Genomic DNA, 144,179 nt, shown 5'->3' with positions numbered 1-144,179 from the left:
CGTACTCGTCTTCCTGACATGTTGTGGTTGCACCTCGCTGTACAAATACGCTGCATGAGGTTTTCAAGTTGACGATATTGAAAAGTACATAAGTAGCATAAGTACAAAAATGACCATAAAACATTATTACACCAAATGTTTTATATGTTATATATGAGTTTTGCATGAACAAATACATGCTAATGATATAAATACACATATTTAGTTCTAATCTGTTACAAAAATCCAGTATTAGAAATCCAAATATGCCTTTTTTGGGAATTGTGAGGTACAAGCTGTCAACACTTATCACAGATAAAGAGCAAATTAGTGAATTTGATTTCACAGCTGGTGTCTCTGGGACCCCAAACTGAGTAGAGTGTCCTTTTCTGAAGTTTCTTAAACACAAAAGAACGTTAACAGGGTTAACATGCATTGATTTACTTCACGTTTCCTGTAGTGTATGTACTGTAAATGCTCTAGCGTACGTTGTCAAGTCAAATTATTTCTGTGCGTATATCCCCAAATCACAAATTCGCCTTGAGGGGCTTTACAATCTGTACAGCATATGGCACTAAAAGGAAATCCTTCCTCCAGAATAGCCTTTAATGGGAGGGAGAAAGGAGGATGCATGTTTCGTGGATATGAACTAGTGAACATGGAGCCTCAGCTGTCAGTTGGAATAAAACGGTTAAAAAGTTTCAGTGAGGTGCAGCTTTGAGTTAAACTTGCAGTTTGACTGAGAGTAAAACAGAATTTATATGATTCCGGAGCACGTTGAACTTAAACACAGAGCATTTTAACAGGAGATTTTCTCCCTATTCATCCTCTGTGTGGTTTTTATATCGAATCACCTCCCTGCAGAGCTCCTGACAAACCACACAAGTTTTAATTTCATATTTCTATTTTTCCTGCGCCGAGCCTACGTGTAAAGATTTCACTCAAATCAGATTCTATTTACGTTCGAGTCAGAGAAAGCCTCGGCGGAGTTTACCCGCTGCAGTTAATCTGCACTGATGGTCTAACAGGGATTGTCTACACGGTGTCTCCGCAGCCGAATCATACAGTATGAAACTGTATCAAATGAACAGATGGCAGTGACACGAATTAAAAGCACAGAACAATAGTAGAATATAAACCAGAAATGACACCCAAAGTGGCTGTTGATTTATAGCCGCGGCGAGTTTGGTACTGGGCTTCCATGTATATTAGTGCTACAAATCTGGGTCCATTTAGCAGGGAGATGCTCATACATACATCACCGACTCCTGCTCCAAGCCAAGGTCAGTCCTTATTGCATCAATCTTTTCAGCAGAGGCTACTCCACACAGCAGCAGTTTTGTAACTGTCGCAGCTGTAATGGAATCTTTTTTCTCGCGCTTCATCTTTCTCTTATCACATGAAATATATATTCAACTTCTCTTCTTTCCCTCATTCTCCAGATTCTTTTTATTTTATCTGTAAAACACTCCCCGGGACCTCATTCCTTTTCTGGGGGACACACTCCGAGTAGCACAGCTTTTAACCCCTTCAGGTCTCCGTCACAGAGGGTCACTTGTGAATGCATGGATATAACAATATGAAAATTTAAAACGCATTACGTAAAGATAGATTTGTCTCATTTATAGGATGGTTTGAGTCATTGCAAGACGTTTATTAAAATCCTTCCACTTCTCCTCTTATATATTATGCACAGTCATTTCCCAAAGGTTTGACAGACATAAAAGCACTTAACATCTGAGCTCCACTCAAAGTAGAAATAGGATGTTTCTTTAAATAGGTTCTTTTTAAAGCATGGAGCATCACTTTTCCTGATTTTTATCCTAAATGTCATGAAAGCAGAACATCTTCCATGTGGCTAAAAGCTCATAAAGAAGGGACGAATCCGAGCTGCTGAAACGTGAGGTGCCAGTTATAGACATTCGTGCTGAGTCAGTTTCTGTTGTCCTGATTACTCATGCTGCAGCCTCACGTAGTACTTTAATAAATGAAGAAATAATAAAATCAATCATTTTAAATAGCGCTGGACCATTTACAGCAGAGGGAGAGAAAAAAAAAGAGTGGACTTTTAATTGATGAACTTGACCTGCTTTTCCCTGATAACAAATTTCATTTGTTCTATAAAAATTATGCTCAAGTGACATTATTTGACGGGATCTTTATCACCTGCAGAGTAAATAAGAGTAATTTATGCTGTTTAATTCTGAGCATGCATTATAAATCATAGCTCTATCATACATTACGGAGCTTGCATTGATGAGGGAAGTGAGTGCGGGGCCAGCTGATTGGGTTGTTAAGGTAGCAGCACAAAGCAGCAGTAACAGCAGAGACTCATTCACCCAGCATGGGTCTTTACAGCCGGGCAGATTGATGCGGATGATAAATGATGATAAACACGCAGCAAAGTCAAGTGGTGAAAGATAGACTTTTAAATAAATTATAAAGTATGCATCATTAAAAATCAGACACCAGCTTGATGCAGAAACAGATTACAGGTATGTATATTGTCTTCCCTCAAATAATGTAGTTCAAGTTAATAATCATCACTGTAAATCCAGTTGTGTGTTCATGCTACATTGCTTTTGCAGTGATAACAACAAGATCGAATGGTACAATAAAGTGCGATGCATAATAATAATAATAATAATAAAAAAGCTCAAGATATATCGTGATATGACAAAATTTAATGTAAATTAATACAGACATCATTTCATCTGCGAAGGCTGATTGCAGGCATCGCTGTGCTGCAGGTGAAGCCTCGCAGCGCTCTGAAGCAGTCATACAGTACGCCGTCTCTCGGCTGAGAAGACCCTCAGATCCTCTGTCAGAGGGATGGCTTCTGACAAATATCAGTCTGCAGTGATGAAGACATGACAGCTGTCAATCATCTCTTAATAACGGGGAAGCAGAGCAGCTCGCTCGCCGTGAGTTTGACCTGCGAGGCCACATAGACACACAAACACTTTGATTTATCTATCAGCTTTTATTAGCGCATATAAAACAGCAGGGGGTGAAAAAAAAGAGTAATATTTAAAACAGCGGTGCAGCAGTTAACGATGTCGGAAAATATAATTTCACTCGCCGAGCATAAAAACAATCTGCAGAATATGCTCAAAGAAATAGTTCGACATTTTGCAAAACATGCTTGTTCTTCTTCTTGCCGAGATTTAGATGAGAAGACTGACACCACTCACACGCCTGCGCAGCAAATATGAAGCTGCACCAACTCACAGTTAGCTTAGCTTAGCATAAAGACTGGAGGCAGAGGGAAACAGCTAGCTTGGCTCTTAATATGTACAAATAACCAAGTGTAAAAATGAAATACTGAAACTTAAAGGTTCGTTTGCTGTGATGTAATTCAAATCAAAGACAAGATCTGTTTCCTGTTTTACTGCTCATGATATGATGACGTGTCGAGTTCCTCTGGTTGGACGGTAAGTTTTGTCGGACCTTTTTGTGACTGTTTTTGGAGAGCTTAAAAAAGGGCACGCAGCTCTTTGCTGAAATGTCATGTTATATGTAAGAAGTGTTATTCTTGTCCATATGGGCTGAGCACTTGGACTTTATGTGCACAAAATAATAAATAAACAACATAACCAACTAATGGAGCATAACATGAGATTTCACTTTAAAATCAAGCAAAAGTTTCTGAGGCTAACAACGCCATCTGCAATCCGCTAATGTGACGCAGCGAAATCCTGCTCCCAAGCCTGGATGCTGCACAGAGCGTCATGTATTCAGATGAAAAAGGATTAATAATGCTCTTCCTCCTCTCGTCTCATCCTGCAGAGCTTTATGAGTTCCTTCGATCCCTGCTTTCAGAAGCCATTAGCGCTCTTCCTCTTGAGAGATAGAAGGCGAAGCCGGGAGCCACAGTGAGAGTCCTCTTCCTGCTCTAACTAGAAATGACACAATGTCAATAAGTATACTGATTATTCTGTCCATTTGTTTTGCGCAATGCAGTTAACGAGCTTTATTATACAAAAGACATTGTGAAAACCCAATAACCATTCTTTATCATTTGCTTTGATGAGAGTAATAGAGTGGCTCATGTGGACGGCCTGCTCTGAGGAAACTTCTGTTAGAGGAGAACACGGTGGATGACTCCACCCATCTGAAGTGTTTGTGTTCCTACATCAGCTGTCCTCCCAATTCACCATTTATCTTCCCTGAACTGTCCTAACCTTTTCAAGCTTTCGCTCATGACAGATTTCAGATGCACTGGGCCAAGCCTCACTGGAAGCCAGCTACAGTATCATACACACAACTGTCAGTTTAAAAGGAGGCCTACACATGGCCTGGCACGCTGGATTGGCCTCCTCCTATACAGCCACATAAATCTCTGCAGCATCAGACAGGTGGGAGGAGGCTCCAGCAGATGTAGCCAGGAGGAATGGAGGTAGTGATGCCTCCGACAGGTCCTCTTCCCGACCTCTGGCCCTGCTACGCTGCACAGAGCGAAAGGGTTGTGGGAGTCGGGAACAAAGGTGAGTTTTCTGGCGCTCACAAAAGTTTGGCAGCAGGAATCCACGTCTGCAGCATCACCTGTCAAAAGTTTGGTCACAGAAATGAAATTATTAGAAATCATAAATGAGGTGTAAAAATGCATTTGGTTGCAATGCTAATAATGCTTTATATTAAACAGCAGAAAGCAAGTGAACATCTTAAAATGTTAAAGATCTCAGGTTTTTTTTAAATTTATCATCTACGTTCAATAATATTCAGAAAATGCTGAATAAATAACCACAAATTTAATATTTTTCCCTTCATTTTTTGCGCTGTGAACATATGTTTGTGGTTGTTGTCTTCAGCAGATTCCCAGGTCTCATCTTCCTCTTACAACCAGCTCCAGGAAAAAATAGAAACATGAGATCTCTTCTTGGACTTGTGCTTTCCTGTGGGGATAGCTGAGAACGTCATTTCTAACCGAGAGCCTTAAATGAGCAGTTCTGAAGCGTACTTGATTGACCGAACCTTACAGCTTGTCATCTAATCAGCGAGCTAACCGAGTCTGTGCTGTACTTACCTTGCCATTCACTGTCTGTTGTTGTTGGAAGGCTGATGGACCAATTCGCTTCTCTTCCTTCACAGCTACAGTAACAATGCCAAGGCACACAGCCAGTCTGAGGTCTGGGTGATTCAGAGCGATGAATGCATGCGGATGCCATTTGTTTAGTTTGTGATTAAAATACAAAATAGCAATATAGTAAAAAGGGGAGAAGAAAATGATCCAATATAACCAAAATCTTAACGTGTGTGCTCATGAAATGCAGCACAGCTCTGTGTCACTTACATTTGGATTTCGCAGCATGGCGACTTGTCATGCCACACAGCTGCAGTCAGACGCGTGGTCTCCTCCTGTGGGCAAACAGCGAGCGTAATGTGGGTTAGTTTCACCGCTTGTTTACTTATCTCTATATGAGCGATGTGACAGGCTGACGGACGAAGAGCTGCTGAATTTTCTTGGCCCTCCTCTACCGTCCAGCCAGCATCTGACGGTCTTGATTAACATTATCTAGCTATAGGCTTTATGTAAAGCACTTGTGTGACAAAAGCTCAAAGATGTTTGACATGTTTATGTCATGGCTTAACATTTGGACATACACACCATGTAAAGATGTAAACTGATACGGTAAGTGAGAGCAAAACACTTGCATGCATCATATCATCCACGTCTGCAGCAGTTTTTAGAAATCTAGACATTATAAACATATTTTTTCTGTATTGACTTCACTGACCCACTTCACCCACTGCATTAATTTTGGTTGTTTAGTCTTGACTGAACTATGGGACTCTACAAAAATGATCTGGGTGTGGAATCAGGTCAAATGTTAGATTTTATTTAGTTAGAAATGTTTCTTATCGAGGTGTATGAAAGAAGTCTGAACATAATTTCCAACACTAACCACTCTGTACCTGAGTGCTGTTTCAGACAATAGATCATGCTGGTCTTTATACAGGTTGTGGTCTCTGTGCCCTCATTAGATAAAATACAGTATGGTGTCCCACAGGGCTCTGGTCTTGGTCCCATTTTATTGTCTCTGTACATGGTTCTGTGAGGTCATGTCATCCAGATGATATGTTATTATTATTATTATTATTAGCGTTAGCGTTTCCTAGTTCATTCATCATTCTGAGAACATTATGCATATACTCTTAATTGTGGGACTTTTTTATGGTAAAAGAATCTTTTTTGTTATTACACAGAAAATAAGCTTATATTCATTCTTATATTCACATGTTTTTAAATGATAAATTGTGCAGTTGAAGAGTTTTATATCAAGTTATCAGGCAATTACAGCATAATAGATACCTAAAAAATACATAAAAATGTATTGCAAGCCCATCAAAAGCTACTAATTAGCAAACGATGCGAAGGGAACGTCTTTTAAAAGCTAAGTTAAGTAAACTAGCTTTTTGATATGAAATCGTTTTAGTGCAGAAAGCTGCATTGGCTCCACAAAGCACCAAAGACAGCAGGTTAGCAGTAAGGATGTTTGCTCTGAGGCGGGGTTGGTTGGAGTGTGGGGGGGTGGGGGTTCTTTTCAGCCATCTCCTTGATGGGTTTGCATTTCAAAAGACCTTGGTCCAATCCATTAGGGGTGTAGGAAAACAAGATGTTCCTCTCCAGTTGGACTAATTAGGTTTTTTTGAGGGAACCTTCCATATCCTTAAATTGCTGTGGGGATCCAGATGTGTAACTAGGCTAATGACTGACTGGCTAACAAAGAAAAATGGGCTTTAATCCTTGAGTAGCATAATAAGTCACCTTCTGTGAGGCCGCAGTGAATAGTCATTGTCCACGGAGCGCTGCTCACTCTGCCAACCTACAGCATGCAGCCAACCTTGATGTACTCTGGGGTCAAAGCATATGCAAGCTCCACATTAGATACACTCTAAATAGAGTGATTACAAGTCCATTTACATGTGACAACATCCTCTGCACGGACACAGAGGAGATGAAAAGTGACCATGAGAGGATGGGAGTGGCCCGGGGGGTGAAGGGGGTGAAGGGTGAGAAGGCGCGGCAGTGTTGTGCTCAAGCCGGGTGTCTGCTTTGAGGAGGAGTAGAGCTGACAGAGGCCACCTCAAGAGACTCTTCACTCTCCATCAAAGAGCTGAGAAGAAGAGGCAGGGTCTGTCAGGGGTTCCCAATTCCAACAGAGCACCCACATGCTGCACCTCCCACCCTAAACACCTTTAGTCAGTCTCGCAAAGCTCCTCGCGCTGCCACAAGCCTCCAGACTCATTGGCAATGCATGACCAATCCCCAGCTCAACCACCCAAACATCAGCAGAGTTTAGCACTTAGAACATGACAGACAGGTCCGGGGGCTTCGTTTCCACCCAGTCTGCAGACGCTGGGATCATATGTAGCTCGGCATGCAGCGCATGATAAAATCTTATTACAGGCAGCATCAGATAAAATGCACAGTACTGTTTCACAGCACAATTATCAAACAATATTATATTATATCTGATAGAAATCCTAAACTATCGAGACAACTAAGATAAGATTTCTCCCAGTGGAAGCAGCCCGGCCATATCTGCACAACCAATTTGACTTGTTCCCCCTGCAAATTGAGATTCCTTCACCTCCCCACCCCCCTCTTGAAAAAGGGCTATCAGTTTTAATTTTCCAAACTTTCTCCTCTCCGTCAAAATTGGGTGGGAGGAAAAGGGGAACGCAGAGGCAGAGACCACCATTCCAAGTTTTATCTGGTCTACAAAATGCCGTTATCTTAGCGCGGTGTCAAGAACTCTATCTCTTTTTTTCCAGGTGACAGGCACAGACGAGAGATAAGATTGGAAAAGAATCCCACTCCACTGAGTAAATAAATAATCAATACTCATCTAAATGTAAATGAGAAAGTAGCCCTCTTTGATAGGAGGGTTTTTATCAACCAACCAATTTTCTACAGGCACTCACTGGGCCTCAACCAAATCACCATCATTCAGCTCCCATGTAATGGATAAGAAAGGGGGGTGGGGGTGGGCTACGGGGGAGAAAAGAGGAAGGGTCATCTGAGATCAGCCACGTTCAGAGGGCTGCATCAATAGCACAGTCTCACTGAGTACTGTATGCACACGCTCTGTTTGTGCAGACATCTTTGAATGCACACACTGCGAGGATCTTTGCATAATAAATAAAGCTACGCAGGATTAGCAGGTGATAAATGGGAAAAATAAAAATGACTAGATGCACACATTTCTGAAAAAGATTAAAGTTGAATAAGAAGAATCAGACAGATGCTGATCAGAAGTGACCTTCCCGGATTAAAAATTAAAGACACAAACAGCTTGTTTTGCTAAAAGCAGAAGAAGCATTATTCGACCTTTTATTATATCAACTTAACCTGTGAAACATTATTCGCTCCATGTTTGGTGAACCGACCAATCACATCCACTAATGTCAAGTTCCATTCCAGCTGAATTTCCCGTAAAAAAATCCAGAAAAACGAGCGTGTGGACGCGGTGATTATTTCTGCCGCACTCTCGCGTGAACATTTCTGATACCGCTGCACTTTTCTAACCTTTGTTGATGTTGTATACGCGGGACGAGATTAGCATTTTATTGTCATCAGAATACACGGCTCGGACTTTAAATTGATCCAATAAAAACCCTCAAATACTATTTTCCTCATCCTCATTGCATTAGGTTTTATTTCATAACTCATAGATGTCAATAATGGAAACCATTATAAAGCAGTATACTCAATAACAGAATTTTCCTGCTTGAAATGCATGCAGTATTGATTTCATGTTTTTCTGGGTCCATAAGGGCAAGTAGCGTGGCGGAGGTTGTTTTACTGTACTCAGTCAGCAATGCAGAAGACGGCATGGAGAGCTTCCCTGCTAAAAAGAACAGCTTCAGGACAATAATAAAAAGACATGCGGTAAAACAACACTTTCATTACGCTTTAATAGGAAACAAAGGAGAATTCAGACATACAACCTCAATTTTTTTATGTTTTGCATTCATTTTAATGTAAAAAATACTGTGCACACATTGTTACTCCAGATCTAACATCCAATCACATGCTATTTAAACTACAAACACTAAGTTTGAGATTGCAGCGAGTGCAGTGTGTGTGTCCCGGGCTACTGCTGTGCAAGAAAATGCTTATTTTCCAATGATAGTCCATTGTTTCATAAAGTAAAAAATGAATCTGGACAGCAGTGTTCTTACAGCAGCTGTATAGTGTCTGAGGCTGGGACTGTACTGTGCAGGGCTCCAGGTGAAGCTGTGGTCTGTGGCCAAGCTGCGTTTGATTTTTATTGTGCTGAATTGGAATGACAGAGCAAAGCATTTCACAGAGTGTGTCTTCCATTTCTTCCCTGGGATCCCTCCAAGCTAGCCTCTCGCGTCCCACGGGAAACAGACCCATCCAGCTAATATGCCATAAGCTGACAGCCCTCCTCTGAAATGTGTGTTAAAGAGCCGAGTTTGGAAACATAAAGGCATTCTTCAGACGCTGACGCAATTGCTGTAGAAAATCACACCTCTCAGTACACGCTGAACGCTCATTGCTCTGTTAATACACCACATGCCCATAATGCAACTGTCCATCTGAAATGCATGTACATTTTCTATTAATAACAAACAGTATAATGTTTCAGAGGAACTGCTAAATTCAGCACAGCAACAAAGTCGCAGTGATGCTTTCAGTTCAGAAAAAAATGGCAAGAAAATGGACTTTACGGTATTATTCGCCTCTGACTCACGGATATCTGCGCTATTTAGCAAGTACATGAAATTGCCCCAAGTTTTCCAACCTCAGCTGTAATCCGCTCAAGGAGGATTTGCCGACTGTTCCTCCAAACCATTTTTAAATCAGACAGAAATGCGAGGGTGAAAGAAATAACACTTTGAACGGAAATCTTGACGGGATAGTGCAGCGTTAATGTTACAGCACAGCTGCTTTTGTTTAAATCCAGCGCATTCACACCTCTTAAAATATTGCATCACTGCTGGTTTATAATCTGTATGCAATTTCACTCTTTGATGGTCTTAAAGAATAAAAGTGCCGCTTCCTGACTTATTTCCAGAAGAATTACAGAATACCTAATGTGAGCATTTATCACGCCACCCAGGCCAGGCTGAATTGCAACACTTATACTATATCCACACCTACTGAGACTTCCTGTTGTGCCGTTATTCAATTTACACAAAAATATTAAAGCCAGAACTTTAAGTACAAGAGGCAATATTGCTGTTTCATAGAGCAATCGTTCACAAGCGCATTGTTCAACAACAGAAGCACCAGCCGTTTAAAGACCAATACCAGAGACCATAACGCCTTTATGGCTGGTGTTGTCAACTCAATTTTCAAATTCCACCCCACACTCTGGCTCTTCTATTGAAGTGTCATCTGATCTGCTGAATTACTGACAAGGCCACAGTCATCACCGTATCGCTCTGCCTCTCCCTCCAACAACAGCCATCAGCAGCTGCATTACATTCACCTTAAACCAGGGAAATAACAGCTCGGTGGGAAAAAATGCTGCTCGGAGCCGCTGCGCCATCAAACTCTACCAGCGCCGGTGTCTTTTATCTGAGGGAGTGCATGTCCACTTACTGCTGCACCCGTTCCTGCCTGTGCCGCAGCTCCCAGTATAGAGACACGATTTCATTCATTGATTTAGACGCAAAATCAGAATCAAGTTCAAGTTGTCTCTGACCATACAGTAGATGACAGCGGCAGCCAATCAAAAGAAAGCACAAATAATGATGATACGAGCTGCAAAGCTTCAGAGGGAAGCACTTTTAAATCATCTAAAATGAAACGTGATTAACTGTTAATCAGTTTTTATGCATTTATGCTAAAATTACATTTTAAATATTCTTTAAATTTAAAAAACTTAAAAAGGTGTCAGAACGACAGAAGGAGAATTGAATCTTCTTTGGTGCACATCGAGCAGGAGGGACAGGATTGCATGTGTGTATATAAACACAGGTAAAGCCATGCAGGTAAATAATCACTGTCTCCACTGTTCAATGAGATGTTTCTCATTTTATAGGTCAACAAGGTTGCGATCACCTTTGCAGCGGTGAGACCAGGACGACCCACATTTTATCACCTCACACTGAAAGATCCGGCCAGCTCACCTGAGACTTTGGTCCCAGGGGGCAGCAGAACGGCTGAGGGAGGTCCTCCGGGAACACATCGAGCTCGCTACCAGACAAAAACTCAAGGACGCCGAGTGTGGAGAGGAAAGTTTGCCGATATGACCGCTGAGGAAGAGGAGCCACACGGTCAAAGCCGAGAGGAGAGGCTCCACAAGCTGGCGGCGCTCTCACTGCTCGTTGGTGAGGTTGTCGAGGACTTGCTGAGATTCAGTTTGTGACAAGGACACTGGGACACTTGTGGGTCAGTGATAGTGACTGTTTTTCCTGCAGCGGTTTACTGTAATGTTGCTTCTTATCATGCAGGAGAGTGCTGCCACACGCATGGCCGCAACCAGGTAGCAGCTCCTAAAGATGATGTTTACCTGCCTGCTGCTTTGTAGAGAGATGAGGCTGCTTTTCACTGGACGGAACACTTCCTTGTTGCTTTCCAGCAGACGATCTGCATTTTATTATGGAGATTTCCATTTGCCACTTCCAGTGGGTGAAAAAGCGTCCCAAGCTACAGCCACAGTTTCCATTTGGGAAAACAGATTTAAGTGATTAGTTTGACTGGAACTTTGCAACAAGTCCTTCTTTTTCAGACTCTTGAGCTCAGTGCAACTTCGAGAAAACAGACAGGACACATCCTTTCAAATGCAGCCACTCGTGATCATCTGAATGAAACATCTAAATATGATCTCCTTTGGAAGCCCTGCTGGGCTTGTTTTTCTTTTTCTTCTTCAAGTAATTGCACTTTCTGCCTCAGGCACCATCGCGTTACAGGTCATGAGAGACCTATGTAACTGCTTCATAGACTTAAGCCCCTTGAAGACTGTTAGCACCTCTATTATTCATTATCAAGTGGCCGAGCTGATGCAGTCACGCTGAGAGAGGGTAAAGAAGAATTTTTGACCTGCAATATGGAGGACCAAAATAAATGTCCTAAATACTGTACATTTTGCAGTTGTTTATATATACTGTCAGGGACGGGCTGCTCAAGAGGTGTATGCAGACATCTATGAAAGTTTAATTTAAAATGAGCAGAACAAATCATTTCTGACAATAATCGCAGGTACGCTCCTCTCAGAAATACCCTTCCCGGGACAATGTGGCACCCTGTGGAGCTAGCAAGGTGCAATGTTTTTATGAGCGGGCCCCTGCTCTGTTTGCATCATGCACTGCTACAGTGCACAGTGGTTGGACAGACGGTTGGAAAATGCATTCATTGCTTGTTAGACCTCGGCGCATTTTGGCAGGAAACACTGCATGTAAATGTAACTTTGTATACAAGAAAAGTCCAAACACTCACCTTTAATTTTTGTTCAGCTTGACGGGTCAGTTTATCCTTCTAACCGCTGCTGAGGTTTAATCCTACGCTGAAACCTCAGCTCTCATTCTGTTGTAACTCTAATTTTAATTCTAACTCATTTGTTTTTATTGGAAAGTATTTTACCAAACATATAAAACACAGTTGACAGTGCTCTGTGGGTTTTTCAGTTTGAGCTCCAGAAATGATTTTCCATTCACTCCCATTGTGCTAATGCGCTGGGAGAAGACTCTGCTAATGCAGCCGACATTATCTACATGGCTGGATACCAGAGGGGGTAATTGAGGAAATATGGGATGTTTTTTTCATGATTTGAGTGAACTGACCCTTTAAGTCGTCCGCGTGTACAGAGCTCGTTTTACAAGCCGGCCCTCCTCTACACATCTGCTCCTGGTAATGCCGTCTCCTCGCAGCATTCCTGATGCTCAGGTGAGTGTTCTCCTGGTGTGAATTGCAGACCTTGTGCTGAACATTGATGCACTGCCTCCATTACCGCCCTGCCTCCTTCCGAGGAGTCGACGCTATTGTTTATGACACTGACACATGCAGTAATGGGTATTTCACTTCTGCACCTATACTGAGCGCGTGTTGAAACTGGAAACACAGATAAATATGGTGCGTATCCACAACATCAGTAAATTTCTATTTCATCAACTGAAGCATTAGACTGATCACTGGAAAACCACGGTGTAGCGGTAGCATTTCTCACCGCGCGTGCCGCTATTAGAAACTGAAATCATAACGTTGCCTTAAAAGAGCAGAAATAATCCCAAGGGTGAAACAGTTGCCTCTACAAATTCGCCATCGCTCTGTGTTCTGGTCTCTCTGTTATAAACGTTCAGGGAATTCAAGGCGTAAAACTTCTGAAAAGATTTAACTGGAACCTCTCTTCAGGAAAATCATCAAACATGTAAAGATGTGTCTCGGGGGATTTAGGGAACTTCAGACATACTGTACAAGTCAGATGAATCCTCGTGTACAGTACGTCCCTGCAGACTGGGGAACATGGCAGCTGTCACTAACAAGGAAAGTCACATGCCACTCTTCTCCTTTATGTTCAAATACAAACACAGACTCTGGTGTATTAGTGCCACATATTTTCAATTATCTCATGTCAACCTTTATCTCTTCACGTTTACCGCCGTTCGGCTGGATTGATGCCTTCCTTTCTTCATATTTCAAGCACTGTTGTACTTCACAGGAGAAGATCACAACAGTTCCATCCAACTTTTATGTAGGTCTTTTAGATTCTGCTAGCCTCGGGGTATGCGGCGCGCACTGTAAAATTCTTTAACAATGCTTTTAGCCGAGCGGTGACTGTAAATAAAAACGAAGGCTCCCAGGAAATGTTGGTCTTGAACAAATCTTGTTCTACAAACAGGTCATCCGTTTCAAACGCAGGAATTATCAGTGCAGATGAAAGAGTTTGCAGACGCACAAAAAAAAATCCGCTGCAGTCTCAGTGTTGATGGTATATATTTGTATCGCAGTGCAGAACACAGCGTGGTTTTACATCTCCTCAGTAGTTTTCTATTACAGTACAACAAAAAGCCTTTTTCTGTTTACACAGCCAGCTTGCATCAAATGGAGGATTGTGCACATACAATTACAATAATAGGCAGCCACCGAGTTTGCTAATGTGCTTCTCCGGATGATAGGGCGTGCAGAGACTTGCTGAGGAGCAGACAATGTGGCAAAAACAAAAAAAAGCCTTCAGTATATCCTCATTTTTCCAGGCCCTGTTTAGTACATGGGTGTGCAGCCACCCCAGGAGCAGAGAGGTTACCCCACATCTGGAGAAATGAGTTTGACCCTCTCAAAGGGCACAGGAAGTTGCCCCTGAAAGCTGCAAACAAAAGCAGCAGTGGCGAGCAGGAGCCCAGAGCGCCATTCATCGCGGCTAATGACTTGTTCATTAAGAGTGATGATGGATAAAGACTTCTCACGCTGAGATGAAATCAAGATTTATATGCGTTGTTTCCTCACCCAACTTGTGGGAAGATCATCATCATTTAATTCTATCTCTGCGGCCGGTGATGGGCATCCAGAGAGCGGGCTATCAAACGGTGCAGTCAGCTGGCAAAATCCAAAACGTGCCGTTGGCACATCTGGAGCTTGCCGTCGCAGCTGAGGGTGAGCAATGGCTGCTGGCGGGTGGCCAAATTACAGGCAGAGACGCTTCAGGACTCCACAGCCTCCACCCTGGCTTCTCCTCGTTTAGATCATCATCATTATTTATTTGCTTATTTATTATTTTTTCCATTATGTGTGCTGTGTTGCATTTCAACAGCACTTTTTATTTTTTCCTCGGCATCAGCGTATTATCACACTGCGCGAGACCCTCGACCCACCTCTCTCTGTAGGTTCTTATCTCGAGCTGGAAATAGGCCCCAAGACACTTCATCAGTGTCCTTCACCCAGCTATCTGCTGCTCCCAACTTTTATTAAAACTTCAGCCTTTATCAGCTCCTGGGTAATTCAGGCATGACAAATTGGGCACCAGATGCCACCTCCATTTGAGGCCGCTGTACATCTCGTGCTCCCCTATCAAGACAATGGGAGGTGGCGGGCTGCAGCATTGTGGGATATCCACCTTCAGCCCACCACATCAGGTTGCTTCCACAAACTTCCTGCATCCGTCTAAACGCACCCCGTTGACATCGGTGCAGTCCCACTTTTTAAAATCTGTATCCTCAGAAAGGAGAATTACCACATGTTAGATGTGACCAAGCTTCCTTTCTGATTTGAAGAAAAGTAAAAATCATCTGAAGTGTCCTCTCACTGTTGATCAGGGTTTTTTTTTCCCTCACAGCTTTATTTTCTTGTTAAAATATCAATTTCTAATAAATAATTTATGTGTCAGGTGTCGTCACACACAGTTTATTCTTTTAAAACATGCACTCATTATCATACACAGCATTACTTAAATACTGTAAATATAAAATGCAACGATTATCAAGAATGTTTTTCATGGTATAGAAGGCTACATCATACATCCATCTAAATGAAGGAGTTATCATAATGTATTATTTATAAGTTAATACGTCTACCTTTATGGTTTCTGCTGTGCAGTCAAGAAAAATCTGCATCAGTGTTTGTGCTGAAGGGTGACAGGTGACGTAGACATGTCAGAGTCATTATTTTGCGTCTGTGCATGAACTTCTTAGCATGAATCTGTTTTCGTCTTGAGAACACGAGCTGTACAATCATTAAAAACAACAAATAAATAAAAAATATTTGTGTTTCTGGGCCAGAAATCCACAATTAGCTTTCCATGGTGCTTTTGAATGCACTCATCTTGATGACATGGACAAGAGGAGCACCGGACAGCTCATATTTACTGTCTCCTCCTCCTGCACATTTCATTTTGGGCATGTTTAAAGATAGGACATAATTTATGATGCATTTAAAAAGAGGGAATGTGGAGCAGAGTTGTACGCTCTGTTAAATAAAACCACAGCAGCTCCGGGATATAGAAAAAGAATCAGTCAATGCCATTAGTTCATTTATATTACAAAGATTAATAATGTGCAGGGTTTCAGCTGACTGTGGTTCCTGAGACAGACAGCAGACGTCCACTCGCATGTGACATAACCTCATTGTGGAGTAAAAAGGTTGTTCAGTTGACAGCGCTCGCTGGCCTGCTCACAGGGAAGGTAGTTGGATCGGTTACTCGAACTCCTGAATGGTATTCATTGTGATAGGGACAGTATTCATGGGATATGGTCTCTACCTAGACCTGCACATCACCTGCTCCTCAGGGGATTCAGTGAGGGTCCTGCCTGTAAATAAGAATCCATGATAGAGGGGCAGCAGGCGTGAAGCATGAGATTGGAAACCAAAGGCATCACACTGGGCTGCTGGATCTTAGTGATGTTTAGCAACACATAACTCCACACATAGACCCTGGATTTGGCATGAGCTAGTACACGCTCATGCACACTGGGGCAGCCATGCATGTGAGCACTCTCTCACACACTGCATTACAGTGAACGCCCTCTTTCGCAAACATATAATGTCTTTCAAATTAGTTGGAAATAATCAAAGCCCGCTCTTGCAAAGAGTTGCCGGTTCAGACGGCGAATGTGCTGCGGCAGAAAAGTGCACCGACACCGCGGCATAGATCCACTCTCATTATTCCAACTGGGTTCCATTTTAATTTCTCTCCAACATCCACGTTTGGTCCTTCCATGCCCAACGCAGCAGTGCTGGCCAAGATGCCAGCTGTGTTTCAGGGCTAAAATGTGTTTTAAGAGCTGCTGCAGGATGGTAATGTGTTGTGCAACCTGCCAGCCAGTGAGCATCCTGAGGCAAATGGGAGAAGCAGTGGTTAAAAAGCAGGCTTTTTTGGGCTGGAGCCAGAGAGTAATCTACCACATAAAGGCACGGCGTAACCGGGGGCTATCATATGGGATATGTTTCCCAAAAGACACCATTTTTTTTAGGAGACCCCCCATTATTTGGTGCCAATGGAACTTGGCAGCGAAAGCCTCTTTTAGTCAATTAACATTTAAAATTAAAAAGCACTTTACAGAGGCATGTTAAGTAAATTAGCAAACAATAGATTCATTTGTCAGTGATGCTGCAACCATCACAGCACCACCGCGGAGAAAACGCTCACAGTAAACAGGAAATGGAGACTGACCCTGAAGACAGGACTGGGATGTGCTGCTTTTCCCCCCCACATTTGCCTATTGGTTTGAAAAATATACCAATTCCCCGGCTGGAAAGCCTTTCATTTTGGCAATTTGTTATGTCAAATAAGTTTGCTGGGTAAACTGGACTTGGGTACAGAAGCCGGTGATGAATAGTGTCCATTAAGCTGGAATCTTGCAAACCTTAAAGTGAAAACATACCTAAAACAAGAGCATCATTAGGAAAATGAGCAAAGACCTGAACCTGGAGTGTTTCTGAGCAGAGATGAATGATGGCATCACACCTCGGTCCATTATAGACTCTATTTATACACAGGGACACAGAGGAGCAACACTAGTTAGAGGCTTCTCTCCAATTAGGTTATTACTGGTCTGGGAGCCTTTCTACTCAAGGAAATTTCAGAATAGAAATTGTGTCTTTAATCAAGCATAAGGAAATCTGTCATGGAACGGCTCGAGTCTATTGCAGTTTATTTTAGCTTAGCTTCCCACTTCTGTGTTTCAGTGATTATTTTCATTATATTAAATTAAAGTAAATATTCTGCTGATTCACTTCCATTCACTGATTATTTGATTTGAAAATGAGGAAAACGTACAGCTGGAATGCCATTCAGTATCCTCAGGAATGACACTCCTACTGGACGATTATGCACGTCACGCTTTACGTCCAGCACCCTGACGTCACACATTTTAACCACTGCAAAATCATCATTATATTATGAACATGTTATGATTCAGCTATTTACCCAACAGATCCCATGAACGACCAACACAAACCCACTGAGCCCACTGAAGATGCAAATGTCCATAAGAAATGGGGCACAAATATATGCTTTCATTAAAAGTGATTTCCTAAAGCAGCTGGGAACTGTAGTTTTTCACAAACATCACTCAGGATCAATAGTGTGTTTGTTGGGGACTATTTTCAGCTGTGGATTAATATGCACCATGTGCATATGTGGGATTGAGTCAAAATAAATACAGAAGAGGAAAACATGCTGGAGCTCTGTGGCGCAGCAGGATCACCTGATTTTTTTGGCTTCGGCCTTTTCGTCCGTCACGTTCTCGTTTTGAGGGGTTGGGAGAAGGTTAAGAGCGCCGACGTGCCGCCAATAAACACGAGGCTTAATGTGAGGCGTCGTGCGGTCCCTCGCACGCCGCCTGAGTGACAGGTCAGCGTGCAGCCCTGGAATTCCCCCGCGCTCCTCCTCATCGCAGGACATGGTGGCCTCACTTGAAGTCGAGCGAGGAATAAAGGATTGCCTTCTGTATTTTTTCATTAGACTTTTCTTTTGTTACTGAATACATAAATCCATTGTGGCAAGATGCAATATGTATCATGGCGCTCCACCTGCGGACGTCTCATAATGGCTGCCATGTCCCTCCAGTCAGGGATGATAAGTGAACCCCCCGTGAATGTTAATGATAGTGATCATTCTGAAGCAGCCCGCCTCTCCGTCTTCGCTCACAGCCCGGGTGTCACACGCGGGGTGGCAAGGTTCAAGGGACTAAAATGAAAACAAACACTCACGGAGATATATAAATAAATAAAGATGGAAATGAATGAACGAGTGAACACGGCCGCACCAGGAAAAAAGAAGTGGCCGCATGCAGCTCGGGTGCTTTGACGCTTTGGATTACTTTTACTTTTATGAATGTTTTGTTTTGTAATGTTGATTAATTATTGTGCCATTTTATTCAAAGTGCATGCCGCTGTAATATTTCTTATGCAGTTATAGTACCATGCTGGACTTATTTCATTATTTACAGGGCTGGTAAACACTGGGGAGCAGGTGGGTTCAAACAGATGTGGCTGTTTACATGAGCGCAATAGTCTGGGCATCATATCTGGTCATTGCTCGTAAATAGCTTTGACAACAGGCACACTTGCATGGCCAGACAAAGGCTTGACTCCGCTAATCAAAACTGACAGTACTGAAATCACAATGAGCCTTTTTCTATCAAGCGCTATGAGTCAAATGGAAGATGAGCTTAAGTGTCCCAATAATCCTGACCAGCACCCGAGCAGCAGAGATAACCTGGACAGCGGAGGGACTCTGCTGCCTGCTACCAACGTTAGACCAACACTTCCACAGCCCAACACGTAGTGGAAATCTCATTTAATCACATTTCGCTGCGACTTTCTCCGAATCTGCGCTCGGTGCATTGTTTTGACCAGCCTCTCCAAGCAACACGCCCAGCTCGGGTAACAGGCAGGGGAGAAAGCAAACACAGAGTCCATGCCAGCTCATCCCCCTCTCTACATCTCACCGCTTCCTCCTTGTCTAACTTTGCCAAAGTCCTTGGAACTTGCCAAATCCGGTCATGCCTGCTTAGCTTGCTGGACTGATTGTGCCAGAAAAGAAAATAAGACACAGATGTATACAAACTCTTGGTGGTGCCAGTGGAGAGACAGCTAATGGCTTCATCTCGACCCTCCCATTGTAGCCGGGCACAGGTGGGGATAATTAGAGATCTCTCTCTCCGCTCGAAGTCGTTTCTTTTCCGGTTGTGACGACCGAAAGGAGGCTAGGACGCTCACATCATCCACCCCCCCATCACAGCCTCGGTAAGAACAACAAAACGTCACCCCTACAGCTTCTCCTTTATAGTCAGTGACACCACTGGACCCTGCCTATACCGACGGTTTGCGTTGGCAACAACGGAGGAAACTCTGAGTTCTCCAAACAGACACCATGAGACATCCCAGTGGAAAAAAAAAAAAAACGCTCCTCGGCAGACCTTCTCCTGTCAGGCCGGGCTGTGTCATCGCTGTGGAAGAAGCACAGCGAAACCACAGGCAGGAGGGACTCAGGGAGCGTTTCATAGCCAAAACTAATCTACTGCTCAAAGCAGCTCGAGCTCGGTCGACATGAAAAGCAAGAAAATGTCAAGAAATGTAATGTTTTTCAGCCTTTGGAAATCGAATACCTTCAAGTGTACCATGAAAAACAGCGAGGTGTCTCCATCCAGATTGCTGCCTCATTTAATAATTTATGTTCCTGAACTCCAGATGTTTGAATGAGCTCCAGAGTGTGACCTCTGTCCTCTCTCTGAGAGACTTGTAATGAAATAATCCCGCATGAGCAATTCCTGATGCAAAGCGGGAGCGCCGTCATGTAGCCCGCGTGCTTCAAAAGGCTCGAAAAGCCCTTTTTCCCCCGTTAGCCTGAGTGACAGCGGAGAGACATGTGTCTTCAGATGAGAGGAGGCGAGTCTCATTACGCCGTATTTGGTTGACACTGAGTGATTCAAGTGTTCCTGGACAATTCAGACACACTGATATAAAACACATTAAATGTCTTTCACAGCACTTTACCTGACACTGTTCATCTGCGCTCATCTGTTATCCCTGACGAGCCGGCGTCTGTCGCCGCTTCAGGTCTGGGATCAGGACTGTGGTGAGTAAAACGGAGCTGGAATGAAATCCACACACACAAAAAAAAACTTCAAATCTTAAGGTATGAAAAATCAAATCTTCCTTTGATGTTTTCTGCAACGTTTATGCTCCTCATGACTAGAATATTAATTTGTTAATAAGCATAGCATCTCGATGCTATAATGCATGATTGGAAATAAACAGCAGGTACAAGCGGATGTGTACTTTTGTCAAATGTGCCTGCATGCAGATAAAATCAAACCCATCTTAGCTGATCATATGTGGGCGTGTGACAAGGCAGCGCCTCCTAAAAATGATATTTCCCGTTGCGCAGTAATCGTATATGACACACCGTAATGTTATTTTGACATCCTGCATTGAAAGAAAGGCAGCAGTAACGCAGGCAGGCATGTATATGATGCACAGTTCCTGTAGGAGTGACAGGCATCCAGACACGATGACACAGTGAACTGAGCAGCCTGAGAGACAATCGCCGTGACGATGACGACTTGCAGCTCAGTCAGGATGAAGAGGAAGCTCCATCTTCTGCATACGTATTCAGCACAGCTCAGCGAATGAAAGTTGTCCGGCTCGCTCTCAAGTATTGCACTATTTTACACTCTGTGGCTACGAAATGCATGCAATCAGAAAAAAAACTGCATTCTCTGTATCAGACACTTACGTTGAAAGGTTTGTCACTTTGTCAGACTGGGAGAATTATCAAAAAACAACAAAGCGAAGTCAGCACCTGGAACCGATACTTGTAAGTCCGCCGTCAGAAATTGTTAGCTTACGTCTCTCCTCTTTGACACCGAGGCGTTGATCCTCATTCCCGCTGCAAAGACTTTGAGGTGAGAGTGAGGCGAGGATAGAGATACGGCGGAGGCGGCGATAGGGCAGGTGAGAGGAGAGGATGCCAAGCCCAGTGGTCAGCGGGTAGCAGAGAGAGGGCGGCTGTCACATCCTGCTGACTTAGCCAAGACAGATGAGACAATCAGCAACCCGAGGCCCGGACAGTTCTTCAACCCTGCCTGCATCCTGTGTTCGAGGGCAGCTTTCCACAACATCTCAAAGCTGAACTCACCTTTCACTCCGCTGCAGCGTGGAGGCGAGGCCACTGAATGTCGGCGACGCTAATTCTAAAAGCTGCATGGATTTTGACGTTAAAGGAGCTGCAGGAAATGAAGTTCCTCTCAGCTCATTTGTTTTTTTTACTGTTTCGGTTGACTCGCTCACAGTGTTTTCCAGCCACAGCAGGGAGCTGCATTTACCCTGATAAAGCCATTCAAAGCTACCTGCCCAGCACCAAACTGCTGACAGGAAACACTGTGAACACGGTGAAGCATTTAGCAGCGCAGGAGCCCAATATTTGTTCTCAGGAGTTGATGGAGACCGACACAAAAAGGAGCAATGATTGGACTGAATGATTCAGAAAAGTAATATTAATAGTCAGTATTTGGCCAGAAACACAACTCTAAGTTAAAGCTAATGTTGCTCCATGGCTGCTGGATGTGTAATTGGTGAATATAAATATAAAATGTTGTTAAGGTGAAGTTTTTTCTTCTGTCCTGCTCACATTTTTAACCTGAAGGCCTGTGCATTAATAAATAGATTAAACACCAGTCCCTGTTCCGGTGCCCTTTGTAGCACCGAACACAAGGAGGTTTCTTTTCTTCTAACACAGACGGGGGTGCAGATTCCTCCTGCTAACTTGCTAAATGTTGATGGCAACATCCAAACGTTGGACCAGAGGAGAGGTGTTGTAAGAAAGGGGGTTTATGGGGAATGTGTTCTTAATTTTGATTAACGCTAACATCAATAAAGGTGCTGCGAGACAGGGGCAACCAATCATCATGGACCGTTGTCTCATTTGTTTGTGGTAATTATACCGAGATGTCACATTTAATTTGACAATGACATATTGATGTTTTAGGACGCAGCACAGCGCACCTTTAAGCAGCTCTTCAGATATGTTGCAGAGCGCTTGCTGGACAGTCAGTGTTACTGCTGTTAATGACCTTCGTATGTCTCAGATTAAAAAAAAAAAAAAAAGTTTTGGACTGTGTGTGTGTGCGTGTGTGTGCGTGTCAAAAATGTCCTAAAGACCACGCTGGACCCCAGGCCAGCTTCCAGCCTCTCTCCTAATTGCATTGATTTTTAGCTCAGTAAATCTAGCTGTGTCACAATCTGCACTCCCCAGGCATGATGTACTGCTCCACCGCCAGCCTGCACGCCTGCTCCCAAATTTGCTGGCTTAAAATTTGAACTGTAATGGCGTGATTAATGGTTAAATTAATTAATTGCTAAATGTATGCTAATTGTTTAATTGGTTGCCTGATCTATATAAGATCATTTATAAATTAAATGAGTTGATTTACAAAGTTTATTGATTAAATGTGACAATGAGTTATACGGCTGACTACCTGATTTGCAATTTTACCAATTAAATTCACAAAGTGTGGTTTTGCAAAGTGTGGCCTCTCCAAGTGATCTATACCAGACCTGACACTGCTGTACTTATTTATGAAATCAGACAGCTGATAATGATGCATTAATATTAATGCAAACTGTAAATTTTCATATTGCTCTGCAGAAACCAATCCAAGAACATTTGTCACTGTAAATCCGTCCATATTTCACATTTTTAATGCAAATTAAAGTGGAAGTCCTCTGCAAGGTCACGTTTCTGGGAGGAATCTGATTTTTTGGCGCTAAGAGCTACAGGTGAATTATCTCGGGAAGACATGTGAAGGACAGTCTGGAGGAAATGTTCACGAATAAGCTGCGAGTTACTCTTTTGTGGTAAAAAGTGCAACAGTAAGTATATAGATTTTCCCTTTTTTTTCATTGAGAGCACGATGACGAGTTTCCCAAAATGTCAAACTATTCTTTTAAACAAAAACACTGATAAAATACATCAGCGTGCTCAATATATGTTTACAAGGCCCGACAATGGTGGCTGTAAATCTGCCTGACTGCCTCCTCAGCGCTGCCTTATAAGACACAACACAGCGAAGCTCTCAAAGTGTTTAGATCCTCTCAATAAAATAAGAAACCCACAGAAACAGTCACCAGCAGCTCAGTATGGCACTATGCTAAACTGTGAATTACCATTTTTGTTGTGTCTTCCTTGTGGGCTGGAGAACACGCAGGCATGATGGGAAATGTTGCATTAAAGCAACTGCACCTTTAGGTGATGGCGAGGGATTGTGTGGTACTACAGCTCATATATTATTACTGCAATAACATCACCTGTGATGCTCAGCTGCGGTTTAGAGCCAATGAACACATATGATGCAGTTGTAAGCAGATATAAGGTCAGTTTAAGTGTTTAATAATGTATTTTTCAACATTATAACTAAGTAATGATTCCTATAAAGCAGGAATTGAGTTAATTGTCCACTTAATGCATTATCAACTATCATGTTTAATTAATGAACACATCGATTGTGTTTATTTTTTATAATAAGTGATTGCATATTATGATTATATTCATTATTAATGTGGCTGAAAGCTCCGGAAGAAATCTACTGAGTGGACAATGAGTGTCTTTGCAAAGCGTCACATCAATAAAGGAATATAATTCCAGCTATTAGTCGTCAATTCACTGTTTATATACAAGTTATAGATGCTTAATACGAGGAGTTAACTTATTCATCAATAAACACTAACTAATGTGCTTATATCTGCTTAAAATTTCATTCTAATGTCTTATTAGAGTGATTATCTCCTGCACATCGATGCTAAATAACGCTAAGAAGCTAATCAGGGGTCAAACAGAGCTTAACTGAAGTCTAAGGTGAGATGAGATGAAGGGTCCATGTCTGTCCTGAGACAGGAATCCCTCCTCTGCTGCTCGTCTGCAGGTTTCTTCCATTTTCTCTCCTTAAAGGGTTTTTTTGGGGAGTTTTGTCTCTATCCGAGTGGAGGGTCTGAGGACAGAGGGTGTCATAAACTGTCCAGACTGTAAAGCTCCTCGAGCCACACTGTGATTTGTGACACTGGGCTATATAAATACAAACTGACTTGACTTGACTTGTCACTCTTTTGGTAATGGGCTTCCCTGCTTGAAGTTCGGTTCAGCCATCAATACGCGTCTGACAGATCGTACTTTTTACGAATGTGCACTCATGTAGATATTTTACATAAATACTGTAGGTAATAAATAAATCGCTGCTCCAATCTTGCTTGCTAAGCTCAGCACGAGATTGATGGCGGGGGGGTAATTTACAGTATTGAGCTACATGGAAACACTTTCAAATAAGCGCATGCACTTTGCGTGTCCGCCACAGTGTGCAGGGCAGCCGCTGTCTGCTGCAGAGCGTCTGGATGGGATGGCGGCTGGGATGCAGAGACGGAGGCCAGAGCTGAGAGCAGTGACGAGGCCTTCAGGATCTAAGATGATTCAAGTAAATTTCAGCACTTTTTTCTCTGAATCATGATCTATCTGTACAATCTCTAATCTACTACAGTCATTACACGCACAGATAGGATATCTAAGACATTTATTCCAACTTTACAATCAGTAGACTTCTTGACACACTGAGTGAAGGACATTTTTTTTTACATACTTGGACAAATGGATGTCTTTTTACCTTCATGCACCATGTTGACCAAAGCTGCAGCTGGCAGGAGAATCAAAGGCTGTCCTCGTCCAGCGTGGCTAATTAGTTTTAGTCCACGGCCAAAACTTCTATTTATAAAGCATGTAGAAGTGCATGTTTGTCCCAACAAACACTGGAAGTGTTTTTCGTGGAAACAGATGAATTCCAAAAATGAAATCCAGGTTTTTTGCTGAATTCAGAACTGCCAAGAATCCTACCTTTCAGACACATTCATCTTCTTCTTTGTCTTGTCTCCCACCGTCTGTTTATTCTGGCATTCATCAGCGCCATTACTGCCATGCCCGTCAGATCTCTTCGAGGGAAATGAAAAACAGCAGTCATTTCAAGGTGCGGGCTAAAGGTTAGTTCGTGTACTGGGAGTCTGGCACATCGTTTCTAGCGTGCGCCGCTCCCATGCTGGCGTATTCTGTATTGCGGCGTGCATACCAGAGCAAGAAGTACAATGAGAGTTGATGAAAGGCCTCTGCAGCAGGAGTTCTGACACAAACAGGATCAGTTCTTAAAATGACTCAAAAAAGTGAAAAAACACACAAAAAAAAGTGTCCTAAACTTTGCACTCGACACTTACGAAGAGCTTCACTCTCTGAGAAGTCGTTCCATGTGAGAAAGTCATATTTTCCATCTCAAATGCCTCGTTACATTAGATCCATCCCCCCGAGTAAATGAAGAGCAATTAGCTCCGTTAAATCCTCCGAAAGGCCACAATGGCTATAAAAAGGAATGATTGTGCAGGTGGCAAACACCGCCTTGTCTTCAGGAGAGGAATGCACTTTTGCTAATGTTGCTGCTGTTGGTCCAGAGGTTACACGGGTAGCTTGTGGTGATTTTTTTTTTTTTTTAGCTTTTTGTAGTTCCTCGGAGGTGATGAATGGCAATGGGTATAGTGCCAGTAGCGATGTCTCTAGAAGTAGCTTATTCTGTGCTGCCAAGCATGATTTATGACAAGAAAGGGAGGGGGGAATCTCTGACTTCACCATTTGCCCTCCTGCACTTTTCCATATTGTCCAAGAGGAGTTTGGGGGTATTGGATTGACACAGCAACTGCACACATCTGGTTTGGAGATATAGCCAGGCCCCTCTCAAGCCAACAACCATTTAAAGGAAATAGGTGGAAATGGGACAATGGAAATATGATGTGGCAAAAAAAAAAAGAAGAGAGAATCGTATCCATGACAAAGATTATTATTGCTTTTTTATAGGTCCCACACTTTGAATTTCAGGACTTTTGTTGACAAGTCTTCTTGGAATAAGAATAATGAGCCTGTGAGCGTCGGAGAGGATATATCTTTTAAGCATATGTTCTCACACAGAAATATTGGATGCTGACTGGTGATTCAAATAGCACTGCTGAGTGCAGGTTTCTGGAGGGGGTGTCAGCTGAAATATTACTGCAACATGACTGACTGGAAGATTTAAGTCTGTTTATGTTTTTCCTCAGATGTCAGAAGTGTGATGCATTCACGGTAGCTGGAGCTAATCGAAATCAGCAGCGTTTGCGTTTTTTTTAAAGGTAACGTCAACCTTTTTTTAAAAAATATATATATTTCATTTAAAGAGCGTTAAATAAAGTATAACTGCACAACGATTTTTGTCCTTTTCTGTCTCAGTTCGCCTCTAAAGTCACCTCCTTCCCACCTGTTAGACGGCCACTCAGACCAAAGGACTGATCAATTAAACGAGAAAGTAATCGGCAGATCAATTGAATTTTAAAACAATCTTTTTAACTGTTTAATATAGAAGTTTTACAGCTGTAAGTGCAGCTACAAGTGCTGCAATGTAAACACTTTCTTACACTTTAAGTACATTCAGCTGATTATACGTCCATAACTTTACCCTTGAATGCAGGATTTTTCATTATTATTGTGGTAAAGCTATTTTCCACCACTGCTAAATGAATTAAAAATGAACAAAAACAACAAAAATCCTCCTCTAATGAATCATTCTGAAGAGATTTTCAGATTCACTTCATGCTGTTCATGATAGGAATGCGTACCTCGGGTCAAGTGCTGCGTTCAAACTCATAAAAATATGGTAAATATTATAACCTGCGATGCCAGCGAGCTCCTTATCTGCCCCATAAACTTTGCTCTTTAACAGATTTGTGGCATTGAAGGGGAATTCTGTGTCCCTGTGACCTCAGGCCATTAGTCCACTCAAACAGCGCTCCAAAATTTACTTTGGTTTGTTTTTCCCCTCAGCCGCGAAGCTTCAACATCAAGTGACGACTTTCCAAACAATCCACTGTGATGCACGGCAGCGATGATAAATCCAACGCTAATGATGCAACTTCAGTCTCAAGTAACTCTGGTTGAGCATTTTATTGTTCAGACACGCTTTTAAGGACCCCTGTCTTCCTAAATAATATTCATATAAAATCAATGTGGTTAAAATGCTCAAGGAGGATTCCAGCAGCAGAAGGATGAATTAGACATTCAGAAACTCTATTAATTTCAGCAGTACGTGGCGTCATATTTAGATTTAATAGAAAGTTTTTAATGAAGCAGATTGGAAAAGGGATCCTTGCCTCCATTACCGGATGATGGATAACTGAGAAAGGTTAGCACCAACTCATTAACACTCTCTTAAATTACGAAAGTACTTGCCGCTTTTTTTCTCTCCACCTTTAATTTTTTCCCTTAAATGAGATAAAATAATATTGAGAGGATGAGCGTTGAATCAAGTCCAACCATAATTAAATACACTGATGGGGTTAAAGTGTTCTGCAGCGCCGGTGGTGTTTGAAAATGTTGCGGTGAGTTAAGATCATGTGAAGCACTTATGTTTCAGTGCACACGGCTGTCTGTGGAGTGTAATGGATACGTGCATAGTGCAGGTCTATGTGTTTGAAGAGAAATATGGTTAAAAAAAGTACACACTCGTGTGAGTTGTTAACCCTTTAATGGCCTCATTCCAAAAAAAAAAAGTTTTTTGCATTTCTTAGTTCCACTAAAATGATTTTTTCTTCCACATCTGACCTCTACTCAATGACAGATATGTCAATTTACAGTCAAAGCATAAGGAAGGCTCTCATCACGTCCATTTTTCAGCCTCTTAAAGTTCGTCATTTTCTTCAAATGATGGCACATTTCTTTCAAAAATAATCACGACTGATTAAAAATTGAGATTTGCTTGATGTGAATATATTTATACACTGTACATGTGAAAACATCACCTCCTCATTCTGTGGTCCAGTTAGTGATGATAAGTATGTAACGTCCAGTTAGACTTTCAAAATAAAGCTTTATGAGAAACATTTCAGGGCGATGGTTTGTTTTGATTGGTTTAGGTATGAAAACCTCTTTGTTAGTTGGTTAGCTAAAACATCATCGTTTGACTTGAAATAACTACGTCTTCTAAACAATCAACACCGGTTATTGGTTTTACACAGTAAAGCGTGTGTCCGACCTCCACCCATAGTCCATCTTTGTCATCCTTCCTTTGCCCTTTCCTAACACCATTATCGCCCCCTGCTGGTGGTTTTCACACGTAGGCGAAGTGAACCGCCACGCTGTCGCGATCCTCTCGTGGATCGTCGGGTGTATTTCACTCTTCAGCCTCAAACTGGGCTGTTTTTATCACAGCTGCCTTGAGATTGATAGAGCAAAACAACAAAGATGAAGTAGAATAACACCACCAACTGTGATGCTTGCATATGGACTGGATCGCCATAGTAACACAAAAGCAGGGGTAGGATAACTCACTTTGTTTGTACGGACCAGAGCTGTTGATCTGTTGACTCGTGTGCAAACTTCACTTAAAAAGTGGAAAAACTGTGTTGTATTTTGACTCAGCCAACAAAGTCGTCTGCTCCAAATGAAAACACAACGCTAAAAAAAGGGACGAGCCTTTAATGTTTCCTATCTGTAGACTTTTTAGAATACAGTATACCCTTGTTTTTCGCGGGGGTTACGTTCCAAAAAGAACCCGTGATAGGCAAAATCTGTGAAGTAGAAACCTTTATTTTTTTTTAGTTATTATACAATTAAATACTCTATTATACATTGAAAAGAAAGAACAAACCATTTTACAGGCTCAAGCATTTGTTTCACAAATAAAAGTACTTTAGAAACGTTTTTTTCAACAAATAACTTCTGTACTGTGCTGTCAAATAATAATTTTAATCATCGATGTGAACAGAAGGCTTCAAATTGCGGAGATTAGCACCGCCCACCGCGACCCGAGTGATTGGATTCAACGGGAGAAAATTAAAAATGATTATGAAAAAAATACAAAGTACAGTCGGACAAATAGTGACTCAGGTGTATTTCACTGCTCTTCAGACTGAGCCGCTGCATCCTGACTCCGCTCTGCAGTGTTTTCTTCTTCTGAAGCCCGCGGTGCAGGTGTGTAGAACACAGTGACAGGCAAAACTTAAAATTACAAGAGAATTTGCATGTACGTAATGTAAATTTGGCGAGCTGTTTTACGTACGTGTTCATATTAAACTGCAACGTTATTGACGCACAGGTAGAGAAGACGCGGAGTGACTTTTTAGCCAATCAGAATGCAGAACACAATGCACGATGCAAATCCGTGAAGTAGCGAAACCGTGAAAAGTAAACCGCGTTATAGCGAGGGATCACTGTATACATGTAAATTCTAACCTGTCAGATTTATTCTCACGGCAAGTGAAGAACTACAGTTGATACACAAGGAGGAGACACGGGCAGCAGAGCATCTGATAAAAATAGAGGTCATAAGGTATTCTTCGTTTCGCTGAGTGCTACAGAACTGGAACCACTTGGGATGTTGGTATATAGGACACCCGCTGCTAAAACACCGCCATGCGGCACCATGATTACGACTTGATCCTTCCTCCGCTGAAAGCTCACGCTGGCGGAAATCAAGTACCCCGAGGCTTACAGCGCGCAGCCCAAGGCCTAAAAGGTAATAGCATGAAATATAGATACGGAGGTGACAGATGTTTACAGTGCGTCGCGAGATGGCATTGAGACACAACACAGTGGCTCCCTCCATTGGAGAGGAACCTGATGAGTGGTATAGTGGAGAGATGGAGTGATATAGGAGGTGCTCTGGCAGTGTTTGCAGGCAGATCATTAGGGCCCCCTCTTTAACTCAACCCCCAGTGACAATCTATTGCTCTCCTCCCCTGTCAGCGAATCATTATGGTCTGATCATTAGTGACATCGCCACATGCCCATCACTCAGGCTGGTGCCATATTGGCAGATGAACAGCCTCTGCCTCAGGCCCACTAATCTAGAGACTTCAGACAGGGAGGATGAAGGAATGTTCGCCGAGCGTCAAAACCGGCCGGACTCGCTCGTTGCACTGGGATCTCAGCATCAGTGTACAGGAGGGGGAGCCATAATAAGTGTGATAATCAACCGTGAAGTGCACGCAATTCTACCTGGATTGTTTTGTGTTGGGAGGCGTCCGTAGAAATGACATGACGTCCAGGTATACGTCACATGTGGCTGCTTCCATGCTGGTGCTAAAAACTGAGCTGGTGAATTTGTAAAACCTCTTCCTGACCCCCAGAACTTCACCCGAAACCCTCGAGTAGGCTCAAAGACAGCGACCGCTGCGCATCAGGCTTTAAATCTTTAAAAATGATGCACAAGACCTCTGAGAGGGTTTCATTTGATGCGACGGTGCAGCCATAAAACACACGAAGCTTTCCGTTTCGATGTGCTTCACTCAGTGTAAACAACATATAGCTTCAGTGAAGAGTGGATACATGGATATACATCTAACTCACAGATCTATCCATCACTTAGGTTTCAGCAGTTTGAGTGTTAATCATTTATTATTTACACGGCATGAAATCATAAACGGCTCACCTCCTCAAAACTGCTTTTAGCTTCACTTTTTGGCGACTCATTCAAATTCAGCATCAACACGGCAGCAACGATGAACGAGAGGAAAGTGTCCCAAAAAATATTCGACCTGCATTATACTTTTTAATACCTTTGTGTTATTGTTGTTGCCTTCAAGTATACTGGAGTAGTTGCTGAGTAACACTTGAGTATACTTGAAGTGTAAATAGTTGTTAAATTGGCAGAACTTTTTATGAACTTTGAACTTTTATGAACCAGTAAAAATCATCAGCATTCAAAACACTGCTGCAGTACACCTGTATTACCTCACCAGTATGTTGGAAATGTACTTCAATATACTTCAAATGAAGTGAAATTAAAATACACTTTAATTAAGCGGTAAACGCTCAATTTTATAAAGGACCTGAAAATAAAAAAAATGACTTTTCATAAGTGTACTTTATTATCATTAAAAGTATTTTAGTTCACTTTTTAAAAGTACATTTTAGTACAATTTATAACACACTTACAATAAAGTACACTTTAAGTACTTTGTTTCTTTCTTTGTTTCACATTTAACACATGAAATTAAACAGTTCCATCAGTAAAAAACCAAACCATGCATTCCAGTTGTTTACCAAAACCAGCACAAACAGTAAGTGTTGAACATAATATTCATGCTGTGAGTGATTTCAGATCTCAGATCTGCGCTGTGCGTTTTGAGACGATGATGCAACAAGAACAGAAATGCTTGGCCTCTGCTCTGTGACCTGTAAATAATTGATAAATCAATTTTCTTGACTAGAACACCAAATAATGAAGCAATGCAATTCTTATCAATTACATTTTCGTCTTAATTGTTGACTTCACTTAGCACAAAGCAGCGCAGCGAAACACCACGCCATTTTTCAATTAAAAGGTCCAGATGTTTTTGGAGGCTTCAGTAGACACAGGCAGTTGTGAGAAATGCTTTATCTGCATTGTAATAATCACTAGAACATCAGCTCCAGGCTGCATTTACATACTCATGTTTTATTCCAGCCCTCTTTCTAATGCACCGCTTAATTATACTGAGCGCAGACAGTGTCAGACCCCCATAGCCCCAAATTTATTATTGCACTGTGTGAAGCAGCAACCATCAAACCTAGTGCCCCTCATCACAACACACCACACTCATCGCTGCTCTCACATTATGAAATACATATAATGATCAGAGTCTCTTTAGATTTATTTAGTCACTTTATTTGAAAAATAATGTGACATGTGCGGTATAAGAATTTAATGTCTTTGTAAAGTTTCATGAACTGACCTGGAAATCACGTGATTAATTCACCTTCTGAGCCTTTAGATTTAGTGGGAAATGATTCCAGCATCAGAAACGTGCAATCAGCAGCACAACCGAAGGATGTTTCAGAGGAGTATTTAGAGGCGGCGGTCAGTATCGACCCAAACATGCCAAACAGCAGAGGTGCCTCACGGCGCCCAGTGCAGCGGCTAACGGCCGTGCACGCTCATTAACGTCCTCAGGATGTCTGAATAATCGCTATTGAGAGTCTGCATTGTTAACCGCACGTGTTGTTTTTCATAAGAAAGATTACATTGTTTTGAGATTCATATTATAAATTGGATTCAAGATGTATAATCATGAGATCTAATTACTTTCAAAGGCCGAGCAGCGGTCTATCACGAGGAACGTCTGCCTCCAAACTATTGTCTTTGTTTCAATCATTTGCTTTGATGGAGACGTTTCTGTCCTCGGTGAACACCGACGACTCTTCATCATGTTCAGCAGTTTTTGCTGCAGGAGGAAACATTCAGATCCTTCGATAAAGTAAAAGTATCAGTGCCACACTGCAAAAATACTCATGACAGGTCACATTACTGCACTCATTAGCAGAATGCTTTTCAAGTATCTTTAGAGTTATTATATTTCATATCATATTATTGGATTATTATTAGTGATGCATTCATATGTAAGAAGCATTTTAATGTGGATACATACTTTATATACTGTTGGTAAGTTTGATGTATAACAATGGATCATAATACATTTATCATATGTTCAGTAAGTAATAACTAAAGCTCTAAATGAAATGTATTGGTGCACAAAGGTGCAATCTTTCTGTCTGATGTGTGAAGTAGACGAATAAGGTTGCACAGAATGGAAGGTACCTCAGAACTGTACTCAAGTACAGTACTTCAGTGAATGTAATCAGTTACATCTCAGCACTGATCATTCACGTTTCACATCTGGCAAGACTGTAATGTTTATGTACATGTACATGCAAGTCATGTTTAAGAGGCATCCTTCGCTTTGTTGCTGGTAAATATTTACTTGAGGACATCAGGGGATCATGATTGTACCTGGATTCACCTGCAGAGTGTGTACATCAAACAGGCCGAGCAAACAAATGAAATACAGCTATCAACTATCAGTGCGGTTTATATAAGAGGCTGATCCGTGGATAAACCAGACATCCTAAGTGCACAGCACATAAAAACAGTTCCTCCAGCCGTACGAGACGACACCTCCAGTTTGGTAGGGTCACATAACAGTGAGCAGCACCCCCCCCCTCCTCCCCTGTTCACCCAACAACTCAGCCCTGCTGCACACCAATCCTTCTGAGAACAGCCAAGCATGGAAGAAATATTCGTATTTAGATGAGGGCTCTGCGAGGGGCATAGCATGGGATAACAGAAGCAGAATACAATGTACTGTGGCATGCATTGAGAGTGACTCCAACACGGCCCCCTTTACAGAAGGCAATCAAATCTGGCAGTCAAGTGTAAAGATACTTATCAGCCTGGAGAGGATTTCTACACCATATTTCTGTGAGAAATGGAAATCAATGCTGACAGCAGCATGTCAGCGTTATATATTCAGAACATCTGATCTCAATAGAGAAACTTCCTCGAGAAGCGGGGAATAATGAAGAGGTATTTGGTGGTGAAAGGTCAATCCTACATTGTGAATAAAGTTAAAACACAGAGCAGGAGAGATCTGCTGGTGCTGATGAGAAGAGATATTTCAGGAAAACTGATCTCACGACGCGCTTTTTACACACTTCACATCCACATTTCCTCCTGGTTTTGGTTGAAATTTGGCACATTGCATCGGTTCGCAAATGAGATCCAGCATCCGGCTCCTCTGCCCCGATGTGTTTTTTCAGATATGTTGTTGCACCGTGTTCCCTTGACATATCTGTGAATTTAGTGTCAAAACTAACCACAGTGTCGCCTTCTGGGGGCTCGTGAAATACGACGGCGCTCCGGCAAAGAGAGACTTCGGCGTGGACAAAGGCACGTTTTATGAGCTGGTGTTCCTGCAAATGTGGAATTATCGCCCAAGCAGCGAAACGACTTCACAATCCCAGCAAGCGGCGTTAATCAGATTTCCCCACCAGAGCTGTAGTTCATTGTCATTGCTAATGGAGCCTCCTCTGCAGGTTGTTGCTCTCCACTAAATTAGTGTGAAGCCTTATCCCAAAAACATTGACTAATACCGCAGTTAATCTTAGAAACTCTCAACTCCCGTGAAAAATCTCATCTGGAGTGACACTGATGCATCGGAGCGTCGGCCCGCGTTGCATTCATCATGTTCCTGACAAAATTAATCTTGATAGACTGAAACCAAATTACACCTGAGTTCACACCCATTGCTCACCACCGCCGCTGAATAAATATTTATTGATGATATGTGTAATTTCTCCCGCCTGTGGTGAAGTTGTTTTAGAAAATAAAGATGAAATAAGAAACTTTCAAAACAAAACGCTGAGTGTTTGCGTCGGGCGAGCTCGGATGAAGAAGACGCAGAGAGGAGCCAAGGGCGTTTCCTCAAGGTGGAAAACTTGAAAGGCTTCACTGAAGGCGAGCGGAAAGCGAACAATTAGCAGCTCAAACGCTGCTCGGTGCCTCGACCATCCCGGATGTCGGAGTCATTCGTTATTTGAATATGAGCCGACCTCGTAAGACACTCTTTTACCTTGATGCTGCTCATTGTGCCAACAGAAAAACTTTCAAAATGTGCTCACAGATTAAATCGACGACAGAAACAAGTTAGCCAAATAACCACTGTTTGCTTTTTGTCGCTGCACAGAGCCGTTAACCAACGCTTTAATCAAGCAGCATTGGACGTGATTGCAGCGCGCATTATGCTCATAATTTGAGAATGTTTCCAATAAATCCCTTCCTCGACCATTACTATTTTATTTGCAGCCAACTCTGTAATTGTATATTATTTTAAAGGATTATGAGACCATCAGCGAGCCCGTTTAAGCGGCTTCGTAAGATATGCAAATTGTGTCTCTCTCCCCTCTGCGAGATCGGGGTGAAAAACACCCGTCTTTAGCCCTGCCAACCAAAAACAGACACGCACAGCTCACGTTGTTCGTCTTCCAAATGAACTCATTCTTCACGACTAATTAAAACATGTCGCGATGAGGAGGAACATGGAGGAAGGGGAGCATTTGTTTGAGAACTGCGGAGTCATTCGTTTAGACACGTATGTTTGGCTTCTGTTTAAAGGAAGCAGAGTGATGTACGAACACGGAGCAAGTTGTTGTCACTAATAGCGAGCGGGAGTCGTTTGTATTGTCGCCGTGGCGCCGGCGCACCGTACGGATTGACAGACCCTAAAAATATTGGGAGGTTTGCCAACCTTTTTTCGTTGGCCGTGTTTTAAATAGATCATCCCGTCGCTTCTTTAATGCACGTTAATCTATTAGGTGCACGGCAAACCAACAAGAGTATTTTTAGATGACGGGTTTTACGGCTCTGTGTTTGTGATTAATTGAATAAAAAGATGGCATTTCACAAATCATCCCTTTAATTAGTCTGTGAGCATTAGAGTGACGCCGCCGCCTCTGTCTGAAAACACGGGGACGGGGCTGGAGGTACCAGCCAGAGCTCCAGCAGGGGCCGGGGGCGGTTAGGGGGCTTTGAAGGGAGGAGGGGGGCGTTGGGGAGTGGTGGCGGTGGTGGTGGTGGGGGAGCCAGAGCAGCCCCAGGCAGCCTGTGCTGCACACCCAGGTGCTGTTGTCAGCTGGAGTCCTGCTCCAGCTGCTCGCCAAAGATTGATTTAATTATTTCCATTCCCTCTGTCCCTGGATTTCTTAAATTCTTTGTCTTCTACCTTGTTGCCATTTGGCTTCTCCCTCAGTCCCGATATGAAAACCTCGTGGTCTATTGTTGTCAAAACAATATATAATATATATTCAAATCTAAATCTAAAGCCCCCCCACACACACACCACGTTCCTCTCGTTTCAAAGCAGCACACCGAACGTTAAATTGAAAAACACTTAATAACTCACGTTTTCAAAGCCAAATTTTGACTCTCGTATCACTTAATCTACTTCCTTTGGTTCGGTTCATTTTCACACATAATGAGACAGATTCGTTTTCTAATTACAGATGTTCTGTATTGTTACAGTCCATAAGTGCTGAAGGAGATTCAGGCTCCGCTCGCTGAGTTTGAGGTCGCAGGACTCGTGTTATCAATTCTCAATGATTTAAATTACCAAAGTTCTTTTTCTCTTATCTGATCTTTTAAAGGGCAATGAAAAGGCCCATCTTTCCACCGAAACGCGTCCTCAATCACTGTTAATGTTAACTCCATGTACATATAAGAGGGCTGATAAAGAATCATTAGTCTCCTTAATGGAATCACAGGTCCAATCCCTCTATCCTTTTCTATTGAAAAGCGCTCTTCATTTCAAAGTTGTTCTGCTTTATTAAAGCTCATTACCATTTCTCTTTTAATAAGCACTCTTTAAAGTCATTACCTGCAGTGGAGTTAAAGGCTCAGCTATTAAAAGGTTACTTTAATGTGAATAATGGCCTCGCGATATACTCAAGTTAATTACTATTGGATACTGGATCTGGTTTAATCTAATGCTTAAACCTTAATGAAAGATATGTCACAGCACAATGAAATGGCACAAAAAATTGTTCCCGATCAACAGAACTATTTGTGCTATCTCTCCTCAAACAGGCAGCATTCCTCCACCTTCAGCTCCAAAGCAGCCGTGCAATACTTGCGCTGTGCAGTATATTCCCAGAATATCAATAGACACATGGTTAGCACGCTTAATTGCAATTGAAGTCAATCTTATTAACGTTGTCTTCATCAATCACTTTTTCTAACATTATGTTGCAGTTAGTTGCCTCCGTCTCCTTCCTTTCATCCTTCAGACAAACATGTTATACTCTTTCCTTTTAAAAGCAACCAAGCTAACGCAGGCTACGGTGTAACGAAGCTGCAGACGTGAATGCTGCGTTCAAAAGCACAAAAGAGTTACTTCCTGTTTTTAACTCATTCCAAATGTCTTTTTTTTTTTTTTGTTCTGGAATCACAATCCTGTTTCCTATGAATTAACATTAAATCCACCTTTTTAGCATAATTCTGCTGCCAAGGTGCAAAACACTCACATCGAACAAAATATTCATCAAAGTCTTTCATTTGTTTTCCTGCAAAACTACTTTGAAGGGTGCGCAAAGCCGCTCACGACACTTTCCTGAAGTGGCTGTAATCAACATTTTTACGTTAGCAATGAATCACATGACTACTTGATTGTGACGGGGGTCTTTTAAATCCACAGAGAAGCATCACTCCGCTTCCCCTCAGCTCTGCGGAGCTTTTTTCGTGTCTCTCAGCTAATTGTTTTGCAGCTTTACAGTTTTGGTTCACTCTCAGTGTCATTTTCAGCCCCAGAAACTGGCCGTACGCTGTGCAGACACACAGACAACGTTAGCAACCAGCTAGTGAAGATGCTAGATATTTCCCACAGGAGCTGGTGAAGAGCAAAACGGAGCTAAAAGGAGAGTGAATATTATATTCAAAATACCCAAACATCCCCACTGAATATAATTCTGGCTGCAATTATATTTCCCTAAAAACATCACTAGGAACATAAATACGTAATTTCTGGGGGACAGGGCGGAATGAAAGGTCCATCGAGCGCAAAAATTTGCACATATTTGTAAGAAAAACAGCCAAAACCCAGAGTGAGCACATCAAATTATTCACCACTCAAGAATTCATCGTAATCCGAGCCCTGTAATGCGACACCTTTGAACTCTGGGTTGTCTTCCTGTCCGGGGGCACATGGTCAGATGATGAAAGCTGACCTCTTCATTTCAAGCAGTTTTAATTCACGAGTGAAAAGCCTAATTGCGGCGATCTGCGCGGAAGGCCAGAGGTAAAGGCTCCTGAGAAGCATTAACCTTGAGAACTTTGTGCACAACACTTTGCAGGGAAATCTGCGCTGCAACTTGCTGAAAATTGAGCTCAAACGTCGAATAAATCTCACCTGAAACAACAAGTCAACACATCTAACAGCGCCGTTACAGCAAAAACTTTCCACTGCTCTTCCAGTGGGCCTGACACACACATACACAGTGTAATTACCAAACTCCAAGATGCTCTCGCTGACACACTGAAAACCTTTCAAATCAGCAATTTTCCCTAATTTACATATCATCTCAAGAAAAATAATTACAGCCACGATGATATCACCGGTTAACAAATTACATGTAGACCTAATTGCACAAGAGCAGAATCCCTTAATGTTTAAGATAGAGAAAAGAACGCATCAGCCTCAAACTCCATTTTTATTTTTCCTGAAGTGAAATATGTGTCGTGTTCATGCACAGAATTAATGTGCACCAAATGTACCACATTAGCATTTTCCAGCGATACGTTTCCCTCTCTCTTAAGGTCATGTGGCTTTAACGGGAGGCTTAAGTAAGACTCATGTGCATGTGTGTGACCCATTTCATAAATCCCATCGCCTCCTCAGTGAGATAGTGGATACTAAATGTCACAAACCACTGGGTCATCTAATCCCTTTCCTCCACAAACTGCATTAAAACAATGATAAGGAATGAGCGGCGGTTGCGTTGGGGGGGTCTCACCGCGCTAAAATACTCTGATGACAACAAACATTTTCCATCATGTCAACAACAAACGGTGCATTCATGAATAGGTTTGTTGAGATGTGGTGGACAGATGTTGTTATAGTCGTTGGTCTCCACGCTTGACAGATTATTTGCACAACTTCAATGTATCTTTGAAGCCCGGGGGTCGCCCGCCGCCAGCCGAACAGAAATGGCACTGTCAGAGAAGGGACGGACAAGCGACTTCCAGCGAGGAGCATGATGAAAAGACACAACGTCGTTTCTTGATCAAGAGCACGAGGCTTCTGTTGCATTGGCTTTTAAGATCAAATATCTCAGCGGAGGATCGGCTGCAGCGCGGGCTGTATGGAGGTGTGCTTCATAAACGCGCCGCTGTATGTTCCACATGAACGCCTCGCTAACAAGACGAGCGGGACACAGATAGACATATTCACCCGGAGACGTCTGAAGAGGGCTGACAATAAAAAGTCGAATCTGGTGACTTCATAGACGCTAAAAATAAAGACTTTTGTCTGCATTTATTAAAATGCTCCTGATTACACAAACCGGGCTGACTGCTGAGATGCTTGTGGTGTTTCTCCCGCTCCCTTCTTGTTTTCGTTCTCCTTTCCTTTGAGCTCTTCGTAAAGGACGCTTAAGAGAAAAAAAAGACAGTTATTGGTGAGTACGGTCACATTCGCACGGCGGCTTGTCAGCACTCCAACATTAATGAACTCACTGCTGAGTTGTTAGGTACAATAGGATTATTTTCTGTCTGCTGTGTTCATGAGAAATAAAAGATGACAAATGTTTGGAAAGGGGGAAAACAACTGTCTCGACTACTGCGTGACATGTGTGTCAGCATGTCAAAATGAAATGTTAAAAGCAAACCTCCTTATTAGTGCAGAAGGCTGTTGCAAGCTTATATTATAGGAGTCTGGGGCTGATTTCAAGGCAGCTCACAATCATTAGATCTCAGTTTGTGTGCAGAATTTGTTAAATTTAAGTTCATCATTTTGGGAATTACACTTATTTACTGTCTTGTTGAGAGTTAAACAGGAAGAATAATACAACTCTCATATCTGTACGGCCTAAATGAAGATACAGCCAGCAGCTGGTTAGCTTAGCTTAGCACAGAAAAAGCTACCTGGCTCTGTCCAAAGGTAACAAAATGCAAACAAGTTCAAGACACAATCACAACAGGAGGCACAATACACGACAACAGCAGGAGATAGAGCCAGTTGGAACTGATTTTGCAGAGGACTGACGCTTCTAGCAGCCAATGAAATTTAGCTCCGGGCAACTCAAATCAAGGAATTTAGCGCTAATTGGGACGGTACAGACAGTTTGAACCATGCATGTTTTTTAGACAAATTTTTACAGAAGTCTAAAATCCACAAATGCGAGAGAGAAAAGCTGCATTTCCACAGAACAATTCAATAAAGATGAATCTGAAATACCTGTGTCAGCCTGTGCTCAGCTTCAGCAGCTAACATAAGACAACAAACCAGGCCAGACTTGGTGTAGTCATGAACTCTTCAACAAGAAAATCAGCCTCCTATCACATTAAGAATATATGAGGAATTAGAGGACGTGCTTATGGCTCATGTGTCTCAACTACTGTAACGCTGTCCCTACAGGTCTCTCTAAAAAAAGTCTGATCCAGAACTCTGTGCCCTCACTAGGACCAACAGAGAGGATCACTCAGTTCTCAGATCTTTACACTGGCCTCCTGCGTGTCAAACAATTGACTTTAAAATAATGTTGGTTTGTAAAGCACTGGGATGGGGCGAGGATACAGGTCTACATTACTGATCTGCTGCTCCGGTATGAACCGTCCAGACCTCTTAGATCACCTGGGACAGGTGTCTTACTGTCCCCAGAGTCAAGACTGAATTCAGTTTCTATGCAGCAAATATTTAAGCTCTGCTCCAACAGTGCTTTAGATAAATTTATTTAAATTAGCCTTTTGGTAAATTAGATTTGGGATGTTTCGTTCATATCATGCACGGCACTGTAGCTGTGCTTCAGGTGTTGTTCTCTAGCTTTGTCCTCGTTGGACTACTTTTATTTTCTGATTTACTTTGACTTTATTTCTCTTCTTATTACCTTTCATGTCTTACGTGAAGCACTTTGAGTTGTTTCATTGTTTAAAGGTGTTATAGAAATGAACTTGCGTCGCCTTGTCTTTCCGAGCTCTTGACAAGAAAGCAAAATGTCAGACTTTAATTTTTTTCACTGATGAAAACATTGTCAGGTTTTATGTACATGCAAAATATCCATTATGCCTCCTTTGGCTATTGTTAAATTGATTTTCCATCCAAAATGCGATGTTTGTTAGCACCCCACTATTCTTTCATGCACCAAAGATTTTCAATATAACGACAATTTTAGATAAGACAAGCTATTTCTGAACAATGCACAATATACTGCTCACACTAAACTCTCCCTCAACTGAGAGAGAAGATAGCAACACTGCACCTCCATAACAGGCTCATAAAAATAATGAAACTCTGATGCTAGCTGCTCTCCCTGCTTCCAGCAACACTACATTTGAACTGCATGTCGACAAAGCAACAAAGTCATCACTATCTGCAGCGAGCGCTTGCATTTTGCTGATGAATGGAGAGCCCTGCCAGATTACTTGATTTGATAAGCAGTACAACCCATCGGTAACATAATACATCACAAATTGTTTTGTCAACAATTTATGATACCATTTATCAAATGACCATCGCAGTGGGCTGAGTTATGGTGTCATAGCTGGCATAATGTCAATACTCAAGCTGAGTTGAGGGCAGTCTGGCCACAGTGATTTAGACACGCCACACTCTGACCTCTTTGGAGATTTTCTCTTCATTACCAGACAAATTGATGTTGGAGGGAGAAAAAAGTTGTAAAATTTAATGCTTAAATCTTTACAATTAAATATATGAAGGAGATAAAGCGAGTGAGATAAGGTCCGACGTCGATGTGCAGGGCTGCTGCACTTTGATGAAGACGCGCAGTTTAGCTCAAATCTCACTTTTGACTTAAGAAATGAGGCAGCTTATGTTCAAAAGAAAATAACAATACAAAATTTAATTAAAAACTGCTTGATATTTATGGTTTGAGTTAAAATCTTTATTATATTTTTTTATTTCTACATCGATTCGTCCTCTTTCTAGCAGCTGATCTGCATCGGTGGCACCAGGACGAGCAGAACGCTCCAAACGTCCATCTCTCCGGCAACTTCCTCCAGCTTTTGGTCGCATAAAAAGTGAAAACGAACGAGAATTTTGCAATGAAAGCACTGCAATCAAGGTCTGATTTTATTGAGTCTGAAGAGAATCAATTTGGGCTGCAGCCTGGATGACGATTAAAATGTAAGGCCTTAAATTGCCTCCTCAAGTCAATCCGCGTCTCTGGTATTGACCACAATATATGGCCCGTGTCCAAGCCGCCACCACCCGCCAGCCAATCTTAAAGGTTACTGCAACCACTACATGTACCCACATTAGCAGGACACTCACCTCTCCGGGTTTATGGCCTGTGTAATAATTTTAAGCAAAGAGTGAAGTGCATTCAGTGGAGACAGTAACAGCGAGAGAGTCGAGGGAGGACAAGTATAGTATGATTGATCGTGGTGAGCGGTGTAGCTGTGTAGCTCTCACCTCCACCCCCCCCCCCCCCCCCCCACCCCCCCGATTACTGCCTGCGCCTGATCTCTCACATCTGTCTTGACTCTAAAGAAACAGATTCCTTAGATATGATACTTTTCACTCTCGGGATTAAAACTTCGTGAAACGGTTGAATTCTTAAGGACCGCTGGTGGATGTGGTAGCCGAGGTTACGATAGGTGGAGCGTGTTGCTTACGGGCTCGCAGAGGCGGAGGAAACTTCTCCTTTTGGGTGTTTATGAACCCAGTTGTTTTCCAGCTGGTCCGGACCAGCGAGCCTCAAAGTCGCCGGCTAAAATTCGCTCCCGTCCCACAAACGTGTTGGAGATGTATCAGCTTGCTAATTGTGCATTTAACATTCTGTTGAGCAGTTTATTAGTTTACCTCCCACACTTACACTTGAGATGATTTAATAACTGCAGGGGGAGTTAACAACACTCATTAGCACAGGCAATATTTCCTACATAGTTATCTTCCTTTCAAGCACATTACCGTATGTACAATCTGTGGTGGGATGCACTTAAGTACAATTTTAAAGTTGCTTTAATATGATACAAGTCAGAGGAAATGATTGTACTTTTTACTTCACTAAATTTACTTGAAAGTGTTAGTTTCTATTTTGCAGGTTAATATTTTGCATGCAAAACACTTCAGATCATAGAATCTGACACACTGCTGCAGATTAAACCACTCAGTTTTATGCGAAATATTACAAATTAGCTCTTTCTCAACCTGCTACAACAGTAAAATGCTGAGTACAAGCATATGCATCAGCATCCATATTGAGTACTTTTGATACTTTAAGCACATTTTGTTGCTAATATTCCTGAATGCACTTTATTTGTTGTGTTTTTTATGCTGTGTTACTTTTACTGACGTTAAAGATGCTGCAACACACAACTCTCATCTGATAGTTTGAACTTTGAGTATCAGCTCTGACACTCAATTCACTGGCTATCCGTTTCCTGCACGACACCGAGGAGCAGATTCAACAAATATTCATGCTACTTCTCTCTGCTTTCACATGTGCAACCTTAATGAAGACAAAGTGCATGAATACCAGCGACAAATACCAGGAAATAAATACGAATAAAGTATCCAAACCAAATGAAAGACTGTTGATAATTGGGTTAGTAATGTCTCTGGCACCGTCTGCTCGGTCATTTCCTCCAATCTCCCCGGGCAGCAGGGGATCGTGCAGGCGACACTCAAACCAGGAGCCACGTCGCTGCCCTGTGACAGGCTGCCGTCACCGGGCTCCGGCATCCTCCCGCCGCCTTCGGCACCGACTCTGACAGAAGGAAGCTGAGAGGAAAGACGAGCTCCATCCTCACATGTGCAACACGCAGCGATTTCACAAATCTTTTAATGATTTGTGACCCCTTTGTGGACGGCAAAATTGTGAAATCATGCACCCATAACTTCTCACTTAATCTGTATTACTCTCATCACAACAGAGCAAGCCACTCTATCAGTAAATGCTAATCTCCTAATTAACAAGCTAATTAGGCAATTACAGCTTTGCAGAAGGATGCCTAAATGAAATATGACAACACAGTCACTTTCTACAGCACCTGTGGGTCTTTTCAGATGTCACAATGAGAAGCATGATGACAAAGTGTTGTCTCTGCACTCATAGGTGCTAATTCCTATGCCTCGCTTAGCTCGTTTTGTAAAAATATTGTCGCTTTGTTTAACCTCGTGCACGCCGCATGTGGAAACAACTTGTCAAGTTACACGTAATTTACGTCTCTTCACATAAACTGACCGCGTTTTTCCGGCGGTGTGATTTTAGGAATAAAGTGTGGAGAAAGCGCTGGATAGCACAACCTCTTGGTTATGTAAACAAGGTTTTGTGAACTGGCAGCGCCGACAGTGTCTCCCTGTAAGGAGCTGTCACATACGGAAATGAATTATGTTGACATATGGCTGAAAACAACGGTGAACGGGCCTGCGATGCAATGCAATGAAGAATCATGCACTGCAACAGAGGAGAGGAGCCGGAGCTGTACCTTTGAGCCCTTCTTGACAGGTATGTAGTGTGACTTGACAGCTCAGTATTTCAATGATAAATGCAGTAGTCCTGGGACTCCCAGTCACTAAACTCAAGAGTGTGTTGCTCTGATACTTCAAGGTCAAACGAATGAGCAGAAGCACACAGACCCTTAAAGACAATCTGGGTTTTATTCCACATATTGAGATGTTTAAAGTGATTAACATATGCAGCCATGCTTCAGCATCAGCGATGCCTTTTAATGACACCTTAATCACAACACATGAAGCGGAGATTTTTATTGATAAAACAATATTTGTGAATCCATTTTGAGTATATCAAACTAAATGTACTACACTGACTGGATGCTCTCCTTATTTTATTCCTGCACATCTTTGACTCATCCTCATGCAGTGACTCAGGAGTGGGAAGCGTGCAGGTGCCAGCAGGGTGATGCTCTTTTCCTTTTCCGGGAGGACAATCAAACATTATTTAAAGTAATGACTCACTGTGTCTTGACCTCAGTTGGACGTCTTTTGGTAAAAGTTGCTTCCTGAATGAATCAGGATCTATTTGCTGCTTTGAGCTGAACAATAAGAACATACAGTATTTCTGTACTGTATTTTAATGGGTAACTCAGTGTTCTTAAGACATGAAATGGTTGTAAAAAATGATTCAGAAATGATGGAATTTAGTAAAATTTTAATGAAAAGTGTGTTCGATTATCAACCACATGATGGAGATTAAAGTCTCAGAAGGGTTAACTGAATATTATGGAACAACACTTCTTTTAATGCTTACCATAAAACAGCAGTTAGCAAACTTTTTCTGCTTCACGCTTCACTTCCCCCACCCACAATTTCTATCAGTCATTAACGGTGACTGAGGACGTGACTAATAAGAAAGAATCAAATGAATTTCAGTGGGAAAAAGTCAACGAGATCCTATCAGCAAACTGCTGTTTTGTTTTATTTCCCCTCCATACATGCTCTTCCATGTTTTCCCCTGGTCATCCAGAACCGCCCCCCAGTCTGACAACCCCCGCCATCAAGACATAAGACCACGAGCCTCCATGTCAGAGATGTTGCTGGTGCTCATAAAGCCTGTAGCTTCGAGTCACAAAGACTTAATCTCAGTGTCACCATGCAAATATACAGAGTTTCAAGTCTCCTTTCAGATATTTTTGACTAATTTCACAGTCCCACCACAAAGTACTCCACAAAGTACTCTTTATTTTGCTGAAACTAAGTACATTTACTAAGTACCGTACAATTTTGAGGCACTTTTAGTACTTTAGTCGATATATTTAGTTGCTGTTCTCTTTATTTCAGTGCAGTGTTTTTATTAATTACCTTTGGAGTTCCTTCCTCAGCAGATCAGGTTCCTCACCACCATGAGCTCGTCCATGGGGGTGAAGTTTGTCAGGACTTCAGTCTGTTAGTTTCGTCAGTGCACAACTTCCAAAACAGAAGAATGAGGCTGAAAGTGTTGCAGACTGTTACCGGCTGGTCTAATCCAAGCTACTCAGAAGTTGTAGTTTAGCACATTCACTGATTCTCTGATAGCTAGTTTTGGGAGAAATGACGTCCACTATTGTTATTTTGTCTGTTGGATTATATGTCATGTGTGCAAACAGTGCTGTGCAGTTTATGTTGACTCTAACTTTATTTCATGGTCATTCATCATCAAACCCACATTACACAAACTGCAGCCAAAAGTTCAGCATCAAGGCCCGATGTTGCACGAGCTGAAAGATGTGTTGCCTCTCCTCTGAAGGAAAATCAAACCTGTCTGTAGCTCCACTCTCTTTATTCCTCTATCGTTCCCATGAAATGCTCCTAAAAGTGGAAGCAAACCTTTCTTTCTCTTTATAACTCCGCGATCTGGATGCGTAATGAGGATGTGCACTGTATATTTGCTGCCTCGCATCCAGCTCAACAACTCGTCTGCTGCCATAGCAACTGCGGAGGAGCACGGAGCAGCGCCGCCTGCTTGTGCAATGGATGTCACTCGTAGCAACGACCAATCAGAAGTTCCCATCCCTTTGTACAAGCAGTGCGAAGATGGAGGGATGGAGTGGGTGGGCCTTCAGCATCATGCATCTGCCAGCAATAGGACACGCGGGTCGTCAGTCTTCGTCACTCTGGGCCGGGATTGGTCGAGGAGCTTTACTTTCCAATAATATAAACATGTCTACTGCTTGCCTGGCTTGAACCAAGGCTTCCAAGGGACTATGCAGTTCTACATCAAACTGTATAAAAACTCTCATTATGTGCTTGCCTGTGCTGTTGCAGGACTAAATCTTTATTATTGGTAGAGAATATGCACATAGCTGCACGTGCACGCGTGAGGAAACGAGGATACCCTGCTGCCGCTGCCGCAAGACAGAGAGAGGGGACTGTGCCGCGCTTTCATCATTATAATCACCATCCTGAGTACTAGCTCTTAACATTTTGTTTTTCGGTGTTCGGGCGAGAAGTGACAAGAATCTAGACCCCTCCTCTGCAGGGCGGAGCGTGCATTTTCATTTCGCATTTTGTATTTTTTTTATGATTTTTTTCTCGCCCTGCTCCCCGCTCTGACACGTCTGCACTGAGTGAGTGGCATTGGCACACTGTCAATCGCTCACCGCCGCTGCCATCAAACAACATAAAACACACACAGGCTGAAGCTGGAGCTCATAAATTTCAGCAGGGCAAGATCTTTTTTTGCGCATCGCCTTCCTCCAGCGCCGTGTCCTCATTAATTTCTTCTCGTGGTTGCTTTTTTTTCTAAACAGAAAATCTCCCAACTTTTTTTTTGTACATTTCATATTTTTTATAGTCACATTTGGACACCTTCTGCCGCAGATTGTGTATTTTTTGTAATACTGTCAGTTGTCGCGGGAATCATTTCTGCACATTTATAGTTGGTAACACCTGCAAGATTTTTTTGTTTGTTTACGCGTTTCCACATTGGATATTTTGGTGCCGGTGCTTCACGAGCAGGATTTGGACATTTTTTGGAGAGGAAATGCGCCGGGAATTCCCATGAAGAGCGCTAATAAATGAGAGATCACCAAGGAGCGTTTCCGTCCGTAGCAGCCGTCAAATCCCAGAGAAAAGACAGATTGGCGTGCGGATTCGTGCGGGATACGATGGACCGTCAGTTCTGACAAAGAAGTGTTAAGAAGAAGAAAAACGCTTCATGCATTTTTCTACAAACACAGTCGCGCGTTGTGGCACTTTGGACCGCGCGTAAAAAAGCGAGAGGACAGCGACAACTTGGACACAAGATTTACGCTAAAAACCCCACTGCGAGGCATTTTGTTGTTTTTTTAAAAGAAACGTGTGTGTGCTCTGTTGCGGGAAGAATCTCACATCAACCCCCCTCGTCTGCGGCACATGTTGTAGCCGATTTCGTATATGAGTTTTTCAATTTGTGTGGCTCAGTGCACAGACTCTTTAGCGGCTACTATGGACGATCAAGCCCGGATCATGCAGTCGATCGGCGGTGTCAGTCTGGCTGGCCACTCGGTACAAGGAGGCATGGCACTGCCGCCTCCTCATGGACACGATGGGACAGACGGAGAGGGAAGAAAACAAGACATTGGTGACATTCTCCATCAAATAATGACCATAACTGATCAAAGTCTGGACGAGGCGCAAGCAAAGTTGGTTGATTTATATGTTTTATTAACTTCGCCCCCTTCAAAACGCTGAACGCACCACTATTGAGATGTGGCCCTCTAAACTCCCCCATGTGTAACAATAGGCTGGAGTGGCTTTAATGATAATCTCACACTAAGGTGTATTTACTGCCTCGCAAAGCTTTAACACACGAGAAAGTTGTCACTGGGGGAACAGCAGCATTTTATTTAAACTGCCTGCGTGAACCTGAATGAGCATGTCCAAAAAAGTTTGTGTGCACACATGTCCTGTAGTAAACGTCCATTTATCAGCACAACTAAAGCTGGTGCTGCAAAAATGCAATTCAAGCCAGAAGGCTCATCACATAAATTAGATTTATAATGGAGCATTTTATTCATCAAAATCTTTTTACCTTTTTAAAACTACTGAATAGTGATAACTTTTGAGAGACGTGCAGGTTGGGACATTGCAAGGCATGACAGTGACCACCAAAGTTAATATCCCAAATAATCTATTTACCTGTTAATATCTAACATGTGATTTATCAGTGAATTTATTTCAGTATTATTTCTTGTCTTATACTGAAACAGGAAACATGGACTGAACTGTCACAGAATGAAACCAGCACTCTTCAGCGTTCTCTGTGAAATCAAAGAAAAGACAGGTAAGATCTTTGTGTCAAAAATATTCTGATGTGAACGCAAAGAAAAATAATATTGGAGCCACACAGAGATTTTTTTTTTTTTTACCTCCCAGTGACCTGATGCCAGCCTGCATCCAGGTTACAGGGGGACCTCTGCCCCTATTAATCAATCACTTTTTTAAATATGTCACGGTGCCACGCAGAAGCAGCCAGAGGTAGATGCTTTTTGTCGCTGAAGATGCTCTTGTTCGTGCTGGAGCGTCTCCTCCAGCACCGGTTGCTCGGATCTAAACAGAAAGTGCGCTCCAGCTTTCACTCTGGCACTGAACAGGATGGGGAACTCCCGCAGCATATGCTCTACATAGCTGAGATCACAGTGAATTCATGCTTTATAACCTGACAACAACGCCACGTTTTCAGCGTATGGAGGCGACGACGCTGTCAGCCAGTAATTGTATTGCAGTCGTGTGCACACTCCTTTCCTGCAAATGTGGACATTAAAGCTAAAATGCAAACAATAGAATCAGCTTGTAGGAAATTGACTGAAAAAAAAAAATTTGAAAAAAAAAAATTTTTTGCTGCATATTGCACATTTGCTCTTTATAAACATCAAGTCTGCAGATTTCTATGGTTGAAAACTTTGTGTGTACACATATATGATAGACAGCTGAAATTATACTCAATGTTTTTGTCTCTTATAACTTCCTGTGGCTCACACTAGGATATATTGCAAAAAAAAAAAAAGGGTCACCATTGGACCCACAGATTGCTGTTTCTACTCGTTTCCCTCACTGATCATAGGACACATAGCAAACTGCACCCCTTTAAATCCTTAAATGAAGACTTAATTGATTTTTAGCTGTAACGTCTTTTTCCAGGCTGTGTGTGTGATGCCTTATATTTATGTGATTGTTCTGTTTGAATTGAACAGATATTCAAACTGCTGTCCATCACTATTTATTTGATTTGTGTGTTTCTCAGTCGAGGCAAAAATAAGAATAGAAAGAAAACAGTGCTGTTGGGTTTGGGTGTAATTTACCAAACCTGATGACGTGTCAGATTTGTGACCTTTGTGCAGTTTATGAGGAAATTGGCTCGGCGGAGATCATAAAAGTTTATGAACTTCCCCAACGCAGGTGGCGTCCACAGGGGCAGGCGGAGGGTCCACAGCGTGGCCGAGACGCTCTGCTGTGCGTCAGCCTGTTGAGTTTAGACTGAGAAAGAGACAAAGCGAGAAAGGGTGCAGATCGCACATCACATGCACTTTCATTTGGTTTGCTGTCGCTGATTTGATGGGGAAGCGACGAAGCACTGTTGCAACTGTAGAAAAAAAAAGCAGACAAGTGATTTTATTCTCAAAGTTAAGTCATTTAAAAATCCTGTTAGGTGTCAGTTACCCTGCAAAAGTCTTTAATCAGATGTGTTGTGTTTCTGCTGGGATGGGGGCTCGCAGGTTTAAGTGAGCCCCTCAGAGAAGCACGAAGAAGTAAATGAAAATGACACAAATTTTAAATGAACACGTGTACGTGTGTGAAAGAGTGTACGTGCACTGTGGAATGAGTGTGTGTGTGTGAGGAAGAGATGAGATGGAGGAGGAGAGGGAGAACAGCGTGTGTGTGTGTGTGTGTGTGTGCATGGTTAACCTGTGGTTTAGAGTCACAGCCTCCCCCTCTTAGCCATTGACAGAGCTCAGCTGGTCTGGTGGCCTTGTTGACCGGCCTGTTTTTCCAGCACACAGTGAGCCTTTGACTGGCTGCTGTAGCATCGTTCGCAGGGCTTCCTTGTCCCTTTCATGTCCGCTCGGATGGCCCAGGGGCCGCTGTCTTTTAGCCGTGGGATCCACCGTTGGCTGAAAATGACTTTTAATAATAAATCTGAAAGCGGTCCAAGAATCATCGGTGTAATTACTGCGCACATGTATCATATTATCCAGACTTTTTGTCTCGTGCTCAGACCGACAGCGAGTCCAGGGTTCAGCTTCAAAGCTTTACGAGTGTTTACGTTAAAAACGTTATCTTGTGACGAGACTCAACGAAAGGGGCGAGGACGATCTCACGCCTGATTTTCTTTGTCTTTTTGTAGAGGAGATGTAAAGAAAGGCTTTTTCTAGTAATAGCAAGATGATTTGAAGACTTTTCAGGGTGTTTGGAAGTTTCTGGCACTCTTCTAACTGTTACTGTAGAGCTACAGCATATTTCTGCATTGCTAATGCCCTAGAAGTATTAATTCACTTTGATATGCTAATTAGAGAGCATTATGCAAGAAATGAGATTAAGTGGCAGCATGAAGTCATTTGCCTGTCACTAAATTGAGTGTTTTTAGCAGGAGGGATTTTTCCCCCAAATTTTCTTGGTTTTGCATTTAGATAAGCTAAATGTGAGATTCAGTTGGCAAGTGGAGTTCTTTGTCCTTCAGCGTGTGATGTTTTTCTTTTGGTACATACATAAAAAATGCCAATTAAATGTTTCATTCCCTCGTGTTTCAGGCTGTTTCAGGACAAAGGATGCATTCATGTTGTACCTTTTTCCCCGTAGGCTGCATGAGAGGACAATGAATGCATTGAGTGAAAATTGCCTGCGATTCAGATGAGTTTTGCAGTTATTCCTCTGTGCTGGGTTTGTTTTATCCTGCTGGCTACTCCCTTGTCTTGCTCTCATGCTTGGAAGAGAGGCTCACAGCGGCAGCAGCAGTGGGAGCGGCAAGAATAACAAAGGTGAAAGATTACCTCCATATGGTATTTCTGACCAGGAAAAGAGAGGTTCTGTAGCAAGACTCCTCTTTGATGTGAGGTTTAATCAATAGAAAGAGATTACAGAAAACTATTACAGGCTAAATCACGGAGTGCCACAGAGAGGCTTAGCCTTCTCCACAGCTCTCTCAGCTGCATGGCGCTTCTTTTGGCTGCGTATTGACTTGTTGTTTTCCTGACCTTTGACTCATCAGGTTCAGAAACAGGGGGTCTGGAGAGGCAGGGGAGGGAGAGAGAGAGCGTGGCAGATTCAGCCTGATAAATGCTCCGACCCAGTGTTTATAGCAGTGGATTAGGGAGGGACTACACTCACAGTCCGAGCCAATGTCGGTGTTTCGTTGCACATGTTTGATTTGGCTCCTGGAAAACTGCTAAACGTGCTTTCATGTACAGTGTGGTTATTGTTTGTCTGCGATATATGTAATGCTCAGCTAGGAGAGACTGTGTTAATTAAATACAGTTCAGGATGAGCCTGTAATTAACCACATGCAAGGCTGACTAAAAGCATTACCTGGAGTAAATAGAGTTAGGACTGAGGAGGTAAGCATTTCTGAATTCTGCAGGGAACATTAATTTCAATGTATCCTGACAAAGTTAATGACCCCTCTCATTCCAATTGGGTTATTATTATTAATACAAATTTATTATTATTATTATTATTATTATTATTATTATTATTATTATTATTATTATTATAGCAGCTCAAATAAAAGAATCCTTCTTGCAAGCCAGGGAACAAAATATATCTTATCTTATTTTTTTTCTACCTTATGAGGGTTTTTTTTCATGCTGAAAAAGCTCCAGTAAATGCATGACAGAGAACAGAAAGCTATTCAGCAGGAGAGACAATTGACTTTGGCTGCTTTTTGTCTCAGAGAGCCCCAGCGATGCGGCTGCAGTGACTAGATAGTGTTGTGCCGAATAGCTCGCGCACAGCTGGGTTCCTGACTGGCTCAATGGCAGGGCCACTAGTGCTTCCTCCTCTAAAGCACAAGGGGGACCGGGGAAGATGTGGCTATTATCTAAGTAGCTCCCAAATACCCTCCATTTCCCCATCAGCAAAGATGAAAAGAAGGAGAGCCAGACAAAGAGGAAAGGGGAAAAAACAAGAGTGTACATCTCAGTTTGATTTGGAGGGGAAAACGCCGTTGTGCTGTGGAGATGGACGCCTCTGCACCGGTGCTGCCTGCCTGGTATCTGCACACACGGCTCCTCAGATCTGCTTTTTCGTGCGATGATGCAGTGCTGTCCCTCCATCTGCACACACGAGCCCCCATCTTGCAAACGTCTCCCTCGCTCCCCCTCCGTGGCTCCGAGCGTTTTCTGCGGGCTCCTGCGCGATCAACAGCTCATAATTGTTTTTTGCACATACGTTATGCAAATGAGACTTTATGGCAACTGGCATAACAATTAGCATCCTCCAACAATATTTTAGTAGGTTAATTGCGAAATTTTTTGAATTGTACATCTGAGTTGTTAATTAGGCATGACAGAGGTGGTGAAATAGTTATCTTCAGGCGGTGGCAGCCAGCAGAGGCTGCTTGGGATGCAAAAAGGAAGGATTGATTGAAATTAGTTTGCAGCAGTAGGAGCGTGGCTGGTGGAGACTCTGCTTTCTTCTGTCTGTCGTGAATGTGAAAGAGCAAAGCTGAGGCAGAGAGGGAGAAGCTATGACCCCCTGCAGAAAGAGACTGCACCTTTGTGTCCATTTGAGGAAATTATGTAAATAGAGACGTGAATGATACAACTTGTTGCCAGCGTGAGTTTGCACAGATTTTCTTTTTTATGCATCACAGGGCGGCACTCTTGTCAAAACAGTAGAAGACCTTTGAACTGCCGGGCATAGTTAAACCAAATGTGCCTTTTTTTTTGTTGCGAGTTGCAATATTGAGTTTTCGCTGCTTTCAGTAAAGCTAATGTCACACACTTTTAATATTTCATCTTTTAAAGGCAGAATTACAAAAAAGGTCAAATTTGTGCTTTTTCAAAATGATGTTTAGCACCAAAAAAAAAAAAAAAAAAAATTAAAAATCCATTAACCTGTTTTAATGAGACACACAGAAGCAGGTTAGAACTTTTAATGCACTCGTGATTATGAGAAACAAATGTGTTATTAGGTGTTTTTCTTTGATAGGGGTGGCAGCATACTTTCGACTTTCAGTAATAACTTATTTATGAAATCTCATTAATCTACAGCTGAAAAGAGATAAAAAAACACATGAACTTTTCCCTGAGCGTCTTGTGTCGTGATGTTCATTACAGTGTCACTCGATGGCCGAGTCTATGTAATGCTATAGAGCTGGTTATTAGTGTAAAAAGGGTTAGAGTGAAAGACTGGTGCAAAGCAAGTCCTCTCTCAGTAATGACTCTGCTATTTATAGGTCCCTATTTCATTAGCTCTAGTGTTTCAGGGAAGAGTTTTCCTCATGGGACAATAGACACCATGATGTTCATTTACTCTGTACACATTACATGTGGACAACTAAATGACCCATCATTTGTGAGTGCAGGAACACTGAAAAAATCCTGCTTTTCTCCCCACTATTTTTGCTTTTGCTCAGTTAACCTGAATATTTTTGATAGATGAACTGTTACTTGAATGTTTGTAGGCTGTTAAATGCCTGTATTAGAGACTGTTTTGCAGTGTGTGTGTGTGTGTGTGTGTGTGTGTGTGTGTGTGTGTGTGTGTGTGCAGATGTCACTCCCACAGGTGATGGATTTCTGTAGATAAAGTGATGAAGGAATTAGAGGCAGAAGTCAGCAAATGTCCACATTTGAAATCTTATCTGTAATATTCTGACACTGCAGCAGTCTGTGGCTTGTTCCCTGACAAAAGCAGAATGAGATTGTTGTCACCTTTCTTTTCTTTACACGAGATTGTTTCCAAAAAACAGGGGAAAAAAAAGAAATCTGTGCTGACTTTTTCCTCATTTACGAGCTTGAAAATGAAGCCCCTCTTGCCATTGTTCCATATGCCATTGTTCCACATGTTTCATACATTAGAATGATATATTGAAGGCAGAAATGGGAAAAAGACTGCAATGCAATGAAATTTTAATCAGCGTCTTCTGCTGCTTTAATAAGGCAAATAATTCTTATTGGCTGCTGTGTTAAGATTTCTAATATTTAATTCATAACAAACCTTGCATTATTCTGCTTTAGCCCTGAGACAAGCTCCACTCTGCTGCCTGCCAAAAGGCAACTATGGGGGGAAAAACGATATAAAGGGAACTGCACACTGAGCGTTTTTCTTATCAGTGGTGGCATTATACTCGCACAATGTTTTCATACTGTTTGTGAATTTAAACATGTTTCGGAAATAATTTTGAATAATCGTGTCACTGGAGCCAGTCGTGGTGGAGCAGGACTGCTGCTGCTGTTCATCAGTGCAAAACACTTGAAAACTCCCGCATTTGTAATTCCGTCCGGAGAGTATGACCATCCGCTACCATCTTTTTATTTTCTTAAGTCCTTGAAGTTCATTTCTGTGCCTGGAGTAATGGAAAGATGGCGAGGGGCCAGCAGCTAGGTGCTGGCTCATGTTACAGTGAAACGGCGGGCCCTGTTTTCGTCTCTCGGTGAAATGGCTTAATTGGTGTCAGAGCCCCAGGGATAAAGGCCTCTTGCTCTGAAACACAGCCACACAGGCCCTGTCTTCCCTCAAACCAGGAGGAACGGCCGGCGTCTGCTGGTGAATGAGGACTAAGCCGTGGCATAACAATACCAAATGATGTTTGGGATGACAGAAATTAATATGCGCTTGCTCCCAGAAAGCTATGATTAATGACGGCGAGCGGGGGAATGCTGTCCCTCCTTTTTGCTCCTCTTTGATGGGGATTGAAAAGCAAAAAAAAAAAAAAAAAGAGGCTGGTTTCTCCTCTCTTTAGAAAGGGGAGGTCATCCAGAGTACATTACTGCTATTCTTCTCTTGGTTTTACCTCAAGCAGGAGGCAGGAAAGGACTGAGAGCTCGTAATGAATTTTGGAGTGATTCACTAACATGGCGAGCCAGCGCATTGTCCCACGGCGTGTGGCTCAAAGAGACACGTACCTGTGCACCTTCGCAAAGACATTCCCACACTGCTCATGTGTTTAGCTGCAATAATTGATAGCCTGAATCTCGCGCTGATAATTACAGATATGTTTTTTTTTCCTAACCCGTGCAGGATCATTTGAAGTGATCATCTCTAATTTTAATAACGGAGTCTCCTTTTCACGTGGAATTTCGCACGCACACACTGATTCAGAGCCGAACGTGTGAACAAAATGGTGGTGTGCTGTTGCCATGATAATGATCTGTATCTGTTGTGTCCTAGGAGGAGACACATGAATATTTAATTGTGTCTGCTAGAGAGATCCCCAGACCCTTCTGTTCATTTCTTACTTTCTCTAATGTGTTTCCACCCTCCCAGGTACTTCCTCTCTAAGTAATGGAGAATTAAAGCGTGCATTAAAATGATATAAATTGCAATGTAAGGGATTTCTGAGGACATTTGTCTCCACACAATGTGGTTGAAAATTCAAATGGCAAGTTTTGACAACGGACATTGTGCTGACGCGGCGCATTTGCCTCACGTTGGCTCCTCAAATAAGCATTTCCTCTGTCAGAGTGATTGATATGTATTAAGTATGCACTTTTACATCACGGTGCTCTGGAAGATGATGTGGGTGCGAGGATATGAGTTTTAAACAGTGAGCGAGTTCCCCTCATATTGATCTATTTGTGCTGGCGGAGTGGCAGGTGCTATACGACGACTGTGTCAGCTTTGATTGTTTGTGTCAGTGATCCGAGCCGACGCTGAGCTCTCTTACTGTTCGTCGCTGCACTTGCTTCCTCTTGATGAATGGCAGCACACTGCACAGATCCTCAGAAAACTTGTGTCTCCGCTGTCTCACCAGCCCTGCGAATCAGCGCTGGTCCTCAGAGGTTATTTATCGCTCGTGCAGCTCAGATTTCTTCTTGCAAAATTGTGGGACGCACCTGTATTCTTTGCAGGAAGTGTCCCGAGGGTTGTTTTGGCTCTTTTAATGCAATTATGTAAAAGCTTTCCACGTGAAAGTGAACATCAGTCGTGGAGAGACAGGAGGTGTGGTTCCTCTCCTTCTCTAAATATTCAAGATTAGTTCTTAACCCGTGTGTGTGTGTGTGTGCGTGTGTGTGTGTGTGTGCGTGTGTGCGCGCGCTGGCAGGCGCCTGCCAGGTTGTGGCGTGAAGGTGATGTGCGTGTTGCTCGGAGCCTCTGTAAGTATGCAGAGCACGGCGGGCCTCTCGCGGGTGCTGAAGGAGAGCATGGAGTGGCAGAGTTAATTTATTTAATGACTGAGCGTCTTATATCTCCCCAGCCCTGATTAGAATCCATGCTTGATGAGGGAAGCGATAGAGGGGTGTGCACTGCCCTCAGGCCCTAGCACGTACGTTCATGGTTTTCTTTCTCCAGTGCCTTCTTTCCCCGCCCCCCACCCACTGGGTTTTGCAACAAAAAATAAAGAAAAAGGAAAAACGCAGCTCAGACCGGCATCGTTTCCGCTTCCGTGTGTGTGCGATATTTTGTGATTACTTCTGTACGTGTGATCGTTTTGTTGCACGCTGACAGGAAATGCAGCTCTGAGGCTGATTAAACGTGTGTGTGTGTGTGTGTGTGTGTGTGTGTGTGGCGTGCTCCGTGATAAAGACGAAGTGCTGTGGAGCTCTATGAACGTGGGAAAGCCAAACAGAGTGTGTCACTTTGGCAGCGCGGGCTGTCAGCGTTGGGGAGCTGCAGTTGTAAAAACCATGACCTTCCTCTTTGCCAGCATGTCTCTTGCAGAGCCAAAGCGCTGCCCTGTAGATCTGGGCTGGCTGTGGGAGGGAATACAAACACAGAGAAAGGCCAGACAATGGAAAAAAACGGTAAGAGCCATAATTGTGGGCGGGGGGGTGGTGGTGTGTGTGTGTGTGGGGGGGGTGTTTGAAGTAATGAAATACTTCTTGGAGCTATCATGACTGAGAAGGTGAGGGAGGGAAAGAGAGAGGACTGGCGAAGAGGGAAAAAATACTCCTCGGCGTCTAACATTTCCATGAGCCATCATCAGTAATGCCGCAGCAGCCTCACAAACCAGAAATTATTTCTTCAGGCGTCGCTGTCAAGTGTTATTCAAATAACACCAGCCTCACATTTGAATAACAGCCGACATTTTGAATTAATTAATCAGACAAGATAGTCCGGGCCTTTTCTCATTAGTCTACAGGTCAGGCTCGGGAAGATATATGCGCTGGTGATGATATACTTGTCTTTAATAGTGATTTATGGAGATTTTGGATTGTACTCGATTTGTCAAAGGGCCCGCTAGCAGAGAAATAGGACAGTGCATATTTCATTACCTAATCTTTGATACGTTGCATGATGCTAAAAGATACAATCCTGTTGTTTAGATGCTCAGGAAGCTCTTTTACGTTCAGTCTTCTTGAGTGAACAGTCACACACACACACACACACACGTTTAATCTCCTCTCATAGACCTCTCCCATTTTACTTTTCCTATGCAATTAAGCGAGGGCTGTAAATTATAACTGTGTCGTACTTTAATTATCATGGTGTAAAAATAGAGTTCCTGTCTTTGAGAGGATTTCATTAACTTACTCAATATTCCATGTCAGCTCAGAGGATCACGAGATTACAGTCAGGCTTGTGCTCAACATGCTTTGAATAAAGTGTGTTATTTATTTAGATGTTACTGAAACTCTGGAGAAAAGTTTTTAAAAAATGTGGGTTTACAGATAAATATGTTCTATTTTTCTCCAGGACTATTTGTGGATTCACCCCCGTGCAGCCTGTTCACCGGCTCGTGTGACTTTTTATATTGGGTTCATACAGGGTAGTGCGTGTGGTCATGGAGGTGTAAATGAAAATGTATATTTTTAAAAGGAGAACGAGCGCTAACGACGTGCTCTCACCTGCTTTATTGGGTGTTAAATATTAATGAACACATTCAGTTTGCCAACGCTACCACCTATTTTTATTTTTGTACATATGCAGGTTTTAATTATCCAAAATAGAAATGCAACACATGCAGTATGCATCTGTGCTAGTCCAGATGTGTGTGTGTGTGTGTGTGTGTGTGTGTGTGTGTGTGTGTGTGTGTGCAAGTGTCAGGATGCTACGAGCTGTTGCCATTCCGGTGAGCAGCCCACACAAAATGCACCAACACCAGTGTGACAAAACATTCAAATAAATTGCTGTCAGGCTGCCGAAACACCAAGTGCAGCGATTTTTATCTGACATGTGGAAGACCCAGACATGCAGTCCTGACAAGTAGCGCCGGAGCACCTGTGAGAGACGGGCGATAAAAATCAGGATATGCCTGATCCTCGGCATAACAATACCTATCATTACTTGATATTATTACTCTTCCTTAAGAGAGAGCTCAAGATGGAAAGATAGTGCGCACGTGCAGGCTTTTTTTAAAAGTCCGGATAATAAATGATCTGAGGCCGTTGTTTGCATAGACGCACTTAAAATGTTCAGTGGAATTAAATTATGCAGCCTGATGGCATATCAACAAGTACTGAAACGGCTTTTATATTCGCGCAGAATTGTTTATTACTCGGAGCAAACTGCCATGTTTATTTGTCTGCAGGTTCACTGCAAACAAAGTCCAAGGTTAGGACATTTATTTATTCTGGTCCAGCATCGTTGTTCACAAGTGTATTTTTTAGAGGACACAGTGAGATTCACATGTACAGTAACTGTGAGGGATTTAAATATTTTTCCCAAATGACAAAACTTTTAGTTCCAAATTTTTCCTGCATATTTAACGGCTTTGTTAAAAAAAGCTGAAAACGCGATAATAAATTCCACTTTGTAGTCCTTAAAATAGAATTTAGTCCAAATTCAATTCGACTTATGCGACCGACTTTGTTTTACTGTGTAAAGCAGCGTGCAGGCGCAGATAAACACTAAGGGAGCCTGTGTTGCTTCACTTATTCTCATTCAGTCTACAAAATTGACTCAGTAATTCTTAAATCCAATTGAGAAGCGTAAAAAAAATGCTTTTCAGAAACTCCGAGACAAAGGACTCACTGTGGAATGTGCCATCCATTCTCTACTGTATTGTTATTTTCTCCCTTATAGGTTACTAATGAGGAATCGGCCCTCATTATGATTTTAAGGATGAGAGAGGAAAGCTTTTAATTAATGATATGTAAATGGTTCTGAATTGATTATGTTAGAATATCAAGAGAGATGGGTAGAAGCTGTGGTGTAATATATTTTAATTAAGAATTAATTAAAAATGATGGCAATTTTATAGAGGCTCACAGAAAATAGAAGAATTTATTCTCTGTCACAAGTAAATCAGCCCTTGATTAAATAAACAGACACATGCTGTATTCATTGAAGAGTTATCTTTATGCTTTGCCAGGATTTTTTTTTTTTAAAAAAAGATCAGTGCGGTATGTCAGTGGTCGACCACAAGCTGGGCTCTCTGGGGTTAATGGTGATTTATCTCATTCCTAATTCATGAGATCCTCCTGGTCTGTGTTAGTGGATCAATAAAGCTGCGTTTCCTTTTTGAATTCAGTGTCTACAATTAGATTTGCAACGTGGAACACAATTAGAAGTAAGACATGAATGCGTGTTTTTATCACTTGTGGCAAATGAATGTGCACCCCGAAAAGATATCAATCTGTTTATGAGGTAAAAAGATTTGCGTGAAAAAGATGAGTTGTGACTAGACGTGGACCCTAGTTAACCTTTTTAATTGCTATCTGCTTTCTTTCATTCACTCTTCAGGGCGGAGGGAAACAGAAGACGTTAGCTGCATTAGCGGCGTGCGCCACTATTAAAGGGAGAGAGGTCTTTGTTTTCTGCTAACGGTGGCATGCGTGCTCTGTGCTAAACTCCGCGATCAATGGCAGAGAGGCTGCTATCACAGCACTCGGAGCAGGCGTAGCTCAGGGGGGAGGGAAGGGGGGTCCCTGGTGGTTCATTTTGATTGGAGCGCAGAGTTTTGTGTTGAAAGGCGAGGGAGAGACAGGCTGTTGGAAGCAAATCCCCCTGGATCAGTTAGAGCTTTGCAACAAAAACACCTTGATATTCCTGGGAACATTTGCTTAGGAAAAAGAATGAATTTAAATAAACGGGCAACGAGAGAGCGAAATGATCTAAAGCATTTCTGAGGGTTTGTGTGTTCAGAGAAAGCTTGTGCATCTCAGGCTTAGAATTAATTTAGAAGCCACATTTAAAATCACAGTAAATCACTGCAGAGTAAAACGGGGAAATCGATGCAACTGTATGCCGTCGATGTGGTGGTCCATACTTCCCGAAGCGCTTTTCCAAATGAATTAAAATGTATGTTGGAAGATGCTGTGATTATGCTATAGCTCGACTAGCAGACAGAGGCAGCGTGTGAGCCTTTATGAGCTAACCAATCTGCTATGGGCGGCAGGGAGGATGTGCTGCTTGAGATGGAGGGAGTGTTGAATGGATTATTAGTCAGAGTCCCCCCATAGCAGGTCACATGTAAAGGCTTAGAGGCATCATGAACATGTGCACACACACATCGCACGTCTGCGGGCGCACACACCCGTTGTACACGTACACCATGTGCAGAGGGACGCGCATTCGGAAAAACATGCAGGGGCGCAGACGTGTGCATGCATGCATATATACAGCGCATGCACGCCAATGGCTGGCGGAGCATCTTCTTTTTGACACCTGCAACTAGTTGCAATACATCACTGTCAGGATCGCTTTCTCCACCTATCCGCATTTGTGCGTTAGTTATCCGCGGAGGCCTTCGTCAAAAAGTTGAGCGGTCTTGACATCGGCTCCCTAGTGGGAACGGAAAAGGTGAAGCTGTGCCGGGAGGTGCCACGGCGGGTGTCTTCGCCGGCTGTACTCTCCGCACCCAACAGCATCCTAATGACACCTGAGGAGAGATATGATGCTTTAGCATCCGGATATTATGCCACAATTAATCCTGTAATTGACACGTGAAGGGAAATTCTGAACGGCCAAAGAAAATACGTGGCCTTGTTGTTCATCACGAGTCACACAGATAACGGCGCTGTGCGTGGACCGGATTGATGAAGCGAAGGTGTGGGAGTGACACGACAGGAGGTTGAGGTTTATTTTGCTTCGGCCTCTTGCAGTGAATGCTTATGTAATTGACAGTGAGCGTAGCTGTTGAGGAGGAAGTGGGGGCACAGCGCCTCCTGTGTGAGCTCACTGTGGAGACGAGGAGAGTCTGCCAGTGGCACCGCTACTGGTGAGCACCAACAGCTCCGGCCACGACAGCAGAGAGGAGGTGGGGAGTGAAGTGGGAGGGAGGGGGGTCAGTGTCTGAACTGGCTGATGGGAGCCAGAACATGAAACAATGCCGGGGGAACGTCTGGTGGGTTCGCTGCACAGAATTACAAGCGAGGGAGCAGGCCTGCTGAGGCAATTACAGCTTAATGGGGTCATTTGGAAGGCAATTGCCAGGGGTTAATGTAGTATGGAGAGATGAGGTGAGATTGAAGTGAAATTTTTGGCTAGAAAATGTGTTCAAATGAAAAGGGAGCAGGCAGACAAGTTGTGCACTGATGGGGTGGGAGGTTGATTGGGGGAACTGGAATGTAGGCTTTCACCGCCACACAGATAGATGCGAGGCCTGGTCGCTCCCCCGTATGCACAGCGCTGCAGGCGAGCGCAGGTGAGCGCAGGTGAGCGTGTCCACGCAGGTGCTTTTTGCGCTCTTTCCCCTCTCCGCTCCTTCGACCGAGCCTGTGCACACTCATCTGGCCTAACGAGAGCGCCGCTATTCTACTCCTGCTGCTGAGCACTGTCTGTTTTAGTCGGGCACAGCCCCCCAGTGGTGGTTTGCTTTTGCCGTGAATTACCTGTGGTATCATTTGCTGCACTGGGAACACCAACCAGCAGGACGCAAAGCAGAAAGCAAAGCTGTTTTTAAGCGATACAGAGAAAGACGTGTCAGAGAAACGACAAGAGGCACCTCAGAGGACGAGGATAAAAAGGATCATTATGCGTTGTTACGTTAGCCAGTTCATTACCTTAATTGCCCAACATAATCCAGTGTTGGAAGGGTGCACTGGAGCTTTGGGAAGTCTTTGCCAGGACCTCCTAGCCCAGGTCTCATCTCCCTGATCCCCTGATCTGCAGCAAGCGGACTGATCGTGCTAAACTTTGATCAAAGCCAAACTTATTTAAGGTCAGCCATGTGAAATCCCCTGGGAGCCGCCGTGTTCGCCGAAGCGGACTGCAGTATAGGAAGTAGTACAGCGCTGTGCCTTGCTGCTGCTGCCTGTGACCGTGCTGGATCACTGGACAGCAATAGCATTATCATCAGCCCTTTCAAGTCTTCAGCATTTTTTCGCGATTATGCTCAACAGTGGAACTTAACATCATCCATGGGTGGAGATTCCTTGAGAGTTTGCTCGCTCTCCCTCTCTTACCCTCCTCTGTCTGTCTGCCTCTCTCCCCCTCTCTCGCTTTCTGTCATCTCTGTGAAGTCTACGCCCCCCCCTCCCCTTCCCCTCTACACAGGGTTTTGGCCAAGAGCCGGCCACTTCACTGAGGCAGATTTTCCCAGGCTCCCCAAAGGCTATTTTACCAGGATTCCCATTAGGTCTTTACCCATTACCAATGTTCCAAATCATTTACAGAAGAATCTATTTACTTTATGTGGTAATGGATTCATTTGACATGCCTTGCTCTAAAGAAATTCAGCCTTTAACACGCACTTTCCCCCAATTGAATATCTTGTATTTTCTACATTTGGTTTATTTTTATCTGTTGCAGTGGCCACGCTGCGCTTTCACAGTGTGATATTGCACAATGTAGAGGTGGTGGAGCATTGTGTCAGTGCTGCAGGAAAAACAAGTATGATGCAACTCCGTTGTCATTTAAGAGTGACAAATAGACAGTGGCAGACCATCAGAAAGGGGGAGAGAGCGGAATGGTGTCGCTGACAAATTGCTATGACCTTTGGGTCCTCTGGCCTCCAGAGTGCAAGGCACATGTAGTGTTTACCTCAGGTCAGCAGCAGCGTGAACACGCCGGCCCCCCATGGAGAAAAGCCGGGCCTGTTGCACTCATCACATCTGAATCATCATCAATAATCAGAAACCTGCAGTCAAATTGGATGCATGTGCCTGGAATAAGATAAAGTGGAGGATGCAGCCTGGTTGTCTTCTTCCATTTTTAAAATACTGTTTGTTGGTCATGCTAAATCATACTTAATTCAAAAGCGAAGCTTTTACAACAGCAAAAGAGAAGCATAGCGCCTGAAGCTACGGCGCACTTCTCTGCCTCGGTTCCATGTCACCAAAGCATCCCATCAAAGCCTGCCTCCTTCCTGTTGTAAGGTAGGAAAAAAAAAAAAATCAATGCTGCAATCTTTTCTTTTTGCCTCGTCCAATCCGTAATTGAAATGGAAAATCAAATGAACGGCAAGCAGATAATTGTTTTATCAATATTCCCTGCCTGCCCTACAAGGGTCAGTGCAGAATGATCATGAGTCGGGGATATGACGAGGACAAAATGTGAAATTGAACAGCTAGGAGGCAATAAATCAGCCTTGACAACTAAGAGTGACCAGCATGTAGCTGCAGCAGGCAGCTCTCCCTTCAGAATTTGTCCTAAAGCTGTCTCCACTAAATGGGGAATATTCGTCTCATTATTGTTGCACTTAATATTGCTATCAAATATTATTCTTAGAGTCCAGACGGGAAGTCAAGGTCACTCGTGCTATTATTGTTGTCATTGTTAGTGGGTGATATTGAGAGTATAATAGAGGGCAAAGCCATATGGTCTGCTAGGCTTATGAAGAGGCAAAGAATAAATTAAGCCATTTGTTAGAGTTGGGGAAAGAAGTCGTGTGCACGACTGTTAGCACTGCAGGGAAGAGATACGAAACCAATCAGCATCAATAGCAACATCAGCATCGTCGTCAATAATTCCAGTTTCTCTCGTTGGCTAGTTGATGCAGCTGTTTCACTGTCACGCTGTCGATGTTTGCTGCATTCTGGTGTGTTATCTTTCAGTAAGAATGAAAGGATTCAGATCTAAAAGAGAAATTAGTAACAAATAACTGACATTAAAGCTTTGATAATCAACAAACGTCCCTCTGAGATTGGATCATTGCAGACGGCTGCAGATATTTGTTTTGGAGAGTTTGAGTCGTGCTACAACTAATTAATGTTTTCATTGTCCATTAATGCTGATTAGTTTCCATTAGTCACCATAAAAGGTCAGAAAACAGTGAAAAATCATCAGAACTGTTCGTTTTATTGGACCATCAGACCGAATGGTAACCCTCTACTCAACGTCTCAATATTTCATGTTCATAAACAGTCAACTAGCATTTAATAAATGGTTTAAAACGCACTATAATGTAGTTGTAAGCTAATATGAGTGCTTATTAACGTATTTATTATTAACTATAACTCATCCAGGAGTTGAGGCAGGTGTATACGCAGATAGTGAATGACAATATAGCAAAATACAGCTGTAATAATTAAATCTGTCTTCATCAGAGACGTTGTAGGCATTCAAAAACACCTGAAATGACCTTATATGTGCTTACAGCTACATTACAGTGTTTAATAAAGCATTTATTAAACCTCTGCATGATGCTTATAAATGCTCATTTACTAAGTGACCAGACAAAGAAGCAGCCACTCCTCATAGTTTACTGCTAGATAATATTTAGCATTCATGCTCAAAGAATTACTGAAATGATTAATTGACTGCTAAAATAGTTTAATTTTTGTGTTGCTCAACTAATTGATTAATGACTGATTGCACAATAATGCCGTCTTATTTGTGCCTCCCCTCCTTTATATGTCTTTAAATAAACCCATTGTGCCGGCTCTCTGCGTCTTGTAAAAACTGCAGATAAAACTGTTGCCAGAAAATCGACATCCTAAATCATGTGACGTCCCTTCCCATCTGGCTCATCCAGTTGCAAGGCATTGACAAAAATATGAAATTGATTTGGTTGAAGGGTGTTAAAGAGCCGACAGGAGAATGTCACAAACAATGAATGGTCACAGCTTGGAGGAAAATCAATGACAGAGGTTGAAGCCAGTCTAGAGTGCTACTTGGCAGCGTTACACTCTTCCTGGAAAAGAGCTGTCTTCTGGCCTGTCTGATCAAAAGGAAAACTTGATAGGTTTAATGAAGGAGGCTCCGGCGAAGCTGACAAATGAAATATAGACATTGCAGCAAAGATTGTTTGACTTCAGTGTAGGTGGCAGCTATGCACTGTTTGAAATTCCTTTTTAATTTTCTGCTGACGTCCACACCTCACATGTATATGCAGGACTTTAATGGAGGATCACTGTGACTCTCTGGTAGCTTGTAGGGCAATAGTTGTCACCTTGTAAAGCCTTTATGTTTTATAATGTGTTCATATCATTATCGTGTTTGCAACAACATTTTGGAGATATGTAACAGCATTGCTCCATAAATCACACTAGCCAAGAGCCAACAGATGAGAAAAATGTCTGAATTTTACACAAGTTATGTTAATTTTACTGTGCAGATTATGATCCTTGGAAGGAGAGGAAAAAAAAATGAATTGGCAGAGTGTCTTTCAAGTGGACAAAGTGATGAAAATCCCCCCTACTTTGTTGGGATTGCAGTTGTAAGCTTTGCACCATATGCTACTTTCCTCTTTAGCTGGGATTATGCCATCATTATTGCTGATAAAAGCTGTTTACTGCCTTGGCTCCAAATCGATGCTCGGGGCGCTCTGAAACTGGCATTCCCTCTCCAGAAGAGTTCATTCCATGCCAGCTGCTCAGGATTCAACCCCCTTTGTTTAAGATTTCACAGTTTTTGTAATGTTTATTTTCTATTTAGTTGCTACCCCCCCCCCCCTCCCTCACACATGAGGTTTTTCCTGCATTAGCATATGTTTGCAACAATTTGACATTCACATTTGATTTGCTTACAGCAGATTGAAGGTGTCTGAGACGTGGTTATACAATACTCTTGGAGCTACAGTGCTAGTTAACACAGCGCGGACTATAAAACACGAATATTAAGGCCTGTTTCGAGATGTTTTCGGTACCAAAATGCAATCGTGGTACTGAAAAGGCTGTGAATGCGGAGCAATATCCTAAAGGCTCCCTTCTCACAGTGTTACCAATCAATGGCCTAATCAGTCAATGCAGATTCAGCCCGACAGCTGTGTTAAGATAACAACTGGTTCTCATGACTATAGCGGCCCCGATGACCTTGTGTGCCTCAAATTAATAATGTAAAATCAACACAAGACAACCACCCCCCTGGTTCCCATGCAGACAATGATGAACTACCTTTTTGCCTCACCATCAAAGGCCACTCAGAGGAAGCCATGTTTCAAGGCATAGACCATAATGTTATGTTTTTTTTTGTTTTTTTTTCCAACTTAGGCTCCATGTCCCTTAAATAATGTCTCTCACTCTTCCTCTACAGCCCCCCAGTACCCAGGGAAATCACACTGATCAATATTTCCCATTTTAGAGGAACTGCAGCAAACATTCACAAAGGATTTACTGTAGCCCTCTGTTAGACCTTAATCAAGCTATAATTTAGATCCAACAAACAAAAGATTTTGTTGAAAGTAGATGGAAAGTGTATTTGCAATTTTACAGATTTTGTCCTTTCTTTGGTTTATCACCTTATTACTCCCCCACAGATGACGTTTTATTTGTATGTCTTTTATCCTCATAGATGATATTTTATTGTATTTTTTTTATCTATCTATCTTTTAACATTTGCTTATTTTTGCAGCAACCGTGTGTGTTAGCGTTCATGCATGTGCTCGCATGCATTCATAATGTCTTCACAGGGCATAAATCAGAACATGCTATCTCAGTGCTTCTTTATATTGGTCAAGGGCCATTGAGCAAAACAGCTTAATGCGCCCTTAACCATTTCAGTCGTGGCAGAAAGTGGAAAGACTGCTGACTGGCTGACACCCTCTGCAGTCTGTTTTTGTTGAGCACAATGTGTCGGATTTTCTGAAGAGTGCTCCAGAGTGACAGTTGTTGAAGAGTTTAAAATGGATAGAAATGAAAAATGAGTTGTTTTTTTTGTTTTTTTTTTTTTTAGCAGGCTAGCAATTTTAGCTTGCTAGCGTACTTTGCCAAGCAGACAGTGACGTAAGCACTGATTTGGGCACATTTTAGGCGTAATGCAACTAGCTAACCTTATGCTAAAACTGATTTGACAACAATGCAAAACCTCACTTGTGGCCTTTCATCACATTAAGGGCCGCTGCTATCATTGAAACTGTAAACGGCACAAAGTCATGACCTGCAAAAAAAAATTGAATTAAACTAAAAAAGAGAGAATGCAATGGTGAATGAAGTGTTTGTCTGGTCCTCTAATGCCAAGGTCTTGGCAGTTGATATTCCTTCTATACCTCTTGGGTATTTTGCAGCAGCTCCTCGTTCATGCATGACTGTCGGCACACAAGCTCAAGCTTAGCCCGATCGAGGGAGCTCTCCCACAGCTCCCAAAGGTTTGGCGAGCTCAGATAGGACTCGGAAGTCTTGTGTGGATCGGATCCGTAGTGAACATACAGTCACAATTTCAGTACATCTGCATCTGTAGAAGGAGAAAATGGAGTTGTGCAGCAGTGAGGAGGTGTGAAGAATGAGGTGCAGGATGTGTTGCAGCTTTTACCCGCTGTGCATGTTGTTTAAAGTACAGGACATTGCTTGAACTTGAGGATAACTGCAGGACCAGAGTGCAGACTGTTGTTGACATGGCATGTGTGGTCCCCATCACAGATGTGTGCAATTAGCCTGACAGCTAGCCCTGGATTGCCGTGAAATAAGACCTTCAACTGTTTATGTGACTCTGAGTGTGTGTTTGTGTGTGTGTGTGTGTTTAGCGGTCTGCATGCTAGTTAGCAGCAAACATAAAGCGCTGCAAGTCCACAAGATCCTTTAACGGAGCAACTGTGGTGCAGCATGTTGTTGCATGGTGCTATAGAGTACGTGGTGGAGATCCAAAGTGTCTGGTTGTTGTTGGGAACCTGTGTGTCATTTATTCAGCCCGCTGTAATGGGGAATGGGCTTGGAAGAGAAGAGAGGGTAATGTATTGGAAAATATCCCTTTCAGCACCTCAGCATTACTTGTCATAGGTCAGGCTTAAAACGTAGCTTGATACAGTTATTAACTCTAATCCGGGCATAAACACAAATCCTCAAGCACCAGCCCAATTAATAATTTGCATAATTAACATGCATTTTAAATAGAGGCTGGTGCTGTCGTTGCCAAAGCAGGGATGGGGGTAATTAGGGCTAACGGAGCAGTGCTTAGGGCCCTCGCCTGCAGACGTGCTGCACTCGTTTCCAGCGAAGGGATTGACAACTGCAAGACAAGCTCTCTCGGCTTAGAGCGAAACCCCCTTTGACAGAATTAATAGTTGACAAACTGCTCCTAAAGCCCTGGCATTGTTTCTGTCAGTTGTTTGGTTTGATGTCACTGTTAGACATTATAAATCAATAGTGTCAGGATTTAGTAATGTTTATCGCCATCCCTGCTTTATTATTTCATGTGACTGTCATGGACAAATAGTATTTATCATAGCCGTCTATAAATTACTGCAGACAGACTGTTGGTTTACCCAAACCCACTCTGCTCTTACAGGGCCCATTCCAACGTCCACTTACATATTTAGAGTAATTTATTTTCTCAGCCGTAGGCCCACATTAACCCTCTGCTTTCTCGCTCTCCTCTGAGACTTATTGTTGCTTGATTGCTGCGCCTCCGCTGACACATTAACACATCAAAAAAGCTGATCAAAGCTTGTTCAAAACAGCTTGTCGCATCTATTTCAAGAACATATTTTATCTGTGAATTTGTTTACGGAAGGTCTTAAATTACGGCTAACAAAACTGACAGCGGGTCCTTTTCATGTTTTTACAGTACGCGCTGCCATTGGCTGCTCTGTCTCAGGCAGAACATGGAGATTATATATTTAGTTTATTCAGAAATAAGTCGTTCTTAAGCGTTTGCTGTGAGAAGGTCCAGTCCTGCTCCATCATTGTCACACTTTTACGCAACAAATTTATAAGGCATTCATTCAAGCAGCCGGCTTTCAATGCAACAGAATGGTCTTAACCTTTGCATCAGTGCCACACTCATCAAAAACAATTAGAATCATCAGTTTTAATGAGATGATTGATTGGTCAGCTCTCACAACACTTTGTCAACACAGAGCAAGAGCCCGGCCGCTGCGTGCAGTGATTGATGCTATCAGGTAGCATTACTTACATTAACACATGGATTTGTCTCGTTTACATTCTCCATCATAATGAATACGTAACAGCGAGACGTTATTGACCGCCGTGCTCTGCGCTCAGCGGCCGCCGTTCAGGTGCGTCTATGACTTTCGAGCTTGTTTTTCATTCAAACGTGAACATGATGATGAGCAGGTTTAATTTGGCATTAAACTGTCTGTGATATCTTTTCTAAGGCTGTGAACGGATTTCAGTGAAGACTAAAAAGAGAGGGTAAGCCGGGCTGAGGCGGTGGTATTGATCAGCTGCGCCATGGATTATAAGGTCCACTTTCAGCAGGGAGGTCATTAGTTACTCCTGTGTGCTAATTCATCCCCGGGTTGAGGCGTATCCGTTAGAATGCTAATTCACTACTATGATCTGACAGCTGGGGTAAAGAAAGGGGCAGGCAGGCTGCCGCAGAGAGAGAGAGGAAGAGAGGAGGGGGCTGCAGCGGCCTACTGGTCTGGTCTTGTGTTTGGGTAAAGAGAGGACTTCTGTACGTGGGATGTGTGCATGGAAAAAGGGGTGCAGAGCTGACCCCTGCTGTCTTTGCCCCCCAGCACTAATGATGTAAAAGAAAGATGACATTTGGTGTCCACATTTAACTTGCATTTGCAGTCCACTTGAGAGGTCCAGTATGTGTGACCTACCTTGATTAAGCCTGGGGCTTCCTAGGACTGTACCCTTTAGACTGAAACAAAAAGTGGAAGCTCGCAGGAGAAAGCTGAGCCTGTATAATTGGGCCAAGTAGAGCTGCGGGAGGCAGCCAGTCTCCGCTTTGCCTTTTGTATATTCATGACCCCCTCGACTTGATTGATGGAAGGATAGCATTTGGTGACACTGTCATTTGCAAGTTGAAAAGGTAGTGCAGTGGCTGGAGCGGCGCTGTGGCTGTGCCTTAGAAGGGGCATCGAGAGGAGGCTCATTTCTATGCTGATGATATCCAGCCCCCTCTCATTTTCTTTGTCTCCGTTAGAAGGACATCTGCTGACAACACAGAGTTTAAAAAGAACCAAGTTGAAAATGAAAAGGGGGAAAGGAACATACAGCTGTGTGTTTGCATGTGAAAAGCACATGGCTGAAGTTGGCTGTTTGAGATCTGCGTTATTGTGTCTTACATTTCAGGGAAATGGAGCATTTTGAAGCAGGTGGCTTAAGAAAATCTTATATACTAATGGGAAGGCTCTTTGATGCTTGGGCTTTGATCTTGTGTTATTTTACCTGTCAGAGGATCTAATCACTAAACATTTAGAACAGATAGCTTCTATAATCATACCTAACTAGTGTATTGTCCATCCATATAAAGCCTTCCACAGTTCTTTATGTTGTATTGTAGTAAAGGCTATTGTCCCTTTAAAATAACTAATGACAGTTGATTTAATCTTCTGTTTACACTCACAGGTTGCATTTTATAGACTTTAAATCCCAAAAAGTAGAATGAAGGAGATCAGTGCCAGTGGGCAAGTGATGATTTTTCATGATCATGCACAATAATTTGAATAATAATATCATATTTGTTGCCTTAAATCAGAGTAACATTGATGCAGGAGGCATGAATATGGCATTATTGTTATTATTATTATTATTAAAGGCAGAGGTTGCAGCCGTCTTTAGTTCCCTGTCGTTAGTCCTGATCATGTCACAGTTGAAATCGTGAAAGCGTCACCCCATCGTTGAAAGCTCTCCCTTTCAGCAGTGCAACAGTCAGTTTACAATTCATGCATCCAAATGGGAGTTTGCTGTAAAGTTACTGTACGATTTGCATAAAAGAGCCAAACTGTCATGTTCATACTCTAAAGACATTAAGTTGTTATTTTATAGTTTCAGGCTTCTACGTAATTGCACAGAACTAATTTCTAAATATATATATAGTGTTTGCTTTAATTTTAACATGTTTGAATGAAGCAGATCTGATAGAAATGCAGAACCTTTGTATTCATCCAGAATAGAATCACTCTCATGTCTTTACAATTAAGTCGACATCTCTGTCTTGAAATAGTAACATTTGACATCCAACAGCACCTGAAACTTTCAAAGCCAGACCATGCGAAGATGTCTTAAGCTGTCCAAATATTTTTCAAGCTGTACTGCGCTTTGAATGTGTAAAGAAGGACGAGGGCTGGTGTCAGAAATATCAGTTTCCAAGAGACACTTCTGCTATCCCCTCAGCACTACAACCCACACTTACCACAGCCACAATTTATAGCTGCGGTGTGAAGTGTTCGCCTGCAACTCCCATCTTTGTATTTACACCAATTAGCACATAAAGTCTAATTACCGAGATCAAGGCAGCCGGGAGTCCATAAATGCAAAGCGACACGGAGAACCGAGTCAGCTGACAAGGAGGGAAGGTGACAATAAATAGGGAAGTATCAATTAGGCATCAATGACGCGATGATGCATGCGCGTGTTGGGAGGTGTCACACAGAGGGAGGTGGGAGTGTGAAGCGTGTGGGGGCAGCGGGGTCCGCAGAAAGTTGCACAGGCTGTGGGGTCTTGTAACTCAGAGGCTGACACACGGCGCGGTGACACGTTGACTGTGCAACACGTTTCCGTATTAACACCACGGCACAACGAGCCACCGCTCCCGTGTCTCGGTGAAAAGCGGCATTTATCACAGCACTGCGCCGCTCGTAAGGTAACAATTAACACGCGCTAATTTCAGGGGCATGTTGCCAAGTCAAAAGGTATAAAAGTTAGTTCAAAATAAGAAGACGTTAATATGTTGCAGCAAAGGGTCATTAAAGAAACGTCACCAATGGAGGACAGGTTTGACACTTTTAACTCGTGGGTAATTATAAGGACTAGAAACTCAGTCGCAGCTGGAGAAAATAGAGTTCTTATAATGACTTTAAATGCATCATAGAGCGAGCTTGAATCTCAGGTTAATCCCAATAAACTAAACTTGATCAAAGACTATAGCTGTAAAAAGTATGGCTCTGCACATTAATCTAACAAACACATAAAACGGGACCGGCTCAGCTCTATAAATTAAACTCTGGCTGCAGTAATGCTGATCAGGGGAAATTCTGCCAGCATTGGCTCAAGCCGCCTCTGTATGTCTGAAGTCTTGTTATCCCCTTGTCTTGATGTGGAATGGTGTTATCTGTTCCCCTCTCCTTGTGCAGCTTGGGTTTTTTTTTTTTGCAGGATGGCCCAGTGATGGATTTGCAAAGAGGCTGTTTACAAGAGAGTGTAGAACATTAAAGAGCTGCCAGAAGGTCCATTAACATAAATGTTTAAATCAGACACACAAACTTATGCGCCCAAAATGAAGATGTTTCCTGCATTAATCTGCCACAGCTGCCTCTGGTCCAACAATTAGTCCCCTCCCGTCCCACGCACCTCTCCGTCAGTGGCCGGTGTTACGGGAACAGAGACGGAGGATCGCAGATATGTGGTGTCGCTGCTGAGGCAGCAGCTTCCAGAGAGCTCGCCGGGATTCACAAAATAATTGTCAGTCTTGTGTGTTGTGATGGAGTTTGCGGCGTTACCGTGAGGTCCCGCAAACCTGACTCGAAGCACCAGACGAGTTTACTTCTTCTTTTTTCACTCTCTGTCAACACATGGCTCCACCGCTGATTTAAAGCCTTGTAAAAATGTCTCATTTTAAATACTGTTTGCATGCGGGCCCCTGGAAGACATTTCATACTCAGCAGATTTACATTATAGCCATTATTATGATTTTATGATGCTGGAGCCTGAAAAACTATTTCCCCAAAAAAAGCTTGGGAATCGTCAGAGTATTGCTAAGTGTAAATATTTGCCTGCGCTGTGTCTGAGATTTCCTCCCAGCGAAAGGCCCCAGACGTCACCGCTCACTCTTTTTTTTTTTTTTGTCTTTTCAAAGAGATAAAAGCTTCTCACGGGGGGGACGGGTTAATGACATGTGTGTCCTTGACCCAAAATCAATCTCTCAGGTTTAAGTGGGGTTCCCAGAATTTAGAGAAACAATGAAAAATAAAGTGCCACATGAATAGATTTCCTACCAGTTTTCATGGATGACCTTAATAATGACGGATTCTACTGGAGTTTCGTGTTCCTCACCTCTTCGCCGTGAAAGCAGATCGGATGGATTCTCATGCTGCTAACAGCAAGGATGAGATGACAGGCGCAGATTAGCATTAGCCTTGGCGTATCCGTGTCCCGTCTATTATCTGTTCGGAGACATCACGCCCCTTTTTATGAAAACTTTGCAGACATTTTTCTCCGTCTGCTTCGCGTCTCGGAGGTGCTGGGAGCGCGACCGGAAGCAACCGAATGTAGCTGCGACGAATAAAGCATGTGAATTGATTCCTCCGTCACCTGGATGGGCTGTTGATTTTGGGGAGAGTTATCACTGTTTTCCTAAGTGTGGCGTGGAGATTTGCTGGAGGGCTGAGTGATCGATTCAGCAGCCTGGAGCATCCTAGTGTGTTTATACATGGCTTGTATGGCAGCTTTCATAAGACATTTACCCCATGATTTGCGATGAGCTTATGTGTGAATAATTAATGGCAATTAATCCTTAATTACAGTAATTAGGCAAGTCACAGGAAATTAGGCTGCAGCTGGAGAAGCCCGTGCCTAGGAAAGGGAGGACTGGGGCTGAGAGAACGTGCCATTTAGTGACAGTGGAGCCGATGATTGTGTGGCAGGTCTGCACCAGTGTGCTCGCTTGCCAGCAGAGATAAGAGTGCAGGAAGACACAGATGCTGCTGGCCAGTGAGCCTTTCAGAGCCTGGCCCGGAAAGCAGTCAGGCACCAACACACCCAATAAAACCCACCCATAAAAGTCCCAGCAAGGTGACCTCTGACCTCAGCATCGCTTAAATTTCTGAGTTTGCTCAAAATTACATGCTAAGAGGTGGTGAACCGCTTCAACAGGTTGTGACTGATGAGCTAATAGTAATTGGTTAGCGCTGCACATCGAGCTCCTTTTCTCTCACTTTTACACAACTAGATTTACCACTTACTGGGGCCCCTGAGGCTGCACGCTTTAGCACCCAATGTGCTGTTAACACCAAGTTTATGAATCTGCCGTGGCTGGAAGGAGAGACGGTCCGAGAAATATTTATTTGTACCTCGAATAAAACAATTAGCCTGCTTGGAATTATTAAAGGAAACTGCGGCAGGCAGAGTTGTTTGGTTGCTGGTTTCATTGTTTGGTAAATGGTCGGGGAGATTAGGTGGAGCTGTTCTGGGCAAAGAGGGAGCAGAAGAATAGGGACGAGGCTCTCGGCGTCTCGCTCGGAACTCATTTGTGCTTTTCCATGCTTGCCTTGATGAATTTCCGCTTCTTTCTGCTCCTGTTGCTTTCAATTACACTCTTATTCACAATCCTAATTGATATGCCAGTCTCAGTAGATGAACCATGGACTTTTTACAGTCCATTTTTCTATTCTTAGACTAACGTTTCCCCATGACAAAATGGGCCGATGGAAAATCACAGATGGGAATATTTGAGTCTTTTGTTTTCTTTAGACGTTATTTGACAACATTATAATAATGTGCTGCTTGATTGAAAACATTTAAACATGATTTGCTTTGAATCTATCAGACTTATTCTTCTTTTGCAGTAATGCACTGGGACTCTCTTTGGGCCGTTATGGACTCCCACAATCGTCACCTCCTTTCATGCATTGCATACTTCTTTTTTTTTCACATAAGGACTTTTAAGCTAACAGGGAATGTAAGTGAGTTGAGGAGGCATCCAACTGTGATATTACATTAACCCATAGTGCTTGGCCATGTCTGTCAGTGACTGCAGAATAAAGAGAACATGCTCTGCTCTACTCTTTAGCCTTCACAACTGCTATTAGAAATAATGAGGATTTATAGTGAGATAAAAGACGCTCTCCTTCCTCCTGAATTCTGAATAGCCGCTCATATTCCAGCACCAAAAGCTAAATAAGCCTCGTGGATATATATGACTGTAGTAATATGATTAGTGTTAGCGTTATATTATGTATTGCATTGCCTCTCATCTCTCCTTGTGTTCAGAAACCAGCACCAGATATGTTCAAAACCAGATATTTGCCTTTTGCTATTACATGCAGTCATGTAATAAAATCTTTTAATCAGAGCTCAATGGGCATGTTATGCTGCTCCGCCATTCAATAAGCAACTGCTCTGCTGTCACACTCAGAGGCCCTTAGTTTATGCATAACACAAGCAGGAAGCCACTGTGTGGTTGGGTGGCTGCACCTGAACACCAGCGAGGCTCCTCACTAGCACGGGGAGATGCTGCTAACGGTGACAAGGTCAGCATGTTCTACAGGCCTCGCGCATACATTCCTCACTATAAGTAATATAAATGAGGCTGTGTTAGCTGTAAACTCACAGCGTGTTGCCTGTAAGCTAAAGGGTAACTGCGCAAGAGCAACGCCTCCAAATCTCCTCCTGAGCAGCTCTGACTGTAGGTGGAGGGTGCAGAGTGAAAGATGGAGCCACCTGCTTGGACTGCATCTCCAGTGTGAAGGTTTCTACGGAAATGAGCAAATCATAACCTTTCCGAGGAAGTTTTGTCAAACATGGTTAAATTGCAAAGCTGAATATATGCACAGAAGCTACGGCTGGATTTTTTTTCCCTTGATAAATGTGACCGAGGAGAGTTCATATGCAGCATTAGCATGTTGTTGAAAACTCATCCAAATTTGTTGAGCGTACAGCTTTAAGTGGGAGCAGCAGTTTGTGTTGTTAGGGGCATTCTTGTATCTACAGTGGTGTTTACTCACATTGGCAATTAATTATTAATGCAGAAGCACTGAGAGGTTACAGCGATATGGCGCTCAGGCTTTCCAAGCACTGTCTATATATGAACAGTCAACATAGTGAGAGCTTCAAAGAAGCCCTCTGAAATGTTTCAGACTCTCGTGGAGAAAGCTTATTACAGCTGAAATGTTTTTCTAGGAGCCCCAGATATTCTTTGTGAATGCTGGAAAATATGGGGTATTTTTGTTTGTCTATATCAAGAGACATGTGAACAAAGAGACAGTCAGCATTTGCAGCTTACTCGGCGTGAGAATTGCAGTTCACAAGCGAGAACTTGTTTGTGCAAAAAAAAAAAAAAAATTGTTTGCCGAAAAACTGTGAAGATTTGACGTCGTGCAAAGATGTAGGCTTCCATTTTCCAGTCCAAGAATCAGTTTCTTTTTTCTAATGCAACAGAAATGACATGTGCGCAGTGCAAGGCTAATCAATTTTTCCCATTAATTTCAGAGATCATATGTCCGAGTGGACGCGGGCTGTGAGGGTTTTAATAATGAGTCCAGAGATAAACATCAATTGGCAATCTGCTCTTTTGGAGGTGTCTTTGTCGCCTGCAGAGCCCTCCTGATGACACCTCTGTGGATCTGCTAATGGAGGAGGACCTGTAAGGCTATCCGCTGGCCTTCGTCTGACCCCTTTGTGGAGCTGAATTCTTCAGATGTTTGCAGGATCAAGTCACTTAATCTGTAGCACAGACCAGGGCCAGAAAAAAGAGGACAGGGAGAGCATTGGAGAGGGAGGAGGGAGGAGGGGGGAAGGGGGGGGAGGTAGCAGACAAGCGCCTCACTCTGTCTGAGGGCAGAGCGTTCGGCGAGCAGGGTAAAGAACTGCAAATGTCTGCCTGCTCTGTTATGCACCATTGTTTCATACAGAGCTCGAAATAGACAGAACCCGTGTAGCAGACGAGCTCTGGCAGGCGCTGCGTTTTATTACCACCAGACCATAGACTCAGACATTAGTGAGTATGGCTCATTAAATGGCATGGAATGTTACCATTTTACATAATTCCTCCTGTATCGTTGTTGTAAATGAAATCCTGTTTCTGTCTCTCACTGCACTCCAGTCACTCAACAGCCATTACAGCTTTCCCATCAGACCCCAGCACTCCTTGAGAGCTGCTATCTATAATTTCAGGTCTGTGTCACACACAGAAAAGCGTGCTCTGCGAGCCTAATGGTTTGGCGTGGTTGATGTGGAAAGGATATAGCGCAAATAGGAGGAAATCTGAAGAAATATTTGAGAATTAGGCAATGATGCATTCAGATGACTGGAGAGACTGGGGTGGGCAACAAATATAAATAATGTATGTGGCAGGGCTCCTAAACATAAGCTGGAATTTGCCGCCGCACTTTTTGTTCTCAATCACCTTGATGAAACAATCCCGAAGCAACGGCTGCGTGAATGAGACCACTGACAAGCTGATTTTCCACCCCGGGCGTGAGGCTGCTTTCTCCACTCAATGTTCGCCGATAAAGTGTTGCACAGAAGTAAACTAGAAGAGCCTCCACTCCTGACACATGTGACAGTATTTGCATCAATTATGCAGTCTGCGGCAGGAGGGAGCGGGAGAGAGGGGAGGAGATAGGAGAGAAAAGGGTTTGTGACAAGATGCAGAGGCAGAAATGAGAATTTCTCTTTAAAATGCATTCTTTAGAAAATAACATTCAAGATCATTTACATGAAAGCGGCTGCAGCGGTGAACTCGACAAAGCAGCGACAAAGTCTGTGGAGCGTTTTGACAGTAAAGACTTTGGCAAACAGAGTACAGTATAATGGAGAGTTCTTTGTCTCCTCTGTATTCACTGTACGCTGAAGAGGAGCGGAGGAGACAGCGAAATGAGGAGCGAGGGCTGAGAGGGAGGCCTGAGCTCCTTATTGCTAAGTTCAACCAAAAGGCGCTGGGTGTGGAAGGCCAAATAAGACAAATAAACTGTGGTCTGCGAGGGCTGGACTGGGACACACACACACAGAGAGAGAGTGTAATCATGATAGTACAGAAAAATAAGGTGTTTTTTAGAAGAAAACTGTGCTAAAAGAATGAAGATAAAAGATTTCGTGTTGCGCTGGCTAACGACCATTTCCAGAAATGCGTGTGACAGACAATATTAGCAAACCCATGCGGCCGTGATTCCCTTAAAACGGCAGCGGTGGAGGGAGATGCCTGCTCGCTGGCAGAGGGAATAACTTTTAAACCGTGTCCCAGTTTCAACAGACTCCAGCACAGCATTTTATGTCACTGTGTCCAACCCTATTTCACATCCTAGTTAAGTACACTTACAAATCTGCTGTGCCATGGTTTCTGACTGCTCATACACATGCGAATCCACACTAGCGCACACACACATGCACGTATAGTATACACACACACACACACACAGAGTCACATCACTGGGCCTGTCACTGCCTTTTATCCATCGTCAACCTTCAGCTGTATGGTTTATCCGTAGTGACACTATAGCAAAGTGCTTGACTGCTTTTTGCCAACAGACTGCAACACTTTAACTGTACTTAGTCATGCATCATTATGGCAGACTCAAAGCGGTGTGTCTGGGAACGCCTGCAGATGGCGGAGGCTGAACCATTTGGAAAGGAAGCCTCTGTGACAATGATGCTTATTGCATGAGTAAGTGTGTATGGACACAGGAGTGTATCTGCGCTGAATAGAGGAGGGAGGGGGGGGCAGTGTAAATAAAACGGGGCACCGCTGCTAATCCAACAGGCTTGAAAAAACAGCATCTGCACGTGAGATATATGAAATCTACATGCAGGTCTTTGTTAGGAGCATCCTTTTATGTGCGTATTGATCAGTCATTGTTTGCTCCAATCGATGCTGACTTGGTGGAATGCGCCCTCGCCTCAGTTCTTCATAGAGCTTCAACCCTCTTCGCGCCGCATCCTGCAGCTTTGTTCTCCTCTTCAAACCTTCCTTCAGCCGAAAATGTGATAGCGTTACTGTCACTTGTCACTTTCTCTTTATTTCAACAGATGACAAAGCTTTTACGTTCAGTATTCTGCTCCACACGTGGGTATTTCCAACAGATCTCCTCTGCTATTGAAAGATAAATGTTAACTTCATTCAATAGAAGCCTCGTTCAAGGTTCATTCAGAGCTGACTTCTTTATTCTTTAAGGAAATGAAGAAACCATTAGCGAAATATTCACTCACGGAGAAAGGGAATCTTATCTTTATTCCGCATGACCATGCAGAGCCATATTCCTTTTGACATCATTATGTAAAACCAATTTCTCTTTCATATCATTTCCGCTGTGCTGCATTACCACATCTATACACTCACTATTCTTTATTACAAAGTAGGTGGCCTGGAGGAAAATATATGCATTCGTTCCCTATGGCATAAAATATGCATATAGGTGCCTCATTTCATCTCCAATCTGTGTTATTCCTTTAAAAATTCACCACTGCCTGCAGTCCCTCTTTAATATTTAATTTGACAACTTTTTAATCTGTCTTTATGCGATGATGAAGTAATCGTCAGCTGTCACGGGAATGATTGAATCATACAATGGGATTGAAGTGACTCATAGGTTGTAGGCTTCATTATTTGTTTTGCTTCAGCCGTAACGTGAGCTTGAGGGAAAGAATATCCTTTCACACACTAATTTATCCTCCATCTTTATTCATCTCTCTCCCCCCCCCCCCACACACACACACACACACACACACAAAGCAGAGCCATGTGTAACGCTCATACATCATTCATACTTTTGTTTACTAGCTTTTAGTTTGACGCAGATAGAAACACGACAGCGTGCCGGTATTTAAAAGACGGGGCATTTAATTGTGTGCACTGCTACGTCTTTTCTTAGCTCTTCCGATCTTTAATGATCACAGATTATCCATCACGCCAGCTAAATAATTAGCGGGAATGTCCCGCGAACTGGCCACCGACAGATGCTCCAGCAGCCACGAGGTGGACGAGGGTGCGGCGTCTCCCCGGCGAGGTGACCGGAGAAGAAAACAAAACAAACAGATAATGGAGGAACTTAAATGAGCGGCGCAGCAGATGAATGATCAGCTCCTGCTAACTCCGTAGCACCACCTCTGCTGGCCTCTCTGGCAATCTGGCCATGTTGGGCCCCCACTGTGGAACAGCATGGCGCTGGGAGTAGTGGTAGCCAGTCCCCCCATAGCCCCAGGCTGCCTCTACCTTTGGTATGCTACTCAAGGTTAAAGGGATCCCAGTTGGGTGTTTAACAGTGTTGTGCTCGGATCCGAATGGCTTTTTCTTCCCTTTATTTGACACCATCTGCGCCGAGCAGCGCGATCCTGGACGACCGGACGGATCTGTGCATCGCTGGAGCCTGTTTGCATCCGCAGTGTGCATCCCAGTTCATTCTCCCGGCTGTAATATTTCCACAGCAGACCTTTAAATCCCTCCACCGCTGTAATACTCGTATAGAGTAGCAGGGGTAAGTGATCTGAACTGTTTTACCGTGAGGATCTGCTGCTTGCCGTACACGTGCAGCTTTTGCTGACATTCATTTTGAAAGCGCTCGCGACTCGGAGTAACAATGCTGAGGGAAAAGTGCCTGCTGAGCTCTACAGTGAATATACCTCTGACCCAGAGCGAGGAAAGGGAGATTTATGAAATCCACATGTTTAATACATTTCATTTTGTCCAAGGGATTTGTATTGCTTACCACAGTATTTTAGGGTTGAAACATTCTGTATAGTCACAGCTTGTATTGTCTGAGGAGAATAAACCCTGTCCGATTCTGGCTGCTGGAGATTTGTTTTACAGCACCTCCTTTCGCCTTCCTCACATCAGCCATGCGCCGTCTGAGGTATTGCATTTTGTTGTGCTGAGGTGCTTGGTATACACACCCTTAATCTTTAATGCATAATCCCTTGAAAATCCGCTACGTAAATGAAAAAGATAACCCTCATATCAGTGTGGTGACAGAAAAGAAGATAGCCAGGTAATTTAATAAAGGATTGACGCTGGCCCCGCTGTGATATGGTGCGTGACCTCTGTGTATTCATTGTGTTGCGTGGAGCAGGTGAGCCACCGCTTGCAGAGGAGCAGTTCTTCCTGTTCTAAAAAAAAAACCCCATCCTGGGAGTGCAGCATCTGCGCTGACAAACAGCATGCACCATATGGATTAAAGCGCAAGGAGGGTAGTCACTGAAATATTTGCTTTCCCAAAGTGTTGACACACCATGAAAAAAAGCAGAAGCACGGCCGCGCCTCCCCGCTGTAATCAGGTAGCAGTTATCGCGCTGAAGTGTTTGCCTACCTAATGGTGTTTCCATTTTGTGTGAGTCCGTGTCATCGGCCGCCCATTTGGAGCAGAGGCAGGAAGGATCTGCCTTCTCGCAAAGTGAGTCCCGGCCTGCCGAGGCTTAGCGGGCGCCGTTTGTTCCGCCCCGCGAGAATCAACAAAAAGACGAACTGATGAATGCAGTGAGGAAGAGGAGACTTTTAAAAACATCATGACCCCGGTTCAGCAGCTGACCGCGGCGGCTCGTGAACGGGCTTCCCGGGGAACGCTCGCTTTACATCTAAAAACGCACTCGAGTGGAGTATTGACAGATATAGCTTGTGACGAGTGATAGTCAGAATGTATGAGCGCCCATTATGCCGCTGTCAACCTCCGGTGCCAGACTGAAAATAAGCAGTTCACCTCTGTTTTCATTCAGGAGAGTGCTGCAGACAGCCCGGGCTTCTCCGCTGTATTTATTGACTTGTTTTACTAGCCTGAAACAGGGCGCTTTTATACGGGCCTGCTCAGTCTTAAGGCTCTCCAGACATTTACATTATTCCTGACTGAGTTACACACACGTATAAAGGAGCACGTCCGCAGGCGAGCTCAGATATATGCTCTCTTTCCACCTCTCGTACATTCACACACACTCATGCACCATTTTATTACCCCACCATTTTAGATACTGTTACGCTGTACTTTTCTTCTATTACTGCCTCATATTCCCAACATTGAATGATTTCCGGGTGTATTGAGGCTAATTAGTTGCCTTGAATGTGGATAAAAACTAGCATTCTGTTTTTCAGGCTTGATAAATTCTGTATATTTCAACACTGCATTAAAAAAACCCTTTTTTTTTCTGTTTATGCTGAAGCCGATTCAGTCGTATAAAAGCGCAGATTTCACGAGGCTCTAAAAATCATCTTTCGCTGACTAATCTGCACAACTGCAGCAGAAGATAATGAATGCAACGCCGGAGTCACAGCCGACACTGTGATCCCCCACCCAGCCTAAACCTCCAGCAGTATTTAGATGATATTTCATTTTAGAATAAACCTCTTTTCTCTCCCACTGTGAAGATATTGAACTCTTTCACACAGATGTCATCTTAACCAAAGCTTATTAAAAAGATGGACATCAAAGTTGTGGGTGCCCATTTATCTTATAGCACTCTAATTGGCCACCACAGGCAGGAGAACAACTAACTCCAAAATAGGAGGCGTCGAGTGGTTGGGCTAAAGAAGAGGATGTCTAAAGACCTCTCAGTGGATTCATTTCCAATAAATCCTCCAGAATGAAAGCAAGGCTTTTCTGGGGGGTATGGAATTTCGTAAATACATTATGAAACCTGATACGCTGAATTAACTGAACACTTACGGCCACGGGCTCTGGTTTCTTTGTTCTGCTGTGTTGTTGCGGCCGTCCTGCGCCTGACCCGCAGCTTCGGCGTTGGCTCGGCGTCGACCGCGAGGCGATGCGCTCTGAAAAGGTCAAACGCTAACTTTCATTTTGCTAACTCTTATTCTGAACTAACCGTTCGGCACGGCGAATGAAGCCGATTCTTTAGCCAGAGTCGCCGCCGCTCCATCAAACGCCACACACAGGCCCGAGGTGAATAATGTATTATGTTTTCCACTCAAGTGGGCAATAAAAACACAAAAACAAAGTCATTAATTGCCCACATACAGTAACCAAATGCCATCAAGAGCCTGTGCTCTCATTAACCTGGCACCTAATTATCTGCCTCCAGTCTGAGTCCTGACAAGCCCCACCGTCTGAACCCTCAGCTCGGTTGTGTTGTGTTGTGTTGTGTCAGCACTCGCCGACCGCAGCCAAGGCACCATTAGGTACAGAGAAGACAAAAGCTTCTTGCAGCAAAGGTTCCCTCTGCAAGCGCCGCCACAATGTTCCTCCTGTTAATGCCTTCCCTTCCAATTAAATCTGCAACTGTTAATTATTGTAATTATGAGAGCGAGCTCCCAGCTCTGCACCACCCCCCCCCCCAACCCCTCCCTCGCCCGGTGTGCAGAGACGCTACGGGAGCTGTTGTGTTGCTTCAGTGGCGCCTCGTCTCTGCTCCAGTGAAGCCCTAGCAGGGAATTGGATGCGGAGGGGGACTCGGTGCACATGACAGGGGTGACGTGAGGGAGATTGCACGGTTCATCTTGGATAACTGGGCGAGCAAGTCACAGCCAATGGCCGTGCCTCCAGTCTAACTCATTAAATGGTGTGTAAAGTACATGCTGGGAATAATTAGCACCAAGTAACCTTTTTCGCAACCGTGTTCGCAGGGTATCGCACAACAAAAAAAAAGGTGGAGTATCGTCTGTAGGTGTACAATGAAAGGATTCGGCGGGTCAAATGAAGTGAGCGAGATGATATTCTCCCAGCAATCATTCACTCATTTGCTTTGAAGACGCCGCGGTTATTTCCCTCCTTTCTTATGGTAATGTGAAAGTCTATTCTTGTTCTTTGAGAGACACTTGCGATGGATCCGAAGTGATGTGTTGAGTATAAGGAGAGCTGAAAAAGAGTGGATGGCAGGCCGGCTGCCTGTTAAGTCTCTGCGTGTCTCAGCATCCTCTCTGGCCTGCTTCTGTCACAAGCTGTTGTTTGGCCTGGACCTGATCTGCCCGTCCACTCCTCGCACTGCACTCTGCAAACCTAGCAGTAACCTGCAACATCAGGCTCGGGATGCTCGCGGAAAGAGCGTTCTTGTTCAGGTGCGTGCAACCCGAGACGCTGGAGGTGGATGTGTGCTTGTGAGCTTTATCAGTCCTCACCAAGAGATGCTCTGAGAATCAGCACGTCAAGCGCAGTCTTATTCCGGTGTCATAACCTCAGTTGCCTCGTAGCAGAGTCCTTACACGCTAGCACAGCTAGCAAAGGATTCTGGCTTCACAATTTGGAGCTGAATTCTCTTCTCTAAGAGACACTGAAGGAAAGAGCAGCTCCTTCTGCTTCAGGCAATGCAGCCTTTTCGTGGATACACTGCAAAATCTAAATGATGGACTGTCAACTCTCTTGCAGAAATGCCACTGCAAAGAATAATCTCTCTGGCAGTGGATCATGGTTGGCTGTATGCTACCAATGCCGTTTCTTTGTTTATGCGAGCATGTAGCCTTCACACGCACACATGCAGACATGAGTGTATGCACAGGCACAGATATGCACACACACACACACACAAATACAGAACACATACACAAAATGCTTCAAGCCTAAATCCTTTCTTTGGGAGCAGTGAAATATATGGGATTAATAACCTGAATAGCATTATTTTTTTCACCTCTAGCCTTTAAAATAATGCATGCTTGGCTTGGTGTCTGGATGAAGTTTGCCTGCATATTTGCCTGGTTATCGGTGTGTACAAGACCTGCTGTGTGACCTGGTTTCATGCAATCTCCATCTTCTAATTAGGAGGCTGCAGAAAGGCTGGAACGAGAGGAGGAGTGATTAGTTGCCTTTGGGTATTTCATAAGTGGCTTTCAGTGCTACATTTGCATTATTTGCTTGGGGTCTGAATAACAAATCAGCCTACCTTTGCACCAAATTGAGGCTAGCAGCTAGACCATCAATACATGAAATATAAAATGAAACTGAAGAAAAGAAATAAGCAAAAGGCGCTAACACAATATAGGAGGATAAAATGAAATATTGAAACACGGGACACAATAAGTGTCTCAGACGGTCTAAACTCCACGTCGACCTACAGCACAGATATTCAGATATTCTTTGACTCTCGCGCATTTTCTTTTGCGTTGGTCTCAGATTGGCGTGTCAGCGATTGCGGCTCATTCTGCGACCAGCAGACCATGCGAGCCATGCGAGCCCGACGTCGGAGCCCCACGCTGTATGTGTTGTGTAGGGTCAGTCAGTGTGCTGATCTGTAGCGGAGGTCCTGTCCACTCATTTGGCCGGCCTCCCCAACCGCTGCGTGCGGCCGCCACCGCCAGGCCTGGTCAGCCATCACTGCGCCACTTGGCCGTTTGCCCGCGTCGAGTCTTAGAGGGCAGGAAACAAAGCGGGGGCGCCCGCACACACGCCCGCGTATAAACACACATCACGCGCACGCACACACATGCACACATGATCGCAGCGAGTGACAGTGGCTCTTGTTTACCCAGCCCTCCCACCCTCCCTCGCTCTCCTTTCATCCTCTCCCTCGAGTCTGTCATGTTGTGTGTCACTTCCCACAAATGTCAGTGCCACCGTGGGACAGTGATTAATTTTGGTGCGCTTGGCAAAATGTCTTCAAGATGTTTGTTTGGGTTGTCTTTTCCCACCCCCTCGCCCACCCCCGCTTTAAGTCGTGGGTCGAGAGTGGCAAGACCCCCTCCTCCTCCCCTCACGCCCCTCGCCCCCCGCTGTCGCAGCCTCCTCCTCCTTTGTGAGGGGAGGGGGGCTCATCATCATCCAGGGACAAAGGCTACCTGAACTGACAGAGATCTTCTTTTCTGACCAGAGCCACTTTTTGTCACCCCCCCACCGCCACCTCCACGCGCTGTCTGTTTAGTGTGTGCTGCTGGTGTATGATGGGAGAAGTCTTGACCCAGCACTGAGGGGCTGTAACACTTCACTGTCAGCGCGGCTGATTAGCTTATCACTCACCGCACTGGGAGGAAATACATCATCATTCCAGACAGGGATTCCCCAGTTTAGGGCCCAGTCGCTGCCTGCTCGTACTCCACATTTAATCACCACACCCTCCACCGTTTCAGCCGGTCCGCAGAGGTTTCCAGTGAGAGCAGCTGCGCTAGCGTGGAAAACTTCTGCACACTTTTTGGGTTAGCGTGCCGCGGGCACACGCGCAGGAAAGCGGCCGTCCTCCCGAATTCCTCCTCTTTTGAGCTCGCTAGACGAAGAAAGTGAAACACAAAGTGGCAAATGTGCCTTGGCTTCCCCGCAGTGTGGTATCAGGTATGGTAATTACTCTGCCATTAACATTGGGAATAGTTAATGTGTATTAATGTGTTAATGGCATGTTAATTACTGTACATGCTAGAGAGAGCCCGCAGGCGTTCTCTCAGATTCTTTGTGCCATGTGGATGTAGGCCAAGCTTAAAAAAGCCTTTAAGAACGTCGATGAAAGAGGATCCTTATGTTTCATTTGTCAGAACAAAAGATTTTCAATGGTAATTTGATCCAGCTCCCCGCTTCTGGAGCTGAAAGTCACTGATCCAGGCGCCACGACAAAGGAGATGATATGAAGTCAAAGGAGACGTGGAACGCGGCTGTAGTGACACTGGCCTCTTTGTGAAATGGATACTCTAAGCCCTCTGTAGTCTCCAGTGTGTTGCTTTGGCAGCGGGTTTTAATAACACGGTGGATTAGAAGCCTTGGATCGTGAGTGCCAAGCCAGAGTTAAAGCTCACCTTGGACGAGCCTCAGTAACAGGCTAGATGCCACGGTCCTCCTCCTCCTCCTCCTCCTCCTCAGAGCCGCCTCTCTGCTCACGCCGTCTACTCCGCGGCTTTAAGAGAGATGACCTTTGCAAATATTGACAGAAAATAAATTCTGTTTTCGATTAGTTAGCTTTGGGAGACCTTTGCGGATCAATGCAATTAGATGAACAGAGTGTCGATTTGTGGCCGGAGCCTTTCACTGGAGGCGCTGGCGAGGAGAGGAGCTGCAGGAGGTCAGGGTTACTTGTAATGAACAGGATGTGTGCATCGTCACTTAAACGGCATCGCTGCAATGCACATTCTGCAAGCAGCACGGGACATTTTGCCATCTCGGGGAGAAGAGTTATTGCAAAAAAAAAAAAAAAGTATTACATAAAAAGAGAAATGTCTGGCTTTATCTGCAAGAAGCGCTGCTCTTCTAGTGTATTGTCTGGCGTCTGACAGTGCAGTCAGTGCAGCAGAATGAGGTGCAGAAGCCCAGAGCCACCCCTTCCCTCTTCAGCAGGCCACATTAACCCAGCAGGGCTCTGCCTTTATGGCTCTCCTGCTCACACTTCAGTGATGAGAGTAAACAAGCAGCGGGCCAAAGGTCAGCTAAGCCCACAGAATAAAAGAGGGCACAGGGGGAAAAGAGGTGGGAGGAAAGGAGAGCGGCCCGAGGCAGTGCTCAGATCACTGTCAGGGCTTCAAGCAGGGAATGATGTACGAGACGACGGCCCAGGACCGGAAATGATTATAAACAGAGAACAGGGGAGAGTATATGAGAGAAAAGGGCTGCATTGTCTTTATCTGTCAAATTTGTTACTTCCTGGGATCTGATACCGACGGTGAAACCTGTAAAAAATGAAAAGAAGAACCACCCCTGACTGATAGGGATGGATTAATCACAGTGTCTCCTTTTGTCTCCGTCACAGAGGAGAAATGAGGAACAATCATATAGGCAAGTGCTTTTTCCCCAGCTACTCCACCTGTATTGTTGAATGACAAATGAGGCAGATTAAGGACATGTTACATTATTATTATAATTCCTGATTTTTTTCCTCTTACATCATTAAATTCATTCCGCTAATTAAGTGAGCCAGCATCATCAGAGTTGTGTGAAATAACTACACCATATATAGATTTTTCACTCTCAGGTTGCCATTGCTTTCAGGCTTCACCAAGGTGACACGACTCCCGCGCTTTCCCTCTGCACTGAGATTAATTCCACTTTAACTGTGGAGGTGGATTAGAGCTAAACTCGGGTGCCCAAACTTGTTTTAATACCCATATCATCAGACAAAAACAGGATAAGGATTTGAGCAGGCAAGCAGCATTGCGCTGCTAGAATGTGACTGTGGCTTTGCAAGTTGCCGTACAGATTTGTCAACCGCGCAGCAAATTAAAGATATTATCTCGCTCGAGCCTGTTTTGTGGAAGTTGTGTGATGATGCTGAGCTCAGACAGCGAATCCGCAATCTTTAGCTCCTCCGACAAAAGGTGCACGGAAAGAGACGGCGCACCTGTTTTCCCGTAGGCTATGTTCTTATTTTTTCTTAAATTTTTCGTATTTATGTGCCTGAGACGGACGCACCCCCCCCCCCCCAACACACGTGTGTGTGTTATGAATGGCCGGCCGTAGCCGCCGTGGCACAAACACACCCTGGTGGACTCCTGCAGGGCCGTGTGTTTCTCGGGGCGGCACAGTAATCATTTTTATCCCGCTGATTTCCCAAATAGAAATGGACACGTATGATAAAAATGTCACGGCCACTCCACATGTCAGCGGACTAACAGGATTACATGTCACTTTCTAATGTCTCGCTCTGTTTTCCTTTGCTGTGAATGGCCACATTATTGCACACAGGAACTTTGTGGTAATATATGGTAAGAGACTGGTAGCTGTTTATGGCCTGTGATTATTTAGTTTGAATGAAACCGGTGATTTATGCCCATTTAGCTGAAAAGCCCTGTAAATTCCCCCAGCTGCATTTCCCCTGGATATAGAGTGAGTGGAGTGAAAGTGACAACTGGGTTTGGTGGGGAAATGTACGCTGCGTCCCAGAGTTATATTTAATATACCTGACATGAAAAACATGCCTACCTACTCGCCGCCACCCGCAGCACGAAGGAAAGTGCAGCCTGCTGAGCTTGTGTTGAATCAGAGAGTGGGAGTAAATACTGAATTAGGAAAATATGAGCTGTAGTGGCAGACAAACCACCAGCTATTAGAGCACGTTGAGATATGCAGCCAGGCATCTGGTCAGTCAACATTTGAATCATGTGCCATTTTGTTTCATGCCGCACAAACTGGAAGAGAAACAGTCGAGCCCGTCCAGAACGAGAGCTTTGGGTGGAGTTGTGCAGATGCAGCGTGATGTGGATGAGGGTTAGTGGAGCAGCGGCATATTGTCCACATGGATGGCTTGGCTCTGCAAGCCTGATGGAGCCTTGTCCAGCATCTCAATGTCTCCAACACAAATAGCCACATTCATCCACTCCTCTCACACCATTACACCTAAAAGACTCAAAGCCAGCCGATCCATAAATAGAGGCAAATTTGTTTTTCGGTGGCACTGCAGCCGAACGAAACGCCGACAGAGGTGAAAAAATCAGAGGAGCCGCCACAATATGATGTGTTTCCTGATTTTTGTTATTCAGGAACGTGTTTGTGAGAAAGATCGGCAGGAGAAGAGGAGTGTTTTCTTTCGAGCGTTTCCTCCTGTGGATGGTGTGCAGGGTCAGTCGGTCAAAGCGTGGTAAAAGGCCTCCTCTGATTGCATGCCTACTGGCTGACACAATAGAGCCACTAATCTTCTTATTTAGAATCCAGAGGCTGGCCATATCTTAATGAAGCTGTAATGAGCTGTTGAAAATCCCTGAATTGCGGGAGGGATTATTGAATTGAAACAACTCTGGTAATCATAACGTTCGAGTAGCCACTCAGTATTTACTGCCCATTGAGCCACATTTATATCCACTTATTAGAGTAGATTGCTCGAGCTTGATTTTGTTGTAAACCCGCGGTCTTTTTTCTGTTTTGTTTTGTTTGTTTATTCTCTGCAAAGCCCGGAATCGTGGCCGCATTGCCAATGCATCAAGGTGTGCATGTACGCTGTATCTGCCGGGTGATTACGACGTGCTGACAGACCGGCGAGACAGAAAGCCGGAGGAAACAAACAGCAGGGTCTCAGAGCAAAGACAGAATTCATGAATTAGCACTTTACATAAAATTGACTCTGCACTCGTTTTGCCGTATTTAGATTCTTATTTCAGCAGCTCATTTTTATTACTTCTTAAGACATTGCAAAATCAGGATGGGGAAATAATGCAAGATTCAAACCTTACAAGCAAACAGAAATGAGGAAAGCGGGAGTTGCTTTTTGGAGTTCCCAGCGTCTCTGTGTCAAAGACAGAGATGCTTACTAGAGGTATAGTTTTCTGTTTAGCATTCGTTCACAGAGCAGAAGTGCCACTTCACCATTGAGCATTTGTCAGTTTATGGATGTTGCTGTCATGTCAGCCTTCCCGTACACACAGTGTGCGGCGCAGTGTGTAAATAAAAGAGAACAGGCATAGACATGGGCGACAGGAACACAGCGCATACGCAGGAGGCACCCAGTTCGTACCTGCAGGGGAAACATCACACTATAGCACCCTACGCAGACATGATGCTTTTGATTGCAGCGATTCAGCCTGCGCCCGTTTGATCTGTTTTTGTTTTTCATTGTTTGGATGATGAAGTCTTAACGTGTCCCCGGATGGCATCAGCTGACCCGCTGTCCCTGTTTGTGCGTTGCTGCAGGTCTCAGCATCCGTGGTGCCCAGGAGGAGGACCCCCCGGACCCCCAGCTCATGCGTTTAGACAACATGCTGCTGGCAGAGGGCGTGGCGGGACCGGAGAAGGGCGGCGGGTCCGCGGCCGCCGCAGCCGCAGCCGCGGCCTCGGGCGGAGCGGCCGACAACTCCATCGAACATTCCGACTACAGAGCCAAACTCACCCAGATCAGACAGATCTACCACACGGAGCTGGAGAAATATGAGCAGGTGAGGCGGAGGCGTTGCAGGTGAAGACGTTTTTGCTTGAAATTACACAACTCTTCATGCACTTCTTCTCAAACGTCCAAAAAGAGAGAGAATGACGGATATTTGGTTCTTTGACTACCAGCTAGTGTTCAGATGCACGTGTTGAGCCTCACTTCATACTTCACATCATTTCTCAGCACCCAGAGCAGCATAATCCCTCCATTAGCAAGGAAATTACAGAGAATATGCGTGATGTGGGAGACTGTGTTAGCAGCTCGGAAAAAAATGGCAGTTTTATTCACTGTGTTGTAGCTGATTATAGAGATCCGAAGGAGCACCTTAGTCATCTGTGTTAAATGAAAGTATGATCGTCTCCTTCACCCAGCACTCTGAGCCTGCCATTAAACACAGAGGCATTATGGGTGAAAATAGAAGGTGTAACAGTGATGCCTCAGCAAGCCAGTGAGGTAAATTAGACTAATTTACTCGGTGCTCTCTGAGAGAGGAGGCGGGTTTGCGGGGGCACACAACACTTCGCCTGGAGTAAATGCATCTTTCTTAAGGGTGTTTCCAGGTTTTAATTATCTAAATGTAAATACTTAACGAATTTTACTCAGAGTAATGAGCTAAAGTGTGCACTACGTAAATGAGTTATTCTAATTAATCATGTATGAACTACTGGTTTAACGAAAAGCTGTTTAAATTCGCTCCGCATTAGGGCCGAGCCAAATTGCAAATCTGCATTTATATTCAAAGATGACTTCACCTATTATGTCATCAAAGTAATGTATAAACAGTGCACTCTGTTGAAGCTCTTAATAAAAAGCTTGTGCGTAATGAACTCGTTTCCTATATGAAAAACATGCACAACTTCAGAGCATCGGCCGGAGAGTTTGTGCGAGTTGTGATTTGCTGATCTCACTCTGGCTGCCTTCGTCTCTCTGTCGCTTGGCAGGCATGCAACGAATTCACTACCCATGTGATGAACCTGCTGAGGGAACAGTCTCGCACGCGGCCCATCTCCCCCAAAGAGATTGAGCGCATGGTGGGAATCATCCACCGTAAGTTCAGCTCCATCCAGATGCAACTGAAGCAGAGCACCTGCGAGGCTGTCATGATCCTGCGCTCCAGATTCCTTGATGCCAGGTCAGTGGATCGTGTGTGTGGTGTTCGTATATGTGTGTGTGTGTGTGTATGTGTTTGGTATCTAGAAACTTTTATTGCTTCCATATGACCCATATAAGCAAATCCAGTGGGCAAGGTCATTTTTAGACTGCGTGCAGGCCTGAAGTTTGTTTCTTCTCCCACTTTTCTGGCACAGCACACAGTGTGAGCACTGCAGAGATGCATGATTTTAATTGCGTCCATGTTCCACGCATTATCCATTTTCAAGACAATCATGCCCCGCACCTGAGAGCAGTTAAGACCAAACGAAATGGGGGCCGAGTCATGTGTAATGGATGGAGGGGAGGTCATCAGCAGGTGTTGTGGATTACTCTAATCACTAACAGTGTGGTGCAGCGCGGGGCTCTGCGCAGAGCGGCACAAGTTTGGGCCAAACAAGCCAAGTGGAAGCACATTTGCTGCCCACTGCCTGTGTGAAGCGCGGTAAACAAGGCAAAATAAGCAAATGCTCAACAACATGATAAGTAGTGCCCTTGGGAGGGAAGGGGACCCAGATCTAGTTAGAGTTTGCTTGTTTCTACTGGAGATCCCTGGGGCTGTGGCACTTCAGGAACAATGCTCAACTGTGCATGCCGTGATTTCTATAATGTACCGAGATGCACTCCGACTGGGCTGCGCGCTCCATCACAAAGCCCACCCATCCGCTGCACTAAACTCTACACATTACACGCTTGGACTGGAGATTGCAGACCAACAGACCAAATTAAACATTGTATGTGTTTTGTGACTGTTTGTTTGTGTGTGTGTGTGTGTGTGTATGTGTGTGTGTGCGCGCTTGTCATTTATTGGTTGGAGTCTGGTCTTCTGTGTGTTGACGAGACTCTTGGAGCAGGACACGATATTCTGCTCCTGAGGGCCCTTAGAGCCCATTCCTCATTATTTTCACCATTTATGTGTGAGATTGATTGTGCAATTTGTGCAATCCAAATGGATGAGTTAATGCTGGTCCCACTAATAGGCTCGCTCGGCCTTTCTCTCATTTTGCTCCCCACTCAGGCGGAAAAGGAGAAACTTCAGCAAGCAGGCGACGGAAATTTTGAACGAATATTTCTACTCGCACCTCAGCAACCCGTATCCGAGCGAGGAGGCTAAAGAGGAGCTGGCCAAGAAGTGCAGCATCACAGTTTCCCAGGTGGGTAGTGCTCATCTAACAGTAGCTGGTGGGTAATCAGGGTGGGAAAGGCTAAAGCCTAGAGGGATAGTTACCGTGGGTCACACCACCAAGACACAATGTCCTTAGCTAACCTTGACATTGTGGCTGCCTAATGATGCTTCAGTCAAGGCTGGTCCCAGTCAGTCAGAGCAGGGCCACAGGGAGGGGAGGCCTATATCATCTTGGCCTCAATCAAAGCACTATGCTGTCCTTCCTTAGTCGCCCCAACGCCGGGTCCCCTGCCATTTTTCCCTCTCATTCCCATCCACCATGTGTGCTCCCTCTGTTGCCTGGTCAGTCGCTCAGGTCATAAGCCGGGAAGAAAAATGGCATCATCCATTACTTTAAGAAAAGCAGTTAAAGTCCGGCGCTTCAGAGCACCGGATGATGCCGGGTAGCTATCTGTATGTTTGCTGTTCAAGTGACCTTGCAGGACTCTGCTAATTCACAGTTACATTTCAGAGCTAAAGATGCGACTTTCCCACTTTATATATAGCGCAGCCTCCTTGTTGGGTAAACCTGAAGGCAATATCTCTCACACCTACCCCCACATCCAAAGTATTATTATCCTGTGCTCTCTTTTTTCCTGCTATGACTGTGACTACTATCTAGATTTTTTTGATACTCTATTGTTCTATGGTTGTCCTCATGAGACACAATATCACAGAAACATGAATCTATACAATAATCTGCAGTGTTTTTTCTGTGTGGGGAGGGGGTGTTGAGGGGTATATTGAGTGTAGTCATGAAGAGTCAGATACTGTAAAAGCCCATTCTTTTTTGCCTTCAGGGGGTGGGAAGCACCATCACAGTATCACAGGTATGTCATAACTTCTCCTGATCCACTGTTTTCATTTTTTGTACCTCCTTTTGTTCATGTATGTAATAGCCTCACAGTTTTCCACTGCACAGAACCTCCCCCCCCCCTCCCTCACACCACCGGATCAATGCTAATGCTATCATGAATTACAGTGTGTTCAAGTTTGAACTGACATTTTTTTAAAAGAGCGGATAAGAATTTCAAGCATTTACATCCCACCTTCAAGTCACACAGGACCACAGACTACGTTTGATTGACTCATGCTTTGAAGCTACACCCATGTTATCACCATATTATGTGTGTACAAATGTGTCACATGAAATTTTACTTTTTTGGCTATTGTTTACCACATTATTTTTTTTGTTTGTTGTAGAGCGTCGGCTAATTGTGTGGTCTCTGAGTTTATCTACCCCAACCCCCCCGCCGCCCGCCCGCCCGCCCGCCCCGCGAGCGCTGCGTGATTTGCAGCGGTTAAAGAAACGGCGAGCGACCCTCACAAATGGAGCCCCACTCTGTTTTCTGAGTGCCACGGTGCTAGTTCCCATGAGGACGAATCGGTCTGCGCAGAAATTAGAGGGCTTTTAAAAATTCACTTGAGCTCATCTCAGGCCCCATTAGTGGCGTCCTCCTCGACAAGCGGGGGCCACGGCAGACATTCTTATTGACTTATTCTTAGTGCTTCGGCTCATTTTAAGTGAGCAACAAAGTCGGAGGCTCGACACGATGCCGAGCGCGCCCTAAGTGTGTTATCCCTCACCGTGTCCCGGCGAGGGCTCGCCCAAGTAATTTTTCAGACGCCCCCGAAATACATTTTGCAGGCTTTGTTGATTGCACAAACAGTTCATTAAGTAAAAACCATCCGTCGTGAGCGGTGCGCCGATATCGGTCCGCGGCCCCGCTCGATAGATCATCGCTGACGAAACACCCCGCATCGTGTGAGCGGGGATCGTTTAAAATGCAAGTCAGGCACAGTTGTCTTCCCCGAGAGCGAAGCCTCTTTACCTCAGGAGGTCCCTGCAGTCCACATCCAGTGTTTTACTCACATTAAAACGCTGCAGTGACGACTTCGGACGCACAAATGGAAAATCTTGAACGTACACGTTGTCTGACTGTCGGTTTGTCTGATTTGATGGATACTGAATCCAGCTTGTTTAGAGGAAGCAGCTTTGGTACGATGAGCTCTAAAGGCAGGACGCCGTCTGATGCCCTCTGACACTTTGCATGCGCTCTGCTGGAATCCGGAATGAAGGCATGGGATTGGATGGCTGTGGTTTGTGTCAGGGTTGCGGAGGCTGTATCTGATATAATCTGTGTCAGCGGCTGTGTCATTTAAGGCAGACTCCAGTGCAAAGACTCCTTTATATTGCTTACATTTTTCTTCTGAGTGGCACTTTTCAATATTTCAGATCATAGTGAATTTAGAGAAGCCAAGACTTGAGTTCTTATTCATTATTAATGTGGCCTGTATAATTGATGGTATCACAGCTAGTGAGACCACCTTTGTCTTAGTATTTAAGACTGAGGGCATTGTATCCTCAGATATATTCAGATCATAGACAGATCTTGCATTGCCTTACATTGACTAGCGAGGAGTATTGACCTGAAATGGGGTGAAATAGTCTGAATTATTAACAACAGCTCCGCGGCCTCTCTAGTGGGCAGCATGAAGGCAACGGTATCGTGTTCTTGCAAGGAGTGTGCATGGTCATTATACAATCGCTGCCTTTGAGGCTGCTGATGTCAGGTAATTCAATCTCACAACCTGGTTCTCACCACACATAGGAGTCAATTGAATGCATGGCCTGCCACAAGATAAAAGGGAATTAGTTCTGTAGATTGGGTTGTGCTCCACACCTTACAGTGCAGTGCATTTGTTCAATATTTAGCTGAACCCGAGAATCACTAAAGCCAGAGTTCAGTGGGCAGGAGAGAAATGTGTGTGCAGAGCGGAGAAGGGTGGTGTAATGTCCAGAGGATTTAATGCCAGCGCTGCTGAGTGTGTCCAGGCTTGTAACACCATGTAGTGGTAGAAAACAGTCATAACACACTCCATCACTGCGGACGAGCTTCATGTCATTCAAGTTTGTGTTGCCAACTTATGAAATAATCCCATTTTAATATAAAAGTGTGGAATTGTCGTGTGTTCCTGTGCGGCAAAAAGCAAACTTGTGTTTTCCACCGCTGTCAACTCTTAGGCTTAATGATACAAATATGTCTTCATGTGCAAACACCACGGCTGACATTTTAATAAATGCAGTTCTGTTAAATCCACTGGTTGCATGAACATTTTGTTAAATTAAACAAACTGGTGGGCTTTTCGGGAACATTTTCTATGATTTCCTGGGGTTTGCGGGCACTTTGTGAGCTGTCTCAAAGAGTGAGAATATTGCATCGTCTTTGGCTCTACAATCCACTATAAGCAGGTTAAGTAAAAAGGATGATGGCCAGGGCTTTCATTGCTTCCAATTAAACCTTGCTTGTTAGTTTAACCTCTAGGTAAACCCATCAAACAATTGATGTCAAGGAAACCCTGCCAACAGTGGGCCTCGCCTGAATGGTCATTAATTTTAATTGCCTAGATATTAAAGATTTAGAGCACAAAGACGTGCAGGATAGAAATGATCTGATGTCCTGCAAATCCAGTCAGTTTTAACGCCACAGCATTGGCGGGCTGCTGGGGATATTAAAATTTAAGCACATGGGTGGAAATTAAATAAAGCGTCATTAGGGGCAGCTGCTCTTTGGCTGGTCCAGCCGTGGGCTGCGGGGCCTGAGAGGGGGGCGGCAGCACAGCGACAAGACACTCTAATTTATAGAACCATTAAAAACAAGCATCATCTCATTATTATTCCACAGTTATTGCAGAGCCAGCATTCGCACATAAGGTTCACCCCGCGCACAACTTTTCAGTGTCTGACTGATGCTGGACGTCATCACTTCAATTCAACTAAATGAGCATTTCCAAGTGCTCGAAATCTGAAAATCCCCAGCTTCAGACATTCCTTTGAACGCAGTGTTTCCTTGTGCCTTTACACTTTCATTTCTGTTTTTCTATTTTAACATATCAATTAACACCGACTGATAATCTGTGTTTGCTGCTTCACGTGTCTGCAGGTCTTTACCCTCCAACTCTCGTTTTTGATAATTACAAACAAAAGTTCTCACAAAAGCACACACACAAAAGCACACACACATGCACACATTTACACACACACACACATATACCATTGCTGTGTTAATGCTTAATTTTCTTAATTAAAGCACTTAAGCAGAGCTAGCCAAATATGAACATTTAACACAAATAAAAAATGTTTTCCACTTTTCTGTTTACGTTAAATCTGACACGCAGCTCACATATAATAAACAACCTCCGGCTGCATTTGCATTGCCCTGTAATATTTAACAATTCGTTATTTGTGTATTTACATGAAGTGTCAATCATCAAGACTCACTGATCTGGAATCAGCGAGTATTCTTTAGAGGGTAAAATATGAGGATTCATAAATTTCACTGAGGGATTTGTATCTTTAACAATCAGCCATGATATGAGGAATATATATAATACACTGACTTAAGTGTCTGTGCAGCAGGAGCCCCTTGTGTTTTAGTTTCGTCAGGAGACAGATCTGAGAGCGTGTCATGCTCCCATCCATGAGAAGACACGAGTGGCTCCTGATTATGGCTTAATTAGCTTGTGTACCCGGCGGACATTACTGCAGGGGCTGGGAATTGGGTACTTGATGGACCCAAACATGACATCTTGAAACAATCACACTGCTCAGTGCACGGTGCTGTGGCTGCTTGACGTCTGACTCCTCTGCTCCTCCTCCTTCTGCTCTCCCACACAGGTATCCAACTGGTTTGGCAACAAAAGGATCCGGTACAAGAAAAATATCGGCAAGTTTCAGGAAGAGGCCAACCTGTATGCCGCCAAGACTGCTGTAAATGCAGCACACGCTGCAGCCGCTGCAGTGCAGAACAGCCAGGCCAACTCCCCTACCACACCCAACTCCGGTAGGCACTCCTGCACACAGACAAAAAAAAGATGCGCCCTCTACCTCAGCCCTTAACCCGCTGCCTACCTGCCTCGCTCTCTCATGCACGATTCACACAGGCGAGAGTGACAGGCTCTGCTCCCAGCTCGGGGATCACAGTGTCTCCTGTCTATAAGACAGTTGATGCCAAGCAAACTCATGCATAAAGAGAGCGTTCCTGACTTGTGAACCGAGAACACATGTATTTTTGGCAAAATAAAAAAACATTCAGAAGGATGCCATGGGATTTGTTTTCCCTTGACTTTCTGTCAACTTCCTGTCATTTGTAATGTAATGGTATGTAGTCCCACTGAATGGTGCTGCTTTTTTTTTTGCTAAATAAAGTGAGATGTAATTGCTGGGAGCATTTTAACCTACAGTAATAATGTTATATCAAAGTGGCATTATATGATACTGAATACGAGTCATGTAGCAAGAGGAAGCCTGAAAGGGCATGTTTAGTGCGGTTTATTGAGAAATGTAATGCTGAGTTTGGACTAGGTTGACCTGCGTCGGGATGTGGTAAGCTTATGAAGTGGTCCCTTTTTCTTGCACCCAGGATTCCAGATGAAAGATGAAGAGTTTCAGCTGGATTCTGCAGAGAGCAAAAACACTCTTTTAACCAACATGTTTACTGGTACTGCTCTTTTCATAAGCTTCTTATTGTCCTTGTCATTTACCATGTGATACCTCCTTGCCAACGTTAGATTGGAAGTAGGCGATGTGGAACAATTGGGAGCTTAGGCGACCAACCGCATATAGAACCGGTCCCCCTGTGTCATGTGATTTTCATTTCATTTGTGTCCATTCGTAAAAACGATCCTCTCGAGTCCTTCTGCACATCGTCCTCTTCTGTTCCTTTCTTTTCCTCCCTTCCTTTCCTGCCTTCACCCTTGTAGTTGCTTGCTTTTTGGGAGTCTTTCTTCAGTGTATTTTTCTGCCTGAGTTGGGTCTGTGTATGCAGACACGTGTGTGTGTGTGTCTGTGTGTGTGTGTCTGTGTGTGTGTGTGTGTGTGTGCTTTCCCTTTATAGCCTTCTCATGTATTCAGCTACTTACATCCTCCCTTTCCAGGTTCTTCAGGTTCTTTTAACCTCCCAAACTCTGGGGACATGTTCTTGAGCATGCAGAGTCTGAATGGGGATTCTTACCAAGGGGCACAAGTCGGAGCCAATGTACAGTCACAGGTAGGATCCACAATCAGGGACAGTTCCTGACTACCAGTGCAGAGAGCTGTCCTTGTCTTGCCTGTGTACTGAGCCATCCACAGTGCAGTCTGAAGCACAACCAAAAATAGAAAATAAGAAATGCACGCTGCTCATGCGAGGGCAGTTCAAAATTGCCACAGCGAGGCCTCCTGTAACCTCCCATTGACTAACGTGTTGGCTGACTTTTTCGCTTTGGATGGAATATTTTGGCAACCAAAATATAATCCCACCCCACTACTATCATGCCACAATTTACTGGTCACTCTTCCAAACACCTTGAGTAAAGATTTTGTGAATGCATTTGGCTTTGACTTGAACTCTTGGGTTGGTATTTGGGTTTTTGGTACTGTGTTTTCCCTTTTTATTATTTTTTTCTGTATTCTATATTGCTATCTTCCTGTCTCATCCTGTTATTGTGTGTTGTTGACGTCTTCCATTCTGTAAGTTTAACGCAGCTTCACAACTGACACACAGTCGCTACCATGCACAAAAAAAATCTATGCTTCCTCATGATTACGGTCAAAATAAAAGCTAATTTAGAAGAGCCGTAGTGTTTTTGTTCCGTTATTGTCACTTTTGTTTTTACTTACTGTCTCATAGCCTTTATAGAAAACGCAATAGATCCGAGCATGCTGTAGTGTCAGTTTTGCCTTTTTTCATTAGAGAATCTTTTAGCTGTGTTACAAATCTGGTTAGTACGTTCGCTGTCTCAGGAGTCCCTTTGTGATTTCACACTAGTCAGTATCTGTTGCTTCACCGAGCATGTTTGCAGTTAGTGTTGGCCTGCTTCGAGACACTGAGGTGACCAGCTTGTCCACCTTGTCTGTCCCCTCAGGTGGATACCCTGCGCCATGTTATCAGTCAGACGGCAGGATACAATGATGCTCTGGGGGGAAACACGATGTACAGTCCACACGGCTTGAATGTAAGTAGAGGTTTTATTGGCTACTCGCGTAGATTGTCGAGACCGAGGTCGTTTAACGAAGGCGGCTAAAGACAGACACAACCCTGCGTGTGCTTTAAAGCGTGTGCCGCACAGTGTTAGACGTCACTTTGTCACCTGATGCGAATAAAAGTTGTGTTTAATAAAACACATTACACAGCAGGGGAATAAAATCTGCAGCTCTACTTTAATAAACGTCCTGTAATACTTTGTTTGAGATGAAAAAAGGCTTCGCTGCACGGTATCCGTCGCATTTAGCTGTTTTGAAATGCTTCACAGAATTCTTCCGTTGCCTTATCTTCATGATAAAATGTGAACATGTGATCGCCTGCGGCACTTTTCCAGACACGAATTCCATCTTCCTTGATGAGGTTTGATATGGCGCCTTTTTGTAAAGGAGCGCATAATCTGAAGCTATCAGAGTAAAGATTAATTTTGTTGATGAGAGAGGATGAAGAGAGAGCGAGAGGAATGCTATCAGACATCTCTCTCTCTCTCTGTCTGCAGTATATCTGAGCCTCAGTATTTGCTCTCTTTGCATTGTTACGCCTGTTGGGTAAAACGCACGCATGTTTAACATTATTTAAAGCTTAAGCATCAAAAGTAAGGTATCTTATTCACAGCGGTTTTACTGGAAATGATAAAAAAAATGCTTTCTGTGACAAAAATGAACATATTTGATGTAAACAAATGGAGGAGGGGGGGGGGGCTGTCGCCAGCATTCGCTGCTTTTGGTGTCATTTTGGCTTTGCTGAAGCCTTGTTGCTATAAGCTCTTTAGACATGTCAGCTCCTACCAGGATCAAGTGTTTTTCACTTTCTCACAAGGTTTCTCACTTCCATGCGAGTGTAGACCTGTGCCTACTGGCTCACCACAGCTCAGCACGACCCCCCCCCTCACATACACACACACACAACAGCAGCATCTGACGGCGCTGAGCAGGCTCACGAAAAAGAGCCAATCGGAGCAAGAGGAGCACAGCAATAAAACATTTTTGAGCAAGTCAAATTGTGACGCAGCTCCTGTTTTGTAGCAACAACCCTGAAAGTGCCTCGTAGATCCATTAGCATAGACTAACCTTTAGCTGTGTAGCTGGTGACGTAGGAGGATCCAGCAAAGGCTAGGTCGCGCCTGGAGCAAAGCAAAGTCAGGCTGGCTAAGACTGGCTCTCTTGGAGAGGCCCTGCCCTGTCACTTCCACTCAGCTCTCCCCACCTCACCCGGCCCGAGCCCTCCCTCTTCTTGACTGACAGGAGAATATGTAGCGACAAGCTGTCGGCCGCTGCTGAAATCTGCTTAGACACTGATTTCGGGGGCTGCTCCCATTGGTCGGGACGCGGGACGAATTTGTTTCCGAGAGCGTCTTTGCTGATGCCGCCGTAATGCGGAGAATGCCGGAGCGATCGAGCAGCGTCACTGTGTGGCAAACAGCGTGATATCAGCTGACACGAGCAGAGAATATGAGTCTCATTTCCATATTGGGGGTGTTGTGTTACATTTTGGGAACGCGCCGCGCTCGTGTTGCAGAGAGCGTGTTTGTAATCTCAACCTTTCCCGTTTGTGTCCCAGGCTAATGGGGGATGGCAAGATGCGACGACTCCGTCTTCTGTGATCTCTCCGACGGAAGGACCAGGAAGCGTGCACTCCGATACCTCGAATTGATCCGCCATTAATGCATCTTCGCCTCAAACTGGGCTCGGACTCTTTCGACCGGCTGGCCAACAGCAGAGGACACGCAAAAACTTTTCACGGCAGATTGAATTTTCCCGTACCTTCAAATTTCCCGCGACATCCCCCGCCACCATCGGCCAGCGTTTCCTGATCGTTCGGTGTTTTCTTTCCGTCTTCATGACTCCACTTTGACCGCCATGCTCTTCTTTGTTAGTCGTAGGGGTAAGCACACGCACGTACAGATAGCAAACAGCCCTCAGATGATCAACCTTCAGGATCTGAACTTCAAACACCGGATGACACTCTGTTCCTTCTCATTTATGACTTTTTAAACGGCCGTTTGTTTGATTCTTGATTTAATTACTGCTCTCCATTTTGATAATTGAGTTCCCGTCCAGTTCATACAACACATAGATTAAAGCAGCTGTTTCTTTGACTGTAATGCGCTCGCAATCTTGTCCAGCAACTCAACAATGCTGCTGTTGACAGCTCAATGGCAGCTTTGTAGTTACTTTCAAGATTTATTTTTGCCTTACAGCCGTATACATTAGTAGAAGGGGACGACTATTCAAACTCTGGAACATAAAGAAGTGTAATTGATTGCTTGACTATAACATGACACCACTTCCATATTTTATAATTTGGTGTTTAGTATGTACATATGTAAACATTTTTTTTGTACTGCTTATCAACAAATCCACCCACAGTAGATCATTCCTTCACGGCACCAGGAGTGGGCCCCCGTTATACACAGGAAAAGTTGTACATAATATAGCTTAAGAGTAATTATACACCCCACCAATCAATACACAGCTTTATTACCTCATTCAAATTCATACCAACCAATAATTTCCAACATTTCTGTAGCTTAGAGTGCTCACTTACTACCTCTAAACAATATCACCACCATGGTTTCTTTTGTCCTTATTTAACGTTTTTATGTAGTTATTTCATCTTGTAACACTGTAAACTCTCCATCCTCTATGTAATCTAATGTATATTTTAATCTTTTAATAAAATGCTGTTGCTGCACCGCAACTGAAAATGACAAAAATAAAAAAATGAAAATGATAACGATATTAATACCATGACAAATGGACGGGGAGGGGAGGGAGGGAGGGGGGGTTGGGGTGAAGTTGTTGGTCTGTGGCTTTTACGACGGGGTGCGATGATGATGATGATGAACATTGTTGATAAATTAACAGCAAACAGTGAAACTGTTGTAAATACTGAAAAAAACAAACATTTTGAATGTTGCTCATCTTGTTACTAAATCATGCAAAAAAAGAAAAGGAAAAAAATCACTATAAAAACTGTAATGCATAGAGGTTTCAGTATTCAGAACTGTACATTCTCAGCTCTGTTCAACAGGGTTCAAAACTTGTTTTCTCTTTTTTCTATTGTATGTGATTCTGAAACTGAAAAGTCATGACAAACGATTTGTGGCAGTGATTCTAATGTATTAAAGATGTTTAGTGTTTCTTTCTAACCAGACTACACCCTGGACTGAAAAGTCTTCCTTGTGGTAGTTGTGTAATTTCAAACATGAATAAACCTTTTGCTTTCATGACAGCAAGTCGTGCTTTCTTTCCGCCGGAGGTTCGCCGCTTTTCTCCTCCCGCAGCTTCTGTTTCCTCTCATCCATGATCAAACCTTCATGCGTTTTCAGGTTTTTAAGCAACTTTGCAGCATTTGATGGCAGGATTTCGTCTTCTGAATCATTATTCATCATTTGCATGCCCATGTAGAAGAAGCTCCTGCCTTACACAGTGGGTAGAAGAAGACTTAACCTGGTTTGCAGCTGCTGTGGAGCTGACGTGGTTAGTGCAATTAACTGAAATGTCAGCCACTTCTAATTCAGGCTATTTTGTCTGTCTGTTGTGGAAAGGCTGCCTTAATGGATCATTGGTTACCAATTCCACATGGAGATTGACATCCATTTATCCTCATTTTCTCAGCAGAGTTCTTCCTCCTGTGCTTATGTCCAGCGTTTGTGTCTCTCAGTTGTTGACCCTCGTGGGTTTTTGACAGTGTGTTTTTACGCTGCAGCAAATCGAGTATCCCCACTCATGAGGTGCAGCTAATTTGCGATTTTTCTCTCTGTGTGTGTGTGTGTGTGTGCATGTTACATATTTGTTTGGATTTCTACACAGACAGGAAAAAGAGAAAAGAGATGTAGCAGCAAAGCACGAGTTTAATTCAAGCAAAAGCACAGACGGTTTCCCGGGAGAGCATATTTGTCCACTCAACCAGTGCAGAACTTATTGAACACCTTTCTCTGGAAATCACATCTTTATCCGGATATCACACACCCGTGACACAGATTTCCAAATGCTTGAGGGAGATTTTGGAACATTTAACATGTAGTGCTAGTTTTCTCTGCGCCGATGCTGCTTAAGACCGTTCTTTCCTAATGAAATGGAGTGTGCATATCTCCTCTCACAGGAATTATGAAAGCATTTGGAGTCTGAAGTCCAGCGCTGCTGAACCCTGCCATTTGGATTACAATCTATTTGCTCATTCTACCTTTACAAATAGACACATTTTCCTCCTCGGGACTCCAACTATTGGATTTTAAGTACTGCACTCAGCAAAACTGGCCTCAGAACCTTTTAAATAAAGAAGTTACATTTTCTGAGATTATGCCTATTAGAGATTTGTCTAAGGTTCATTAAAGGCGACATTTTCTAAGTAAAATTCGCCATGAAAAGCATGCATCATTAAATATGGAAATCCAGAGTTATATTAGCAATATGCACATAGCCAGTGCCAATTAAATTAGAGAAAGATATCATTTGTATTATTAAGGTAGAGTTCATATTAGATTAAATATAAAATGTGATTTTTTCACGGTTTGATTTATAGCTTATTGAGCATTGTTCACAGACCCATGTTACTCTGGATTTCAATAGAGAGATTGTTTATATTAAAATGTAAAAAGCTGTAATTTCATCGCACTGTTGCTAAATTCAATTGGTCGGAGCTTCAAACAGGAATTCATGAGCACATAAATATTTTTCGTTCTTAAATGTGACTCTATATGCACAGCAGAGTACACACGGAGCCCTTAAAACACAGCGTCTGCGACTAGTTTGTTCTTCACTTTAGATTTGATTTGAATAAATTCCCAGTTTCTGCAAGCCTTGGAAGTGCGATACCAGAATAAAATATGTTAGTTTGAGTCCAAATATGCAACATGTTGTAGCTTTGATCCTTGATCAAAGATGGGATATGAGGAAACCCTCACAGATCTGAGTTCATTACAAAGTAACATGAGTCGTGTTCCAGAAAGCAGGTTGTTCTGAAAGCTGATATCAGCTCATTCACAGCAGCTCGTTCATTTGATGTAGTTTCCCGAAGCAAACTGCGAACATGATGACGAGTCCACAGTCCAGACGCTTAGAGCACCCGACACGGCAAACACGAATCTCACCAGCTCCCACCGAAGGAGATTTGAAGAGACAGATGTTGAGAGAAGCACGTGCAGTAACAGTTAAATGTGACTGTTGGTTGTAGATTGTGGATCAGCAGCTTTGACGTGTTTCGGCGCGTTTTGCCATTAAAATCCTGCTTTTTTGTGTTTGTTTGTGTGCAGCGTTTAATACGAGGGACAAGGTTTAGCTTACAGGTATTAAAAACCCTGGCAACCTGTTTATTTCCCCCTGTTTATACATTTAATGGATGCTTAATAACACTCTATAATGGAGTTGTAAGCATCTATAAGGACATTTTTAGATATTTTAATTAAATCTCCTGCTGAGACACATTGTATATTATTGCAGCTGAGTTTTATCTGTTTATACACCAGCATCCACTTATTGTGTTGGTGCCCACCGGAGGAGGACTGATACCTACGACTAAACCATTTATTAAATGGTTATATAGTCCTTATATGAACATAACATAACCCTCTAGATTGGTTTTCTGACACTTTTCAGTAAATTCTTCAGCAAACTTTAGTTGTTTTGATTTTATTCAGCCTATAGAGCATTTGAATGAGAGTTAATGGTGAGCATGCTGCAGTAAAAACGTGACATTAGTCCAAAATCATGTGCTTTGTGAAGACTTTACACAAACATGCAGGATGTCCTGTTTCAGGGCTTTTCTGTGAGCGATGCATGTCAAACAGAGAAATCCACCATTTCCCTTCATTTCAGTTTTAACACATCTGGTTAACTTCCTATTTCACGTCTCCTGGAATATCACCCCTGGATAATGATTTTGCTTTGTTAGAGCTCGCTTCATGAGATGCTCATAAAGCCAGAGACGTGAGCCTGAGAGCAGCGTACAGGGGTTTGATTTACTGAGCAGGACTATAATGGACCGGAGACTTCCACTGACTTCTATTAAGAGATGAGTCCTGTGTGGCCTTTGAGCTTAAAACAGTGGAGTTAATTAACATTTGATCCTACCTCTCCTTACATCTTTAGGAGTTCATTTTCAATTTCATTTCAGCCCATTCACCCATTTTGGTGCTTGAAGATTGCTTTACGATCACACGAGGCCTCGTCTCTGAGCTGATGGGGGCTTATCAGAGTTTGTTGGGCAAAAGGAGGCGTGTGAAGGCTTGTGACAGGAGACAGATGTTTGCCTTACCTCTTAGCAGACGCGTGTCAGCAAGCGAGGGCTGCCTTTGTGCTGCTCAAATATACTGACACCAAGTCAAAAAAAAAAAGAAAAGAGCAGAGAAACAGGACCTGCATCTGTCTCTGCTCTCTCTCACACACATGCAGGCAATGCACAATAAAAATCATCTAATGTAACTTAATTAATCAGTAGCTGCACTTACTTAAGGTTTGGACTTCTCTAATTTGGCTTCATTACTGAGCCACCACCATTTACTGAAGTGCACAACTTAGAAAGCAGGTGCAAGTCACCGAGGCAGATGATAGATGCAACCTATGGAGCGCTGTTTCATATAAAGCCACCAAAGGTTTAAGCACCGTAATATAAAACTGATTACGGTGACAGCTCTTAAATTCATTTGATCTACAGAGGAGCAGCATCTGCTTTTGATTAAAATTTGTCCCTCATGGCCTCATTCGTACTTAATCCCTTACTTACATTAGGAAAATGTTAGCATGTGCGTCATTTCTGCGCACAAACAAACGATGCGAGGTGTGTTTTAGAGGCGGGGATGTCATCCACTGACACCAACGCTCCACAGGTCTTGACAGCGGTTCACGTTCCAGTTAGGCTCGCTGAATGTTTCCACCAAGCTGTGACTGGAAATACTGGGAAGCTCAACACCTGAAGCTGAATTCAGCGCACTGTGTGTCTGTGATTTTTATTTTTTCAACTTTATTTTTCATTTTTACATATTACAAGAAATATGCATCATTAATCGAGACAAAAGTTGTGGACCCATCCCCCACCCCTCACCCCATCCAGGTGGCGTCCCCACAAACACATCACAGCACACACACACACACACAAAAGACGTACAGACTCAATATGGTGATAACACCAAAATTCTGGACCTCTGGCGTTAGAAAAAAGGTCCTAACCGTCAAAATATAGACCCAAAGCAAGACCCGGGTGGCAGACAAAACATTAGTAAATAAGAACCAGGAGTCAGGTAAAAGGCAGGCTCTTCATATGAGTTATGAACTGTGACCAGGTTCTGTCATATTTATCTTCCAACCTGCGTACTGTATACCTAATTTTACCCAGAGTCAATCCCAACATCACTTCTCTAATCCACTGAACATAAGCAGGAGGGTTCTTCCCTTCCAGTTCAACAGCATCAAACGACGGGCATGCAACGATGCAAAGGCAGTTGCATCTTTGTGGAGACGGGACAGCTTTATCTCATCACTGACTACCCTGAAAACGGCTATCCAAGGGTCAGGTTGCAGTGTCTTGCTGTGTATCGCTGAGAGTGACTGAAAGATGGAAGACCAGAACCCATACAGAGATGGGCATGACCAAGACATGTGTCCTAAAGAAACGGGAGAGTCCTGACATCTAGGACAGCTTGGTGTAACATTAGGGTGTAATTTAGACAGTCTATCATTAGAATAGTGCAACTATTACCTTAAACTGAATTAGGCCATGTATAATACAGAAAGAAGATGTGTGTTTATGCTGTATAGTGTTTTTCCTGTGTTCGTGATTTTTGATAGAGATCAATAATTGCATTGAAACTGTGATTTATTTTGGCAGATTTTTGGTTTATTTGCAGTAAACTCCAGCATTAAAGGATAACTTTCCTTTTTTACAACCTGGACCTTATTTGTAGCATTAAATACGACCATTTACTCACCCAGACAACTTTGGTGGCATTTGGAGTCGTTTTGAAGAAATTAGCCCCAGAGGAGCGGCGCGTATATCCGTATAATGCGAGTACTCGGGGCATCCATGCGCAGCCTCTATATAACACATAATCTGCGGCGAAACTCGTTCATATTCCAATATTTAGTTCTGATATGTTGGTGCTATTCCCCTCTGAGCCGGCGGTCGGCTAGTTTAGCTGTAGTTTGGCACAGCTATGGTTCGTTATTGCGTATTCGTAGCCGACCGCCGCAGAGTCAGCCGTGTTGTGGCCGGCTGCTCGCAGCGCGCGGCGTTCGGTAATGACATCATTCACGTCAGAGGTAGTTGCCTAGAGACGCTGGATGTTGATAACATGCCACCACGGGCTCAGAGGGGAATAGCACCAGCATATCATAACAAAATATTGGAATATGAACGAGTTTCTGCAGATTATGCGTTATATAGAGGCTGCGCATGGATGCCCCGAGTACTCGCATTATACGGATATACGCGCCGCTCCTCTGGGGCTAATTTCCTCAAAACGACTCCAAATGCCACCGAAGTTGTCTGGGTGAGTAAATGGGCGTATTTAATGCTACAAATAAGGTCCAGGTTGTAAAAAGTTATCCTTTAAGTGTGTGCATCAGTCGAACTGAACCCCTGCACTCCCCAGGCCCTCCGTGTGTCTGCAGTGTTTTCTAAAGGAAAGTCCAGGACAGCGTTTCTGTTGTGAATGTTTGAATTCGGTGCATGGTATGTACGAGCATGAGCCGGCAGGGCGATTGTATAACTGTTAAGGCTGATGGAGAAATTTGATTAAATTGGCAGAGCGCCGTAAAATGAGCGCTGAATCAAGGGCGCACCCTAAACTTGTGGCTGGGCAGCGGCATGAAAAACGGACCTGAGACGACATGAGAATGAGACACGGAGACATCTGAGGGCTGAGGGAGCTTTTACTGGACGGAAATGTGAGAATATGGCTGCTTCTGTCTTCTTTCCTGGAGACATCTTGTCCTCTTTCATGATTATACAGGACATGTCAGGACAAGACTTCAATATGTTGATTTATTTATTATTTAAAATAATGCTTTAACTACTGATTAAACGTTGATCTCCGAGTGGCTTAAAGATCTTAAGTATAATATGTAAATTCTTTGTTCAAATGCCATCCAGGATTTTGTCTCTGTGTGTCTCATCTCTGTCTCCCTGTCTTTTCCTGGATATATGTCCTGACACCCAAAAACAAATGATCCTGTTGTCAACTTCTGGAAAAAAGATAAAGCAGCTGAACTAATTTGTTATCCAAGATTAGGCAAGTGGGTCATTGAATGAGCCCACCAGACAACAGACAGAGTTCATTTACAAGCTTTAAAAACAGTAGACAGTGACAGGTCGACCTAAAGTGACAGCATGTTTGTGACTGCATGCCACTGATGTTTTTTTTATTTTTCCAGAACATAAAATGGCTGGTTAAATATCCTTTGCTGCGTTTTCTCGAGCTGGATGTGATTCAAAGAAGGATGACAACACGCTGGGAAAGATTATCAAAAGCTTCCGCTTCACTAAAGGAGCGCTACAGTCAAATTTGAGTTTTATAACCTGGACGAACCTCGTCGTCCACCCTCATCACTGTTTGCTGCTGCAACACAGGAGTTGTTCCAAGTTTACAGTCATTTGTTCTTCGTGCAACGAGGCTCTGAAATGAAATGAAAGACTAACGTATCGCCTCGGCGCTTCGTTCCAGCAGCACAGATACAGATCACTGCTCGCAGTGCAGCGAGATGCTTCTCTCTGCTCTTCTTCTTCTTCTTCTCCTGTGTCTGTTTGTCTGTCTTCTTTGTGCTGCAGTGTGTCAGCTGTGGAGGCATCATAGGATCATGACTACTGTCACTTCAGTTTAGCGTAAAGAGCCGGACGGTAAGAAAAGAGTCTTTATGAGCCGATCTGCACGTCCATCCTGTTTCACTTCACAAGAGAACCGACCATTTGTCTTACTGTGTGTTCAGACCATTGACGGGATGTAAAGATGGATGACGTGACACCTCTGGAAAGGTGAAGCCAAAACACATTGATCGCCCCCTGGTGGCTGGTTGCATTATAGCTCATAAACCCCGCCTCCTCCACGCCACCGGAAAACGGAAAAATCAAAACACACGTCAAGCACATTTTTACAGATGGTTTCTGGTGAAAAAATATTATACTCACTTAGACTTTTTGAAGAATGTACAAAGCACAATTTGTGTTATTTTTGTCGCCTTCAAGTAAACTTATGTGGACTGAAGTGGTCCTTGAGTCCTGAGTATACTTCAAGTGTAAATAGTGAACTAAAGTCCACCAGTGAAAATCAGAAGTTGTGTGTTGGAAATACACTTGAATTAACTTCAAATTAACTGAAATTAAAGTTCACTGTAATTAAGCTGCTGATAGTGTTTTACAAAGGACATGAAAATAAGTTCACTTTTCATAAATACACTTTATCACTATTAAAATTATTAGCATTTTAGTATAACTAAGTACAAATTATAATACAATAAATATAAAGTCCACTTTTCATAAGCACTTTGAAATACCACTTTAAGTGCTGCAGAATTAGAATATTCATTTTAATACATTTTAGTAGAGCTTAATGACGTCTATTTAGAAATAGACTTTTGAAAAGTATCTGTCAAACATACTTCAAATGAAGCACAAACAGTAAAAGTGAACTTGTAATGACTTTTCTATACTTGAGTTGAGTTTCTAATACTCCAAAGTAAACTACTGTTTGACCATCATTATCACAATGTTGGATTTAAGTGTTTTTTCTTTTCTGATCAATTCAGACTATGACCGATTCTTTCACCACAGAGTCACTGAAGTAATAATTGGACCTGTTTTCTGTCTTCGTCTCTGCAACACAGACATTTCAATCAAATCTAATATCTATTACTTTGACATCCACCAACAGGACGTGTCCATTTAGGAGACAGGAAGTGCATTTCTTAGCATGGTGCAGCTTGTAATGCATCATCTTTTGTTACACAGCATCTTCGTTTTGGCTTCATTTTAGCCGAGTCCGTCTTCTCATACATGTTCAGACTGTGTGTCCACACCGTTTTCATTCAGCGTTAATTTGCAGTAAAACGGCATCATTTTCTAGGCTACTTGTTTCACCTGTTTTGAGTGCTTATGCTAAGCTAAGCTAACCTGCTGCCGGCTGTAGGTTTATATTTAGTGGACGGACTTTGAAGCAGCGTTGATCTTCTCATTTATGTCTCAGCACAAAAGCAAACACACGTATTTCACGAAACACCGAAGTGCTGCTTCGACTGTCGTGGCTTCACCGAGCCTCGTTTCATCAGGATTAGTCTGAGCTCACATTAATGTCTGAAAAACACGATGGAAGTGAAAAACACGACAGTAAAGAATTCCTCTGAACGATCTCCAAACCTGAAATCCACCATCCAGCTGCTCTGATTCTGGTAATTGTGTGAAATAGCTAATTTTTGCAGCACATCTTCCCTCCTACATGCACCAGTGCAGTGTGGCTATAGGCTACGTTGTGTAATGGGAAGTCATTAGCTTCTGGTCTGATGCAGTTTGTTCTCAGTCCCTCGCTGCTACATTTATATTTCATATCTTATGTTTCACACTGTATTAACAGCTGTGGCTTGTTTTTGCCATCTGCAGACAATTACTTTAGTTTACTTGGCTTTGTAATAATAACATGTTTTCTTCTTGCAACTCTCTCAATAGACAACATACTGCAAATTCCTGACAGGTGCTGAGGCATTTGCTCGGGAGACATGGTGAGGAGGATTATTACTGCATTATTTAGTTCTCCTGAAATAAACAAACACGTTCCCTTCCTGGCATCATGTGCGACTACCCAGTCAGCATTGTGTGTTGTGTTGCATCGCTCCAGCTCAGAGCAGCCAATTATAATTTACGTCGACTACCAAGAACCTCGGCGCCCCTTTTCACTACCAACAAGACCCACTTAGTGTCGAATATTTTCCCTCCCATACCCTCTCATTTGCTCAGTATCTCCTCCTTTTATGACCTTTTTACATTCACCTTGCCTTGTTTCACCTACTTGCTATCACCACAGTGGCTCGGGTTCCGCTCCACAGTCTAGTTTCAGTATAATAACTTGACACTTCACATTGCATTAGTCTTAGTCCCGACAACAAGGTTATGTGACCTATAGTGTCAGAGAGCATACACCATACTTGCCTGGAGTAGCTATTTATCAAGACAGCTTTGGGCCACCTATGATTCAGAGCAGAACAAATACAGATGTGAGGCGGTTATACCGAGGACGTATTTGTCCAGCGAGCAGAGTTTTAGCTGTTTTCTCTCGCAGGGACTTGAATGGGACATTTAATCCTTCCAAGTCACCGAGATTAGTAGTTAACATAATAAAAGCACAAAAATAATATTCACTCAGTGTGTGTGAGCTATGGAGGCTAAACAAAAAATGCTCTGTTCAGGTGCTTTTTTAAATGTAAAGGTGTTTTTATTCTCGATTATTGATTAAGGACAACAAGCAGAGAGGCTGGAGCTAAGTGTTGACGGCCATGCAGCGGGTGGATGGGGACTCCGGGCTGCAGAGAGGAAGGAGGCCGGCTCTGAACCCCGAGGAAGTCATTAGGAGACCGGCGACCTCACTGGCGCAGCGCTCAAAAAAGCTGCCCACTGGCAGGATGTCATATTTTACATGCCATCAGTCATTGGACCACCCCCGGCCATCAAACCTGACGAGCATACAGATATTGACCGCTCGAAATGACGAGGAAGGAAGAGCTCGTGTTCATGTGGACATTCGGCTTTTATCGCGACAGATTACTTTTGGGCTTCTTGTCACTTTAATCCAGCGATGTGCAAAAATCAAGCCCAGGGCAACATCCTCCAACACCCTCCCTCCTGCACATGTGGCCTCATAACAATCTCACACATCATGAGTGAAGTTACAGGCAGCTTTATTGTCTGTATTCATGCTGAGGTGAACACCCTGACCTGCCGAAACCATGTGGGAATAAGTGATAATTACTGGATGAAGGTGCTTTAAATTTCTTTATAAATGTGTTCCTGCATTTTTACAGTCACGGGCTGGCAAGCTCTTTAAAGGGGTGCCCCATTGCATCATGGGAAGTGTAGGTTCCAGGGGGGGTGTTTATGCTTGAATTGTGTTGTGGGTGATATTTGGTTTTAAGGGCAACATGTTTGGGAAAAATACACTTGAATGGGATTCAACCATGTAGATATGAACCGCTGACGCTGATGCTGGAACAGAACATGATAACGTGACACCAACAAAACATATTTTCTTACATACAATAGAATCATAAACATAATCTTTACATATATGTACATTTTATTTGTGTGTTTTTATTCAGTTAGCATTTCCCTGTTCGATGAAACTTCATTTCCTGCAGGCAGCAGCTGTGTGTTGTTAACAGCAGCACACAACAAGCCTGCAGACCTTTGATTAACTGACACCGGCTTATCGTGATTAAAGGAAAGAATGGTCGGGTAGAAGCGTTGAAACAACACTGTGTGCGTTCACGTTCGAGACTTCTCACATGCCTCTGCGTTTAGCTTCATCGTGCTCTCAGAATGGCCGGAGAAGGCAGCGTGAGCAGAGCGGCTGCTATGTTGATCTGTCCGACAATCTGCACCACTGTGCTGCATAATTTATTTTATTGCACATGAAGTGAAGCCCTATCACTCTTCCACACAATCGCAGCCTTAGTAAATGTGTTTATCTTGTTTATTCCTCTCTCTCTCCGGGTCTCTGGGGTCTGTGTGGCCCCTGTCTGCTTCCTGGTGGTGTCTGGGAGCCCAGGTCTACGAGGCACCAGGATCATTTTCCCTCTGTAGCTGTTGTCACTAGCGTGGACCCAGCTAATTCATCTTGCTAATGGCAGGTGAGTCAGTTGAGCGCTATAATTGTGATTTCCGCTTTTTTCCCCCTCTCTTTTTTCGTGTGGCTGTAGTTCCTTCATCTAATAACGAGCTTTAAAAGACGACAGCCGTCAACATCGACGTGTTCACGCTATGTTTAACCAAGATATGCAGATTCAACTTAATATTTTCAGCTAAAAAAATCACAAATTATAAAGTGTTTTCGAATGCCTCCCTCAGCTGGTTGTTTGATTAACTGTAAAGACTTTTATTCCAAACTGGACACACATTTTGTTTAAAAAAAAAAGGGAGTTGTACCAAATTAGGTTAGGATTTTAGGTAATTTAAGCCCTTGAGTGGCACTTAGATCGTGTCTGCTCTACAGACCCAACGGCTGCTCATGAAATGAATTTCTTCAGAGTGGATATAATGAAGTCTATGCTTTTTAAAGAGTTAACAGATTTTTTTTTCGGAGTTACCGGAATGAAGTCAGCAGTCAGTTGGAGTCACTGGGGCATGAATCTCCAGAGAGCGGCGGACATGGAATGAGCCCGGGCTGATTTCAGTCAGGAGGAAGGTCGTCACCACACAAATGAAAAACATGAGAAGTGGTTCAAGGTCTAATCAAGTCCTCAGACTTCGCTCACTGGGAGCAATTAAGTTCCTCCCTCTCCCTCAGCATAGGTAACCAGATCCTCCTATTGACATTCTCAATAAAAGGTCATTTACTGTATGGATAAAATGATCAGCCTCCATTGCCTGGGAACCTTATAGCATAAAATGAAGTTGAAAATCGCGGTCACAGCTTTGACCAAAAATAGCGCGTTATTTACAAAACCGACACGGACGTAAAATCGATGAAATGATTCACATACAAGAAGGAGAGGAACACATCTAATACAATAAATGCTTGTGCCGTGTTTTCGGCATCTACATGCAGGATCTTCACTGCATGAATTTCAAGACCTTGGCACAGAGTCCAACCCAACCGCAGGAATTCATTACCATCATTGCTAGTCTGACACAAATTAAGTCCTGGTACTTTCTGCCTTGCCTCTCAGACCACAATGCTTCATCATAAGTCATCCTTAATTTGTATGGTTGTCGCAGGCACTTGTTGTCAAGTCAGTTAGCTCGCAGCTCCCTTTGTCAAAGCCTGTCAGGGCTGCACAGAGTGGCAGGGAGAGAGACGAGACTTTCACACTCTGATCCCACCTAGAATGCCTAAAAAACTCGTGTTTGCCTCTGAGCCAAAATATGAAATATAGTCCTTGAAAGTGCTTGTTGCACTGTCTCCCTTCATAAACACAGGAAGTGTGAAGTCATAGGGGAAGGACTGTATAAGATACCGCTATAGACAGAATTCTACACAGTCCAAGCTGTAAGATGATACAGTTTGTCTTTAAAATCAGGGTTTTACTGATGGTGAGAACATGTTTCCGTTCTCCATTTTTCACCCCCAGGAGGAATCAACCCGTCTCTGTTTCTCCTCCGAGCATCTGGCTTTTACATCACATCCCTAAATGAAACGCAACTTCGATGCTTATCGAGTAAAACTGAATCAGGGGTGAAAATGCTAAATGTTGCTCTCAGTGCTGAGAGAGGTAAAGGTTTCAGCCACAGAGAAACACAGATTTAGGACACAGACTCTCTCTTCCGAGATCATCCTAAGCTTATAACAGAGTAACACATATTATGGCCTTTCTTGTGAGCAGCACTTGAGGGTTAACGGCGTTGTGTTCCCAGTCAAGCATGCGTGAGGGTCGGGAAACCATCCTCGTCTGCATTCGGACCAAAGAAGAGTCCTATGGAATCTAAAAATACTCTGCACTCCAGGACAACATTAAGACGACTCAAAAATAGCTGCAGAGATGAAAAATTCAAATGTCTGATAGCGGGGAGTCAGCCGTCATTTCTCTTGAAATTCTTTTGCTGCCACCCCCCCATCTCTGGTAATTACCTCCACAGCAATACGCAGATTCCCCTGGGCTCTTCACCAAAAAGCAATAAACATTGTATCACACTGACTCACCAATTGGCAAACAACTGGAAAACAAACGAGAATACATGTAACCAATTAAACAGAAAAGCCATTTGCACTGATGGCTAAAACTTTAACTTTTCAGAATCAGAAACGGTTTGTTGACCCAGTATCAGCATACGGGGGGTTTCCCTCGGTGTTGTGGTCTAGACAAAGCAAGACAAATAAAAAAACAGGTACTGTGACAGCCGAGAGTCAAAAACATAGAGCAGAATAAAATGAAGAGCCGTGCCGTGTTTAAACTGCACAGGATGGAAGCTGCAAAATATTGACTAAAGAATGTGAAAATGCATAAAAGCATAAAAACATGCGCTATTTCATTTTCATATCACAAAAATAGTATATGCTTATCAGTTTGTAATAAAAATCTGATGTAATTAAATACCTATATGACATCTATAAACACTTCCACTTCCAGGTTTGCGTTTTGGGAAATCTCTTGTCCAGAGTTAGATGAGAAGATACCACTCTCATATCTGTACAATACATATGAGGCTACCCCGGTTAGCTTAGCTTAGCACAGAGACTAGAAAAAGCTATCTTGGCTCTGTGCGAAGGCAACAAAATCATCATCAAACCACAGCTTGCTGGTTTGGTCTAAGTATGCTTCCTCATGTTGCTGGTCTTTGCGCTAAGCTAAGCTAACTGCTAGCGTCCTAGCAAGAAAACTGTTTAAGCTGTGAGTAAGGTCTGCATTTTGTGTCCATTATAACACAGGAAAACCCTTTTGAATGATTTTATTCCCTGCAGTTTAAAGGCTGTTTCTTCCCTTACAACGACTGCATCCTCTTTCAGCAACATATTGTAAATAATCTGAAGCTTACTTATTTGCAACCAAATCTAATACCTGTAAAGGAAAGTTACCATGTTTCCTATAAAGAGTTTCTTCAATCTCCAGTTTTAGATTATTCAGTTTCTTCACATTTTATGGCAGCTGTTTTGTCTCAGATTCCGGTAATTTAATACAGAGGCAATAGAAAAACACATGAAATTCATTTTTTACAGTGCATTACACATTTTGGCACTCTGACTCTATTGCAATGTGCAAAATCTCATGAAGCATTTATTACATTAGAGAGAAAATTGTTTCCAGAGCAGTACAACAAATTCAATGTCGCACGTATCTGCCTTCACTTGTTGAATTATTGTTTTGTGTTATTTGGAAATAGTTCATCATTTGCTTATTTCTACCGCGTTCACCTGCATACATGCACGCTTCATTTTACCAATTAGATGAAGCAGAAATGCAGCCGTGTGAAACGAGAGCACAAAGACCTGGGAGGTGGCAGCGGCTAAATGGCCGATTTTCTTCATTGTTTTCTATCATTTGAAAGCACGAGCAGCAGCGCAGCAGGCAGTGCTGGGACTAATACAGAGAATATTGTGTACTTTTGGTCTGTAGTGAATTTGGTCCAGCTTCAGCATGCACCACGCCGTGCTCTGGCTGGGTTTCCTGTGGTAGCACTGCAGCAGGGAAATAAATGCCAAGTAGTCTGTTTCCTAGTTAGCACTCTTGTGTCCCTCACACTCAGTTTAATCAACATTTAAAAGCAGGACGACTGCGCGTGGGCTGCAAAGGAAGGTCATAATGGAGTCACGAGGGCCGTAATTTCCTGTTTCACATTTTTGTCATGGTAATTGTGCACTTTGAGAAAGGGATCTTTAGTAAATGTAAACCTTTACCAAACATTTTATTTGTTTCTCACAGACATTTTTTCTTTCTTCTTTTGTTGCTGAGATTTAGATGAGAAGACTGATACCACTCTCTTTTCTGCACAGTAAATATTTAGCTAGAGGTCGCAGCCTGCTAGTTTAACCTGGAGTAAAGACTAACAGGGCGAAACTGCTAAAAACAGCTGAGAAGCTCGCTAATTAACACGTCATATTGTTTATGTGATTCATTTAAAAAATGCAATTATTGTGATTTTAAGGGGAATTTGATCTTTTGTTCAGGGACCAGTGACTCTCTGGCATTTCCTCTGCAAACCTCTCTGTGATAAACAGTGATACCAGGCTAGCCGTTTATAGCTAAGCTAAGCTAAAGTGGCTACAGCCGACAGAACTGAACGCGCTACTTCTCATCTAGCATTCAGCGGGAACATGAATGGCTGTTTCCACAGACATATCTTCAGCTATTACTTCATTTTTCCATGGTTTATAAGTGTCGATGTTAGGAAACAATGCAGCTGAGTCTCTTGAATCAGTAAAGAGGCGCTGATACAGACACGTTCGTGTTGGCACTGAGCCACTGATGTGGTATTTATCTGAGAGAGGGACAGGGACTGAGGAGGGTTTTCAACAGCTTCACACATCCACTGATTCCCTTTGAGCGAGACGTGCCACAGACCAGGACCAGCATCTAGCAAGAATTATCATCCTGCAATTATCTATGGAGCATTTAAAGTAATTATACTGCGAGTTTGCACCAAACACACCAGGCTGTGAGGTCTTCGTGTTTTTATTGTCCCCGTCAACCGGTTTGTTCTGAACGGCTTAAATGGAAAAGCGCATTTCAGCAAAAGGTGTCACACTCATACATCTTGTTATGTGGTCATAGTGCTTACTTGCAAAGTGCCATTCTCACTCATGTCTGAGTGGGCATATGCCACACAGGGAATGACTCGTCGTCGGCGGGCGCCGGCACGGGAAGCAGAAGCAAAGCACGACGCGACATCAAAGCAAAACCTCGACATCAACACGTTCTGGCTATCTTTGGAAAGTGATGATGATCTTAGCTGCGCTTCTCATCAACACTGAGAAAGATTGCAATGTACAGCTGTCTGCGCGCTGCACCTATTTGACACGTTGACACAGTAGGTCCTTAAAAGTGCATGTGTCAGGAGCTCGGAACTAATAGCGCAATGTCTAACTTCAGAAGATTAGCCAAGCAACGACATAAGCTGTGGCTGCTCTGCTGTTGAGAAGCCGGTTTTGAAAAATGTGCGTGGCACTCGTACGTGAGGAGAGAGAAATGAAGGCGACGGGAAAGGCTCTGCAAGAGTGGAAAATAAGTGAAATGTAAGTCACAGGTAGCAATATTTTGATAAAGTAATCATGCTTCAGGAGCAAAGCTCGGACTCTGATATCAGCCGTTGGTGATTCCACGGAGCTCCTCCGAACATGGCAGCATCAGATTTACAAATTGAAAATCATTAATAATTCTAACCAGGATGTGATAAATCTGGAATCACTCCCGATGAACCTGGACACACTTTCATAAATCATAAAGATTACTTGGAAATTTTTTAAAATCTGATGTCAAAGTGTCAGGCTTACTAATGGTTTTTGTAGATCCCGCGCCGTGATATATCATTAATCTGAGATGCATTTGAAGTGTGTCACAGGGGCAATATGTGATCCCTCTAATATTTGGAATATGCTGGTCTGTGTCAATACAGGAGATAGAAAGGATAAAAGCGGGCGGAGGTGCTGGGGAGAAAGTTGCCGTGGGTTACATTTTGATAAGGAGGTTCGATGAATATTTCAAATGACCGTACACAGCAGGAGCCGAATATCCTTACATCTGAACGTAACAACAGTGCTGCTGCTGCTGCTGCTGCTTGTGCGTCGAGATAATAGCGATAATGATGATGATCACCCTCTGCAATCAAAACAGATAACCCACTGTACAAATGATGATGGCATCTCTTGTATTTTAATGCAGCGCCTCCTAAATCCTGAGAATATCCGCACAGTAAACTCTGTATCCCCAAAATCCACATCACCGCTGAAACACCTTCTTTATTCTGAGCGCAGCGCCGCAGAGACTTCGGAGTGCTATTGTGAAGAAGGAGGTATTGACCGTGATGGTGAACAGGGCACCTCTGTAATCTAAATGTCATTCCCTGAAAGGCATCTCCCACACAGCCAATGGCTTTCATCTGAATGTGCCTCCAAAAGATTCAATTACTTTTTCTCTCCTTCTATTTCGTTCACCCTCTGATCTCCACCCTCCTTCCCATGCACTAGTTGCTTATCTGCTGTGATTATAGTCATTATGAAGCAGCCGTGTCTGTAGTGAGATTTCATCAGGAGCAGACATGCTCAGCCAGCTGCCTCTGCAACCAGGTCCCCTTTAGTAAAGGAGCTGTACAAAGAGCTGCTGGCTGGAGATGTAATACTGGATATTTCAACTACACTTCCTGGCTTAGCGCGGATTCCGGCAGCCGTGGCGTAGCATAGGAGTGAATTACTATTAAATATGTAGCCTGTGCTGTGTATCCTGTAAACATAATTCGCATTAGCATGAGCGGCTCCATGTATAGAAGTGCAGAAAGGTTATGCACAGCTCTGACTGTGTTTTCTATTCTGGTGAGGCGAGGGGAGAGGCACGGCAGCCCGAGGATAAAGGGCTGTATCAGACAACACAGCTGCTCTTTTCATGTTCAAAATCTGTTCCTCGCACGTCTCCGTCTAGGTTTCAGCGGAGGGGGGCGGAGTTTAAATGTGATGGAACAAAACTCATTTTTTGACAATGACATCAAAGGAGATGGCTGCTTTTGTGTTTGAAGTGGAGCATGTTTGAAGTGTTCTGAAGACAGTGGAGTGGTAGGGCAAGTTCATTGTTGCTGCGCTCTGGGGATGATTATCAGCTGCTATCGGCGCGAATCTCTGAAACAACTGTCAGCATGACATGTGAATAATGATCTCCCTTTTTCACCTGCTGACGCCTAACCAACTCTGACACCTAAATACCTACAGTACCACTAGAGTTCACACGTTCCCTTCTTCTTCTTTTAGACAATTCCTGCTAATTATTGGAAATTATGGCAACGCCCACCTTCCTACTTAAGCACCATGAAACAATTCATAAAAGGTTTATAACAGATTATAATGCAGATATAAGCAGATATAAAGACATTTTTAAGCATTTATTAATGTCTTATAATTATTACTCTTCCTATGAGGCATTAATAAGCGATGCTTAAACAATCAATAACATAATGTCACACTGTTGTTATCACATCTAATCATATATCTTCAGTGGATTTAACCACATCTTTAAACCAGCTGTGCAAACTGTTAATGCTTTATAACACACTGTTAATATATTAATGCATCCATACCTACATCTTAGCATCATTATCAATAATAAACAGCTCTAAACTAAAGGGATTTGGACATGTGCACAGTCATCTAATAAATGTTAAGTACCATAAGAAGTAGAAAGCTATAGTGATATCTGCTGAGTAAAACAGATAACTAGCATATCCAAATAACTCTGTAACGCTGATTCATGTACTAATAAACACAGAGTACTGTCATGATGACATGATTGTTAACTATTTATTACCCTTGAAGGATAACCTGCTCTAATGTATGCATTACATGCTTATAAAATGCACAAACTTTAAGTTCCTTGTCAGAAGCGTGCAGCTTGGTGCATCATGTTCAGAGTCTGTGCAGTACGATGGAAACATTTCCCGATGCAAGTGTATTTATCATCTTTGTACATTCGACAATTAAACTTAATTAATGTGGAATAAACATGTTAACCATGTACTCGCCAAGAGAAGAAGGTGGATCTGAGTGCACATTTACACAAACAGCACATTATGGGCTACTGTGTTATCAGTTATACATTAACTGTTGATTTACCAGTTAGAAACGCTTCATAGGAGGAGTTAGAGCCATTAACAAAGAGACTAATAAACCCTTAAAAATGTGTTTACACCTTTATTGTAATGTGTCTTAAATCACGTAATAACTGTTTATATAATGCTTATATATAAAGTGCTTCGTCATCACACAGTTTGATTGCAGCTATGTTGTACTGTGCTATAACATTACATTATGTTCATAAACAGTTCAAATGGGCTTAAAGTTGTTTACGCCTACATATAATAACATATAAACCATTCATTGAGTGTTACTCTGCCTCTACCTGCTAAACAGGAGATATTGAAATAACAGTGTGAATTTGCACCCCTCCACCCTACCTGACTCTCCACCCTACCCGACCCTCCACCTTCAACATATTTGCTACCATTGTCAGATCCTGCTACATGCACACTTGTGCATTTCCAGAGGAAGCTGCATGTTTTCCTCTCGTCTCTGCTAACGGTGTGAGTCAGAGAGCAATGGCTGACACTGCCCTTAAATATAAACCAGTCTTTGATATTAGCAACTATCACATAACTGTGTGCCCTTAATGGTTACATTAACCTAGTAAAATAGACAAGTTAACAGTCCTCCCAATACATGTAGTGAGCTCTAGATTTAGTTGGGCCTCTAAAACCCTCCTCCACTAACTATTATTGTACATGGGTTGGCAGTCTATAGTCCAGCCTGTAAAATCTTTCAGGAAGGGTCATTAAGGATATTTCATTATCTCCATATTGCCAAGGTCAGGTTGTCCATATATCCACTTTACGGCTGCTAGGGGAATATGCTGCGACTGTAGTATAATAGACCAGAAAATGTCCACACCAGGAATGATGGGAAATCAATATTGGGCCCAGCTCATCAATACAAACCCCATTTTCACAAGCAGGAAGAAGGTACTCTGGAAAAAAATGTTGAGGAAAATAGATTGAATCAGAGAAAATAAAATAAAGCAATGTTTTATTGTTAATAAAATGTTTGTTTTTTGGTGTACAGTATGCTGGGAGACTCGTCACAGAAGAGGTTTAAACCGGTTTGGCTTGATTTTGTTTTAATCTGCCAGCACTGGATCAGGCAGTCCATAAATGTCCCGGCACAGTCGTGTAACCACGTTAAAGGAGAAAGAAACATGGGTTGTGACAATGATTTGCCCCATTTGTTAGAGCAGTGGCAGGGGCCTCAATCTGCCTTTGGTTTGTTAGAGGAATGTTGATGCCTTCGGTTTATTGCAGGGTAATGGCGAGAAGAAATGTAGGATGCCGACAAACAAAGGAACGTTTATATCATTACAGCTTAGAGAGGGAGCGCAGTGTGAACCGTTCAGTCATTACTAAAACAATTCCACCATCATACTCTGATGATAATTGACACAGTTTAATGTTTGCCCTTTTTTTTAAACTTTAATTAATTAAAGCCGGAACATAAAACATACACGGCTCTCTTCTGAGGTGTAAACATTATAAGGTGAAATCGTCAGTACGTGTCGGCTATTTGTTAAATAAACGTAGCGGAGCATGTTGTGGTCCAACAAGGAATTTTCAATGTGCTACGGTGGAGAAAAGAGAAAACAGCCTGTGGTTGTTTAACCAGCCAGTGGTAGCCTTGGGCGTTGTTTGTTTATGCAGCACAGCTTCCAACAAATGAATATCACACTGGCAAACTGATGTTGGAAAGAAAAAAAAAGAAAAAGAAAAGGACTCTGCATACAAAAGCTTCTGCCTTCCTTTCCAAACCACTACGAGCATCAAAACAATTCAAAATACTTCAAGTGGCTGTTGTTGGGTCTCTTTCTCCGGACTGTGAAATGTGCATTTTTGCTCTGTATTATGGTATGGCCCAAGCTCTGACTCACTACTGTGACTGTACAGTAGATACATTGTCTTTGTGTGAACATTATATTGTCTGCTGCATGTTAATGGCTTATTGACCATGTATGGTGTAATGAGACCTTGGGTGCAGGGGCAGCCATGATATATGAGGGTGAAAATTGGCCTCTGCTGCACTGATGACCTAATTTCAATATTCAGGGACTTGGGGATGGAAATGACACTTTTCACATTTAAGTGCTTTGTATTAGCCCCTGGCTTACTGTACCTCTGCCTAATCCCAGTCCGCGGACAGAACCGCACACTGCACGGTGCACTGGCTCGTATGGACCCACCAAATTACAGCCATTCATTGCAGACACAGCGAGGTGTGCACCCTACAACCACCGGGCTGCGTGCACGGGGAGAGAGAGGGAGTCACCTTCATCTTTTCCGTTCAGCTGACTTGATGCATGCATTCAAGAAAATAAAGCAGAGGCAGATTCCAAAAGGGCTCTGTCTTCAGAGATAACCTTGAGGATGTATGGCATTTAGCATTCTGCTCAACCCCGGTCATGGCTTCCTGAAAGCGGTCATGGCTTCCCTTAAGCACATATTTTGATCCCTAGCCTTACGTAGGGAAACATTAATACCTTTTCATGCTAAACGGGAGAGTTTCCTATATATATTTTTTTTCTTAGGGAAGTGGCTTCAAACAGGAATTTAAAGACTGTCATTGCATGTTAGGGCGAAAGGGGGATGAAGCCCAATGACCTATTTGCATTTCTGTGCAGGAGAGGAGAAGAACAGGAGGGTGAGGTACACAGAAACTGCAGACTTATTTATCATTCATCCTTTATTTCGCTTGTATTAGTGAGTGGAGGTGTCATGTTTGGCACATCGAAACTCTGTGTTCTGCCAAAGAGATGTGACGCCAAGAAAAAGAGGTGTTGTTTTAACCTTGAGCCTGATTTAAGGAAACATGAATATATTACGTGCAGTATCCCTCAGCCCCCAGCTGACGTGCTCGCACTGTATTCTCCCTATGCTACTGTATATTAAGTGCAGTTTTTACTGCAGACGGGAATGTGAGGTGTCAGGTTGTGCACAAAGGACAGGTGAACCACAGCCTGACAGCTTTGCTTTCTTCCTTGACAAGGGGAAAAAATCCTGAAAGATGCTCTGTAAGCTATTACAAACGTACACGCAGACAGATAGATAGAAAGATCATTTATTTTTCACTCATTGGAGATGAAGAAAGAAGAGCAGATGGGACATTGTGCTAGCCCACTGCTATGTAAAGAGCGTTTGCAGGGTGTGTGTTTGTGTGTTCCTGCGTGCCGTGGGGACGGCGCAGTAGCTCATGGTGCTCCGACAGGTCCACCGTGTGTGGTGTTCTGCAGCATCAGCAGCCGGACAGGGGCCAGACGGTGGATTTATGACGCCAGCGAGCGGAAATGACCTGCTTCTGTCATTGGGTGTGTGCCCCATCACGAGAGGCCCTAAACTATATTGGCACAGCGCTGACAGACATGTTTGTCATCCAGTCAGTTCTGAAGATACCAAGCAAGGGGTATTAGTCCTTTGACAAGCCCTTCCACTCAATCTGTGTGTATGTGTGTGTGTGTGTGTGTGTGTGTGTGTGTGTGTGTGTGTGTGTGTGTGTGAGTCGCGTCTGTCTCTTCTGCTCTGTCTAATCTTTCTCTGCTTTTTTGCTTTCAGAGCTGTTCTTTCACATCAGCTCTTTGTTTGTTTGTCAGATTACACCTCATTTCCTAAAAGTCATTTAGAGACACTGACACTGACACTCAGGAAGTCAAATTATAGCAGCTTACTTTTAACAATTCACCCCCAGTAAGTGAGCACTGAATGTATTTTATTCATGTATAAAGTTCATCAGTTTGGCCAATTATAATCCTTAGTCTGTTAAACTGTTTTAAATTCAATACATCACACAATTGATTCATCTCAAATCAACAACACCACATATCGTGTTATAAGCTATTCAGATGTAATTCACGCAGGATGGTGCTTTCAACTTTCCAGGAGGAAGTGAGGAGGTGTTGCATGAACAGTGACACCTTCTGGCATTCAGAAAAGGCCAACTATGACTTCATTTAGAATTTCACTCACTGCCTATTTCACATTGAAAACACTCTGTGGTCACACAGGCTGAATTCACGTTAGGAGCTCAAAGTAATAATTGGCACTAAATGCTCCACCTGTATGTGCTGTGGGAGACGAAGCGAGCTGGTGCTGTGTGCAAGAGAAGAGAAGAGAAGAGAGCTTTATTTTTTCAGAGGGAAACTGTTGTGCAGCAGCTGCAGTACAAAGCAGCCTGTAAGGGCTTACCTTAGTTCAACTGAGGAAACCCTCACTAAAACCTGGGACCACATTTTGTCATTCTTTGCTTTGAGAAGCATTAGCATCACTAGCTAGTTCAGGTACAAAAAGGTTAATTTATGTGCATCTGGATGCACAACATTTCAACATAAAGCCACGTGTTGTTGGAACTAAGAACGCCTTTTATATAAAAATACATCTAAAAAAAGCTGTTATTAATTGATTGATATTGATTAATGAGTCAGGGCGTCAAAACATTTCTTCATGCATAACGGTGCTGTGCTAACTTTGAGCTGTCCATATCTTTAGCAGAGGTGCACTGTGCCTGCATATCCCTGCCAGCAGCATGCACTCCTGAGAGGACACGAGCTAATTGCCTTAGCGTTTGTGTTTAAAACCTCATTACTCACCATTCATTTTGTCGGCCAATTATCAGATCAACAATCCGTATTGAGCCCAGTTTGGTAATGTATTTGTTTATCCTGGTGCACGATGAAGAGTAGCTGTTTTCACTGGAAATGTGTGATCATTGCAGGTCACATGGTAGTTTCAACTCGGAGGGTATAGAGAAGGCCTCAGACAGCCAAGTGAGTAATAAAAGATCCAGCTGTAATTTAATCACGATCATATCTTAAATCAATCTTTTGTCTGTGTAAAATGGATGAAACATGCTGCAACAAAAGCCATCTCACAACAGTAAATCACTTGATCAGCTCATTTTCTAGATGCACATCATTTATTAAGGGACTAAAAAAAAAAAAGCCCTTTGGCTTTAACCGCAGCGCAAAAACTCCTACTGATTTTTAACAGTTTTGGCATTAAAATGTCTGACCTACTTATGTGATTTACACGGCAGACACCAAATTCTTTTTCTATCCACTTGAACTTCCAAAGATTTCCTCCATCACCAAGCAACCATCTACGGAGCCTCGCCTCACCCATCCATTCCAATGAATATTTTATAAAGATGCAAAGATTTCCTCCTTCTCAGTGTGTAATCAAATGCACACAGTGCTGCAGGGATTTAAAGAAGAGATATAAAGTCGCATCTTAAGGAAGAAATCCATTTTTCTCTCTAGCCTTGCATTCATTTAGGAATCAATGCGCCTCTCGAGAGACTGGCTATTCGAATCACACACACACACGCACGCACACGATTGGAAACCTTTTTGTTATTATTCTGATCTTCTGGGCTTTAAATGCTTTCAGACAGCAAGCATCAATGGACTGCAGACACTTGCTAATCAGAAGGTAATCATGTAATGGTGCTTAATATGAAGCATGTTAATCAGGAGCGGAAACAAGGTCAAATAAGTGAAGTAAATACAATAAGATTTGCATTCATACTCATAATGAGTGAGAACTTTTAGAGAAAGACTTTGAGTCTGTTGTCGTTGCACATTCAAACAGACTCACATCACTTGATAAATGCAGCTGTGACTTCTGCGCTTTAAGTGACTAATGTAATAACTTTTCTCATTCTTGCTCAGAACTGATGTTTGTGATTGAATAATTTGTTTTCATTTCACAGACGCCATTAGAGAAACACAGACAAAAGGAAAATACGGAGACGCGATTAATTTAATACACATATATTTTTCTGTAATTATATACTTTTTTTCTGCTCAGCTACATTTCCATTAGAGTGAATTCAATGCCCTTTGAATATCTGATCCAGTGTTTTTCTTGGAACTATTGGCACAGTGTGCAATCCATTTGGGTCCTCTTGTTATTTTTATTGTCATGTTTGAAATGCTGTAAAGCTGAACTGTTTTAATTAGTACTCTGCACTTTATGGAGATCATTGTTCACGCTTGCCTAATTATGTTTAGATGGCCCAAATCTCCATCAAAGGAAACCATTATCCTACATCGATGGTAAAGCGACGGGATTCCATCTTCGCCCCCCAGACAAGGCTATTACTGCTCTGCCTTGGCTTGGACACGCTAAATAAACACATCAATTTCATAGGTCTGGAAAGTTAGAGATAGTTGTTATCAGCTGCATATGGTTGATGATACAGATACTGTACTGTACATCAGTACATGTTTTTGCACCAGATGGATCGACCGGCGCTGCCGACCTCCGTTTAACCACAAAGCTCCTTTCTGACGAGAAACCAGTAGAAAGAAATGAAATGCTATCCTTCCATCACTTACATATTCCTTTGTAATGCCTTCCTAATGGTGGTATTAAAGAGCAGTGGGGGAGGGGTATGATTGGTGATGTAGTCTTTTTTTTTTTTTCTCTTTGCATGCATCCTTGCCTGAGAGCCTAGTGAATGTGATGGTTTCAGATTTGATTAGGCAGCCCAGGGGCCTCAGCAGTCCAGCCCTGCAATAGGCCAGCAGGGGCCTTGTACAGGCGTCTCATTGCTCACCATGCCTCAGTGGTGATGTACACATCGAGTGTGACCGCCCGCTTGATTTAAACAGCAGTCCAGCCACGATGTGGGAGTGCGCTCACTCAGTGCAATATTGTGGCCCATTCATCCAGTAACCACTGGACATTGGTCTCTGCCAAAGACGTCGGGCTCGCCACCACATTTGTGTTTGGAGTGAGAGAATCGATGGTGCACGAGCGCCGTGAGACTACACGCTTGTGTGCCATGTTCCCTTAACACTGCATGAAATAGATTCCAACACATGAACCGTATTGACAAGAGCAGATTCGGGGCAGCAACACAGTGTTCAGCCCAATGAATGAACACTTAATTTACATATCAGCGCGCTCTCTGTCTCGGTGCGACCTGGCTCGCTCGTGCGGTGGCAAGTCTGCAGGGCGACTGTGAAACCCCAAATTTGAAGGGAGAAATAACACAGTTTTCCTCTTTGTTACGCAGATGAATTCACACGCAGCGAAACACACCTCCGCTCTCTCGAGTACAGTCAGGAGTTTAGTTGCTGCAGTCTTGCTCTGTCTGGTGCGACCAGGCGAGTATGGTGGCTAATATTAGCTAACGTTAGCTAGCTTCAGGTAGACATCGCTGCTTATTTGCATCACTGAGTCGCTACATTTTCAGTGCGCTTTCAGAATTTATCATTACTTGCGCCAACATAGCTTTAATGTTAGCAACTGAACAGTCTAAAACATAGCTTTGCAAATATTTGCACTATTATATGTGTTATTGTATTGCTTTTTTATGTATTGCTTTAGAATAAAAAGAAGATCAAGACTGTAAATATACACAAAATTCCTGTTTTTATTCTGTACATGAAGGTTGGGTTATGATTTAGACTAATGTATCTTCAAAATAATAGCTAAGTGACTGGGGGTGCCTTATATTTCCATTTTCAGTTTTTTATAACTTTCAGCCTAATAAAAGTGTAATGTTTCAGACTTTAGAATAAAAAACTGTATGACCCACTTCTGTGAATCCTCTGTGGATGCAGATATAAGCGAAAAGAAACCCTTCAATAAGAAGATGCTCTAAAAATATGGTGAATTGTTCTCTTTACAATGCACATCCTTGCACTGAACAATGCGATACATTAAATTTCACAATACGTCGATGTATCCCTGCATCCACACAAAATGAGTTTCACTATTCACTGATGTCAGACTGATTCTTTTGCATCAGGGATTATGCCAGCTGCTACAATAACAGAGTACAAGTTCATTCTGCTCTGTAAAACCAGAGCTGTTTCACAGAGAACGACTGTGGTGATGTTTGACTGACTGACTGATACGAGCTACAGATGCACTTGCCCACTGTGGGTGCCCACAAGCTACATCCAATGGGCTGAAAACAGCTGAAACCTCTTTGGGGTGAGGTCACCCGAGCTTCCAGCACAGCACAGCTCACGTGCAGTCGCTCAGCGGCGGCAGCAGAGAGCGTAACGAGGAGATGCACGATGAAGTTTTTTTATGTTTTGATTTAAATCTCTTATTCATCGCTCTGCACCAAACAACGATTCTATTTACAATTTAGTGCCTTGTAAAGCAACCCATCAGACCGTTTCTTTATGCTAGAGCACAGCAGCCTGTGAACGCTGAAGTTATATTTAGAAATTCAATTCTTTACTCAGACCCTCAGCCTTAAGGCCTTTGCTTTGCACAAAATGAGCAAAGTTATTTTCATTTCCTAACGGTCACCACAGCCAAGCGGTAATGAGCAGGGCCGAGGAGGATTGTTATTTTCTTAAGGACCAAATTAAAAAAAGAAAGAAAGAAGGAAAAAAGAAAATCCTGAGTAGTTCTATCATTAGAAAGGGAAGCCTGGAGGAGAGTTTCTAGTTCATTAGTCTACACGCTTGGTCCTCCTGGTCCTACAGGGTGAGGGAATATGGGTGATAAATTGTGCATCCATTCACTTCCACAGTGTAAGTTGTCATTAAAGGCCCAATCTGGAATTGGAACATAGTGCCACCTTTGAGATCCACCTGCTGCTGGAGCTGTGTTTGTATTTATTTTGTAGGGCTGGAGACTTTTATAACTCCCAGGGAGAATGACTGAGTTCCTGAAATAAGGACTTCCAGGTACGTATCGCCTTTAAATGCATTTTGAGGCTGGAATGATTTAGCTTTGCAAAGTTTAGAAACACAAGGAAAAATGAACCTGCGTTTTCTGTTGGTAATGTTCTTTATAGGAGAGTTAAAGGAAGATTTCTTTACATCAACCAGGTGATATTTTTGGTCCTTAAACCCAAACCTGCAGAAGTGCAGTTACTGTAGCTGCATCATGACAAAGATTTTCAGGTGAACCTCATTAATTTACTCATTTCAAATACAAATGGGTCACTTCCTTTGATTTATAATGAATGAGTGTTGATATAAATATGATTTTAGATGAAAAACATGATGATCTTAGTGTAATTACCACAATCAGATATTCATAATTAACTGTTGCCTGTGTGCAGACACACAAAACAAAATGAAACACTCAGCTAAAATATTCAGACTGTTAAAAGACCTGCAAAGTCAGAACATAGAACAAGAGATTTTTTTGTTTGTCAGGCCTGAGTATCACTCAAAAGTCTCTTCCAACATTAACCTCAGACTGCTTTAAAAAAAAAGAATCAGCTGATAGAATAAACAGGATGATTTCAGCCTGATAACAGCATGTTAGCCTCAATCTCAATCACAGGGCTCTGATGCACCCATCAAGAAATGCTCTGTACTGTATGTTTGCATCCTTAGGAAGTGAATATACTTTACATCTCACTGCTGGGTTTTGCTCAGTGCAGTATTTCTCATTGTGTGCAGGTACGGTACCACAGGTGATGCTCATCTGCTTGACTCTCAGGTGAGACCACTGCTGTACGTCAAATAGCGGTAAAGCTGTCAGGTAAACAGTGTAGTTTCTCCAGTTTTGGACTCTTCACTAAGCCGCCGTGATGAAGGTTGACATGTGAAGTATGACATCATGCCAGTGGGCAGCTTTTTTGAGCTCTCCACCAGTGAGGTCACTGGTCTCCTAATGACTTCCTCGGGGTTCATAGCCGGCCTCCTTCTCTGCGGCCCACAGGGTCTCCCCCCTCCACCCAGCGCACAGCTCACCCGGCGCGGGCAGCTCAACGCTTGGCTAGCCTCTCCGCTCATTGTTCTTAATCAAGAAACGTGAGGCATAAAGACGCAGCAATTCAGTTCATGCATGCCCAGTGGGCTCCTGTTTGTCAGACAGTCAGATGAAGCCGAGTGGAAAAAGCCTCTTACACTGTACACACACACACACACACACAAAGAGAGGAGCTGTGTGAGGGAATGATGGCTACTACTGGCTGGCTTGTATGTGAGGTGATCACATTTTCAGTTTACATCAACATAAGCTCTCGCACATGATCTAGTGCTGGATACAGTGGTTGTACTTTGTGAGATAACAACGGCACGTCCTCGCATCTTCAAAGCAATGCATTTTCCACACACTATATATATTTTTTCTTGGTCCAACTAATGGACCACAGGCCTAGAGTGATTTTTTTTCTGCATCTAAAGGCAGGATGAGAGGCATGTAAATCAGGCAGCCCATGTACTTCTTTAATATTTAACATAGGTTATTAGACAGGGCAAAGATTTGACCCCCGAGCGCTTCTGCACATCACATGAATAACTAATGTTGGCTGATTATGTTAATCAGTAGTACTCGGCAGTGATGACCAGGAACGCAGCACCACTGCTGCAGGAGAGAGCTATAATCTCAGACGCATCACAAAAACACAGCCCGAGCCCATCATTAGCTCTGAAACACAGCCACTGCATACTGTGTGCAGCACAGGGGGATTTACACTTCACATGCTCAGCTTGAATTTCCCTTTAATATGTATACTGCAGATAAACATGCTGCATTTGTGAAGCTACTAGCTGTGATCTTCCTTAACAGATAATCAAATATTTGCATAATGATAAGGACACCGAAGCTGCGCCAGCCGACTCCGCGTGACGGCAGCTCCGAATGGCAGCGGCTGAAAATGCTAAACTTCCATATCTAGAAATCGCGTAATGTGACTGCAGCTCAAACACTCACAGCTTATATCACCAGCCAGCAAAGACACAACAACAACAAGATCGTCGGAGAGTCCGACACTTGGAAGAAGTCTATATTTCACTCAGAAGTTTGGATTTGTGAATGTATGCAGGCAGAAAGGTGCGCAAACTGAACTTCAGCAGGAAGTACTTTGAGGAAAATATTGCAGATCGACGGTGTAACACACACACATACACACACACACACACCTGTGTTACAACCTTAACTGATCAATTAGCGCTATTGATGGGAAAATTCTCCAGTGTGTGTCTGTGTGCGTTCAACAGCTGACGTTTTTATCATACGAGTGAGTGAACTTCAGGTGGGCTCAGTGAAAACGCCTACGATTTTATTTTTTTCTCAAACACAACAGCGCTGATTTTGAAAGCTTATTGCTGCGTCATAAAGCAAGCGCCTGTCTTCTCTCCCGCTTGTTTTGAGCCAAAGATAAAAACGTACTCTTGGAAAGCCATTTAGAGGCAGAAGCGGGTTGATCGTGGCTATATTCCATCCCCATCACCGGCGTTCTTTGGCCTCCACCATAAAGAATTCCAACGAGACAATTTTGCGCAGTGTGGGGTGAGCTGACAGGGAGTGTTATTAAAGCGCGGGGTGCTGACCGCTCTCAAAGTTATTAAAGTGCTGTGAGATTGTGTCTGTGATAGCCCTGCCGGTCAGGATGTCCTTCACACACACAGGTACATTACAGCGGGGATGCGGTCATCGCAGGGAGACGGGGGTGAGGAGGGGGGGAGCAGACACACCAGGACCCACTGTGGAGCACTGTCATTGTCTTCATTCCTCCATTAACGATAATCATAGTAACCCCTGGCTGGACATGCATCAGTGTGAATAATCCAGAATTAAACTTTCTAAAAGTTGGACGCTCGATGGTCGTGCAGGACATGACACCTACTCTAAAATGTAGTTTATTCAGATTAAATTATATTATCTGGAATTTTATGACACATTTATCATTACAGGAAAAGCTGAGTTGAAGGATTCTTCTTGGCGAAAAAAAGTTAAATACATGGCGAACGTTGTTTTGCCTTCATGGTAAAGGAATCGTTTGATATGTCGGAAAATCTGCTTTTTCATTTTCCTTTAAGACTTCGGTAAGATGAGCTGGCTTGACACCACTCCCATGTCTGTACAGTGAAGATGACACTACCTCTAACAGCCACTTAGCTTAGCTTAGCATAAATAAACAGAGGGAAACAGCTAAGATGTCTCTGTTCAAAGGCAACAACTCCACCTATGAACATGTCTAAAGCTCGGCAGTGTTATTTCTTTGTTTAATCTCATACAAACACCAAAGTATAAAAACTATATGTTGTGGTTTTACGGGGGGTTACGTGCCAAACTATTTCTTGGCTAAACCCCATTCACTCCCAGGTTCATATTTAGTGATATTTAGTGGTATCTCTTGTAAATCTTAACAAAATATCAACTATCCCTTTAGGGCTTGACTTAAAGGGACGGTTAAGTTGCAGTTAAAGTTGCAGTTGGACAAACATCTAGCTAAGTAGTATCAGGTGATACCATGGATGCAGTAGGTTGTAATTAGCATTAAGCAATACAGGCAAATGAAGACAGATAGTTTATGTTTGAATCTGAATTGTGTGAATTCATTTACTCATTTACGAGCATCCATCCTTGGGAAAAGTTGCAGTCAAACTCAGCTAACGGGCCTTGAAAACGTAGCTAAGCTATCTTAAACTTCCTGCAGGTGTTGTGGACGCAGAGCAAACTGGCCAAGTCTCACAGGCTGGTTTCTTTGCAATGCATCACAAATGAAGGGACCATCAGACGAGTGAATAATGAATGAGGTTAACGTTACGTAGCTAAAGAAGGTGGAATGTTTTCTGGCATGTTATACACATTTTAAAGCTTAATATGACATCTTCGTACGCTACGCTAGCAACTATGCTACTAAAGAGAGCATCTCCTGCATGAAGCAGAGGTTATTTTCATGCGGAAAACCTTGTCAAAAAATAGGATTTTACATTAAAATGATGCAATTATTATTTAAGAAGTGCAAAAATAAAACAAAAAAACCCTGAAAATGAGATTTACCAGACTAAGACAGCTGAAGGCTGAAGTGGTCTGGTGTATGTCGTTGGTTCAGCCCCTAGGTGAGTCTCAGATTTGAACGTGGGGGCAGCTGCCGGTGTAAAATGATAGGCAAATGGGAGGAGGGCTAATGGACTGATTCTGTGGGTTTTAGAGGAGAAGGAAGAAGCCCGGAACATCAATCTACTGTCAGCTCCCTCTCAATCTGTTTCAGCTCCACTCTGACATGACAGCATGGGGGACTACAGCCCTCGATTCATCACCGGGTCTGGAAATAACAGGACACCTCCAGTTTGTCATACTAGATTAGTCTGTGGCCCGTAACCACTGTCCTTAATAGAGTCTCCAGCGTTTCATCTGAGGTGTCCACTAGACCACCAATGTAGACCTCAGGGGGAACACAGAGGGGGTATCGACATCCCTTGTACTGGCTTACATGCAGAGACAGCTGTAGTGGATTTCACTTCTATTGTATACCTGAACAATTTAATTCACGGCTTGTGTCACTAAAAAAACAAAAAAATCTTTTTCTTATTTATGAGTATTTGCATGGAATTTGCATGCTGCCCACAGAGAAACTGAAGCTTGAGGCACAATTCTCTGAGGCACGTAAGTCTGTATCTTGCACATAAGATCAATTGATTGTAATCCATAATATTTCTTAATTGGTGATTAGCTGTTACTCTGTGGATCACAGGTCCTGGCAGTGGAATTAGCCTCAGTCTTTAATAAGCACTTGACCAGCCAGTGGGGAAATGTAATGGACGGAGCGGGGCTAGGCCAGGACTGTGATACAGTAGCTCCTCGCTGCTTCCCCTCCTGACCTTGACTGGCAGTATGGCTCTTTGAAAATCTAAGTGCCCATCTTACAGTATGCCTGAAGCAATTTAGAAGTCCATACACATTCATATAAGTCCTGCTTATTGATTCTTTTGCTGCTGTTCTCACACAGTCTGGCAATGTAGAGTTTCAATTATCACTATGTGACCTGCCATTGTCTGGGGAAAATGTGATCTATAGCCAGGGAACCTGAAAGTTTGCAGACAAAAAAAAACAAAACAAAGAAAATCTGTGAGGCATCGACAGCACCAGCGCGTGTTCAATAAAGAGACGTTTTAGACAAACGTAGAAATTGAATGCAACTTTTTAGACAAATACAGGAGATGTCCAGGCTCCCGGACCTCAGCTCTCCAACTGGACAAACAGACCAGTTCTGCATCAGCCACTCAATGATTTCTCCATGTAACTGTTGTCAATTTTGTCTGCAGCCATGTACTGTATAGGCAAGAGAGTCAGGCCTCCTGATGGATACAGGACCGCTGGGGGGTTGCTTATTTAGTCTGGGATGATGTGCGCTGTCTCCGGCTCCAGAGGCTGCCCCTCTTCCTGTTTACCTGGGAGTCCTTTGGGGTGAGGTTGAGCTGAAAAGCCCAGTCGGAGCCAGTCAAAGGGAGCGTGGCGCAGTCTTGACCCCGGCGCTCCACTCATTGTGTAGTGCAGCGGTGTAATGAGGCCCTGTGTGGATATTGATATGACAGAACAAAAGGCCAAGGTGCAGTAAGGACAGCAATCCACACGTTTCACACCATTTGTTTTTCACACCGTATCCATCACATTAATGGGTCACCTTTCTGTGACAGCTCATGATTACCTGCTTACCCATGGAGAGAAAAGGGGGTGAGGGAGAGAGAGAGAGAGCCTGGTAAGTGCAGAGAGAGAGAGAGATAGGTAAGAAGATAGGGAGCGAGGCTCCAGTACTGAGGGTAAAGGGTGAGTTGGGGTTGGAAGGAGGCTCAGGGAGTGGGGGGAAGGGATCCCAGTGCCATTTTTTTTATTCTTCTTTTTTTTTTTTTTATTCTTTCATGAAGATTGGCTCCAGCCCTGTCATCATCCCCACAGAGTGAATTTATGACAGGTCAGCTCTCCATGTAGTCACCTGATGGATGGAGAACATCCAAGTTTATTTGGGGCATAGTGGAAACGACCGAACAATTCCCTAAAGCGCCAACAGATTTTTTTCAAAGCGAGGGGAACGCTTACGTTCACCAGAAGAGTTACCAACAAAAATCACTGTCACATGTAAATAAACGTATATTTTGTGTTCTCATTTTTGACCTATTTCTCCTTCTAAGAGCAGCTTTTTTAACGTTGGAGTTTAGAAGGAGCAGGATGAATCTGTAACGCTCGGTGAGTGAATAATTATTGACAATAAAATACAAGAGAGCAAAGCTTTTTCTCCCATTGATCACATATCTTGATATGAAGTGTTATGAAATATGAATATTTGCTCGCTTTTTTCTCCTTCTCTCTGTTGATTATTGCCCATGCATGGCTCATTTGCTCTAATGTCCGGCAATTTCAAATGCTGAAACTCTTGACTGGGATGCATTTTATTGCTGCAACAACGAGTCTGCTGCTGATACTTTGGAAGGAAGATTTATACAGAATATCATTTTTTACTAATGAAACCTGTTCTGACACTCAGTCTGGTCTCACTTGGACATTACAAACTAATGCAGAGGTCTGCTTATGCTTGAAAAGTCAGAAGACACTCATTAGCGTACAATGAATACAAAAGATCTTTTGTTCTCACCTTCTCACCTGTATTTTTTTCCTGTTTTCAGTTCTCGCTCTGCTTGGATCTTGCAAAAACGTTCTGCTTAAGCTCAACCGCTATTGATTTCTTCCATTCCCACAGCACCACCACCGGCGTCATCTATGAAAATCTTAAGTCACTTAAGACGAGCGTTTCAACTTCAATTCATTGGAGGGAAATGGCAAGATCCCATTTTATGATAAAATAAGGCTACAGCTATCTTTAGAAAGGCCTTAGCTCAGCATATCAGGTGAGAGGCTGGGGAGGATGAACGGGGAGGGAGAGAGATCACTTTGTCCCAAATTAAAAGTCAGAGTGTCATCTTTCGGTCTAATTGCCTGGAACCATTATTGGACACCGGAAAAATAGTGTCTGCATATGCATTTATTTTGTAATCCATTGATGTGCTTCACTCTGAGCGCGGTCTATAGGGACCAGACCCAGGCATGCAAACATGCCCTTTTTGTATGAATGGGGGAAGGATTGCAGCCTATACTGCAGAGAGACAGTTTGCCATATGTCATAGCACCCAGCAGATACGAGGTGATGGTGTCAATACATCTTGCGTCTGCCCAGTGGAGGCTCACTCTGCATTACACTAAAACATGAATTATATGAGTGGAACAACGCCGTGTTGGGCCGGGACGTAAATCAGAAGGGAGAGAAATTGCTGACAAGTTTTGCTATTAAAAGATAATTGTAATCAAGGTGCAAGACGAGCAATGAAGTGGTGATAGCAGATAGATAGACAGCTGCAAAAGATGGATTGTTTTAATTTGCACCAATTAAATTGAAGTTCACTGGATCATCTTCCTCAATCTTCATGAATACTTGATTTTCTGGCCGCTACAAAGCTATTAAAAAGAGTGATTGGACTCTAACACTTGCTATACCATATTTTATGCTATACTTTCATTAACCCTTTGTGATGCTCTTTTTAATAAGAGGAACTAAAAGACATACTACTAAGAACAATATCGTATGTGCAGATTATGCATCGTCTTGCACCAACTCATAATAACAACTGATGAATTTGAAGGTGGTCACTGGGTTCAGGGGGTGGGTTCTGCTTTCATAAAGAACGTCTACTCTCACTGTGCCTCATGTCCACCTCAGTCATCACTTTTTGCTACATGACTTCTACTTTTGCTTCAAATCTTAGATAATATTGTTGAAATTTCAGGTTCATCAAGGAGCTTTTTGCCAACAAATCGTACAAAAATGCCAAAATCAACAATGCATCAGTCCACCTATCAATGCTTTCTGACTACAGGCTGCCTGGAGCACTGCAACGTATCACCAAGACCATTAGTTCATTCATCATCCACTGTCACTATCAACTTTACTACATGCACACTGTAAATTTCATTGTATACATTCTTTTTTGTTTATTTTTGCACTACTGAACTTATTGTATGTCCCCATTTCTTGTTCCTATGCAAGCACATTGAGTGCATTGTTTAAACCAGAGTAAAATTCCATGTATGTGCACACATACTGGGCCAAGAAAGCCGATTCTGATCCTGTTGGGGACTGTTTCAGCCACAGATTTATTCTCATGAGTATTTAGAACAGGGTTGAAACTGCAGTTCCCTCATTGGCTCGCTGGTGTTTCTTTAATACATTCTGGACAACAGCTGATATCAAGGTTTGACCAGTACAAAGGTAATGCTTATCGATAAGATCAATTCATTGTTGGTTCAGCTGACAGTAAGATAAATATGTCCCGGCCTTGCTCTGTAACGATGAGCAGCTTCAGTGTGTCAAGGTTTGTGTTTCTTTGTTACTTAACAACATATTGAACAAATTACAAACCTCATCAGTCGTTAGGAACACTGCTGGAGGGTGAACGTAAGTGGTCATTATAATACCTTCCTTATGGTTATCCCACGGATGAGGAGAGAGCAACTTAATGCTGCACACACACACACACATATGTGCATGTATAAAAACACATGCACGTACACATGTATGTGCATCATGCGGCAGGTAGCGATATGTTGTTAATCTTCCTCCAGAAAGCTGTTTTTTGTCTTATTCTGGATGAGCACATTTTTCATGGTCAGTTTAAAAAGGATCTAAACAAAGTTACAGATATGTGCGTGTGCGCCCGTCTGAAACGCTTCACCGTTAATTGATGCTGATCCTCTCTTAATGGTAATGTTGTTGTTCCTAAAGGTCAGCGGTGGTCATGTTTGTTTAAGCCTGAAACAGCACACGCTTGCAGTATGTTTTCAACAACCTCGGAGGGAGAACACGGGCCCTTTGGAGCAGAAACCTCATGTATTTAAGGAAAAGTTATTTGGTATTGGCAGATGTAAATTGATGTTGTAAATCACAATTTCATACTCGGGAAAGGCATCGAGTGTGGTTGTGTGTGTGGTGAGGCATTGCGGCGGGGGCTGGGAGCAATGTTCCACAGTGCTTGCTTCTGAGCCAGACTCGCTCCAAGGCAGGGGTGATTAGTGCTTGTTGGTAATTTGGCAACCTTGACCATGTAACCTTGCTAAAGCTGGATTAACATTTTACCCTGGAAAAGCCAGAGATGCCTTAAAACATGTTCCATTTTTCCGCTGCCTTATTATGATACAACAGCCTACAGAGGCTATTCAAATAAGTGCCCATAGTATGCTGCATGAGCACTCAAGGAGAAACTCTTATTAGACTTAAGCATGCTAAGTGTCAAAAAAATCTTGACATATCCATCTGATCAGTCACTGAAAACATCACATGCGTATCACTTCACATGTTGTGAGCATGTGGATCCCAGAGGTTAACCTCACAGATTAATACACAAGTTAAAGCTGTGTTCAACGAGCAGCAGGAATGATATGTGCATGTGAAATTACATCATTTATTATTAAAGAAAACACACCTTTTGTTTCTGTTATGTGAGGCGGTGGAGGTTTGCAGTCTTACTGTACTTCATTCTCTGCCGTTAGGGACTGTATGAAAATTACCGAGGTGCTTAACTCTTTTAAAAAGCAATGCCCTCTACAGTAATTTTAATATTTGCTTTGGACTCTATCCTTGACTTTGGGAAAAATGAAGGTAATATAACCCTTCTGATTGGTGCAGTTCATTGCTATTTATGACCACAAGCGTGTAAGATGGGTGCCATCAAATCGCACAATGGAAGTGGAAATTCCCCAAATTATGGCAAATATAACAAAGAGATGCTTCCTGTTTTAAATTTGCTTTTTAAGATGCAGAATAAAATGGGGGTGGACGCTGCTAAGGGATAGTGACACATGACGAGCTCTCCTCACCTCCCCCACCCTTAATAATTTTCACACAGTCCCTTAAGTGGCCTGTTTCACATGAGCCTTTCATATTAATTGTTCTCCATTTTGCTTAAAGCCCTCTTTTTCATTACAATACAAGGTTGTTTGCTCTAAGTCCACCTCCTGTTTATGTGACATTGGTGTATCTGAGGTAGGTGGTACATTGCCCTCCCACAAAAAGCTCAGGATTATTATTGAGCCTCTTTATCTTTACTGTAGCTAAGTTGTTAATTAGCTAGACCTTGAATTAGATTATTTGCATGTCTGAACAAGGGCTAAGGTATTAATGCTCCCTTAGGACAAACTGTAATAACCTCTTCGGTGGCTCCAAGATCCCTGTGGAGGGGGCTGCATGGACGCTAGCCCCTGGAAGGAGGGAGAGAGCGCAGCCATTTCATCCAATTAGCTGTGGATTATACTGCTCCTCTCCCTTTGAATCCTATTTGCTGTGATAAGGTGTTCTCCTACAGGGACAGAGCTGAGCTTTGCTATCAGGAAAAATGATTAATTCACAACCCAATATTAAAATGCAGTGCCTTCCATTTCACACTGTCTGACATAGGAGGAAGAAACAGCTCAGAAATCAATACAGGCACTAAACAACCACACAGGAGAAGGAGAGCTTGGCCAAGTAAGAAAATACCTCGAAGAATCTCAGAAGCAAGCCGCATTTCATTCTACACATCACACTTATACGGCTCTCCGTGGTATGGTGTGTCCTTGAATTATTCAGAGCCCGCTAAACCGTGGGAATGGTTTTAAGACTAATGTGGCACAATATCATGGTCGCTATTGTTATTGCATTGTACTGTGCAATTTTCACAAATATTTATCTCTTTCTTCTGATCTTCCCAAGGGCGTGGATTTTAATTCTACAATTCCACGCTCCTGCACCTCTTTGAATAAACACCGTGGTCACATGCAGGACGGAATCAGAGCGACACTCTTACAGATCTTCACGTCTTTTCCTGGTCTGTAGCCGGGATCAGTGTGGAGAATCCAGAGTCCGGATTTATATTTTCCAAGCCCTCCGACGCCGTACAAATGATGTTTAAACACCCAGCACCTAGGGTTTAATTAAGTCCCTCTAATCGTGTTCCAATCAGAAGCTTGGACTGATGGGCTGGAATTCCTGATGTGCATTTCTGTCAGTCTTAATTGGATAATTGATTGCCAATTTGAACCTGGCCACACACTGCATACACAATAAAGCGCCTGGCCATGTTCCTTGAGGATTCATTTTCCATCCGAATAAAGATGCTGCTTCGATAGGCAGGACTCCAACTATTGGTCTTGCTGAAAAATAAGCCCTGGCTGCGGATGTAGATTGGAAGTCCACTTATGAATGCCTTTTGAATTTTTAGTGCATGAGCACAGTTTTTGTTTGCGTCGTCTTCTGGCTCTTTGTGTTTTACACTCGTGCTGCTTTCAAAGACGTGGGCAGCTGAAGCTCACACTTCCTGCTGCTTGTTTTTTTAATGTTTGCTAACAGCAACCTTTCACAGAACGTCTTTACCTGTGATTTTGTTCACATACTGTTTCAGACACAATCTAAAAATGCAATTACAGTATACCCTTGTTTTTTGCGGGGGTTACGTTCCAAAAAGAACCCGTGATAGGCAAAATCCGTAAAGTAGAAACCTTTATTTTTTTTTTTTACAATTATTGTACAATTAAATACTCTATTATACATTGAAAAGAAAGAACAAACCATTTTACAGGCTCAAGCGTTTGTTTCACAAATAAAAGTACTTTAGAAACGTTTTTTTCAACAAATAACTTCTGTACTGTGCTGTCAAATAATAATTTTAATCATTGATGTGAACAGAAGGCTTCAAATTGCGGAGATTAGCACCGCCCACCGCGACACGAGTAATTAGATTAAACCGGAGAAAATTGAAAATGATTATGAAAAAATACAAAGTACAGTCGGACAAAAAGTGACTCAGGTGTATTTCACTGCTCTTCAGACTGAGCCGCTGCATCCTGACTCCGCTCTGCAGTGTTTTCTTCTTTTGAAGCCCGCGGTGCAGGTATGTAGAACACAGTGATAGGCAAAACTCGAAATTGCAAGAGAATTTGCACGTACGTAATGTAAATTTGGCGAGCTGTTTTACGTACGTGTACATATTAAACTGCAACGTTATTGACGCACAGGTAGAGAAGAAGCGGAGTGACTTTTTAGCCAATCAGAATGCAGAACACAATGCACGATGCAAATCCGTGAAGTTGCGAAACCGTGAAAAGTAAACCGCGTTATAGCGAGGGATCACTGTACATTTATTTACATTTCAATCTGAGGCACATTTTTTTGCACTTTATCACTCTGATCTCCTTTCAAAATGCTGTTTGTTGACATCATGGACGACAGTGTTGTTGAGATATCATGTACAGGAAGAGGCAGGTTGAGGCCAAAGGAAGCGTAAGTCCTAATAACGCCACCATTTCTGTTCCACACCAGACTCAATGAGATGGAATGGAGTTGTCACAATCAATGGATTTGCAAGTGAACCATGAAGAATTTTTTCATATCCAGTTCAACGTTGGTGAAGTTTGTCATGCTCTGTTGACCTCTGCTGACCTCCCAGCTCACTCCTCCGTATTTTTAAATGAAGCAGAAAAATCACCAGAAACGCTTTCAAAATGAGTTCAATGAAACCGCACCAGGAAACAGAGCCCAGTCAATGCACGGCCGACGGAGCTGAAGCGTTCATCGACTTCTGCGTTGCACTGCATTGCATCATAACAGGTGTCCCTGTTTTTTTAGCTCAGGGTGTTTTGTGGTTGTATTTGTGTGTTTTGTTAACGCAGCAATAGCTCGGAAACTATCAAAAGGCGATGCTGAAAGGGTGAAAGGGTCGTGAAGAAAGACAAGGAGAATATTAATATTTATAAGGCGAACGCTGTGAGATGATTGTGAAGGACTCTGTGGAGACAGACATGGATGTATCATCTCTCCAGGCAGACTCTCGGTGTACCATAGGCGTACACGTACCTCTACCTGATGCAGAGTATTGAATCTACAGCAAACCGAGAAGACACACACTCTTGAACTTGAACTTGAAGATATCAACAGTACAGCTGAACCCACATGTGATTTTAGGTAAATGCATTAAAAAGTTCTGACGTTAGCTCTGAAGAGAAGCTGTAATTTGCGGTGAGCGTTTTTTTCGGTGACAATAATGATTTTGTTCTCACCGTCGTTCAGGTGCAGACCAAAGAGGTAGTTTGCAGGGTAATTGATCATTTCAGGTCAACTTTTAGGTCTGTGAGCATAAACAGTCTGTTTCCCATCAAACCACAACGACCTGATGGGAAACAGATTCGAGCAACACCGTGCTGGTCACCTGTGATCTCGCTCATCAGTGACCACGCCGCTCCCCTCTGGGGGCAGCTGTGCATTTGGTTCCATTTAACCTTCGCCGCTGGGTTGTGTGTTTGATGGTGTCCTTCGCTTTCAACGTGTCACCAAACACGCCGCCATTTAATAATCTGTAAGAATAACATTTTCCCAACTTTTCACTGCAGAGTGAAATTGTTTAAGATGAAGGTGCCAAGGCGAAAGACTCCAGGGGCCTAATTTTGTTTGGACAGCCACGACTGCCTGTGAGTCCCACTCTGGGTGGGCTTAGTCCCTCTCATCTACTCTACATTTCCTCCACTGTTTTCTCACTAGACATTGCTTTCTCTCTCTAAATAAGAATTCTTCCACGGAGCCAAACGGTGAAGAGAGAATTCTCCTATTATAA

At 43.2% G+C, this 144,179-nt stretch overlaps 1 protein-coding gene across 1 annotated transcript; it reads left to right on the top strand.

Annotated features, from left to right (window-relative positions):
* The first annotated feature begins 47,854 nt into the window (after positions 1 to 47,854).
* pbx3b (pre-B-cell leukemia homeobox 3b) lies at positions 47,855 to 102,467 on the top strand. The gene is made up of 9 exons (XM_041936941.1): positions 47,855 to 48,051; positions 48,619 to 48,692; positions 90,849 to 91,090; positions 92,025 to 92,215; positions 93,251 to 93,386; positions 98,076 to 98,241; positions 99,335 to 99,447; positions 100,304 to 100,393; positions 101,980 to 102,467. The coding sequence occupies exons 1-9, from the start codon at positions 47,855 to 47,857 to the stop codon at positions 102,070 to 102,072; spliced, it is 1,302 nt and encodes a 433-aa protein (XP_041792875.1). The 3' UTR covers positions 102,073 to 102,467.
* The last annotated feature ends 41,712 nt before the right edge of the window (positions 102,468 to 144,179 follow it).

Source organism: Chelmon rostratus, chromosome 5, assembly GCF_017976325.1.
Source record: "Chelmon rostratus isolate fCheRos1 chromosome 5, fCheRos1.pri, whole genome shotgun sequence".
Lineage (NCBI taxonomy): Eukaryota > Metazoa > Chordata > Actinopteri > Chaetodontiformes > Chaetodontidae > Chelmon > Chelmon rostratus.
Note: the sequence above shows the minus strand (reverse complement) of the source record. Positions and strands in the feature narration are given on the sequence as shown.

Excerpts from the sequence above, each read along its gene's own strand:
- pbx3b (XM_041936941.1), top strand. The coding sequence starts at position 47,855 with ATGGACGATCAAGCCCGGATCATGCAGTCGATCGGCGGTGTCAGTCTG. Across the intron at positions 92,216-93,250 it reads TCCAGATTCCTTGATGCCAG|GCGGAAAAGGAGAAACTTCA; the intron begins GTCAGTGGATCG and ends CTCCCCACTCAG. Across the intron at positions 93,387-98,075 it reads GCAGCATCACAGTTTCCCAG|GTATCCAACTGGTTTGGCAA; the intron begins GTGGGTAGTGCT and ends TCTCCCACACAG.